General features: G+C 41.6%; 1 protein-coding gene across 5 annotated transcripts; it reads left to right on the top strand.

The window, feature by feature from the left end:
• The first annotated feature begins 49,456 nt into the window (after nt 1-49,456).
• LOC148022189 (tRNA synthetase class II (D, K and N) family protein) lies at nt 49,457-97,967 on the top strand. Of its 5 annotated transcripts, XM_087697827.1 has the most exons (16): nt 49,457-49,976; nt 50,635-50,778; nt 51,154-51,263; nt 51,358-51,469; nt 51,548-51,619; nt 82,319-82,410; nt 82,544-82,664; nt 82,756-82,878; nt 82,980-83,175; nt 94,680-94,867; nt 95,066-95,137; nt 95,223-95,321; nt 95,397-95,477; nt 95,551-95,608; nt 96,883-96,937; nt 97,515-97,648. In XM_087697827.1, the coding sequence occupies exons 1-15, from the start codon at nt 49,533-49,535 to the stop codon at nt 96,888-96,890; spliced, it is 1,920 nt and encodes a 639-aa protein (XP_087553953.1). In that variant the 5' UTR covers nt 49,457-49,532; the 3' UTR covers nt 96,891-96,937; nt 97,515-97,648. The 5 variants fall into 5 exon arrangements, with proteins under 5 accessions (XP_087553953.1, XP_087553952.1, XP_087553954.1 ...); XM_087697826.1 differs by lacking the exon at nt 96,883-96,937 and having other exon boundaries at nt 97,515-97,927; XM_087697829.1 differs by lacking the exon at nt 96,883-96,937 and having other exon boundaries at nt 49,827-49,965; nt 97,515-97,915.
• The last annotated feature ends 46,212 nt before the right edge of the window (nt 97,968-144,179 follow it).

Here is a 144,179-nt window from a genome sequence, read left to right as displayed (position 1 = left end):
CTTTCTGTAAAAATTGGGCAAAACCACCTGCTTTACCATCCAATACCAACCAAAACCCTAAGCCTATTCCATCACCAAATCCTAATACCCTTAGACTTCCTGCCATTGCAAACAATGTAACCAAAGCCAAACCTATAGTATGTTATAAATGCCACCAGCCTGGACGTCTAGCAGCAAATTGCCATTCGAAGAAGCCACCTGTCCATATCAACTACCTTGGAGCAATGGAAGATGACGAACATGAAGAAATGCCTGATTTCACGGAAGATGAAGATGACATTACTACTCCTTCGGATACTTTACCAGGTATGCCAACTCCACATTCTTTATTGACAATGAAATGTTTAGTGCATGGAAAGGAAAAGATTATTTTGCATGATGATGGTAGTACTCATGATTTTATTTCTGCAAAACTAGTAAAAGAATTGAAGTTACAGACTGTACCTACGCATTATCATATTAAAGCAGCATTCTTAGGCACTAGGTATAATGGTACACAGGAAGTGCATGACTTAGAAATTCAAATTGGTGAATACACTGAAAGAAGAAATTTTCTAGTTGTCCCATTATAGTCCAGTGATATTATTTTAGGTATGCCTTGGCGTCATCAGCATAATCCAGATATAGATTATTCCACACATTCAATTAATATTCAGTTTCAAGGAAAACATATTACATTATATGGTATGCATGCATCTAATGCTTTTCCACTGCTTTCGCATACTCAAGCTAAACGTGCATTATGCAAAAGTAGTAAATCTTATCTCATTTGGGTGAATGAACTGCAAGTTAAAGAAAATCATATGCATCCTAGGCATAAAGAATTTCTTGCATATTTTAAAGACTGTTTTGCAGAAGATCTACCACCTAGTTTACCTCCTTCACGTCCAGAAGACCATAAAATAGATTTGATTCCTGGTACACAACCACCTTGTAAAGCACCATATAGGCATAACCAGATAGAGCAAAAAGAAATTCAAAGTCAAGTTGAGGAATTACTAAATAGAGGATTGATTAGACCTAGTAGTTCTCCATTTGGTGCACATGTTCTGTTAGTAAAGAAAAAGAATAATAACTATCGTATGTGCATTGACTATCGAGCTTTAAATAAGATCACAGTAAAGAATAGGTATCCAATTCCTAGAGTCGATGACCTTATGGATAAACTGCAAGGTTCTGCCATATTTAGTAAAATAGATCTTAAATCAAGTTATCATCAGGTAAGATTAGATAAGTCTGACATATTCAAGACTGCATTTAGGACACAGTTTGGTCATTATGAATTTTTAGTGATGCCTTTCGGATTGACTAATGCACCTGCTACATTTAGTAGAATGATGAATCGTATATTTTTGAAATATCAGCATTGTGTAATTGTCTTCTTTGATGATATTTTGGTGTTTAGTCATAATGAGAAAGAACATTATGAGCATTTGTCATTGGTTTTCCAGTTATTAAAAGATAATCAACTGTATGCAAATCTGGAAAAGAGTGAGTTCTTTAAAACAGAAATTGAGTATTTAGGTCATATTGTATCATCTGATGGAATTAAGGTTGACCCTAAGAAAATAGAAGCAATATTGAATTGACCTGTACCTAAAAATGTGCATGAGTTTCAATCATTCCTAGGTCTTGCTACTTTCTATAGGAAGTTTGTGCGTAATTTTTCATTACTTGCTTTGCCTTTGACCAAACTTCTGAAGAAAGGTATTGTTTATCATTGGTCCGATAATCAATAGAAATCCTTTGACTTATTGAAACATGCATTAACTCATGCTCCTGTTTTACAGTTGCCTGATTTTAATAGACCATTCTTTTTAGTAGTGACTGATGCTAGTGGATCAGGAATAGGAGCCGTACTTATGCAGGACAATCATCCCATAGCCTATTCTAGTTGTAAGCTAAAACCCTCTAAACTGAAATATTCCACATATGATAAAGAATTATTAGCTGTGGTACAAGCCTTAAGACAGTGGAAACATTATTTAATGGGTTCTGAATTTATGATTAAGACCGATCAACAAAGTATTAGACATTTACTTAGCCAACCCCAAATATCTGGCCGACATATCAAATGGGCAGCCTTTATTCAGAGTTTTCATCCTATCATTCAATATCAACCCGGTAAAGAAAATGTAGTGGCTGATGCATTAAGTAGAAGACCTGCCATTCATAATATTTCTGTTATATCATTTGATTCTTTGATTGCTATGAAAGATACTTATCATCAGGATATTACTTTTCATGCTGATTGGAATAAATTAGTTCAAAATAACTTGATTCCTATTGATTCACTATCTTATAATGATGGGTTCATGTTTTATGAAAAGAGATTATGTGTTACAGTTCCATTCAGATCTTTTGTTTTGAATGAAATTCATTGTCCTCCATATCAAGGTCATAGAGGTATCATATCTACTTTACGTACATTAACTGAAGATTTTTATTTGCTGCATATAGACACTGATGTATCTAACTTTGTTTCTGAATGTTTGATTTGTCAAAGAGTTAAGAGACATCATGGTAAACAGTATGGATTACTTATGCCTTTGTCTATTCCGTCAAGACCATGGGAACAAATTTCAATGGATTTTATTACTGGTTTACCTAATACTAAATCTAACCATGATATGATTTGGACAATAGTAGACATGTTTAGTAAACAAGCATATTTCATTCCATGTAACAAAACTTTAACAGCATCACAGGCAACACAATTGTTTTTGAAAACTGTTTTCACTAACCATGGATTACCAAAAGTTATTATTTCTGATCGTGATTCTAGATTTTGTAACAACTTTTGGATTACTTTGTTTGCTAACCTAGGCACAAAAATTGATTTCTCATCTGCATTTCATCCTGAAACTAATGGACAAACAGAAGCCACTAACAGTACTATTCTAGATCTTTTACATGCTTATACTATTTCTAAACCACAGACATGGGATACACATTTGCATTTATTACAGTTTGCATATAATAATACACCACACACATCTACAAAGAAAGTACCATTTAAAGTGATTTATGGTTATAGATTGTCTACACCTATTGCATCTTTGTCAAATAGAATTCAAAGTGCTGATGATATTGCTAGTATGCATAATACTATTTTTGATGAGGTTAAAGACATGATTGCCAAAGCCCAGCAATCATCTACCAAACAAGGCAATAAGAAAAGACAAGCAATGAATTTCAAAGTTGATGACTATGTTTGGTTGAGAATAGAAAAACGTAGATTACAAAGTGTAGATAGACACCCAGTTGTGAAATTAGCCCCTAGATTTTATGGACCATTTAGGATCATTCATAAAATTAATGACAATGCATTCAAGTTAGAATTACCACCTCACTGGAAAATTCACAATACATTTCATATTAGTTTATTAAGACCCTTTAGAGGCCAATTACCTGTACACCCTATTTATGAAAACCCACCTTTGTTAGAGGAAGAGACTGAAATACTTGAACCTGAAGCTATCATAGATACTGATTTTATGACCACTAGAACTGGCCGAAGTTATTCTAGATATCTAGTCAAATTTAAGAACCATCCTGTAGAAGAAGCACAATGGATGCACGCTAGAGACTTAAATGCTTTCCCCACTCTGTTAGCTCCACATTAAGCTAATAGCAATTGAGGTCGATTGCTATCCCACCCCGGGGATATGATGCCAGGAGGCATATTTCACGGTGGATTCCGTGAGGTTTTACGATGGATTCCGTAAACTTTGATGACCGGGGCTCATATACAAAGTGGATTCTTTGTGCGAGAAGTTGATGGGGACGCCTATCCTTTTTGGGCGTTTCATTAATTTAGTGTGTACATGGGTGATTCCATAGCGGGTGATTCCGCAAAATGCATATTAAATTAATAAACGTTTATGAGTTTAGAGTGCGCACTCGTAATAAATTAAGGTTAGGATTGATTTCTAACCAGTTGATTTATTTATGTAGCTGAAGACTGCTAGGTATTCACTTTTGTTGGTTTAATTGTATTATTTTACTAACGATTGTGAATGCTTCAGTTGATGTGTAGAGATAGCAGCAGTGACAGAGGAAAGCATTGGAGGATAGCGAGTATTCGATTTATCATTTATATTTTGATGGGCGCATACCTTAGGCATGGAGCCTATATATTTTGTCGCGCTTATTTATTGAGGCGTTGGATATTTATTTACTATTTTGTATGTGCATGGGCGCACGATTATGTTATTTGTACTTGGACATTGTATTGGGTATGCCAGACTCTTTGGATACCGCCCGTTAGCTTTATTCCTATTTTGTGCTAAAGCAAACTCAAAAGCTAAAAGCTTGCTATTTTGTAATTTGGGCTATTATTTGAGCTTGAAGATTATTAATACATAAAATACATGCTTTGTGGAGCGCTCACACAAGGCACAGGGGAAGATTGCACCCAATTGGTCTCTTGTTCATGTCGTGCATGCTTTTTACCTTGAATTTTGTGCAAAAAGTAGAGTTCTTTTGTTCTTGGGGACCTTCCGGCATTCACTATGCAAGTGTACAGCATCCGATCTGCGCACCAATGAAGGTGCATCTCTCAACGGCACAGGACCCTGGACTAGGTCAACCCCGCTGATGTGCTTGGTTGAACCTCAACATTCTCTTTCTCTAGTGTGTCCTTTTGGGACATAGCCGTGGCCTGCTGAATAGCCTCGCTAGGTTGTGAGGGTACAACTGCATCCCTTTTTGGAGAGTCTAGGTCTTCCCTTCTATTTAACTCCTCCAGCCTAGACTTTAGGCGCTTTGGAAGTGCTGGAGTTGTCAATGAAGTCGGTTGTAACACCTCCTCCACAGGTAAACTACTAAGGACACGTTCTGTAAGGGGCATTATCACGGCCAAGGGCTGTGATTGCTGTGATCCCTGATTATAAGTAGTAGCAGCTAGTTCAGTGGACTTGCTACTATTGGTGGATTGTGGTGTTAAGTCCTTAGGTCGATTGGAAGTGGTTGTGCTTTTGTTGCCCTTAGAGCATTCACTTGCGTGGATCGAGTATCAGTTGAGCTAGCCACGGTGGATTGCACAGGCATATCCTTAGGTTGAGAGCTAAGGGTGGTGTCGTATCCTGCCTCTTGGACATTTGGAAGCTCTGATGTAGGTAGAGATTGGGATTGAGTAGCCGCACTTGACAACTATTGTGCTTCTTGTGTCCATTTAGGGGAAGAGGGTGTAGGAGACTTGGGACTCCTAAGTGGCTTTGACACTGGTTGGGAGATTTGCTCGTGGCTGTTAGATGATTTTGCTATTTGCTTTGTTGAGCATTTAACCTTGCCATGAGCAATGTTGTGCCTATTATGCCTGCTATCCTCTTGCGGAATCAAAGGTTCCTTGGGCACTAGTGGCTTTTGTGTATCCTCAACGATTACATCTGATATCTGCTTGTCAAGCACGCTAGGCTGAGGATCTACCCTCTGATTGGTCCCATTTGGTTTCTTGATTTCGACCGTGAGGGGCTCGATCACTCCACTGCTGTTGACTCGAGACTTGGTTTTTCATTTAGATCTCCTCCTACGCTTCTTTGCTCTTGATATGATCTGGCCTTCAGTCGACCAGGGAGGTTTAGCAAGGGGTTTTGGCACCCAAATCCATGGGTTACCTACGTAATACCCTTGAGCACGTAGCAATGCTTTGGATATCCATCGTGGCATTGTGCTGACCTTCCATTGATGCCTTTGTCTATAAGGCTTGGGCTTCTTTTGGGATCTTCTACGATATTTGTAAGTCCAAAGCCCATCCTTGGCATTGTCTCTTGACCTTCTTGTTTCAGGCATGGCCTCACTCAGTGGTTCTCGTTGTTTGACCTGTGCTTATATCAACTCTTCCAACAAGTCCTTGCTCACGTTAGCAGGCTTGACTGTTATGTCAGCACCCTCTTTGCCTTTCCCTCGAGGTTCGATGAGGTCACCCTTGCTAAAGGTTGTGACTATCCTCATACCCGGTAGTGTTAGGTGTATCCTCTGTGCTACATAGTCAGCCTCACACTTGGTTGCCCTTTTGAAGGGTCTTCCAAGGAGGGTTTCCTTCCCATAATTAGCACTATTTAGAGGAACATGAAATAGGATAGGCAAGCTTCCAGTTTCAATTGTCGCAAGGATTTTGCACTTCCCTATGAGTGCTTGTGGGTGTCCCCCATAAGGGCTAAGAGTTGCATTAGTCGGTGTGAGCTCTAGTTGGCCTAGTAGGGTCCATGATTCATAGGTCAAGATATTAAAATCTGCTCCTTCATCAATCAGAGCATGGATAGTATGCTCTCTTTCCGCGGTGAGTTTGACCCTAAGATAAGCAGGTGGTGCTATGTCTTCGTCTTCCAGGTCTTGGCTTGTAAATTTAAGCCTTCTGAAAAATGCCCTTGAGTCCCCAACTGCACGACCAGATGTGGATTCTCCACCGATGTCTTGGGTCGTCTGTGCAGTGCTGCTCAAGGTACATCTCTCGTCAAGAGTGTCATGTCTAGTCATATTCGCATTTGTAGCTTGCTAATGTTGCATTTTGCTCTGACTAGACACGGTCTGAACACAATGTCTTTGTGTTCTCGTGGTGTGGGGCTACTGTAAATGACTACAAATGAGCTCCCAAAACTCGACCAAACAAGGGTAAAACATGAGGGAATACCAAAGTAGAGAGCTATCCACCAACTTCTGTCAAAGTACAATGTCTACTCTTCAAAAGAATGCTAAAAACTGTAATTACAATAATGCTAAAATAAAGTTAGTAGTATATATCAATCCAACTGTGGGAAAATAGCTACGAAAGCAAGCTCCCACTACCAAGGATATCCGAGTAGCAATCGAGATACAACACAATGCAACTAATAGTGACTAAGCATAGACCAACTAGTACCAAAGACAGTCTCACGAACTCAAAGTACTAGTAAACCATACATCCCATAAGCATATACATCACTGATGAGATAGACTGCCAATAGAGATAAGTACCAGTGTCCAAAGCATGCAAAATCAAATCTACCCACAAGTGGAGGTAACTACATTCAATAGCATACAAGAGAGTATATACATGAACCAAGATTCCCACTATCTCAAAGAACCAAGCTATGCTAAGTACAAGCGTCTCCCATTGGAAGTGAATCCAAAATGCAAAGTGAACAAGAAAATCTCAAGACAGATACATTAGAGTATCTAGGAAGCCCAAGCGCATCACAAATACATCCAAGAGCATAAGTGTCCAATGACGCTTCAATAATATTCGTAAGTGAGTACGCATGGAAGCTTAAAGAACCTGATCAAAGCCCAACTATATCAAATGTAGCTTAAATCCAAGTGCCAAAGCATACCATAACCATATCTGACCTCATACATCAATGCTAGACATCACCATAGACATGTAGTATACCTGAAATACCATGTAGGCACAATAGGCATTCAAAGCATGAAGCTCAATGTTATATTCTTGCTACCAAAATTGTTATTACAGTAATAACCACTTCAACGACTAAGCTAGTCAATCTTAATTAGCCAAAAGCCTTTTCAGAGCAGCAATCTTTTCATCATTTGACTTCACATTTAGACACATTTTAACCACTCTACCCTCCCATCGATCAAATGTTGTATTGTTGTATAGATTTATAGGGCATTTTGCCATCATTTTATGTGTAAAAAGCAGGAAAAACACACTAGAATAAGAAGGTGGGGTTGAACTGAGGCAAATCCTCATGCTTCAGTCCCCACAAACATTCACAAACATTGTTCTTAATTTTCATTAATTTTCCGCACCCAAAATGCATTTTTCCCCTATTTTTTGTGATTTTCCTCTATTTTCCTTGCATTTTTCCTTATTTTCTGCATTATTTAATTATTAAAAATTCAAAATAGGTTATGGGCTGTGGCCCTTAGTTCCTTCTTGCAGCAAAAATGAAAATTTAGTTGGTGTTCCTATTTATTCTTCCATTTTTATGCCCAAAAACATCATTTTCCCTTGATTTTCTATATTTTACGTGTTTTAGTGTATTATTTTGAGACACAAGATGCATGTTTTTCTGATTTTCCGATTATGATCAACAAGTACTCATGGAAAACAGCAACATAAACAATTTTTAGCCCACATGAACAACATTTTATCAACCAAAAGCCATGAAATCTCAAATTTTCTTTGAAAAAAATGAATTACCGCTTATTTGCGTGTTTCGGGTTTCATGTCCATGGCTGCAAATCTGAAAATCAGCAGCACTTCATGCTCATGACGATCACAAGTCGCCATTTCCAGCCCGTGGAGCAATCCGATCAATGCCGGACAAGCCTCCACCATTCTTTCTTCTTCCTTTCTCTTCACACATGAATTCCCCCTTAGAAGAGAGAGAGGGAGGAGAGAGAAAGACTAGATTTCTATCTCAACATTCAGGCCATCAATTGAGGAGCAAAGAACGGCGATAGAGTCAGCATTCAAGAGGGAAGCAAGGGCCAATGTCTGTTGGGTGGGTTGCTCACAAGCAGCATGGTTGATCTCCCAAGAATCAAGCGCAATTTTCGGACGTTCCTGGCGCCTTCATGCTCACGTTTTTTTCCCCATCTTCTCTCTTCACGATTGCATGTTGCATAAAATGTTGGGGGCTCTCAAAAGTCATGCCCACTTTGGCCACTCTAATGTCCACCTCTTCGCATCTTGACCGTTTCCTTGGCCATTTTCCCGTCCGGACTCGAAATTGAGCTCTGAAAAATCCTGGACGTCCGGCTTGGCATCCCGCATTGGCCAGTGAAAGGTGAGAAGGATCGAAGCTTGCACGCGAGCTATGGCGGGAGAGCAAGAGCAAGAAAGAGAGAGACAAGAAATGGGAACTCCAACAGTCACAATGTGTGACCGGGCCTTCCTTTATTCAAACTGTCACTAAAAGAATAAAGAATAAAGTGACGTGACGGGCGCCCGCCACCTGCAATGTGCAGTGGCGGGTACTGTCAGTGTAGTAATACACGGGGCGGCACGGCGGAGGCGCCTTTACCCCCAACAACCTCCCACTTAGTCCTTCATCTCAAAGCTCTTCTTTAGCTGAGATTTAAGAGCATCTAGCTCATCATGAGCTTTCCCTGCTATCAGCATATCATCAACATAGAGTACCAAGATAAGCAAACTGCCATCACGGGCTTTCTTCGTGTAAAGACACGGATCCATAGCACTCCTACTGTAGCCCTGTGACTGCATAAAGGCATCAAACTTATGATACCATTCCCTAGGTGCCTGCTTCAAGCCATACAAGCTCTTCTTCAACTTGCACACTAGGTGCTTCCTGCCAGGTTCTGCAAAGGCCTTAGGCTAATCCATATAGATCTCATCATGCAAGTCCCCATGCAGAAAAGCTGTCTTGACATCCATCTGATACAGATCTAAGTCAAGCTGTGCAACCAAAGCCAAGACTAAGCGCAGGGTGGTCATCTTAACCACAGGAGAGAAGACCTCATCAAAGTCCACACCATGTTCCTGCTTAAAACCCTTTGCTACCAATCTAGCCTTGTATGCTGGCTTGGGGTGTCCACGGGTACTTTTCAGCTTGTACACCCACTTGCATGGCAAAGCCTTCTTGCCCTTAGGCAAGGCAACCAAATCCCAAGTCTCATTCTTATGCAGGGAGTCTATCTCAGACTGCATAGCCCTCTCCCAGGAGTGACTGTCACCCCTGCGCATAGCCTCATCATAAGTGAAAGGCTCTCCTGCATCTGTAACCAAAACATAATGCATAGAGGGCTGAAATCTGTCAGGTGGATGTCTGTCTCTAGCAGACCGTCTCACCGCAGGCTCTACTGCCTGTCTAACTGCCTGTCCAACACCCTGGCCCTGTGGAGGAACTGCTGCAGGCTGTACTACTGGCTGTGCTGGAGCTCTAGGCTCCTCCTAAAAGATCACTATGCGGATCTCAACCACCTTCTCAGGCTGCCTGTGCATCTTGTCTTCATGGAAGACGACATCATGGCTGCGTACTATTTTCTGCGCCTGCGGTTCCCATAGGCGATAGCCCATGTCTCCTGGCTCACCATAGCCAAGGAATATGCATTTAATGCTCTTTGGATCCAATTTACTCCTCTTATCCTTGGGCACATGGCAGAATGCCTCACATCCAAAGACACGGAGATGTGCATAAGAGGGTGGCTTACCAGCCCAAACTTCCTCTGCAACCTGGAAATCCAATCCACTGGAAGACGATCGGTTTATGACATGCACTGCCGTACTAACTGCCTCAGCCCAAAAACTCTGGGGTAGGCCTGCATGGCTAAGCATAGAGCGCACACGCTCCTGAATAGTCATGTTCATGCGCTCAGCCAAACCATTCTGGGGTGGGGTGTAAGGGGCGGTCAACTGACGCTTAATACCCCTGTCATCACAAAACTGCTCAAAAGCATGCGAGACATATTCTCCCCCATTATCTGTCCTAAGGCATTTCAGCCTATACCCAGTCTGGTTCTCAACAAGAGCAAGCCATCTCTGAAAAACTGCCAAGACATCGGACTTTTGCTTTATGGGATAAGCCCACACTTTCCTAGAAAAATCATCAATGAAGGTAACGAAGTACTTCGCGCCACCCATAGACATGCAAGGCATAGGCCCACAAACATCGGAATGCACCAATGCCAAGGGCTCACTCATGCGTGGCCTACCCGATTTCTTATGCGTAGACCTATTCTGCTTACCATAAAGACAATGATCACACGAGTCAAAACGTGCATAGTCCAAAGGCGGAAGATACTGCAAACCAGATAACATTTTCATTCCCTTCAAAGACATATGCCCCAAACGGGCATGCCAAAGTGATACATGTGGGATAGAGCTTACTGCCAAAACATGGTCTACAGAAGACCCAGATACAACAAGAGGATAGAGGCTGCCAGCCTTGGCGCCTCTAGCAAGCACAAGTCTGCCACGAGTAATCTTCCAGGCAAAATCCCCAAAACATACATGAAATCCTGCATCATCCAGCTGTCTTGCAGATATAAGACTGCGCGTAAGCGTAGGTACATGACGTACATCCCTAAGCAAAAATGAACTGCCAGTGGAAAACTGCAACTAAATATCACCCATGCCCACAATGTCAAGAGACCTGTCGTCTCCAAGTCTGACTGAACCAGATATAGTGCGGTAAGAGTGGAACCACTCACGGTAAGGCGTCACATGGAAGGATGCTCCCGAATCCAATAACCAGCACTGTGCATACATACTAGACGTCTCAGTCAAGTGTGAAGCATCAGAAGAACTAGCTGCAAGTATAAACTCATCACCACCATCGGACTCCTCAGTCTGCGTGACATTAATTTCCTCAATCTTGACGCTGGACTTCGCAGGTACTATGCTGCGATCAGAGGACTTCTCCTGCACTTTATCTTTCCCCTTATCCTTGCGCTTCTCATTGCGCAACTCATGACACTGTGGTCTAATATGGCCCTTTTTCCCACAATGATGACAAGTGACATTTGCATTGCGCCCATGCGACTTACTACGCGACTTGCCACGAGATTTAGACCGACTCTTCTGCGAGTCACGGCCTCGGCCATTACCATGGTCATACCTGTCATTCCTACCTCTAACTGTCAAAGCATGACTACCACGAGAGGCATCCAAGTTTTTGCGATTCACCTCTTCCTGAAGAAGAGCACTCTCAACATCTGCCAATTTTAGAGTAGCACTAGAGGCACAAAGAGTAGTACGGAAAACATCCCATGACTCATTCAGAGTCCCAAGCAAGAAAAGAGGAGTTACTTCCTCTCCAAAGGTGATATCCTGCGAAGTCAGGTTCTTCAGCGTAGCATGGAACTGGCTCAAGTGAGCAGACATAGTCGCATTATCCTTCATGCGCAGATCCATGAGCTGCTTCAACCAGTACATCTGACTTGCCGGACTTTTCTTATCATAAAGATTCTTGATCTTATTCCATAGAAATCATGCACTCTGTGCTTCCTCAAATACATTATAATGTACCTGTTCAGTGAGAGACAATACAATCGTGGACTTGCATAGCTCATCAAGTTCAAGCCAGTCGTCAATGTCCATAGTTTCAGGCTGCTCCCCACTCAACCGAAGTGGCTTAATCTGAGATTTTTGCACCAAAACCTGCCATATTTGACTCTTCCAGTAAGAGTAGTTGGTACCATCCAACTTTGTAATGTTAAAGATGGCACTATCATACGAAGATGACGCCATTATGCAGGCTGGAAATGCCCAAACAGTCCAAAACTGCTTGCTGTTTTATTGCAGAGACTGCCCAAAAATGACCAAAACGGGGTCCAAAGGGCAAGCAAAGTGTGCCAAAAGTTGCTGCCCACTTAGTACTAGGTGCGGTACACCAAATCAGGATATTTCAGCATGAAAAGTATACCTCAGTCCACCAATAACTGCTTGCTGTAATAAATTGCAGGTATGCAGTCTAGAGAGCAAACTGTCCCAAAATAGGATCCAATGTCAAGCAAACAATGCTAGGTCCAAAGCCGGCATGAAACGGACATAAGCAAGGCCAATGACAGTGAAAAGAACATGAGCTCAACACCGAAGCATGTCAAAATAACATCTGCCAGTGAAAGGCACACCCCCAAACACTCTAGGCAAAGTGTTCCTGTAACTGCCAAAACCTGACACAAATAGGTGTCTGCTCAAAGAGAAAGATCCAAATATGAGACTCAGCTCATAAGCATCCTGTGAACCAAGAGTACATCAATGCATATCCATAAAGATCAGAGTATGATCCCAAAGTCTCAATGCGTATGTAGCTGCTCAAGACATAAACTGCTCCAAATACATGTAAGTGCTCCAATAGCATGCAACTGTCAAAGGTCAAGCAAGCATGTAAAATGCTCCCACTGGCACAAAAGGCATACAAAGCGAGCTCAGAAGCTCAAACAACCCAAGAGAAAGCACCAGTGATAAGTGACCCTGTCAATGCATCAAGCACATCCAAGAGAGCATGACATACATGAAGCACCGGTCGTATTAACCATGAAGCAATACATAAGCCCAAATAAGCTCTCGATCAACTCAATGACATCCAAATAGCAACCAAGATCAGTGATCAAGTAAGCCGGGAATGCTCAAATACATCCAAATCCAAGCTCCAAATGTCGGTATGGCATACACAAACCAAATAGCATATGTCACGAACCAAAGCATGTAATGCAAAAGCCTAACTGTCAAGCAGAGACATGAGGCATAGGCGGTCCACGAGCATGCCAAGTTGGTCCAAATGCCAGTGAAGACGGAGCTAATGCGAAGCTCAAAAGCATCCCATAATCTCATACATATGCTCCAAGTCGTCCCCAAATGTCAGAGACATCATGCCAAAGCTCAAAGCATACATCCGGTATCGGTATGTAAGTGCCAAAGCATGTAAAGTACCTTCAGCCCACTGTTATTCCAGCATGTATTTACTGTTTTAAACAGTAGATTTCAGCCCCGAATTCAAGCCAAAATCATGGTCAAACCAAATGCATACATCCCCAATACATCCGGGTAGGAAGTAGACCGCATACGGGCATCAAATAGCTCCAATGGAATGAGGCATAAGCAACAAATGTCAGTGTTAGGGGTGCTGCCCTGTTTCCAGCACTGTTATGCAGTGAATGACAGTTTCAAAACTGAGAATGATCAGCTCCCAACCTCAATGTCAAGCCAAAGCATCAAAATGACATCCAAAAATGGCTCAAATGCCCTCCAAATAGGCCAATGATGAGTGCTCCATGAGCAACAAAGCATTCAGCTGTAAAACGTGGAGGTCAAAGTCTGAAAATGGGCACCATATTCAGCGTGTTGAGGCCTGGAGTGCTGCTTTAATCACGTGGCTGAATGTTGAGTGTGGGGGGGCTCAATGATGGCCCAAGGTAGGCACATACCAAGCCATGAAGGCCCAATGCAAAGGGGAGGGAAGATATGAGCTATGGAGCTCAAGAAGAGTGGCTGCCCTTTGTTCCTGCCCTATTTCAAACTGAGAATACACTCAAATGCCTGCAAACGCTGAAGCAATACCTCAAGGGCAAGGCCCTGATGAAGCTCAAGAAGACCGGGATGGAGCTCGGGAAGCCGGGGAGAGTCGGGAGCTCAAGAGGTCGGCTATGGCTGCAGGGATGGAGACCCAATGCGTGAAGCGAGTCGATGCGAAGGTCGGGAAGCACCGAGTCGAGCTCGAGCAAGAGAATGCCAAGCTCTGATACCAGTTGAAAGGTGAGAAGGATCGAAGCTTGCACGCGAGCTATGGCGGGAGAGCAAGAGCAAGAAAGAGAGAGACAAGAAATGGGAACTCCAACAGTCACAATGTGTGACCGGGCCTTCCTTTATTCAAACTGTCACTAAAAGAATAAAGAATAAAGTGACGTGACGGGCGCCCGCCACCTGCAATGTGCAGTGGCGGGTACTGTCAGTGTAGTAATACACGGGGTGGCACGGCGGAGGCGCCTTTACCCCCAACAGCCAGTAGCTCGTATCAACCCGCACGACTATCTAAAAAATTATGAAAAATCAACAAGTGTCGCTCGGGCACCTTTAAAGCACTTTGACACTTAAAATCATCCTAGATCGAGCCACCGCCTTTGATTGTGAATATTTTTTCCTTAATATTCATAATTTTTAGCTATTTTTAAGCATTTTCCGGCACCAAAATTCCACTCTCATTGGTGACCACGGGATAGGGCGACTCAGCCCGTCGAATCCACGAACATATCTGCATAAACAACCAAAGAAGCATCAAACTGATACAAAACAAATATATAATAAAACTCAGCACAATGCTCCCCCTACCCTTGGACAGAACCAAGGCATGACATCCACAAGGAGTAGGCCTAGCATCATTTAATAGAAGATCCAAGGTGAGTCACTAACCAGCTGCTCCAACACAACCAAACTAAAAAACCTATCAAAGAGGTTGCCCTAAATGGTAGTCTGAGCTACTTACCAACTAAAGAAAACACGACTAGGAGCTCCTACAAGGCGAGGACTCCTATAGCCTGATCAAGGAGTATTTTCTTTCAGTACATTTCTTCTTTTAGGGTTTTTATTTTATTAACATACTTGGGCATGTAAAAAGGAGGGAGCTGAGCGTAGTGACCCAAGGAGAACAGGGCATCGGCCTCAGGACCTGTCTTGGCACCCAAGAACCTACCAAGCCCTCGCAAGGCGACACTTAATCCTTTTCTAACACTCACTTTTATTTTCGCTCCAACCTTCCTTGTTTTATCATCATTTTTTTTTTCCAGCAAGAAGCCACCCCTAGGAAGACAATGTATCAGCCCCGGGTCTGATTCGTCCCCAGGAACCTACCAGGCCTTCGCAAGGCAATGATCAACTGCTTATATATTTTCATTTCATTTTGTTTTTTTCCTTTTCTTTGATAGGGGTTAGAACCCCTTTTTACACACCTTCGTATTTATATTCATCTTTTAGGATGTTCAAGGTTTCTTGGCATCATTATTATTATCTTCTGGCAAGCTTCTCTAACTGCCTCACCACTAACAAGAACTCCTAGAATGGCTGCCTAGCAGGCTAGCAGAACAGGGCCACTCGGACTTCCTTCTAAAACAGGTCTTTCGATGCCTGACAATGTCTTTACAGGAGGCAATAACTACTCCGACCTCCTTCAAACATACTTAGCCTAAACCTGGGACTTCATGCCTTAATTGCCGGTCCCCAACAAAGATGTATCCCCTCGACAAGTACAAATACACATATAACAGGAAAGAAAGGTACTAATAAAGGAGAGGTATCACCTGGATTGGCCACAAGAAGCTTCCATCGTACCAAAGGCTCCTCCAGGCTCCACCAAATTCCACGAATCACAAAACCTGTCCAGCACAACACTTAAAACAAAAACCCGATTAAACGCACCCGCACTAGACAGGGAAAGGGCCCTCTTGGCCTAATGAAATCAAACAATACTACTCATAACATCCTCCTAGAAACAACTATGATAGACATCAAAGCATACCATTCCCAGGGGAACAGGGCTCGTAGCCCTAAACTAGGTGCATTAAATTATGACCCATCCCTCCTGCGTATATCGCAAGAGGTGTTCGCATCACATGTCATCTAATCAGTCTGTGGGTCCAAGATAATAAAGGCAGATGAGTCTCGCTTACCCTCTGCATCACCCAGATCAACCATCGTCGCCAAAGAGGGCATGTTCAGAAAGCATACCCCACAAACGACCAGGTCCTGTCTCACCATCAATAGATATATCGGGACAAGGGCCACAATTAAAGAAGAGGTCTTCTTCATATGCAAAATTAGCCAATGAATCGGCAAACTGATTCGAAAAGACACTCTATCAAATTCGTCTAGCAGGGCTATGGTAGTATGATGGTACATGCAAAGGATGGGGTTTCGTAACATGTACGTCCCAGTGAGTTGATTTAAAACCAACTGAGAGTCCCCTTTCACCAATAACTGGCGGATACCACCCTTCTTGGCAATGTTCAAACCCATAATCAGGGCTTTGTATTCGGCCATATTATTGGTAAAATTCACCCCGAGATAAGCAGCTAACTTCATGACAATGCATCATCGGGGGTCTCGGATGATAACTCCTACACTTCCTTTTTTGCATGCACCCCTGGACGCCCCATCAAAGTACAAGGTGTACGTCCATAAAGGGTTTACATATCCCGCCATCCAGAACTCTACTCGTAATTATGGTAATCGAAACTCAGCATATTCAACGGGTGGACTATAGGCTCCATCCCTCCATCATCATTGAATTCAACAGGGATGCTCGCCAAAATTTGTAGGCAGTGATGGCAGAAGACCTTGATCTCCCAAATAAATGTCCCGCCTTCTTGCTCAGTCACCTTATATCCTTTGCTCCACCAAATGAGCTTTCCCTGATGATACCTCTGTTCTAAATATGGGTGTTCTAAATAAGGGATCAGACGACCCATCAACCTCTATCACGATTTCCTTGCAGATATTTGATCGATCTCGCCTAGACCTGCAAGGCAGTCATAGTATTAGTGCAATCAGAAATAATAAGGTTTAATCTTATTAAGATTAACCTTATTTTTAAATTCTATCCCCTCAAGGTCAGCTAACAAGACTGTGGACTTATTCTTTCCTATTCTAACGATCTTATAGGGCCCGTCCCATTTGGGCTCTAGCTTGCCTGGAAATAATTCACGTCGTGCATCATAATACAGAACAAGCTGTCCTTTCTTGAAGGTGTATTTCTTGGATTTAAGGTCGTGTAGCTGCTTCATTCGGCGCTTCGCTACTTCTTGGTGCAATAAGCTCTGTAGCTTAAGCTCATCTAAATGTGCCAGTGTCGTCAAGCGCTCAAAAAGTGCGTCTTCATCACTCAAAGAATGATTGATGGCAAACCGAATAGTCGGCAGCTCAATCTCTAAAGGCAAGACACACTCCTCCCCATATACTAACTTGAACGGGGTATGGCCAGTGGCTCGTTTGAAGGTCGTATTATAGGCCCACACTGCCACGTATAACTTTTTATCCCAATCCCGTTTCTTTTCCGACACAATTTTGGACAGGATGCCCACAAGCTTCTTGTTGGTGCTTTCAACTTGCCCATTGGCTTGCGGGTTATATGGGGTTGTCTTGTTATGCTTGATTTGCCAAATTTCTATCAAACCTTTGATCACCTTATTCAGGAAATGGGTTTCGCGGTCTGACACTAATTCTTTCGGCGAACCAAAACGGCATATTATCTGCTCTAAAAGGAAACTAGTAGTTTCTTTAGCATCATCTTTCCTTGTTACACGTGCTTCTGACCACTTTGTGAAGTAGTCAGTTGCTACAATGATGTAACTCTTTTGCGTAGTCGACGACGGAGTAATAGGACCCACAAAGTCTATTCCCCACTTTTCAAATGGAAGTATCGCCATAATAGGGGTGAGTGGTCGTTTCCTATTCTCTCGACTATCATGTCGTTGACAAATATCACACCTCTTAACATACCCAAACGCATCCTAGAAGATGGCAGGCCACCAATAACCTGCTCTTAAAGCCTTTTGTGCTGTAAGTCGTCCAGCAAGGTGGCCTCCGCAAGCAGAATCATGGCACTCTTCCAAAATGAATGGCACCTTGTCAGGCATCACACATCGACAATAGATGTCATCAACCCCTTGCCGATATAATGTACCTGCGATCAAGGCAAACTTTAACGCTTGCTGCTTAATCTTCCTTCTCTCAGCTTTAGATCATTCGGATCCCGCCTCTCCCATCGATAAATAATGCGTTATTGCAGCGTACCAGGAGAGAATAGATGCCGTATCTATTTTAAATAACGACTCCATGTCACTACCTTCAGCCACAGATTCCTTCGGCTCCCCAAAGTCCACAAGACATTCCACGATGCCTTGCAACCTTGGTGGCTTACTCCTGATTTCATAATCAAACTCCTGCAAAGTGATCAACCACTTCGCTAGACGATCAGGCGGCTGTAACTTATTCATCAATAATCGAAGTCCCTCCGCCTTCGTATAAAGCACGACTTTCTCATAGAGAATATAATGCCTGAATTTCTTGGTCCCAAAGACCATCGCTAGACACAACTTCTCCATGTAGGTATAATTGATTTCGGATACCCCTAGCTTCCGGCTAGCAAAAGCAATCGGGTGGTACCACTTCTCTTCCCAAATTTGGGCTAAACAGCAGCTGATACTATACATGATGGCTGCTGAGAATATATAGAACACCTCACCTCTTTTAGGTGCTTTTAGAATGGGAGCTCTTGCTAGCTCTTGTTTCACATCCTCGAATGCTACCTTACAAGGGTCACCCCATACAAACGAACAGCTAAAGGACAATAAATTTGTAAGCGGCAACGTTCTTTCTACCAAGGCGTTTATGAATCTATGGTAATAACCAACCGAAGACAGAAAGCTATGAACTTCTTTCGGAGTGCGTGGTGGACCCATGGCAACTATAACTTTGACCTTCTCGGGGTCTGTCACAATTCCTACCGAACTGACCACATGACCCAGCAATAGCCCATAAGGTACTCCAAAAACACACTTCCGTGGGTTTAGGGCGATGCAGAATTGTCTACAGTGCTCAAAGCATTTTCTTAAAATGATCAACTGCCTTCCTCTCACGGTGGCGCCCCTAAGTCATCAATAAACACCTTCAACTCTTCAGGGGATATGTCACCGAATGTCTTATCTGCTGTTCGTTGCCATGAACCAGGCGCATTGCATAAACCAAAGGCCATCACATGGTATGCAAAAGTACCAAATACAGTAATAAAAGTTGTTTTCAACTTGTACTCTTCTGCAATTGCCATCTGGTTATATCCTGCAAAGCAATCCATAAACGAATATATTTCCCTACCCGCTAATTGATCCAAAATCTGGTCAATAAATGGCAACGGGTAGTAGTCCTTAACTGTCTGCTTATTCAGCTCTCTAAAGTCTACACATAATCGGATTTGATTATTTTTCTTCTTTCTGATCACAACTGGTGAACACCATTCCGTGTGTTGCACAGGAAAAATCAAACCCGCTTTCCGAAGCTTTTGTAACTCTTCAAACAGCCCGTCCCTCAGTTCGAAAGGCATACGCCTTACTTTCTGTCGTACAGGACGACTACCCTCTTTCAACGGGATTGTATGAACAGCAAGACTAGGAGGAATGCCTCTCAACTCATCATAATAGGCAAAGATATCACGGAATTCCTGGATCAGGGCCACATAGTCCTCCCTTTCTGTTGTGCTGAGCATAGAACCTAATTTGATTGGCCGTGAATCATCAGGCGTACCAAGGTCTAGCTCGATAACATCTGCATCTCTTATATGATCTTGGCCCTCTATCGGCTTGTTCAAAGTGATCTGATAGATGTCTTCCGTGGTGGATCCCTCTTTGGACTCATCACTCGATGATGTCTCACTGGCAGATAAATCTTCTAATGTCTCCAATTCTGTAGAGGATAGAGGAGCTCTCTCACTCTGCGGAGACTCAGGATAAGCATCAACCACCACACGCTGGGCACCTCTGCCAAATATTAGTCGACCGGTGGGTATATCTACTTGGCAGTCCGCTTGCAAGATCCAAGGTCGTCCGAGTAATACTTGGTAACTTGGACGGCCTGCAAAACGAATCACCCTAAAGTCCAACAGGCATTCTACATTCGCAACAGTGACATGGACCTTATTAATGCAGCCTTCCGACTGTCTCAAACTATCATCCGCCATTCTGAGAATTGTGGAGGTATCTTTCTGGATCGCAAGACCCAACCTTTCCATCAGTTCAGAACTCATAATGTTAATAGATGATCCCGTGTCGACAATGGCATAATCTACTAATATCCCATCGACATAGGTTGCAACCCTTGGGCAATGCTTCTCAGCATGCTCAAACCAGTCATCACCAACTCGTGCAATACCCAAAGGTTCTACGATATACCCGGTACGTAGGATCTTTCTAAATTCCTTCCGTACTCCTGGGGAAAGCTTAATAAGCTGTAACAGATTCACATCCGGCTTGACTTCGCAAAGAGAGCTCGCCAAATCGAATTCGTGATAGTTCGATAGAGTTCGCTTTTCACGCCAAACCATCCGCTCTTTAGGTTGCTGAACCGGCTTTATTGCCTCTTTTTTAACTTTCACCTTCTTCTTTGATGGTTCTTTATCGGCTTTACTCTCCACGGGCTTCAAAGGTCCCCCTTCCATGGCAGGATCCAAAACTTCCATTCCTTTGTTGCCTTGTTTAGGGTTTCCGTCGACGACAGGCTTATCCTTGTCGGCTTCTCTACCCTTTTGACCTCTTGTAAGGACAGCTTGCAGATTAGAGGTTATAGCATCATTAACGCGTACAGCCTCAATCAAACTAACCCCACTACCACTAGGTAGCTCCTCCACTGTAGTCTTTGGTCGTTGAAGTATTTGTTTAGGCCCGTCTTCTCGCTGGGAATCATTTCCTTGTGCACGATGATTAACAGGCCCTGGCTGCCGACTACCGCGCTGGAGGGAACTGATCTTACTCCAGCAAGTAGCTGCTAAATGGCCAGATTTTCCACAGATGTCGCACTTAACATTTGGGCAATTTCTTGGATAGTACTGCCCACCACACCATTTGCAACTAAACCTTGAAGGTGCACCCTCATCTGGGTATCTACTTCCTATCAAATTTTGTTGTTTTTTAAGGAAGTTGACATCAACGGCTATTTGCCGATATTGCTCCGTAATCATGTCGGTATAATGCTTCATCATGTCCTTAACCTCGCCAAGAACATTGGAAGCGCTCGACTCATAGCCTTGGTCATTACCATGTCGTTCCATCGGCCTAACAATTCGATTAGGCACTGGTTGTTGAGCCACATGCATGGTATTAGAATTGACTGCCTGGCCTCCACCGTTTGGAGCCATTTGACTGCCCGTAGGCATCGACATCCTAGGGGGAGCTGGTAATAAAGGGACATTCTGCATCATGTTCCCTCTCCCATTAGGGTTAGCCATCGCCATATTGTTTCCCAATACTAAACCCATATTCGAATTGCCTCGAGAAGCATAGGCTGCTTGTAGTCGGGATTCCACCTCTTGTGCTCTTGTAATGGCAGTATCTATATCCCCCAAGGGGACACTACTCAACTGCAATTGGATATTAAAGTCCAAACCATGTAGGAAATATTGCAATTGGGCAGCTGCGGGGATAGGAATAGAGGTGTCCAACTTACGGAAAACCTCTTTTATTTTCTTCGCATAAGCACGAATATCCTCGTGTGGTTCTTGGCGGGTCACGTTGAGTACACGCAACCAATATTGCCCACCCCTTTTAGGGGCAAACTCCCTTCGAAAAGCTCCATAAAATGAATCAATATTCAATATGGTTCCGACTTCTAAACCATGATACCATATAGCGGCTCTTCCTTTGAGAGTCATATTGAAGAACATCATTAAATGTCCTTCTTCTTGGATGCGACAGTTAAACATCAGCTTTTGAAACTCCCTAATGTGGAGTTCCGCATCTTCCTCAACTAGCCCATTAAAAATGGATAGCGGGTAACCTAGAGCCGGCAAATCCGTCGTTCCTGCTGGAATTGCAATAGGCTGTGCCATGATGAGGATTGGATTTGCACAAGGAATAAGGGACGGTGGGGTTGCACCTCCCGCACTTGATGTAGACTGGCTTATGGAAAGAAAGGGAAGCACTAGAGCTTCCACCTTCTCCTAACTTACTGCTTGTGGCCCCAAGACCACTAGATCCACTCCCTCGTAAGGGTTCAGCATCGCTATGCTTAGGGGAATATCTCCTAAAAATTTCAGCACGTCGCCTAGCTCTTTCGTCTCTCTCTTGCTTTTGGATTTCTACTAGAAGATGCTTATCGATAAATAACGGATCAATCACAGTATCCTTTGGCATAAACTGCTAGTTGGTCCCTAGACAACCAGGATTCGAGGACCCCCACTTTTAAGCAGCTCCCGGCAGACGCACCACTGATGGAACCTAGAACGGGCCGGCACTGGCTCGTGCACTAGCCGGACCTCTATCTCACGCGCTCAACAACCCCACAGCCTCGCGGCCAAGAGCGTTGATGACACATACATTGCCTTCCTACACATCTTGTGTTTGTATTACGTCATTTGTAGTCCACTTTTCTCTCACCCACTACTCCTCAGAGGGAGTCCCTTACACATTGCCTAATGGCACGAAGCACAGACATGGGGGGTCCTCCAACGGCTGAATGCCGCCACCCCTTTGCGACTCTCCTACACCTTGGGGATTGGCCCCTCGGTGCGTCGCTCAACATACAAACATTTCGCACAAAATCCACTCAAGGTACCATTTAATCGTATACAGGAATGTTCCATTGTCCTTACTTCTCTTTCCCCTAGACCCCACGACTAGCCTATGGCTTAGGGTGTCCTGTCTCTCACTCAACGTGGGTCAAGGTCCTAATAAAAGCAATTGTTGTGCATCCAGGATTTCTGATACCTTTAAATATTTCTATGATTTATGCATATTGTGGATGCTAAGTGCTCAAACAGTTATGAAATCAATATTGTGCATATGTGAAAAACATCCTTTCAATGGTTTTCAACTACCGTTCTTATGCGGCGTTGCACGAACCTAGCACCGAGGAAACCCTCGTGCTACTAGGCTCTTATTTTATAATTATTCACCGACCTATATGGCATGCAAACAAAAACAGCAATCTTTTCATCATTTGACTCCACATTTAGACACATTTTAACCACTCTACCCTCCCATCGATCAAATGTTGTATTGTTGTATAGATTTATAGGGCATTTTACCATCATTTTATGTGTAAAAAGCAGGAAAAACACACTAGAACAAGAAGGTGGGGCTGAACTGAGGCAAATCCTCATGCTTCAGTCCCCACAAACATTCACAAACATTGTTCTTAATTTTCATTAATTTTCCGCACCCAAAATGCATTTTTCCCCTATTTTTTATGATTTTCCTCTATTTTCCTTGTTTTTTCCTTATTTTCTGCATTATTTAATTACTAAAAATTCAAAATAGGTTATGGGCTGTGGCCCTTAGTTCCTTCTTGCAGCAAAAATGAAAATTTAGTTGGTGTTCCTATTTATTCTTCCATTTTTATGCCCAAAAACATCATTTTCCCTTGATTTTCCATATTTTACTTGTTTTAGTGTATTATTTTGAGACACAAGATGCATGTTTTTCTGATTTTCTGATTATGATCAACAAGTACTCATGGAAAACAGTAACATAAACAATTTTTAGCCCACATGAACAACATTTTATCAACCAAAAGCCATGAAATCTCAAATTTCCTTTGAAAAAAAATGAATTACCGCTTATTTGCGTGTTTCGGGTTTCATGTCCATGGCTGCAAATCTAAAAATCAGCAGCACTTCATGCTCATGACGATCACAAGTCGCCATTTCCAGCCCGTGGAGCAATCCGATCAATGCCGGACAAGCCTCCACCATTCTTCCTTCTTCCTTTCTCTTCACACATGAATTCCCCCTTAGAAGAGAGAGAGGGAGGAGAGAGAAATACTAGATTTCTATCTCAGCATTCAGGCCATCAATTGAGGAGCGAAGGGCGGCGATAGAGTCAGCATTCAGGAGGGAAGCAAGGGCCAATGTCTGTTGGGTGGGTTGCTCACAAGCAGCATGGTTGATCTCCCAAGAATCAAGCGCAATTTTCGGACGTTCCTGGCACCTTCATGCTCACGTTTTTTTCCCCATCTTCTCTCTCCACGATTGCATGTTGCATAAAATGTTGGGGGCTCTCAAAAGTCATGCCCACTTTGGCCACTCTAATGTCCACCTCTTCGCATCTTGACCGTTTCCTTGGCCATTTTTCCGTCCGGACTCGGAATTGAGCTCTGAAAAATCCTGGGCGTTCGGCTTGGCATCCCGCATTGGCCAGTAGCTCGTATCAATCCACACGACTGTCTGAAAAATTATGAAAAATCAACAAATGTCACTCGGGCACCTTTAAAGCACTTTGACGCTTAAAATCGTCCTAGATCGAGCCGCCGCCTTTGACGGTGAATATTTTTCCCTTAATATTCATAATTTTTAGCTATTTCTAAGCATTTTTCGACACCAAAATTCCGCTCTCACTCAGGTATGTGAAGTCCACATTGCAGTATGGACTATTTTATGAGACTGGGATTGAGATACAGTTGCATGGATACATTGATGCTGATTGGGCTGGTAGTATTTCTGATAGACGATCTACCAGTGGATATGTGTTCTCTTTTGGAAGTGTTGCAGTCACTTGGAGCAGCAAGAAACAGCCTACAGTTGCCTTGTCAAGCACAGAGGCTAAGTACAGGGGCGCAGCAATGGCTGCATGTGAGGTAGCTTGGTTGCATAAGCTACTTTATGATATGCATAAGCCTACCGATGGGCCAGTTGTCATTTATTGTGACAACATGAGTAGTATACACTTGGCAAATAACCCAGTCTATCATGCGAGAACAAAGCACATTGAGGTGCATTATCACTATGTGCGGGAGAGGGTTTTACTAGGTCTTATTGATCTAGTTTATGTCAGCACAGAGGATCAGGTAGCTGACATATTCACGAAGGCATTGGGCATAGAGAAGCTGCGCAAGTTCAGAGACCTGCTTGGTGTGCAGGAATTGGGATTGAGCTCGAGGGGGAGTGTTGAGATATCGAGCTCCACTCGTGATATGCCAGGGTGACCGTTGTGCATTTATATCACCGTCTTGTCAGTTGTTGCAGATGCGGTTGGTACACCGCCCATGAATAATAGCTAGATGACAGCTATCCTTATCTACTCTAGTTCGTGGCTCAGTTAGTATGCCACCTTAGTTAGTTGAGTTTGGTTTGAGACCCATATATAGGGTTCTTCTATTTCTATGTACTAGAGTTCTTTTGGCTTACATAACTAAGAACAGGAAAACTGTTTTCAGTCTCCACCTGTGTGTGTATTCCCCCATTATGCAAGCAAGAAAGCTACAAGTGAAACTCATTCCTTCTCTTCCACCTTCTTGACATGAAGTTTGCAGCTGAATTGCCAGCTAGCTCGTCTGTCAAGTGTTCCAGCATCTCCTGGAGTTCACTTTTGTTAGTTGGGACTTGGAAGTTGACAGGCTTAGGCTTTCCCCGAAGGGTTCCTGCCATCATGCAGACTGGTACGGAGAGTGTGTCACTAGGCTTACCGACCGTTTTGATGGTTTGCTCATACGCCTCATGATCTGAGAATGGTAGGTTGATTGTAGCAAGAACGTGCATCCAATCCCACTCATCCTCTGGGCATGGGATATACTTGGTCAAGGGCCCATAGGATTCCTTGACCTGAGCATTACCCTTGAGCATAGTAGAGATGGCGTCTAGGTCAACTGGTGAGGTCTTCCAAGTATTCATCTCTATCCTTATGGCATCCGTTCTATTGCCAAGGAAGATCAAACCGTTACCCCAAAATCTTCGATGACTCTAGCGTTGCGCATCCAGGGTCGGCCTAATAGGATATCATAGTCCACTCCCTTCATGACTATAAAGTCAACAGAGAATTGGACGCCTGCAATCTTTACTAGCCAATTCTTAAGTACCCCGAATGGCTTTACTCTCATACCGTTTGCTAGTGTGACATTAAACCCAGCAGTTTCGACAGGTGGGTTTTCCCAAGTCTGAAGCACTGCGTGGCTAAGCACACCAACCCCAGCTCCCGTGTCTACGATTCCCTTTCTTGTTGTGTCGCCTAGGGCTAAGACCGGTAAGACTGCGTGCATCTCAGAACCTTCCCAGAAGGCATTGATGTGCAAGGATTTAGGCACAGAGTGCAGCGTCAAACTTGGTATTTGCATTTTTGCGTCATGGTCTTGAGGGTCTACCGTGACCTGCTCTCGTGACCCTTCGACCCACTGCTTAAGATCTTGCCATAGGGTAGGATGCTGCCTAAGCAAATCTCCCAGACTAAGTGTTACAGGGGTAGTCACTAGCGTGGTCAGGAGATCGTTGGATACTCGTCTCTCCCCTAACCTGGATTGTCCTTGCCAATGGCCGTGACTGATCTGTGGCTCTGTAGCATCAAGGCTTGGTCATAGCGACACTGCTTGTGGTGCGGTTGCTTCTGCCGACTTAGGTTGAGGCGGTGATATTGGCGTGCTTACGCTGGAGAGATCATCGATCTCGTCCTCTATGATGGGCTCAGCGTCCTTGAGATGCTCTTGAGCCTCCTTCACCCATTCCTTCACCTTCTCTATGGCCTCTAGCTGTCGCTTCGGATGCGGGTATTCCCCTACCTTAGCGCTTCCCTTTTTCGTCGTCTTAGGGGCTGAAGTCTCTGCCTCTGCGTCTGAAACCTTCTTTCCAACAGGCAGAGTCGTAGCACTCTCGGTTTTTAGTGCGACTTTAGCTTCCGATCTCTTCTTTTTCCACCTGCGGCTTTTCTTCCCTATTGAGGCTGCATCAAGATTGCTAGGTCCTGACATAGAGATGCCGGCCTGCTTCGTTTGTGCTCGGGTCATGACCCTCAATGGGATAGGTGTGGCCTCCCCATCGAGGTTTTCGACACCAAACAGTCCCAATGGGACAGATGGTACGTTGGCTGAGCTAGAAGGTGGCTTTCGCTTTGGGCAATCTACGAAGAGATGGGTGATTCTGCACTCTGCGCACCTTTGGTCAGCCTTGTCTCTGTTTTGCTGCTCTCTTTCAAGGCAGCGTGATGAGACATGACCGGGGTGACCAGAAGTCCAGTAGATGACTGGATCCTACGTCTGCCCTCCTAGGCCTCTACCTCGTCCTCTTCCTAACACCATCACCAGCACGGGTCGATAGTCCATGAGGACAGCGTTGCCCTCGTCATCATGTGAGACGTAAGGGTATATGTAAGTTTCTTCCTCACTTGGCTCTTCCACGTAGTGGACTGGAGCATCGCTCGGTGGATGGGTCACGTAAGGACTAGGCGGTCTAGGGATGCCCGTAGGATTTATTTCCATCCTAGGAACAGCTGGCTTCATATCGTTAGGCGCGGGAAGGGCCAATGGGGCTCCCCTTCCAAAGAATGGCTGCGGCCTGTTCACTAGGTAGGTCTGGCCGTAGGGTTGCGAGTAAGGAAGTCTTCTTGGTAATCTACAATGCGCGACATCATGGCCAAACCTATCGCAGTTAGCACAAGGTCTTGACTTAAGGTCTTGACACTCGGCCGGTAAGTGGTTTCCGCCACAGTACACGCATTGGACGTGCGGGCACTGTCGAAGGGTTTTGAAAGCAAAGTCGCGACCATAGAGGACCTTGACTAATTTCAGGATAGAAGATTAATCAAGCAAGATCATAATTCAATTTGAAAGAAGGTTACCTCAATTTTGGATAATGGCCCTATAATCAACTTGTTCAAGCCTTTTGGTCTCTTGAATGTGGTAAATAGACTATTCTTCAGAGCTTGAGATAATCTCCTTATGGTGGCTTTAATTGTTTTAGTAACGCGCTTGGTCCCCACCTCAGAAGCTGGGAGTGATTTGCCAATCTTCTTCCTTCGACGTGCAAATTGTAGGGAGGAGTTCATGTTGCACAAAATCAGAGCCACCATCACTCAGATAATCAGAGAAAAGTTCGGGCATAATAAATTTCCTGACAGCACTGCTGTCAATTCCAATCATAGGACCACAGATATTGCCGGTGACAAAGGCACACAAGATGCGGACTGCAGTACCCGGTGAAAGTGATCGGGATGTTCATACTGCTAGTGCTGCTATCGGGGTTGCTGGGGCATACTGTGGGTGGTTCTGGCAGCACCAACCACATTCGTCAAGATAGGGTAGCTCTATCTTCAATATGTCCCCTTGCGAGATTCTCATTGACGGTGAGTATGAGCTAAATGACCATCCTTACGGATGAGCTCGGCTTACTCAACCTTATCACCTTTGCTGAGACTATACACCAACCCTGCCGTGGCTCCCTCGGCATACTTAAACAAGAACTTGAGAGATCATGCTGCAGCAATCTTGGGAGACGAGGCAATGTTGAGGAATGCAGGCATGTTGTCGCCGATCTTGACTTGAATGAACTGGCCGGTGTGGTCGCTGCGGAGCTCGGGGATGAGCAGGACGTGGAAGTGGTACTTAGCCTGAAGCAATTGTTAAGGCCGATGTGACACACGTGATAGTGTAGGAGAATCTTCTAATGGGCTGCATGCCAACCGTCGACTTCCTCCTTCTTCCTCCCGTCAGTTTCACTTCGTTTTTGTCATCATCTGCCGCTTCGTCATCTTTATGCCGCTGATAATCTGCTTCTGATTTTTGACACCATGACTCTTCTCTTCGTTTTGCAACAATTTCGAGCTGCTCCCTTCCACAGTTCAATGTATTCTTGCTTTTTCTTCCTTCATCATCACTTCGTGCCGGTCTGCTACATCATCTTCATCCACAGCAACTTCGTCCACCACCTTCGGCCTTCGATGTCTGCATCTTCTTTCCATCATTCATCTTCCATAGGTTTGTTGATCTTCGTCAGCTTTTGTGAATTCGCCCCGTCCCTTCCGTTTTACTACTTCTTTACTGCAATCTCCTCCACCATCATTCCCCCCAAAAGTTTTTTTTCTCGATACTTTTCTTCTCCATCCTTCGTTTTTTCCCACAATAGCTCCTTTTTTTATTTTTCCATTCCCTGCTTTTTCTTCACGCGGCCTATAATAACCTCCTCCTAAAAGTATTATAAAATCTTCACTACCGACAAGCATGTTGTCAAAGGAATTCTCCACATGCTTTTCTAGTTGAACTCCAGGCAAAACATTTTCTGTGATATCTTCATCCTCCAAGTTCCCCCATTTGAACTTTGGAATATCTATTAAATTAGCACCAAGCTGATATTCTGCTACCTCTATCACACCCTCCCAAGCAATGGCATGAGGTCGTCTATGCTCAACCTTCCCTTTGTGCATCCGAATGCAATGCTTGCCCTATGATCAGTGCTATCTCTCTGTTCAGTTGTCTTGTCTCAGCCATGGCTTTATCCTTTTGTGTTAGAATGCCACATGCTTGAAGCCCGACCACATATGTCTGTTGATCTGGGATGACACCTTCCTCTTGCATCTGCCTGTAAAACTGAAGAGTCTTCTTCCCCTGGTCTAGCTCTACATAAGTGGTGAGCATTGTAGTCCACGAGACAACATCCCGACTTGATAAGCCATCAAACACAATCTCTGCTTTCACAATGCTTTCAAACTTCTCTCCACTATACTCGCACGCAGGAAAAAAAAATGTAAACACAACGACTAAGTATGTACAAAGTAACAAATGTCACACACACAACATTTTGGTGAATTCCACACCTCGGATGCGCAGCAGTACGACAGTGCGTTGGTCGTCTCAACATGTCTTGCAACTTGGCTAATTCCATCTTGACATCAGCCAAGCCTTGGTCTGTCTCGGTGGCCTTCCCCTTGTCTTGGGATGATGGGATTGATCGCTCACTAGAGGCTGACGCTCTCTCTGAACCTTGCAAGTTGGTCTCCTCCACATTCGAGCTCTTGGAGCTCCGCTCTTTCAGCTGATCATCGACTCTGATGGCTTCCTCAAACACTCTAGCTATCGCGTCTCACTGCAGGCTTGAATTGCCTGCCAAAACCTTATATAACTCTTCGTCTCAAATTCTACTGATGAATACAGTCGAAACTGCTCTTTCAGTCACTCTCCCAGAGGGATTCTCTTGAAGAGACTCCTCACATGGGTTACGTAGTCGCGGATGTCCTCCTTCTCTTTCTGCTTGATGTTCATCAAGCGTACTAGTAGGTCATCGGAGTATCCGGGCTCGGCGAATCTCTTGATGAAGAGATCCTTGAGGCCATTGAAGTTGGCTCGCTCTGCAGTATCTAGGCTCATATACCACGTTCTACCCTTGCTGCCTAGGCAAAGCCCGAATGCTTGCGAGCGTTGAGTTAGGTCGTTGAGGCCGTTGGCTTCACAGACTTGCTCAAACTGCTCAACAAAGCTGTATGGGTCGTCATGGGGTTGGTACTTGTCGAGTTGCTTGGCAACGATCGGTATTTTGGACTGGCTCTTTGAGCCTTGGTTCGCCCCTAGTCCTGCGAGCAGTGATGTAGCTAGTGCCGCGGCACTTTGTTCTACCATGTTATCTAGCAGTCGCTTCATGAGAAGCTCGCTCAACATCAAGTCCCCCTCTAGGGCTCTCTCATGATCTGTTCGGTTCCTACCTGCTAAGTTCAACACTCGTTGCACCTCGCACAACTCCGTACTTTGCCTTTGGCTTCTAGCCTGCTGATCCTTATTGTATTCGGCTATGCTTTGCAATGCTTTGTGGGCTAGCTTTCTCTCCTCTTCTAGATCTGCGATGATAGCGTCTGCTGTCCTACCGCAGTGCTCATACCAGGCATGTGCATTGTAACTGCTTACCAACTCTGCTGAATAGCATCTGGGAAGACGTTCAAATCGAGTTCCTCATTAGACCAGCGGTCTGAGCTTTCCTCTGCCATTGTCGAGTTGTCTTGCTCCACCAAGCTGTCGATCAGGTTCAGTAGACTTGTTAAATCCACGTCGTTGGTACCCCTTGCTTGGTCCTAATCTGCACTTTGATGATTTGTCTGTTTCTTGGGTCCTCTCCTATTGGTGGGTTCCTTGAGTGGTTTATTTGAGTGAATTCCTTTAGTTATTGAATACAAACCTCAATTTATGATCACTCAGTGCGGGTGTCGTTTCTCGTGCACTTGTGCTCAATCACGCTTTCAGCTTTCTTAAGTGTACTTCAAGTGCAAAAATTCAATATGAGTGTAGCAAGCAATTCCTCAGCGTCTTACGCACTCTAGCTTGTGTTGGGCCTGATAGGCTTGTAGATCAATTTCCTGGCCGTTTTGTTAGGGTTTAGGGTTTTTCTCATATGTCCCTTCTTCGTTTTCGGTCAGTCAGGTTTTACAGCTCAACGGTTCGCATCTAAGTCCTTGGGTCTCGCAATTGCCTACTTCTAGCTGCTAAGCGGCTGTACACTACGATTTTTTCATATTACGTGTACCAGAATCAAGTTCTGAGCGCCCGAAGGGTTTTGATAGTTTGCGCTGCTGCGTTTTAGTCGGGTCAGGTCAAATTTCCGAAAATTTTGATAAAGGATTGCACTCGGACCAATTGGTCCGAATTGCAGGGTCTGAGTAGGTCACTCGGATGGGCCGAGGCACAGGGCCAAGGGCCAAATTTTAGGGTTTGACTTGGACGGGCCGAATGGCAAATTTGGACAAGGTGATTCGGACGGGCCAAGGCACTTGGGCCGAGGGCCGAATGTGGAGAGTGGCCGAGGGCCGAATTTGAGACTCGGATGGGTCGTTCGGACGGGCTGAGGCCGAATGTGCCACGTGGCCGAAAGTTTGACTCAGACAGGCCGAATGGGTGGACTCGAACGGTTTGCCTCGGACGGTTCGAGGGCCGCGGTCCAAGGACAGACTAGGGTTTGGGCCGAGTGGACCGAGTGACAGGGGCCGAGGGCCGATTTTGGGACTCGACCTAGAAAAGGCCACTCGGACGGGCCGAGTGCGGTGCGTAAACAGCACGAACACAAATTTGATCGATTCACAAGATGTAAGCAAGCACAATGGTGATGCACTTCCAGATCCTATCTAGGGGAGTAGAGGGAGAGATTCATATACCTGAACGGGCCGGTAAGTGCGCCGGTGATGCGATCGAATCAATGTGGGCTGGAGCTCTATCTCTCTCTCTCTCTCTCTCTCTCTCTCTCTCTCTCTCTCTCTCTCTCTCTCTCTCTCTCTCTCTCTTTGAAATGGCACAAATGAGCTCTCCCTTGGCCTCCTGGCTCTTATACCCTTTCCCAAGTGTGGTGTTGATGCCCCCAATCACTCACTTGCCGAGCTTAGGCATCACTAGTGAGTGTTTTACCCATTTTTGCACGATTTTTGCCCTGTTTTGCCCTATTTTGAAACAGTAAACACTACCCTTCTCCGGTTCGATTTCCTAATTCTAACCTACGCTAAATGCACCAAAAATCGAAGGCAAAAAACTAAAATAAATTCTCCATGTTTTCCAATCATCAAACAACCAAAATATCCCAAAATACTTACTTGTTTTGAAGATCAAAAACACCCAAACTTCCTACCTATCTCAAGCTCCATTTGGGGGATGAATCCCCTACTTCGATGCTTGATATGAGGCGTGCAAGTGCTCAAGCTTGAATTCGTTGTCCCGGCAACGAAACCAAAATGTAGTGGGAGCTTTCGCTCAACCGCCAAGACCCACGGACCGCTTATTCTCATCCAAATCTTGAGATTTACCTCCAACATTAGCTTCAACAAGTCTGAGACAACATCCATTAGTCTCTTGAAGCTTACTTGTATCACCATAGCCTGTGCTTGTCCTGTCTAACTAATCCCTTTCATCTGTGCTTCCATGATTTGATCTCTAACTCTAGGTTCATTCGTGCCAGTAGTAGGAGGAAAGGAGGAGGAGGAGGAGCCGCCATCAAGAAGAGAAAGTTGCCAATATCGAGGGGGAGCCAATGTTGGAGAGATACAAATGAAGAGCTTCAATTCAAGGTTCCCAATTTATAATAATAACAACAACAATTTTTTGCTATCAAATTCCTCCACCCCCTTCTTTTTGTTATTGCAATTGTTAGCATTGGCATTGAATAGGATACAATGGTTAGGATTGAATAAACTGAGGGAAGAGTTACATTGATGAGAGAGAGAGAGTGGGAGGGATCCACAACCAAATTGACTCTTTGTAATTGTGCTACTGGTGGGAGAGAGAGGGGAATCTGTTAACCCCAAGTCGAGATGGCGGAAAATGGCGGAAAATGAAGGAAAAAGCATGGAAGAAGAGCAAAGACACGCAGGCGACCTCTAAAAGCTAAGCCGAGACCAAAGGCACAATTTTAAATGAAAGGGCACCTCAAAAAACTCTGAAAACTCTTGTAAAAGAGCGCCAGGCTCCCTCCTGTGCCAATTGTAAAATATTAGATGGGCATAGGCTACAGGCGTAAGGCTAGAAGAGGGAAATGGAAAAAAGACCTTGCCACAATGGTGGCCAGTCATGTGAAAAAGGGGATGGGTGCCCATGGGATTTTAAGGTTTGTATATAAAGTTCAAAAAGTGAATGGAAGCTCATTCTTTGGTGTGTGGCTAACAAGAGCTCTCTTCTTCTTCTCTTCTTCTCTTCTTCTTGCTTGTGTGTGCTCTTGAGAGAGGGAGTGTGAGAGTGTGAGGGAGTGAGTGTGTGGGAGTGAGGGATCAAGAGGGTGAAGCTCTTCACCATCTCCTCTTCTCTTCTTCTCTTCTCTTCTCTTCTCTTTTCTCGCGCGCGCGGCTATGGAGGATGGAGCTTGGAGATGGAGGGGGCTTGAGGATGCTTGAGCTGGTATCAAGAATCATGGAGCTACCGAGGTATGCGAGGGAGGAGGCTACTCACATCGGCATCAAGGTAAGCTCACTACACTCGTAGGATCGATGGCGCGTCGGCTAGGTGAGAGATAGCCATTAGAGCTCGCTTGGAACAAGAGAAAAGGAACCTACTAAAAACAAGGTATTGGTTGTCTTGAAACAACCACCAACAACAGGTGCCTTTTAGGCTACTTGTTTGCCTCAGTTGGAGATGATGTTGGGGATGCTATTGGTGCTAATATTTGGGCTAATGTAGGCAGTATTCATGGGGCTAGTTTGGCAAGGAGGAAAAGCTTAGATTATGTTGCCCTAAATAGGAGGTATTGCTATCCACAATCAAGGGCTATTTTCAAATAACTTGTTGTCCACTACTATGGTCTTCTCCCATGGCAATTTCTTGCAAAAAAATTAATCCTAAGAATAGCCTTGAATTGGTACCGAATGTTGGTAGAGCTCTGGGCTGATTGATAAAAGGATTAGATCAAGAAAAGGCTTGGAATTGTTATCCACAAATAGGGTTGCTCTCAAATAACCTAATGTTCACTACTTATGCCTTCTCTTATCGCAATCGCTTGCTAAGATTTACTCCTAGGAAAAAGGGTTGGTTTGTTGCTGCCTCAAAACAAGCTTCCCAAAAGAGATGGGTTATTGTTTCTTCTTTGCTTCTGCACCATCCACAAAATGGGGGAATCTTGAGTATATTGGCCATCCTCTCTCTGGCTGGGAGCTTATTTAGAGTTATTCTCCAAAGTAGACTATTTAGTTTGTTGGACTTGGTGACCTTCCAAACAAGCTTTAGCCTCCTCCTCCATGTCTTCACATGGGTCATAGGAAATTTCTTTCTCCATGCTACCCAAGTATTCATGGAAATTTGGGTTGATGAAGACTTGATTTGTTGATTCTTCCTACATTGCCAAATGCGGATTTTGATTTTAGTCACAAGAATTTTAGTTATATGGTCATCCTAGGTACAATTAAAGTAGGAATAACCCTCTTGATTCTATTGATTGGTCTAAAGAACCACACTAGCTCTTGATCCATCAACCTAAACTGCTCCTTAATCTAGGTTGGGCCCCTTCAATCATTTAGGACAACATCCCAAATGTTGATCCAAGTTATCACTCCTTTTACATGCATCCTTTTAGCCATTCTAGGCTTCTCCAACATCGGAGCAAGGGGGGGGGGGGGGGGGTCATAAGGAAATGGAGAGAGGCCTATATTTAATAAAAGTGACATATTGCCCTTCATTTGGGGCTCCTCCGTCCACTGTAGTTCCCAACTTAGAGAGTTCCAAACTCTGACTAACTCTTGTGCTACTTGGGATTAGGATACTTCAATGTTGAGATCACCTCTAATTGTGTCATACTATCTCTCTCCTTTCCACTTTTTTGGCACCACAAATTTGAATCCAATCCATAGCCTCCATCACTCTTGTCTAATTATGAGGGTGTTCCATGGGATTTGGGCAATGGTTTTCTTATAGTCGTTTCTCCAAATGAAATTTCAAAATAACCTATGTAAGTGTTTTCTCCCCCTTCACTTGGAACAACATCCTCTCTCTCTTTGCATTCTCTCTCTCTCTCTCTCTCTCTCTCTCTCTCTCTCTCTCTCTCTCTCTCTCTCTCTCTCTCTCTCTCTCTCTCTCTCTCTCTCTCTCTCTCTCTCCATAACAACTTGATGAGAAAGATGGATGAACAATATTATATGTTTCTCTATCTCTCTTTCTATGCACAACAACTTGATAAGGAGCACTAATTTACTTGGAGAGAGAGAGAGAGAGAGGGTGAAAATAGATAGAAAGAGGACTCAGAGAGAGAGAGAGAGTGTGTGTGTGAGTGAGCGAGCGAATGAGTGAGTGAGTGAGTGAGTGTGTGCATGCGTGCGTGCGTGCATGTGCGCGCGCGCGCGTGTGTGTGTCAGGTGATAGGTTACATGAAAGAAAGTAAGCAAAGAGGGAAAGGCACTAAATTTTTTATAATAGTGCGAGTTTTGGTAATACAAAGAAGTAACCAACGTAACACGAGTGCCGGGCTCACTCCCATACAAGTTATAATAATCTTTGTAGAGTCGAGTTCCACTTAGCTTTAACATCTACTTGTAAATGCAAGGTCAAGTTTGATGGACAATAGAATGGTCTAGGCACCCGAGATGTAAAAAGGGTTGGAGCCCTCTAAACCTATGTATAAAAGCCAAAAAGTTAATGAAAGATATCATTCAAGTGTGTGCAAACTTCTGAGTGAGTTCTCTTCTACATATGTTCTATTGCTCGAAGCTCTTGTGTGTGCCATTGAGAGAGGAAGTGAGGGAGAGAGGGCTATAAGGGAAGTGTAAGAGATAGGTCATGAAGCACTTGGTGATCCTCCACCTTCTTTTACCTCAATACGCATCACTTAACAATCACACAAGGTGAGTGGTGGGATATGCATTTGATTTGAGAGCTTGCAAAAGAAGGCAGTGCCATTCAGATTGTGAGACCACCTTAACTTGCTAAGACTACAAAGATGAGTGAGCTCTAGGTGTATCTACTACAAACTTAGTCCCATTGGTTGCTTTTGTTGTTTGTGAGAGTAGCCATTGGATGAGAGATGTAAGAGACTATGTGAGTGTTGGTTTGCCTTGAATGGTAGAACTCCTAAAACAATAGGACCTCCACACTTATCCCAACTGTCGAGCATGATTGTAGCCCGACATTTTGGTTTCATTGTAGGGACCGTGAAATCAACTTTCCAAAGCACTCACCTCTCTACCATGCTTAGGAATAGGAAACTAGCTATGAAGTGTGAGCGAGAGATCGAGGGAGGTTCAATTTTTTCTTGCACAATCGCTATTTTGGAAACATACATGGTTAGATTAAGAAAGGAGAGAGAGTGGTGTTGATATTTCCCTTTGTTACAATAAGTAGATTGTAGTAGGTTACTATAGAATCTAGAAACATAATCAAGTAGGAATAGAATATCTTAGGAGTTGATACATGCTAAATGCGTGCTATAGAACCCTAAGGGAAAGACTTAAAGTGGTTGACAAATGAACATGATTAAGGGAGTCCCTTCTAGATAGAACTAAGAAATAGCATTCAAGTGTGAATCCAAGTGTAACCATTCAAGGGAAGCAAGCACTCGAATGTGGGAGAGCTAAAGGGAAAAGAGTTCAAAAGTTCAAAATAAAAAAAGAAAAAAGAAGTGCTTAAGAAAGAAAGTAAAGGACATGGGAAATCTTTCTCTTAGAGGGTCAAATGTCAGGGGTTGACTTGAGTAGAAGGAAATGTTGTGATAACTACCGAGAGAGAGAGAGAGAGAGAGAGAGAGAGATATATATATATATATATATATATATATATATATATATATATATATATATAAATAAACAAACAAGGTATAGGTGGCTTACCTATGAGCCACAGTTGAATTGGACCACCATGCAACACCCCCACAAAGCATGATCGCCTATGGCCTATTCTCTTTCCTCTGATGAGATCACAATAGTGTATGGTGTGAGAGGGGGCAAAGGCACAAGAGAGTAGAAGTAGGTTAAGTAAGAGAGGGAGTGTCAAAGGAGAAAGGGAGAGTTGCATCCAATGCGACTATTCGATAACTTCCAAGGCCATCCGAGTGTGAAGCCAATCCAAGAGTCACTTGGAAGAGCCATTCGAGGAATGACACACTAATCCGAGTGTGTTTCAATCGAGGCAACATGGACTCAAGTCTCTGAAGTTGACACCCATTTGAGTCACTCAACTCAACAAATTAGACTTGATTAAGAGGCCATTCGAGTGGACGACACTACTCGAGTGGAATACCATTCAAGTGGAATACCATCCGAGTGGAATACCATCCGAGTGAGAGACTACCGTTTGAAGGGACATGCCCATCTGAATTCAAGAAGTATACATGTCATCTGAATAGTTGTGGGGCATTCAAGTTGACACACCCTTCAAGTGAAAAAGCAAATCTACTATTCGAGTGCCAGGTAGCCACTCAAGTGAACACACCATCCGAATGTGAAAGCAACCATGCTATTTGAGAAATAATGACATTTGAGTGTGAGAAGCCATCAAGTAATAATGTTACTTGAGCATAAGAGGCCATTCAAGTCCAAATTAAGCCATCTGAGTTGAGTGTGAAACTAGAAAGGAATAAGTTGGAGAGAGCACAACTCAAAGTGTATTGAGAGATATCGATGGAGAAGATTTACAAGACTAACTATGTCCTAAAAGTGAATAGACATGTGCACAAGGTTGAGGGAAAAAAGTACCCCAATAGTCCTAAGTGTGTTCACACATATCACTACCAACATATAGTAATAACACTTACAAGTGCATGTGCATATGAACGTGTGTCACATTTCTCTCTTTCACAATGAGATAGGAGGAGCGAAGGACCAAAGGATGTGCATGTAGGTTGACCCAAAAGTTTGCTCTTATAGGTCTCCCTCTTTCCCTTCAATTTATATTGTTAGGAGGACAATAGCACTATAGGAGATGCATGCATGGAGATGAAGAAAATCTACACTTATAGCTCACACACACACACACACACACACACACACACACACACACACACACACACACACACACACACACACACACACACACACACACACACACACACACACATTTTCCCAATGTTTAGATACATCATCAAATCGTGCCCATTGTAAAGCATTGCCAGTAGTTCTTATAGACCAGAGAAGTTGCATGTCAAGTCCTAAAAAGAGGTCATATTTAAGTAGGAGAGAATAGAGATCGATACTTATGACATAGAGTTAGACTATTGTTGTTGCCAAAAGCGTGATAACAATATCTCAATTGATGTTGCTAAACATTAGGGCTATTTTGTGGAATGGAGATACAATTGCGTTGTGATGTAGCAAGAGAGGTTAGAGTCGAAGGCAACACACACACGCGCGCGCGTGTGCGCTCACACACACACATGCACACACACAGAGATAGAAAGAGAGATAGAAGAGAGAGAGAGAGAGAGAGAGAGAGAGAGAGAGAGAGAGAGAGAGAGAGAGAGAGAGAGAGAGAGAATAATAAGAAGAAGCAGAAAGTTATATTAACATCTACAAAAGGCCAAATTGGCCTATGAGACCAAAAGGTTACATACAAAATGTCTAGGAAGTTTTCCAAGTCCCAGTAAAGGTACTATCTGGTGTTATGGTGAACTAGGTGAGTAGGTACAAAATGGTATACAGACTCGATACAATCTAGATGCACTTCAAGTGTAGTGCGGAACTGCTCATGGAGTGTGGTCATCTTAAGATGTCCCACATGGGCCTATGTAGCATGGAGAGGCTGAAGCGGCGGGGTATGGTTCCTCGATGGCGCTGTAGTATCCATTATATTTGTAGGTGATGTCTCCTGCGGGGGCATGGGCCTACTGGATGTGGGCGGCGAGCTCTGCCTCTCTCTGTAGCTCTATCCAAAGTGACTCCTCGAGGTGGGGCCACTGATCAGTTGGCTGCAATCCTCATTGTAGAGAGAGAGAGAGAGAGAGAGAGAGAGAGAGAGAGAGAGAGAGAGGGAGAGAGAGAGGGAGGGAGAGAGAGAGGGAGGGGAGAGAGAGAGAGAGAGAGGGAGAGAGAGAGGGAGGAGGGAGAGAGAGAGAGAGAGAGAGAGAGAGAGAGAGAGAGAGAGAGGGAGAGAGAGAGAGAGAGAGAGAGAATCTTACAAAAAGAAATGCAAAACTCTAATATACCACATGCCAAGCTTGCTCTAGTTAACTTGGGGTTAAACTTTTCAAGCTTCAACAAGTGAGGCATAACCATATCCTTATTGGCAATGGTAACAAAGTAAGATACACATAAAAGTTACCTTTCATAACTTTTTTTTTTCTAATAGTAATGTTTTAAAATAAGGATAATATCCACAACATTGTGAAGTTATTTTTGAAAATTTTGTCCAAAAAAAAAACCAAACAAACTAGCTTTCTACTCGGGGGTCAACTCTAAAGCTCTTGCAAAGACCTTATACATTCAAGCACATATTAGCTCCCTAATTGAGAGGGGACATCTACTAAAGGTGTCCCCCAGGTGGTGGGACCCTATGGTCCTCATAAAGGCTTTCCCAAATTTGCCTCGTGACACTACTTTGACTTTGGTCCACTTTGGTCCAGCCTTTTAGGAGACCCTTCATCCACACCTTGTGCTTTAGCGAACATGACTAGCGTCATATGTATATAGTCATCAAATACAACCCTCCTTGTCCACCACTAGATTTTGCCCCAAAGTGCCTTGGACTTCAAGTAGTCCCCCAAAATAGGCATTCCTCCAATTCTCCATACTTATTACAAAATGAGCAATTTTGTGGAAGACCAAACACTTTACTTAACTTCGACCTTGTCAATAAGTTTTATGTGAGGAGCCCTCACAAATTGAAGTTCAACATGTGAGATGGAGATATCGACCAAGCCAATTCAATTTTGTGTTTCCATGTACCAAACCTTTTGAAAGGGTATTGACTTTTCCACCTTCCTTGCACTTTTGGGAAATTTTTTGTGCTCTTTTCTTCCAACTCTCACTTGCATCTATAGCTCCATAGTCTCTTCTTGCACTTTTTTTGACAAACTTATTTGGTCATCAAATCCCACTTTAGATGCAATGCACGCCTCATGCCTATTTGTTGTTATGCTTTGCAAAGTCCCTAGCTCATTATTTTCAAGGCCTCTCTCTTTGGCCTTCACTTTGGGGTTTTTAGTTCACCTCATAGATGAATAAAAAATGTCTATCCACCTGTTGAAACCCTTATTTTTTAGGTGGGCACATTGATTGCGTAACTACAATCCTAGGGTTTGTGGAGGGCCATATGTTTGATCAAAGAACCATTAACTAAGTAGAAGTGAAGAATCCCCTCTTTCATCAATTTTCCTACCCATTAAACTACTTTTAAAGCTTGCTTATACGCTTTGACCAATGCCAATTGAATCCCAATCTCCAAACGGTTTTGAGTAAGGTGACACCTTCCCAACCAAGATTTTTACCAATAGGAATTCCATGATGATGGACTTCATCACCATAAATTTTCCTTTAAAGGATGCCACCCAATTAGCATATGCTTGCTTCTTCTTCTCTATTCTCTAGTAGAACAAATCAAACTTCTGTTTAGTCATTATTGCAACCCCAATTAGAAGATGTTAGAATATTGTGACATGCTCAATAACTTGAATGTCAAGTTGAGAAAGTTGCTGCAAATGCTCCCCAAAACCTAGAAAAACCATTTTAGAATTTCTCATATAAATTGACCTCAACTAAATTTGACATTGCAAAAATTTGTGACTAGAAATAGCCATTATTGGTAGAGGAAGCCCTATGATAGACCCCACCCTAGCTTGACTCTATGTCTTTCTAATAAAGGGATCAATAACAATGAGAAACAATAAGGGAGCTAAGGGGCACAACACCATTTCATTGATTGATGAAAAGATACAGGGTCTGAGCACAAGCCATTGATAAATACCTTTGTTGATGCATTTGTGATAATGCACACACAATCCTTATGAATTCTCCTCCAAAGCCCATCAAATTCTAGAATGTAAAGGACTAAATTCCAACTAATCCAGACTTATGCTTTGTAGAAACCCATGTTGAACAAGACAAATTCCTTTTTTAGATTAGGAGCTAGGTCTATAGAGAGTTTGAGATTCAACACAATGTCATCATGCATTGTTTCATGAATGAATCCATATTACCCTACATGCAAGACTTGGGGGAGGATTGTCTTCAACTTATTTGCTAGTGCTTTAGTAGTGGCATTGTATGCTATATTCAATATAGTAAGTGGTCTCCATTGGGGCATCCTCTCTCTATCCAATGTTTTAGGAATCAACTTGATGATCCCTTTGTTGACTAAAGTTAGGAGGGATTGTGCATTACTATAGTAATCGGCCATCTAAATCAAATATTCTCCACACACCTCCCAATTTATTTGGTAAAACTCTATTTGCATGCCATTTCAACCTATGGGCTTCATTCTTACTAGTGCATAGTTGACCTCTTCTTTGGTTAAAGGCCTTTCTAATCAAAGTGCTACTTGCTCTGGGATGATTCCAGATAGTCAACCATGGAGATTTCTAGTTTGGCACTATAATCCTCATTTATGATGTCTCCTTTTCCAATTATCAAAGAGAGATCACCTTTGAATGCCACAACCACATCATGATTATCATTGTGCCATTGTCCAAAACCAACTTGACTATAGTTTCCCTTTATTTCTTTTCCTTTGATGCCCTAAAGTAGAATTGGTTGGAAGCATCTCTATGGATCTCCCATATTCCTTTCATCTGGACCTTGATATTTTGATTTCAATCCCTCTCCGTGGCTTCAATATGATCTAAAAGGTCTTGTGGAAAATCTCATAATAAGTAGGACTAGTATTAAGAGAACAAAGTATAGATTTTCTACATTTTACAGCTCTACTTGTAGGTTGTTGCATGTGTTGAGCCTTAGGCATGTCATGAGCTTAAGCAGTTGTGTCATTTCCTTGACACTAGCCTTTTATCTCTCCATCAAGTTAGCCTTATTGCCACATGTTGTAATCCATGCTTCAAAGTTTGCACACATAAGAGCATCATGGAGAGGCCCATGCATTTTCCTTCACTAGTCATCACCAATCTTTAGGTAGCACCACTAGGCAATGCCAATAAGCAATTTCATGTTCATGTTGTCTACAATCTACTACCCTGCCTAATTAAGATAGATCTTATTTGCTTGCAATATAGATATTATCCAAGTGGGTCATTCTCCACATTGCTCATATGTAGTGTAGTATGCCATGTGAATTGGGGGAACCTACCATCATCATTAGTTCAGGCTAAGTCTTACAACCAATGTTTGAGCACCAAATTTTCCTTCTACCTCTTATTAACCATCACGGTGGATGGGTGCATTCTATCACCTTGCAAAAGCATCATGTTCCATTCAATGAGGAGGATGGTAGATCACATCAAGATTTTTTAATTGAGTGTTGCTCACATATTTGCATGTGCCACTGAGCTATTTGGGGCATAAATAGACCAAACATCCATTTTTTCTCTATCTACAATAACCCTAGTAGCTCTCTCTTTGTCTAACCACACTAGATTTGATCTTATCATTTCCCTCTTCAGCAGCCTCCAAAAAAGACTCATAACCTTTAATCTTGAAGGCTAGAGCTTCCTCTTTGTGAAGCTTGACATCCTACATAGCAAGGATTTATCTTTCTTCTTCTTATGAGCTTGAAGCACACTGATCTCTTTCTCTTTGCTTCCATGTTGCACACTTTCCATGATAAGGTCATAACCTTTCTTGAAATTTTATCATGGCTATACAAATGAGGATCCATGAGCTCCTTATACTCTTCATTAAGAATTGCATACTGAGTTCCATCCATGCGAGGAGTATGGGTAAGTTTTTTATTGAGAGATTTTTCTTTACTATTCTTCACTAGTGCACCCTTGCCTTTGAGGTTCTTATTCTCCTTATCATGTGCACCGTTTTGCTTTAGGTCCTTGCTATATGCCTTTCTTGATTGTCGGTTGAGAGGCTACTTTATTCTTGCCTCGTTGGTCCTTAGGGGGCAGCACAACAACCTCAAGGGGTGCACCTATAACAAACCATTCATATGACATGCATTCAAAGGGTACTAAAAAACACTCTTCACTTAAATGTTACAAGGCAATTAAATGACCCCTTTTCCTTAAGAAACTTAAAGATTTTTTTTCAAATTGTAATTTAAAAACCCTTTAAACGTAAACATATCAATTCTATCAAATAAAGTAGCCCTTTTTTTTATTACATGTGTAATGCCTATATTTTTTGAGGTGCACCACCAAAGACTACATTAGATGCTACTTGAGGTGTCTTAACAAGGTTCTTTTGGAGACTTTGGCTTGTCATCCTTGGCCTTTACTAGTTTTGGCTTATCCTTTTGTTATGTAGCTACCCCTTTCATTGTCTTATTAGGATGATGTTGGGCAAATTACCCATATTCGTTGCACTAAAAACACATATCAATGAAGTGAGAAAACTTGACATCAATTAAGAAACTCAAGACTATGAAGATAAAAGATATCGAGCCCATCCCACAGGGGGTTTGCACCTATCCCATGTGATGCATACCTTCTTTTCTCCCTCGAGGATTCTCATTGGCATGGATGTTGGTGTGATGTAGTGTATTATCAGTGGGTTGTCAATGGTAGATACTTGACACACATTCGTTGTATGCATTTATGTATCTGACGTTCTGTATACTTTGACAATTTTTAGTACTTGGTTGCTACATAGCTAGTTATATTCTATATATCCCGGATTGCTATCTAGATATTCTTGGTAGTGGGAGCTTACTTTGTTGGTCATTTGCCTATCGATATATGGTCATTTATTGCAATTTTATGGACATCAATGATGAATACTATTCATGATCAATTTCTTTGAGCATAGACACCTTGTTTGAGCACTCTATTGCATACTATTTGTGGATAGCTGCATACCCTTTTATTTTCCACCTCTTGCCCATTCTTTTGGCTCAGTTTTGGGGCTGTTTTGCTATATTATAGCAACCCATAATCTTGTACTTTGCAATCATTTTGAGTATTTATGGCAAGTGCTTCTCATGCATTAGGTGATAGTGCTATTTTCAACATTAAAAGGCTTGATGATAACAACTTCCAGTATTGGAAGACACAAATATGGCAAGTATTAGTGTAGCAAAAGCAGGCTAGACCATTGAAAACAAAGGGCATAAAGCCAAAAGGTTGGGATAGGAAAGATGAGGATGAGATTGATGAGTTATACAAGCTCACTATCATACTATCTTTGTCTGAGCATGTATACTTCAATGTTATCTCTACTTAGGGGGTGCATATGAGTTATGAAAGAAGATCCTTGATCTTTATGACAATCAAAGTCTTGCATCTTGGTTGTATCATATAAAGAAGCTTATGGATCTTTATATGTACGAGGGCATTCCTATATTTACTCATTTAAATGAGTTCCACTCTATTTTCAGCTAACTTATATTGCAGGACATCAAGTTTGAGGATAACATAGAGTCATTGTTCTTATTTGTCACGCTACTTGAATCATGGGGTGCATTTCATACTACTATGAGTGCTAATCTCCCTGAGGGTGGTTTTAAATATAATGATGTAGAGAATGCTCTATTGATATAAGAAGCAAACATGAATAATATTGATATAGCTAGCACTTCTCATGCATTAAGTGTTAGAGGTTGAAGTGGTGGAAATGTCCATTGAGATCGTACCTGAGTCTAGTGTGAAGATAGAGGAGATAAATGCATTGGAGTATAATTTTAATAACTATATTCTTGCATCTTTAGCTGTTGATGCTATTCAATTGACCAATATACCATCTATGCTTACTCTTGATGTTGGCTTCTTGATTCGGGGGACTTCCTTTCATGTTACCCCGCATCACCATTGGTTTCATAGCTACCATATTGTTATGTGTTTGGTTAGATCGAGAGATGACACTACATTGGATATCATTGGTATATGTGTGATGTTAGACTACTATAGTTTGGTACTGGTACTCCTTTTGTGCTTCATGATGTACATTATGAACTTGTCTTTGATGAAAAGTCTTATTTCAGTTGGACAATTGGATGATGATATGTATAATGTATTTTTTAGTGATTACTCGTGACAGTCTTGTTTTTGTTAGAGGTGTCAAAGTTGGCAACCTTTACCCTTTGCTTGTTTCTAGGTATTTTGACCATGTTTTGGTTGTGACCCATCTTCCACATATATCTTTATGGCATTGTTGGCTTGGGCACATGTCTTTGAAAGGAATGAAAGTGCAGACCCATTTACAATATCTCTTGCCCTTGGATTATTATTGTTTTGATTCGTGTGATCATTGTTTGTGTGGTACATAGACTCATAACTAGTATACGAAGTCAGATTCTACGTGTGTGGGTGAGCCTTTGGCTCTTGTGCATTCAAATTTTTGTGGCCTCATGTCTAATCAATCATTGGGTGGTGTGAAGTATTTTGTTGCATTCATAGACGATTATTCGTATAAGGTTTAGGCTTATCCTATTAAGAAAAACTTAGATGTTTTGCCTACGTTCCAGCACTTTCTTACTATGGTTGAGAACCAATCTAGGTATAGGCTAAAATGTGTACAGTCTAAAAATGGAAATGAATATATCTCTAAGGCTTTTGAGCAACTATGTGATGAGAGGGGTATTAAGTGTTAGTTGAACACCTCGTATAAACCCATGCTAGAATGGTGTTGCATAATGCATGAATAGTACTATTTAGGAAAGAGTTTGTAGTATACTTAGTGAGGCAAGCTTACTGATAAATTTTGGGTGGAGACAATTATTTCTACCGAGCATCTCATTAATAGATCCCCATGCTCTTAGTGGTAGAGTTGTAAAGGAGATATGATCTAGGGAAACCTCTCTTGTATACATGCTTACGAGTCTTTGGACGTGAGAATTTTTGCCATATTCCTAAAGACAAGTGTAATAAGTTGGATTCGAAGTCAGTCAAATGCATATTTATTGGATATGGAGATGTAGGTGAGATGGGCTATCATCTTTGGGATCCGTAAGCTCAAAAGGTTATTTATAGCTATGATGTTATCTTCCATGAGAATAAGGTGCATATCAGACCAAAGATGGAGCTCAAGGTACGAAGAGCGATCTTTCAGGACAAGCCTCATATCACAATACATCTAGTCCCAACGAGACAACTTGTTGTAGTTGTTGATGATGTAGTGGTCTAGGATCCACTTATTGTGCTAGATCATGATGTTGGATAGAGAGCATATGCTATTCAGGCCCCTTAGCTAGTTTTGAGGCACTCTACTAGAGCTTCACATCCTCTTAATCACTATGAACACTCTATGGATTATGTCATAGTGACACTTTACTAAGCCACTTATCTATGAGGAGGCCATGTGCATAGGTGATTCTCATTTTTGGGAGAGATCTATGTAGTCTACGTTTAATTTGTTGCATAAAAACTGTACATGGGACTTAGTTTCCTTGCTTGATGTGGAAAGCATGCATTTCCATGCAAGTGGATGTACAAGTTGAAGAGGTCACCCAAAGCTAGCATATAAGGCAATTTTGGTTTCTAAGGGCTTTAAGTAGGAAAAGGCAGCTGATTTTGATGAGATCTTCTCTCTTGTGGTTAAGATCACTCTACGCTTGGTCTTGGCCTTGGTTAATCAGTTGGATTTTGGATCTTTATTAGATAGATGTCAAGTTGACTTTTCCATATGGGGATTTGCATGAGGGTATTTATATGCATAAGCCTAAGGGCTTTGTGAAAGGAGGTAGGGAACACCTAGCATGCAAATTGAAGAAGAGTCTTTATGGGCTTAAGCAGGCACCTAGGGAGTAGTATCGTAAGTTTGATGCTTTCATGCATTCGCAAGGGTATTACCGTAGTGATATGGATCTGTGTTTATACATGAAGAAGGTCCGTGATGGTGGCCTTATTATCTCAGTGCTTTCTGTTGATGATATGCTTGTAGTTGGGAGTGCTCTCATGTTGAGTTGGATGCTTTAAAGACTCAACACAAGAGGAGCTTTGAGATGAAGGACATGGGACATGTCTCACACATACTTGGCATGTGCATAACACGCAATTGCTCTACGGGACTTCTTTACTTGTCCTAGAAGGAGTATATACATAGAGTACTTGAGTGATTCCATATGCAAGATGGTAAGTCTAGTGGCTATTCTTTACCTTCTCATGTGAAGGTTAGTCAGACCGTTTGTCCACATTTACTTGTATAAAAACATATACACTTGTACACTACAAATGGTGCCCCCTTATCACTGTCACTTTATTCTTTATTCTTTTAGTGACAAATAGAATAAGGGAAGGCATGTCACACATTGTGACTATTGGGGTTTCCACATACCGGTCTCTCTCTTCTTGCTTGAACCTCTGTAGCCCTTACTCCCTTCTTGCTTTTGCTCTCTTGCTTCCACCTTTCGCTCACCTTTCACTAAGAATCTCAAAATCCATGGTGTCATATACATAAGATCACCTTTATACTTGATTGAATAGCCTAGCATACAATTCCTCTCCTCCTATCATTCCATTCGACAGTGGACAAACCACTATTGTTAAGGACATGGTAGATGTTGAGAAACCATCTTTGAAACTCCTCTTTTGAAGAAGCTTTGTCCATGAAGTAGAAGTACAACCTTGCCATGGACAAATTTTGCTTGAGCCATGGGAGGGAGAAGGCCATCAATACCGTAAGGATTTGTTGCCCTTACATTGAGTTTAGCCTTTTAAATGACATTGTGTTTCTATAGGTCTCTTTTGAGTTCCTTCTCCACACAAGAAAAATCAATGCCATTAATAACAAATTGTTTATAGTCAAGATCCATTTTCTCCCCAGTTCTTGTGGTCTTCCCATTCCCCTTGGATAAATCACCTTGCACAAAGAGGCACTTGCATGCATGCAATAATGAAACCCTTAGGTGGCTTACATTTAGCATTGTAGTCCTCAGGTGCCACGTGGCTGCACCCTTAGAGAGTTGTTTAAATGGCATCAAAGAGCCACATCCACCACACACATGTGCATCTCTTGTGGTCTCCTTGGGGTAGCTTTTACTTATTGGGAACTCCTAGGAGTTGTTCCCATACCTGTTTTCGATTGAAAACTGTTTTCTTATAGAGAGGGGTTTCTAGATTTGTGTCAAGGTCACATGTTTTTTTTTTTGGTTGAAAACCTCCCATTTAAATAAACGAAAAAAAGTCGCCAGCTTGTCCTTGTCACTAGCGCAACTAGTCCAACATCAGAATCTTCTCCTCTAACCTCCACTTCTTCTACTTCTTAAGATGCAAAGGCGGCTACTCCATAGCAATTGATTTGTGTGTGCATAGTCAATTCCAACACTTTACAAAGATGCTTATGGAACATTCGAAGTATGACGTCTAATATTGTTGAATAATAGACCGTTTTAAGAGCTTGTAATGATAGAAATATCAAGTCTGATATTGCTAAATGATAGACCATTTCAAGAGCTTAACTCTATCGTTACAATTCGTGGAAATGAAGCTAATGGTCATCCACGCATAGCCTTTCAATGGTGTATCTACTACCAAAAGATGATCACAACACATGATCATAGCAACACAAACAATCGCTGCAAACAAGGAAAGTAAATGATCACTAGATACAACCAAATCAAATGATCACTACATAATAGATGGCCACAATAGACAGTTGAGCATACACTTCAAGTAGTGCGCAGAGTAGTAGTCCAACAACAAGAAAAAAACAATAGGGAAGAAGACATGATGGGAAGGGAGGCCGTGAGCCATCGTGAACGATCTCCCAAGGTACTCCAAACTAAGCTGTCGCCAATGCAAAGGGCAAGGTGGGAGTGATGGGACCCATAAGCAAATTGACAATGAAGCTACCTTATTTTCGATAGGCCAAGCTCTCTCTCCAGGTGGTTATCGCCAAAAATAGAAAGGGTTTTTGGGGAGAGACATTGTATCAACGTGCTTTTGGGGAAACTCCCGATACTGAAAGAAAACTGGAAACCGCCCTATGTGGCCTAGGGAGATTTCTAGTTTTCTCTCAAAAATGTTGAAAAAACCCCCTTCCAAAAAGTGGTATGGGAACAGCTCTCTAGGTTTTCTTGCCATCAGTAGAGCCATATACCTTGACCCTAGAAAAAGGCAACAAAAATAAGATAGAGAAAAAAAAATCAAGGGGGGGGGGGGGGGGGGCAGGGGCAGGGAGGGGGGACAATCTAAGCAGCATAGCTTAGGAGCGATCACTATAGTTTGTGAAATTGCCTTGAGCTCAGAGCAATGGCAGGTGCAGTGCGCCTGGCCCTTAGCTGCCCTCGCTCACAAACTTTCTCTCTACTGTCATCATCATCGTCACCCTTCGTCTTAGCGCACCATCTCTCGCACTTCCTCTCCCCTCTCTCCTGCAGCCTCTCTTATTCCTCCGCCTTCTCCTCCTCCACTTCCTCCTCCTCAAGGCGTTCCCTCCCTCCTGTGTCTGCCTTTTCTCCCTCTTCTCCCTCTCCTTCTTCCACCATCCCTACATCTGAGTTAGAGCCACCAGTCCCCTCCCCTGCCCCCCTTCTCTCCAACACTCTCCAGTGGACCTCTCGCACCCATGGCTGTGGTACCCTCCGGTCTGCACAACTTGGTGAACGAGTCCGCCTCTGTGGTTGGGTAGCGCTTCATCGGCCTCATGGAATCTTGACTTTCATCAATCTAAGAGATCATACAGGTATTGTGCAGGTAAGGGCAAAGCCTCCATGCACATGCATTAGTTCAGTTTGGGTAATCTGGTCAGAAGCTGGGTATGCGCAATTTCAGTGTGGATAATTTGATCAAACATGTTCTTTTGAACTCGACTTCCCTCCCTATGTTTGGCATTCACAAGAACATTTAGACAAATTCCTGTGAAAATTCCTACCTTGTGAATCACGAAAACATCATGAAATTCTGTGAGGAAGGGACTGCATACCTAGCTAGGTGCGGTTGGGGGCATGGGGTTGCTGGCCCAGGGTATGCGGTACATGGATAAATCCCCCAAGCTTCTTGTGATTGCTGTTGTGCACGCCAATCTAGCTTTATATGCATCCGTTGCAATTGCCCTTCCATTGGTCTCAAAAATCCGTACAATACTAGACATGTCACGTTGGTGAGTGCTGTTGGGCGGTTTGGTTTCTTAGATTGCAGTAACTGTCGAATATCCTTGGATGCAAAATTGAGTTTGTGATCAGTTAAGCTGATGCCCTTTGGGAACTTAAGGTTTTGGACGTCTGTTTGCTGAATAATCCCTGTTTGCCGCTGCATTTTCATGGTCTGTTGCATAAGCGAGAGATGCTTTAAGAAGTGCTGAACTAAAGAAACAAGAACTCTGTCTGATTTGATAGTGCGTGTTTTGGTGCAGGTCACTACCGATCCAGAAACCTATCCATATGCACACTCCATAGGAGAGAAGTTGCGACTTGAGTATGTGATTGTGGTAGAGGGCCATGTTCGAGCTCGTCCAAAGGATGCAATTAACCCAAAGATGGAAACCGGAGGCATAGAGGTAAAAGGGGAACTGTGAATGCATGTAGATTGTGCTGCTACTATTGTCTCACATGTTATATATGGGTTCTGTAAGTCCTATCCTAAAGATCACAGCCAATTCTTGTGTGCACAACAATTGTGAGTTCTTTGAGAAGATGCTTGCTTCTTATAGTGGATTTCTGCATATCTGTTGATGTCTGCATATGTGGAGAATGTGAGCCTCAGCTTTTGCGATGTAAATTGTCACCCGAACTAATGTGATTATTGTAAGTAGCTGCCTCAATGCAAGCAGGAAGTAGAAGATGTTCTCCATTCTCATACTTGTGAAGAAGAGTTTGACTTTGTTCATCACTCTTTTTCTGATTCTGTCTCGGATTTGTGAGTTTGCAAATAGGTTGTTGCAGAGGATATACAACTGCTAAATCCTGTCCGACTTGTATTACCATTCCTCGTGACCACATCTAATGATATCAAAGATATCATCACAGAGGAAATTCGTCTAAGGTAACTTCATAATTGTGAATATGATCTAGATAGGAGTTGTGTACTATTCAAGGAATAGAAGACCAAATGTTTTTATTGGTATCTCTTTCTTTAGATACCGACATCTTGATTTGCGACGTCCCCAGATGACCAACAACCTACGATTACGGCACAAAGTTGTCAAAACAATTAGGCGGTTCTTAGAGGATGAACATGATTTTTTGGAGGTACGGAAGTTTTCCTAGTTCTTAGCAAGTATGAAGATCTGGGTGGGTCCTATTGATTTACATGATGGTCCGTGATAGATTGAAACTCCAATCTTGTCGAAGTCCACTCCAGAGGGAGCTCGAGATTACCTAGTTCCTTCTCGTGTGCAGGTATGTACATTTTGACAAGGTTTATTTTATTTGCTCAATTGATGCACGGGGGTAAAATTGTTGATTGTTTTGTAAGGTCATTTTATCGAGCTCATTAAATGAGAGAAATGGAGAAAGATGACATAGGTGATAACACTTGTGACTGCAATTGAAATCATTGTGTTGTAGGGAGAGCATTATGTTTCATTGGTTGTAAGTACATCCATAGGGCCTTTAGGGCAGTTTATGTGGGAAGCAAGTTAATTCCCAAAACCAAATTCTCTCAATAGGAATATCCAAAGGGGTTTATATGTTTGGTAGATTTGTCTTTAAAGCCAAACTCTCTCTTCATTTAGACATACTACAATAGTACAGAATGCACAGAGAATGCTTGGGTAGTGAACTTTCATGACCATAGTCTTAGGTGACTATTATTTCAAGACCTTGATCAACCCCAAAACTTGGAAGACCTTCACCAACAAGAAGACAAAAGAATCTTGGACCTAACCAATAGAAGAGAAACATATTGCACATATACCAACCAATCCCCATGATATTGACTCAATTATCTCCATAGAGCCATGAGCTAGACTTAATTATCTCCATAGGGCCATGAGCTAGAGCAACCTTACATTTGGATCTGTGCACAAGAGTGCCACATTGCCCATAGCTATTTAGCTCCCGAGTCCTTTTGAAACTTCCATCCTAGAGCCTAGAGCTTCTTGCACTCTTAGATATACTTCTAGTGCCTCTCTTAGTTGGTGCCCCTGACCTTATTAGAAAATAGTACTAGGTAGAAGGTGTGCATGTCAAACATGATTGCTATTAGAGCATCTACTAAATGTGTATGTGTACCACCCGAAATGGAAGATGTGGAGGTCTTAAAGGCTATCTACATTTAAAAAACCCCTTGGTGTGGTTTGTGGTGTTTGAAATGGGAAGGTAAATGAAGCGAATGATAATGGTGATGTAGTAGAAGAAGTGGGTGGAATGGGTGGGTTTTGAAATGATGTGGATGCATTAAATTGATTTTATTGATTTAATGATGGAAATTGAAATGATGATGCGGAATGCATTGAAGATGACATACCAAATTCATTTTGACTTTGAGAAGCATAATTCAAAGAAAAAGAAGTAGAAGAAGAGTTACCAATTTTTTTCTTATAATCACCTCATTGTGTATTATCATATAAGAATGGATCTTTAAGAGTACGTTTACCATGATCAACATATGGCACTCTAACTTCATCATGATCTTTATTAAAATGCTATAAAGGAGTAGAAGTAAAAGAGGAAGAAGGAATCAAAGTTGAAACTTGTGTACTTGCACTAGATTAGATGGAAGAGTTTGAAAGAAAGGGACATACTCTAGATCTCTTTTTCCAAGAGAGGGGCTGATTCCTAATGGAGGTCTGTCTTGATGGCCTTGTAACATCATCAGATTTATGCACAACATCTGATAAGAAAGAATCATATATATCTTCATTGAGAAGTTGTAGTCGATGTGCTCTTCTTGAGTCAAGCTCTTTGATCTTTAGCAATGATTAGCTTCAACTCCTCATTTGTAACAGGATAAGGTCGTGTCTATCCAAGGTAGTCAAAAGTATCTTCACTCAAGTTGAAACTTTGCAGAGTTGACTATGGAAGCCACTCTTGTTGAATTCTTAGCATAGGCTTCTTTGGCGACAGAGTTGTTGTGGAGGTGTTTGATGTCATCTTTCCTCTATAGTTCCTATTTTTTAAGATAGAACTTTCTCATCAAGGGCTTAGATTTCTTTAGTGAGTACCTAGCCTTGATACGATGTAAAGAAATGCTCAACAATAGCATACAAACGCATTGGTACAACAAATGCATAGATTAATAAAGAAACACAATTAGTGTTAGGGTTCACATAGAGACAATGAACATAGAAGATAAACAAACCTGAATAATGAATAAGTACAATGCTCAGCATAACAAATACACAATGCTACCCTTGAACTCTTGTGCCTTTAGGACTTGGGAAGAGAGTATGAGTTAAAGACAATCACCAAATATGTTTGGCAGCATCAAATGCAGCTCGCAGATGGCTGGATCAATGCCAAACAGAGCCGAACTGAAACCATCCTTCCTTCTCGGATAGGGTGGTTTAACCTGATTAAGCACTTAATTACAGAAAGTAGCAAATGAACATAAACTGAAATGCTCACTTTACCTTCATAAACTTGGACAGTGGACACCCTGTTGGCCCCAAAACTGGCGCCCCTTTCGGTATTTCTTTAATTTCAATTGCTGATGGATAAATTACAAGCTGCGATTTCACAATCCCCCTGGCTGATTCAAAAGCCCCTTGCTGTTCCAATAATCAGCAAAGTATTTGGGCAAATTGCCCCTTGATTTTCACCCAGGACTTGCTATAATGGAACCCCAAGTGGTCAAATGCTGCCCCAAATTCACAATAGATGGGCTGGCATCTGAAATCCTCACAATTCCACGAATTTTTGGTGCTGATTTCAGTGTACAATGCCTTTGACTGATGGCACGGGTCCCAAGGTGGTTGCTAAACCCTAATTACTGCTGTAATTTAGGGTTTACAGCAGTAAACTCTTTGCTGTCCACCAAATTTGGCTGTACTCTGTCACCCATGGCTGAAAATTGCTGAGAATACTTGAGCATAGACTGGAGGAGATGATAGAATGTTGTAGAAAGAGAGAAAATCAGCTGAAATGTATCTTCTGATTCGTAGCTCTGATGACAAATGTGATGGCACCAACAGCTTCAAAAGGGGGGGTAAAACACGAGCTGGGTTGGCGAGCCCTCCTCTCCTACCGCCGCCTCTCTTAAGGCAGAAGAGAAAACCTGCTGTCCCCTATCTTGTCGCGGCCCGCGATCAGTCGTCGTCGCCTCTTAGAGCCAAATCTGATCACCTTCTCTCCCTCCACCAAGCTCCGAATGGCTGCCATTCTGCTTCCACCACCCTCCAACAGCCTTCTCCCTAGTTGCATGGGAAAGTTTTGCCAAGTGGCAGCCTTTCTAATGCATTTTCAGTCATTGAATTAAATTTTCAGAATTAATTAATTCTGAAAATTAATTTCAGCCCTTTTGACCCTGCCCAAAATTAAACATGCCCATCTGGAATAAAATTGGCTAGGCCATTTGCAACTTGGAGTGGTTCCCAACCTCTGTTGACCCTTAGACTAGCATTAATTAATTAATTAATGCTAGTCCCTAGTGTCACCACTGACACTTAATGGCCAAACAATTGTCCTAGGGTCCAACCTGACACCAACTGACCACCAAAACCCTGTTGGCATAACTTAACACAACTTTTGCCTTTAACACCCACTGCATTCTCGGGGTCCTTGGCCCGTTTCCATGAAATAACTGCCATGTGCATCATATGTGCTAAACAACCTTGCACATTTGATTAGTAACTTAATCAAATGTTACTAGCAAGATTAAAGCATCTCAAAATTTCACGTCCCCGTGACAAACCTCCCCCTTGAAAACCTTGCAATCGTCCTCGATTGCACTGCATTGGGCCAAAGCAAAAGTATATTGTACTAGAATTTCAATTTGGCATGACAGTCACCACAACATTGGCCACTGTTGTCAAACCGTTGCATATGCGCAAAACTTATTGAAAATTTCCAGCCAGCAAAACACAATAGAAAATTGAAAAATAGTCCAAAACTGTTGCTAGAAACCATTGGATGCATCCATAACTCATGTTTCTCAACCGTTCTAACTTCAAAACCACAGTAAAGCATATTCTCGGCATAAACCATGGCTGAAACTTTCAATGACATTCGTTTACATGCGGCTGTCCATGGAATCAGCTGTAAACCATTAAAAACTGAGCATGACCTGATCATAAACTAATCATGGACTGATATGAGAACTGATCACAAATGGCTGCAAATGTGACTCCAAACCGATCACAAGCTGATGGTAAAAAAAACTGATCAAAAACTGATGCAAAACTGATCCCAAAGTGATCATAAACGGTTCTCAAACTGATCAAAAACTGAGCTGAAACTAATTAGAAATTGATCTCAAAATTGAGGCAAAAACTCATGCCAAACTGGTCCAAAAACTCATGTATAAGTATAGTCTCAGAGCCGTGGTGACAACCATATTCATATACATGTATCTCATAGTGACTAGTACACCGAGTAGTGACCTCATGGCAGACATACTATCAGCACAATACCTTGGATGCATGCTGAATACATCCGAGATCCACTACATATGAGAGCTGTCCAAAACCGGTGGAGTGCAAGTGCTACCTCCCCCTTGAGCATCAGGCAATGCTTTGGACGCCCGCTCTGCTGAACCTGAGTAAGCCCGATCCAAAGTCGGCTCTAACTGAAAGGCATCGAGATAAAGTTGCAACAACTAAGGATGGTCTGCCAAGTCATCCTCTTCCATCCATTTTGCATCCATTGGTGAATAATTTTGAAACTTCACCAAATATCTTCTGGAAACTTTACCTCTGACCTTCCTTTTCTTATGTGCCAAAATCTGCTCGGGTACCAAAATCTCATCTAGTTCCTCAACCTCTGGCTGAATTTCAGCAGATACATCTTCTGGCACATCACCACGAAAAGATCTCAACAAACTGACATGAAAGGCATTGTGTATCCGCCAATGTGGAGGTGATTTCAGTCGATATGCAACATCGCTGACCTTTTCCAACACTTGAAAGGGCCCATAGTATCTCATGCTTAACTTCGGATACAACCTCTCTTTTCCCTTCATCTTTTTCAGCCTTGCCTTTTCGAAACGCAGCAATACATAATCGCCCTCTGCAAATTGCAAAGCACATCTATGGCAATCAGCTGTCCGCTTTTGCTTGTCCTGTGACCTCTGAAGTGCATACTTTATCTTTGCATAGGTTGCATCCAAGCTTTCCACAAAGCGATCAGCCTCAAAGATCTTATCCTTAGTGTGCAAAATAGGTGGAACCTTCTTGCCGCCCTCAACCACCTCAAATGGAGCCTTGCCAGTGGAACTATGCACCGTATTATTGTATGTAAACTCAACCAATGGCAAATACTGCTCCCACTGTGTCTTGTGGTCTGAAACATGGCACCTCAAAAGATCCAACACTGTGGAATTTGCTTCCTCAGACTGACCATCTGTTTGCGGATGGAAGGATGATGAGAATTTCAGTGTGGTACCCATATTTTCAAACAACCCCTTCCAGAATAGATTGGTCATCCGAGGGTCTCGATCACTGATGATTGACTCAGGCATACCATGATACTTGAAAATGTGCTGCATAAATAATCGTGCCATATGATCAGCCTTTATCTTCTTCCTCACCGGAATGAAATGGGCTTGTTTGCTAAACCTGCAAATAATAGTCCATATTCCATCATTCCCTGTAGGTGTCCTAGGAAGCTCAAAGATAAAGTCCATAGCAATGCTCTGCCAAGGCCTATGTGGAATAGGCAAGGGCTGCAACAAGCTCGGCATCTTTTGCCTATCATGCTTTACCTTTTGACATATGATGCATGCCCTAACAAACTGCTTTACATCATGCCTCAAAGCTGACCAATAAAAGAAATGCTCCATTGCCTTGACCGTGGTATCAATACCTCTGTGTCTTGCATACGGAGCATGACTTTCAATGATCACTCTAGGCCTCAACTGCTTTGTGACACACAGTCGTCCATGCATCAATAGAAATCTATCTCTTAGCATAAAATGCTCATGACTTTGGCCATTGCAAAGCTGATCATAAACATTAGCAAAGTTCGAATCAGCAGCATATTGCTCTTTCATGGCATCCAACTTAGTGTGATAAACCATAGTGACGGCTGAAATTTGTGGCTTACGTGACAGTGCATCAGCCACAACATTTTTTTTACCATCAATGTGTACAATCTGAAAATGAAACATAGAGAGAAAATTTGCCCATCTCATATGCTTCTCTGACAACTTAGTTTGCGTTAGAAAGTACCTCAAAGTTTGATGGTCTGTCTGCACTGTAAAATCAGCCCCCAACAAATAATGTTTCCACGTAGACAGTGCATGAATTATAGCCAAGAGCTCTTTCTCATAAACCTGTAAATTCCTCTCTGCACCGTGGAGAATTCGACTCTCATAAGCCACAACTCGGCCATCTTGCATAAGGACAGCCCCAATGCTGTTACCACATGGATCACACTGAACCACAAATGACTTCCTTAGATCAAGCAACACAAGCACAGGATCTGAAGTCATCTTTTCTTTCAACTTTTCAAATGCTGAAATTCCCACTGCTGTTCATCTAAATGGCACATCTTTCTTTTGCAAAGCATGCAATGGAGATGCAATTTCAGCAAACCCGCGTACATACTTCCTATAGTAAGAACATAAACCCAAGAAGCTGCGGATCTCATGAATATTCTTCAAAGCTAGCCATGAATGTAATGCTTCAACCTTAGCAGGGTCCATACGAATACCATCAGCCGATACAATATGTCCCAAGAAGTGGATTTCATGCAAAAAGAATTCACTCTTCTTGTCGTTGATAACCAGCCTATGCTTACGTAGCTCATTGAAAACAATGTCCAAGTGCTTTCTATGCTCCGTCTCATTCTTTGAATAGACAATCATGTCATCAAAGAAAGTACCCACAAATGCTCTATGTGGCTGAAAGATGCGATCCATCATCCGATTAAAAGTGGTAGGAGCATTCGCAAGTCCAAAAGGCATGACAAGAAATTCATATAACCCAAAAGATGTCCTAAAAGCTGTCTTAGGTACATCCTCCGGTCTAATGCGTATCTGATGATACCCACTTTTCAAATCTATACGGCTGAATATTGCTGCCCCCCGCATTCTATCCATAACATCATCGATCTGAGGGATCGAAAAGCGGTTCTTTATCGTGATCTTGTTCAGAGCACGATAGTCAATGCACATACGCCATGAACCATCCTTTTTTTGCACCAAAAGCACTCGAGAACAGAAAGGAGATGAGCTGGGCTGAATCAGCCCTTTTTCTAGCAGCTCATTTACTTGACTCATAATCTCCTCCTGTTGGGCTGCACTGACTCTATAGGGTGGTTTATTAGGAGGGCTACTTCCAGGGCTAAGGTCTATGCCATGATCTTTGGGTCTTTCAGGTGATAGCTGCCCTGGAGGTGATTAAGAGAAGCAATCAGCATACATTTTCAGAAATGACATGCGATCCTTCTCTAATTTAGACATTTTCCCAACATTCTCATTATCATCCTTATCCTTAGCAAAAACTAAATACGCTGAAAGATGATTTTTCATTACTTTAGAAATAACAGTTGCAGATACAATAGGGAGAGATTCCCCTTTCAACTTAACATCAAGTGTGAGTGTCTTTCCCTTATGTTGAATAGTGATCTCTTTTGCATATGAATTAATCACTGCATGCATACGGTGGTACCATGGCATACCAAGCAACACATCACAACCCTCAAGTGGAGCAATGTAAAACTCTTCCCTGTCCACATTCCTGTATGTGCAAGCGAAGCTTTCCAATGAGTGGTGTGACAAGTTCTGCATGACCCTTACATGCCATTCCAACTTTCCCCATGGCTCCCATCTCATCCTCTTTGATGCCTAGACGGGCTGCCATGTCAGTAGATATGAAGTTGGCTCGTGCACCATTATCAAAAAAGATCAATGCATGCTGATTCCTAATTTTGCCCCATGCTCTGCACAACTCAGTAGCATCATCATTGGGCTGATCACTAACAACATCGGGCACCAATCCCACTGATGTTTTGGGCCGTTTACCCTTAGGATCTCCTTGATTTTTTGATTTTACAGCTTGCTGCCTATTGGGACAGTTCTTTGCAATATGACCCTCCTGTTCACAAATAAAGCATTTATTTGCATCCATCAATTCCCTACGTTGTGCCAATGTTTTCGAGTCCTTTCTTTGCTGTTTTGGCCTCTTTTTAGGCTGGTTTTCAGATATGCCCCTTTTCTGAGCCTTAAACAACTTTTTATTCGGCTTTTCCCCGCTCTCTTGGAAGCCCAAATCCTTTCCACGCAGCAAAGCATCGGCTGTAGCAGCAGTCTCTATGAGCTGAGACATGCTAGACACGATGGATTTTATGCAAAAATCCATGATTCCTTTGGGCAGCCCACATACATATTTTTCCGCTTGCTCATGAAGGGGTACGGCACGATAAGAAGTGACGGGCAGCAATGCATCCCAAAACGTATTGCTCTAAATTCTTGCATTCCTTAGCATCAAGCTTGTTCCAAGTTGTCATGATGTCCACCTCAAAGGTACTAGTCAACCAATTCGATGCAAAAATTTGCTTGAATTGTACCCATGTTGACGGTGCTCTACCTTGCATCAAGAGCGTGGACCACCACTGCAATGCATTCCCCTTCAAGAAAGTGGTTGCCTTTCGAATCTTAGAGGATTCGGTGAAGTTTCCCCTTGAATAGGCTGCATCAAACTGCTGAATGAAGGTCAAAGCTTTTAGCCTATCTTGTGCACCACTGAAGGACTCAAACCTCACTGCTTTTCCACCCTCATCATAGTCTTTTGCTTCCCCTTTGGGAGTCAAGTTGTCATATACCGGCTGTTGCAAAAAGGGTGCATTTGCTGTATTTACATCATGACCAAGCCCAAATGAAGCATTTGGATGACCAGCAGTCATTCCTTGAAAGTTGAGCCCCATAAGCATTCGGGGGTGTAGATGCATTGCCAAACATTTCACTTTGTGCCCCAGGCATTAAGCCAATGCTACCATGCATAGGGTTTTGCACATTTCTAGCCATACCCGAAAACAATGGGCCTTGCACACCATGCATTTGCTACTGCATACCATAGGGATTTGTGCCATGCATTCTTGTATGCGGCCCTTGGCCGACCATTGCATGAAAAATCGTGCTACCACCAAAGTATCCTGGCTGCCCCATCATAGTATGCATGCCCGGCTGTCCAAAATCCATTGGATTGGCACTTCCATAATGGCCTTGCATTTGCATTCCTTGCACCATAGGTACCAACCGTTTAGCTTCATTGGCCTCTTTAGGAGCTTCAAGTGAAGGATTTGGCACTATCTTCGGTGCATCTTGCTGTCCCGAAGGTGTAGAAGTTGACTTCTTCTTCTTGCCCTTGCTGTCCTTCTTCGGAGCATTCAAAAATCGGGTGAATTGAGGATCCTTTGCCAATTCAGCAAAGAGATTTGCTGCTGTCCTCATCCGATTTTTTGAACTGGTCATCAAATTTCTCTTCACTTTGCTGGTCATCTACCTCATGACGGCTTGAAGGCCATGCATCTTGCCCAATGGCAACATTTTCAGCTTGTTGTTCATCATGAGAGCCTTGTCCAAGATTAGACATTGCATTTCCTTCATTCCCATGAGAATGTCCATACTAAGAGGCATCATCATTGCTTGATTCCATTTCACTATATGAAGACATGTTGCTGTAATTTCTCAGCTGAGTACAAAAATCAGCACTAGCACACAGCTTTGGCTTGCAATCAGGTGCCTCGGGCTCACCAAATCAAGAGATTGAGTGATTATCTTGGCAATGGAACCATGAAACCAGCCTTCCTTTTCGGATAGGGTGGTTTAACCTGATTAAGCACTTAATTACAGCAAGTAGCAAATGAACATAAACTGAAATGCTCACTTTACCTTCATAAACTTGGACAGTGGACACCCTGTTGGCCCCAAAACTGGCGCCCCTTTCGGTATTTCTTTAATTTCAATTGCTGATGGATAAATTACAAGCCGAGATTTCACAATCCCCTTGGCTAATTCAAAAGCCCCTTGCTGTTCCAATAATCAGCAAAGTATTTGGGCAAATTGCCCCTTGATTTTCACCCAGGACTTGCTATAATGGAACCCCAAGTGGTCAAATGCTGCCCCAAATTCACAATAGATGGGCTGGCATCTGAAATCCTCACAATTCCACGAATTTTTGGTGCTGATTTCAGTGTACAATGCCTTTGACTGATGGCACGGGTCCCAAGGTGGTTGCTAAACCCTAATTACTGCTGTAATTTAGGGTTTACAGCAGTAAACTCTTTGCTGTCCACCAAATTTGGCTGTACTCTGTCACCCATGGCTGAAAATTGCTGAGAATACTTGAGCATAGACTGGAGGAGATGATAGAATGTTGTAGAAAGAGAGAAAATCAGCTGAAATGTATCTTCTGATTCGTAGCTCTGATGACAAATGTGATGGCACCAACAGCTTCAAAAGGGGGGGTAAAACACGAGCTGGGTTGGCGAGCCCTCCTCTCCTACTGCCGCCTCTCTTGAGGCGGAAGAGAAAACCTGCTGCCCCTTGTCTTGTCGCGGCGCGCAATCAGTCGTCGTCGCCTCTCAGAGCCAAATCTGATCACCTCCTCTTCCTCCACCAAGCTCCGAATGGTTGCCATTCAGCTTCCACCCCCCTCCAACAGCCTTCTCCCTAGTTGCATGGGAAAGTTTTGCCAAGTGGTAGCCTTTCTAATGCATTTTCAGTCGTTAAATTAATTTTTCAGAATTAATTAATTCTGAAAATTAATTTCAGCCCTTTTGACCTTGCCCAAAATTAAACATGCCCATCTGGAATGAAATTGGCTAGGCCATTTGCAACTTGGAGCGGTTCCCAACCTTTGTTGACCCTTAGACTAGCATTAATTAATTAATTAATGCTAGTCCCTAGTGTCACCACTGACACTTAATGGCCAAACAATTGTCCTAGGGTCCAACCTAGCACCAACTGACCACTAAAACTCAATTGGCATAACTTAACACAACTTTTGCCTTTAACACCCACTGCATTCTCGGGGTCCTTGGCCCATTCCCATGAGATAACTGCCATGTGCATCACATGTGCTAAACAACCTTGCACATTTGATTAGTAACTTAATCAAATGTTATTAGCAAGATTAAAGCATCTCAAAATTTCACGTCCTCGTGACACGAACAATGTGAGAACAACAAAATGCATGTCAGTGTTGATGACGTGGCAGTTGAGGCGGTGTTGCAGATAGCAAAACGCAGCCTAGAAGATGATGCATGTACACTGGGTGATGATGTCAGTTGCTCCTACAAGTTGATGTGCAGAAAACACAAACTGGCTGAGAGAAAACAGCAACAAATGCAAGTTGAGCTGCAGCCACAATTCGACATGTTGGAAATAGGTCGCCAACTGTAGGGAAGGTCGAAATAGTAGTCACCAGTAGTAGAGAAGGCTTGAACAACGGTCACCAATAGTCTGGGAGTAATTGGAAGTTGGTGTCAAGAGTTAACAATAGTAGGTAGTAACTCCAACTGAGATATCCTCCATGTAGGTGTGGACAACAGAGTTTAGGCACTAGCAATCTTCTAAAACAAGATTAAGGCTGAGTGGTGGGCAGCTTGTTTATTTATAGATGGATGGGTCCTCCTAAATTGTGGTTTGGCTTATGGGACACAAACACTCTCTAAGAACACATTTTCTTTTAATGAAAGTTTGGTAATTTAATCAATTAAGCTTGTTTTGGTTGTTTAATGTGGCTAATTAGTATGTAATGCATTTTTAGGTCAGAGTTGTAACTCTTCAAAACAACCTTGTGTTTCTTAAACATTAGCATTTGCAAAAATTAATATTTGATTGATTTCGTATAAGGATTCTTAGAAGAAGAAATTCTTTCATTTTGTAATCCTATTGTAAATGCACTCTACTGTGATAGACATCCCATGAACATTGAAAGTTTTACACTATTGTAATAAAACTTCAATTACATGGCTTTTCATTGACTTGGGGCCCTTAGTGGATCATCTAGGTTTTGATTAGCTCTCTTAGTCAGACCATTGGTTTGTGGATGATGATCTAGTATACTCATCTAGGAATAGTATTCAACTTAGCCAAGATAGCTGTCCAAAAGAGATCATTGAACTTTCTTTCTCTATTGCTAACAATGTTAGTAGAAAGTCCATACAATTCATATAATTACTTAATTTAATATATGCTAATTCATTTTGTGCTTACACAGGCCCTTAGCATAGCATCTAGGTTTTGAGTAAAACGCTAGTGTAATAATTGATTTGTGGATGATGGTCTAGTGTACTTATGCTAAGAATAGTATTTAACTTAGCAAAGAGAGCTCTCCAAAGAGATGATCAAACTTGTTCTCTATTGCTAACAAGTTTAGTAGGAAGTCCTTAAGATTGATACAATTGCTTGGTAAAATCCGTGTTAATTTGGGTGTCTCAACATTTATTCTAGTTGGAGTGAAGTGAGGCGTCATCCACAGATGATCCATTATCGTGACTCTTCTTCGTCTTGAGTAATAATAAAAAGATTAGATATGCTTTCGATTTCATTTTATGGGATTCCTAATGGATTTAAGAAACCATCTACTCCAAGGCATTCGACCTTTTTGATGTAATACTTCAAGCGTTTCGTAACATACCTATTGATGTCCTTCAACATTCGAGGCCCAATCATCAAGAACATAAGATCTCAAGCGAAGGGAGAGCATAAAAATTCTCTTTAGAAGCTCAATGTCTGATACTAGGATTATCATGATACTTGCATAAGTTGATGCTCTATTAGACAATAGTCTTGTAAATGCATGACTTAGAGAAAGATAAGGAAACCAAAAGGTGGAGATGGTCGGCTGCGAAGTTATGCTAGGGTTTGCACTAAGGAAACACAAAAAGTACAATCACGACTGAAACACAAAAACTCGAAGAGTGACGTGTAAAACTCAAAACTTGAACACAAAAATAAACACAAACAAAGATAGAGAAAGAAGAAGAACACTGAAATGAATGAATGGCGTAAATTGTTGTAACCACTAGTTGGAGATATCTGTTAGCAGTCAGATCAGATCCTGTCGGACAGATTTGTCCAGGTGCAGTCGGACTGCACAGTCGGACTGCCACGTGGCAGTCCGGCCTGTCCTGTCAGTCGGCTGCATTTAATGCAGCCGACAGGTCTTTTTCTGGTGCCCAGATCCTGGCTATTTATAGCCGAGTTTTTCAGCAGTCTCCCACACTTTTCTGCTCGCAGATTACAGACTGGTGGCTCGCGTAGATTCCGTCTTTGTTCGCAGATTTCAGACAGGAGACAGTGCAGACTGCAGCGGACTTCGAGGTGAACAGCAGGTTGCATCGTCGAGGTGGAGACACGCAGTCCAGCGCACTGCGCCTGTGTACATATCTGCATATCTTTGTATACAGCACACTTTATACAGCAGATCTTCATCTTCCACTCTCTTTCTCTCTCCTCTCTCTCTCAGTCCTACGCTTCCGCACCGCTGCACTCTGACATGGTATCAGAGCAGTGTTAAAGGGCTGACTGAGTGCAGAACCAACCTGAAGAGAAGTTTCTATCGCGACACAAGGTTGCGTTCTCAGCGTTTGAGGGCAGGCAGGAGGGCTGCGCCTCGGAACAAGGCTGAAGCGAGCGTGGGCGCGCGGGAAAGGAGTCCAGGTGGTGGATTTGCTGCTGTTTACTGCTGTTTGATGAGGAGGAAGTTTGAGTTTTCAGCTTTCAAGTGCAGGTTTTGCTTTTTCATTGCCTTCGGCGGGTGAAGAAGTTTCAGGACGCGGAAGAGCCCTAGCAGGCTGAGTTTTCACAGTCAGAGGGGGCTGCTTTTGCGTTTGTGAAGGCATTACAGGTGAAGATGTCTACAGAGATTGACTTGGAGTTCCAGACGATTATGGACCGGAAGGTACCTGTCTTACTGGCTCTTCCCGCAGATCAGAAGCTCGATGGCGACAACTACCGCATCTGGCGCGTCATGATGTTGGCCATCCTTGAGTCCTATGATTTGGCGGAGCTTGTACAGGAGGAAATCGACTGGCCCTCGGTGAGAGATGAGTCCAAACTCTCTTCCGATGCTCGTGCGGAGTTGGCCAAGGCACAGTCTCACTGGGACAAACTGAATGCCAGGATTCGTTCCTTTCTTTTTCTATCTTGTACTACAGCCGTGATAGCTCACATCGAGCACTTGACGGTGGCTCGGGAGATATGGCTGGAGCTTGATCAGATGTATAACCAGATGACCCTAATGAAGTGGGTTTCTTTGGAGGTTCAGATGCGGACTTTGTCCGTGACCAAGTCTTCTTCGTTGCGGGAGCACATCAACAAGCTTAGACAGCTTCAGATGCAGGTTCAGAATGTGGGGAAGCCGATTTCCTCCGAAGACATGGCGATCACACTCTTGTCCCAGTTGCCGCCACGATTCGGTGCTTTCTATTCCGCCCTTATTGCTTCGAGGCGGGAGTCCACTCTTCGGTGGGAAGAGTTGGTTCCTATGGTCTTGGACCAAGAGGAACAATTAAAGGGACAGAATGCTTCCAAGTCGGAGGCACTGACAGGTCAAGTCTCTCAGAAGAAGGGGAAGGACCAAAAGAAGAAGAAGGGGGATAACAAGTCAAAGAAGAACAAGGACAAGGACAAAGAATCCACGTGCCATATTTGTGGAAAGACTGGCCATTGGAAGAAGGATTGCCTTGACAAAGACAAGAAGGACACCAACAAGAAAGACACGAAGGATTTTGGAGCGGTGGCTGCACCCTCATCAGCTGCATTTCTTCATCTAGCTGTCATTGAGGACTCTTCATCAAATGCTTCTGATGTTGCGATGACGGCTCCCCAGGCTCGAGAGTGGATCGTTGACAGTGGTGCCTCCCGGCACATGACTCCTTCATCAGATGGTGTTACCCAATTGCGACCCTCGTGTGGACAGATTCTCATTGGAGATAGCTCTTCAGTGTCTATTGCAGGACGGGGTGAGATGCAGCATATTCCAGATGGACGTGGTGGTACCCATACCTCAGAGGTCTTGCATGTACCAGGTCTAGGGTATCATCTTCTGTCAATTCATAAGATTTGCTCCCTTGGACTTTTGGTGGAGTTTGACAGTGCTTCGGTGCGCGTCCTTGATCGTGGGTCAAGGAAGGTTCTATCATCCGGATATGAGGAGAAAGGCATCTATAAATTGAAGTCTTCCATCGCCCTCTCTACTCTTCTTCTTACCTCTCAGACACAGTCAGAGTTATGGTATGCTCGGTTTGGTCACCTCAACTATGATTATCTTCGGAGGGGGTCACGTGGACAGCTTGTTCGAGGGTTGCCGAATATAGTGATGAGCCAGTAGCCATGCGTCTCCTGCATTCGTGGGAAGCAGCATAGGGATGCCATTCCCCACAAAGCTTCGCGGCGGTCTACTTCACCGATGAAGCTTGTATCTACGGATCTTTGTGGCCCTATGAGGAACAAGTCCTTGCGAGGGAGCTCGTACTTCATGCTGATCGTAGATGACTACAGCAGGATGACATGGGCCTATTTCTTGGCATTGAAGTCAGAAGCTTTCTCCCACTTCAAGGATTGGCTTCTCTTTGAGGAGAACCGATCAGGCCGGAAATTGAAGACCTTGCGATCCGACAAGGGTGGTGAATTTGTTTCTAATGAGTTTGCTCGTTTTTGTGTAGATAAAGGTATTCACCAGGAGTTTGCTAATACCAACACTCCTTAAGAAAATGACATTCTTGAACGGAAGAACCGCAGTGTGATCGAGATGGTGCGCACCATGATGGAGCACCGACAGACACCTCAGTTTCTGTGGGCCGAGGCTGTGGCTACTGCAGTCCACATCCTTAACCGATCCCCCACTTCGGCCGTTGATGGGATGATACCTTTTGAGGCTTACTTTGGGACTAGGCCCGATGTTTCTTATTTTAGGGTCTTTGGGTGTGATGCCTATGTTCACATTCCCAAGGCTCATCGTGATAAATTTGAAGTAGCTTCCCGAAGACAGGTATTTGTTGGCTAGAGCTCCCAGTCCCAAGGCTATCGTTTGTATGATCCCGTTAAGCGGGATGTGTACACTAGTCGAGATGTGCGGTTTGTGGAGGTTCCGGCCATATCAGCGGGTGAGGAGCATCCCGTTCTTGGAGATCCAGGGGAGAGTTGGGCTCCCGCTACAGTTCCTTTGGAGCCCGCACCTTATGATTCAGATTCTGTTTCTGACACAGAGTCTACTCTTCCACCGGTCCCCCCCGAGGAGTTACCACCGGTGGATATTCCAGAGTCTTCAGCTGATGGAGAGAGATGAGGGGAGGTTCGGCCTCCTCCTCGTTGGGCCCGTGACACACTCCGTGATTCAGGGATCGAGGGGGTTCCTAAGGAGTGGGGACCGCATGATGGTCCGCGGCGGTCACGGAGGCACCAGACACATTCTACAGAGCTTGTTTGCTCTAACTATTGTTTGATGACCCGTGTTATGTAGGATCGCGAGCCCACCTCCGTGAAGGAGGCTTTACAGTCCGCACCATGGAAGAAAGCTATGGAAGTCGAGTTGGAGGCTATTGAGAGGAATGGCACTTGGTCACTCGTGCCACGCCCCCCGAATAAGAAGGTGATTGGCGTCAAATGGGTCTTCAAGACCAAGTACCTTAGCGATGGTTCTTTGGACAAGCACAAGGCTCGCCTTGTTGCTAAAGGTTTTGCACAACGCCCAGGGATTGATTGTCATGATAATTTTGCCCCCATTGCTCGTATGGCGACTATTCGAGCTGTTCTTGCCTTGGCTGGCCATAGGAGATGGCCTGTCTACCAGTTGGATGTGAAGTCGGCCTTCCTCAATGGTGATTTGAAGGAGGAGATCTATGTCGAGCAGCCTTCTGGCTTTGGATATTCAGATGGGAAAGTCTACAGGTTGAAGAAGGCCTTGTATGGCCTCAAGCAGGCTCCGCGTGCATGGAACGAGAAGATTGATTCGCTCCTTCAGTCACAGTTGGGATATCGGCGTTCTAAGGCCGATCCGCAGCTTTATGTTCACACTTCCGAGGATGGTTGTGTGCTTTTTGTGTTGTATGTTGATGATTTGATTGTCACAGGTGATCATGCACAGAAGGTCCAAGAGACGAAGGCAGCTTTACATCGGACGTTCAAGATGACGGACTTGGGTCTACTCCATTTCTTTTTGGGCCATGAGATTTATCAGTCTCAGAGGGGGATTTTCATCTCTCAGCAGAGATATGTACATGAGCTCTTGGTTTCTTTTGCGATGGAAGATTGTCGGACCCTTTCTACTCCTATGGATCCAAACTGGAAGGCCACTTCCCATTCAGCTTCTCCCATGGCGGATGCTTCCCGCTATCGTCAGTTGATTGGATCCTTGATTTGGCTCCTCAACACTCGTGTTGATCTTTGTTTTGCTGTTGGGCTCTTGGCAGGGTTCATGAGTGAACCTCAGACGGTGCATTGGCAGGCTGCTCAGCGGATACTTCGGTATTTGAGGGGGACATCTGATTTAGGGATTCATTATCCAGCAGGCACAGATGGTTCAGATCTTGTACTTGCAGGTTGGAGCGACTCGGATTGGGCCGGTGATGTGGACCACAGGCGGTCTACTACAGGTTATTGTTTTACCTTGGGTGCAGGTGTTATCTCATGGAGTAGCAAGAAGCAGCCCACGGTAGCCCTTTCGTCTACTGAGGCGGAGTATCGGGCCGCGTCTTCCACCACATGTGAGGCAGTGTGGCTTCGGAGATTGTTGGAGGAGCTTGGCTTCCCCCAGACTCGTCCTACTTTGCTGCAATGTGACAATGAGAGTTGCATTGCCTTGGCACGGAATCCTGTTTTTCATGCCCGGACGAAGCACATAGAGATCCAGTACCACTTCATCATAGAGAAGCTTCTGGATGAGACCATCACTGTGGAGTATTGCAAGACGGAGGACAATCTTGCAGATTTGTTTACGAAGGCACTTCCCCAGGCTCTACTTTGGAGACATTCCAGATTCCTCAGGCTTCTGCCCTGCCCAGGCTCTGAGAGGGGGTGTTAGCAGTCAGATCAGATCCTGTCGGACAGATTTGTCCAGGTGCAATCGGATTGCACAGTCGGACTGCCACGTGGCAGTCCGACCTGTCCTGTCAGTTGGCTGCATTAAATGCAGCCGACATGTCTTTTTCTGGCGCCCAGATCCTGGCTATTTATAGCCGAGTTTTTCAGCAGTCTCCCACACTTTTCTGCTCGCAGATTACAGACTGGTGGCTCGCGCAGATTCCGTCTCTGTTCTCAGATTTCAGACAGGAGATAGTGCAGACTGCAGCGGTCTTCGAGGTGAACAGCAGGTTGCATCGTCAAGGTGGAGACACGCAGTCCAGCGCACTGCGCCCGTGTACATATCTGCATATCTTTGTATACAGCACACTTTATACAGCAGATCTTCATCTTCCACTGTCTCTTTCTCTCTCCTCTCTCTCTCAGTCTTACGCTTCCGCACCGCTGCACTCTGACAATATCAACGTGTGGAAAATTGCAAAACATTGATCACCAACATAGTAGGAGAACGAGGCTATAGCAAAAGGGATAGAGGATCTTTACTAATATCTTTTCCAAAACCCAAGAATGCAAAAAGATGATTTTTCATTACTAAAAAAATTGTTGAAACAAACATGATAGGTATTGACTCTCCCTTCTACTTTACATTAAAAACATACTGCTTTCTTTTGTGAGTGAGAGTGATCCTCCTATTATGCATCAATCATAGCACACACTTTATGATACCATGTAATACCCAGTAATACATTGCAGCCCTCTAACAGTATAATGTGAAAATCCTCATGTTTCATTTTTAGAAAGTGGATGTGGGGGTAAAAAGGATGTTGTGGCTGATGCATTATTCAGAAAACCACATGTTTCAGTAGTTTTTATAACATATCATCATGAACCGTTTCATGTGATGTACATTGATATGCTCAATGTCCCACCCTTGTAAGGTACCACCAATGATTCATGGTGCTCAAAGTTGTAAGAGCCCCATTATGAGAAGAAGCCATGTGCTAGCTTGGACTTTGGTTGGGTTTTGATTGATAAAGTGAATGTTTGTTGGTTGACTAGGGAGGGCATGGTTGGGCAGACAGGCTAACCTAATTGCTCTCTCAACCTATGAAAGGGAGATCCCTCCTAAGCCATCATTATCTGTCTTTCCCTTAGAGTCCTTTCAGGTAGCCTTAAGCCTTTCAGTTATCATCTATCTAGATTGCTAAGTAAGCTTCATAGTGGAAGTGCATGGGTGGACAAAGCCATCTTTGTATAAGTTTGTTTGGAATTAAAGGAGTTAAGATTCTTCCCTTATTTGTTATGTACTCTTTATTAGTTGCTCAAATTGTTTTCGCTACATCATGTAATTTTTACCGAAACTTGCTTAATATATATATATTATAAACATGTTATTTTGAATTCGGTCTTTGGAAGCCCAAAGGGTAGTAAACCACATTTTAGTAAACACTTAATTCAGCTTAATAGTAAATTCAATAAGAAATCTCCATACATACCTGGAGCTAGAGTGCTCTTGCACCACAGATTGACATTTGTTGGTCCCAAAGCTTGGCACTCTGTTTAGTATTTGTTTATGCTATTGAAATATGCTCGAAACTGGTTAAAAATAGTCATATTTTAGAGATTTCTTGTGACATAACCGATCCATGGGGCACAATGGCCTTGACACCTTCACTACTGGCCTCCGATCACTTGTAGAGCATTCAAAACTATGATTGAACTCTTGAGCTTGCCAAATCTAAAAATGATAGCAAGCATTTAAACCTAATTTCGCAGAGCATTTACTCAGACAACTCTCTTGCATAGTTCCCATGTAGTTCCACATTGTTCTTCTCACAAACAGGGGGGGGGGGGGGGGGAGGGTTCCTCATGAAATTGTGAGAATGTCGCTTTCTTTATGATAAAATTACTTAGAAAGTGCACTAGGCTTGAGATCTCGAAGAAAAAGAAAGGATCTCAACTCATAGTGCTATTGTAACTTGTTTTTTTTTATATTTAGCTTAAAAACAGTAGCATATCTTGCTTTATTTGGAGTTACGAGGTTGTCCAATGAAATCTTGAAACCAACCTTCCTTTTGTGGATGTATGGTGATTTCCTAATTACAACTTAGTTATAGTAGCAATTTATTACAAAACTGAGAAATGCAAATTAACTTACAAATCTTGGATGATGGACACCTTGTTGGCTCTAAAATTGGCGGCCCTTTCGGTATTTCTTTAATTTAATTAAAGAATAAGTTGATCTACAATGGGATTCTCCCAATCCCTTTCGGTATTCCAACTCCCCTTGTCCAAAACGACCAACAAGTTTTCAATTTGATTTGTTCCTTGATTTGGGTGGTCAATTGGCCTTCATCTGCTTTGATGGAGATGGAACATGCCCCAAATTCATTGATTTGCTGGTCCCTCCACTTGAATTTGACTGAAAAGAATTTCAGTCTTGTTGAATTCAAGTCTTGGAGCTTCCAATTTTTAGCACGCTTATCGAGGCTATTACTAAACCCTAATTTTTGCTGTAGGTTAGGGTTTACATAAGAGAAATCTGAAATTTCTTAGCTTCTGGTGATCTCAATGCTATAATCTTTGAAGCAAGGCTGGGAGATGAGAAAGAATATTGAGGAGATAAAATTCAGACTTTGTTCGTGAAGAACTGAAGAAAATCAATCATTTATTGCTAATGCTCTGTCTGAGTAGCCTGCAGATGCAATCTCTTGTTGTTGATTGGTTTCCTCCTGCCCTTTGCTACCTTAAAAGGTTCTCCAATGGTTTCAAATTAGACTAGCAGCATCTCCTTTCTCTCTCTTGCAGACTGAATGTATTAAAAATGCCTCTCTCCTGTCTCTAAAGACGTTTTTCAATCTTCATGGGTATTTTTGATAAGTAGGAGTCTTCCCAAATGTTTTTTTCAACATTATCCATAATTAAATATTAATTTTATCTGTAAATATTAAAAATTAATCTAATAATTATTTTGGTGCTCAGAAAAATAATTTGATTGACCAATAATTAATTTGGCTAGGCAACTTCCATTCTCGAGTGTCTTTGTGCCATCTTTGACCATCAGATCGACGTTAGGTACCATGAAACGCCACTTCTCTAGTGTCACCAACAGACACTTATGGCCAAATGAATAACCTAGGCCAACAACAAATACTAGATAGCACTAAGTACATGTGCGATAACTTATAACAACTTTTGTCTTTGACATTCCGTGATTTTCTCGGGTCTCGGGCTCGTAAATTTACTTGAATACTAGTTACATCTCACACATGCAACATTTACTTAACCGTGTTATTAAAAATTAACCCACATGTAAAGTGAGATTTTAAAAATACATGTCCTCATGATAAATCCCCATGCCAAGTGAAAAAAAATTGGTTGTTGTCCATACTTCATCTATGTTATAAGCTCATTCCATGGCTGAAATCTGTAATTTTCTACAGTAAGAGAGAGAAGAGTGGTTGTCTCTAAACTTGGGTTCCTCTGAAAATGAGAGAGAAGCAACTCCAAATAGCCAAGATAAGCTTTCCATAGGAGTAACCAACTGCTTTTTATGAGTAATCAATTACTTTTTAATCATATCATGTTTTTGATTAAGGGCTAATTAATGACTTAGTCATTAATCATAAGCGAGCCACTCAATGGGAGTGAAACTTTAGCTCAGGGCTTGGTTAATAACTTAAGTGCTCTAACTGAGCTTCTTATTGGGCGAAACTTTCAATGCAACTTAATTGTAAGGTGGAAACTTTTAATTTAGTAAAAGTCTCATGTCGCACCTTGTTTCTTTAGTTGTTGCCATGTACCACATGGCCCACACACTTGTCGTCCATCGCATATCCTAGTGTCAAATCCTTTGCTGCGTGTGCAATGATCACCATGCTAAGAGCTAGGGGTTTTATAATTAAAATTCATTTTAATTGAAAATCTTTGTGAAGTTTAATTAAATCATTAAGTTCATAAATTCATTTCTCATTTTGGTGACACATTCTATTGTTTCACGTGACATTTGACTTTTGACTACCCAAGGATGAAATGCTTCATGCTAAAATACAACATTTTATGAGTGTGCGAAATATTTCACAATTGTCTTGGATGTGGATCACTTTGTGTGCATATGCATTGTATGTTAGAGGGCCAAGTTTTGATTGACAAAATGCATCGGATTTGTTGTAGCCCTTGTCTACTTTTAATAGATCATGGGATAGTATAGCCATGGATTTTATCTTTGATCTTTCTAGGACACTTACAAGGAATAATAATATATGGACCATTTATTTGTAGGTATAGCAAATATGTTCATTTCATTCTGGTGAGGAAAAAGATAAATGCAGATCACATGGCAAGATTGTCTATGCACGATATCACGGCATCTCACAGCCTATTATGAATGCTAGGGATCCTCGTATGTCATGTTTGTTTTGGAGAGTTGTTTTTGAGAATATTGATATGTCCCTTGAGTTCTTATCTTCTTTTTATCTTAGAGAGATGAGAGTATGATGAGGCAAATGCTATTGTCTTAGATCTTTTGACATGTTATGCACTTGAGCATAAAACCAAATGGTGACAATTTTTGCCATGCAATATGTTGATAACAACACAATGTACTGTTCTATTGGCAAGGCACTGTTTGAGATTGTGGAAGTGGGAGGATCTTAGTAGAATTTGTTAGACTTCTTTAGGTCATATACTATGATATACAACTTGATATATGTAGAGTAATTTTGCTAGGCACAATGTAACTTCTTGCCTTGAAGGGTCAAGAAAGAGCTAATGGATTGGTAAAAGATAAAGGTAATTTGAAGGGACAGTTGGTCCTGAGCTGCAATAGTAAGCTAGACCACACTTTACAAAAGACAATTGAAATCAAGTGAGGATTCTTTGAATTTTAAGAATTGTAGGAAAATTGAGGGAATGGTGTTTTCACAAAAAGTAAGTTGCTAGACACTATAGAATCTGGAGGAAGGAAGCGGTTGACGGTTTTGCATCAATTGAGTTTTCAATGTACTATTTCACCCATAGAAGGTTGATTTGTATCTTGGCAATAGGAGTGAGCAGCAATTACTACTTTCAATTGCGCAAAACTATGCTTTTGGGTTCACTGTAGTCCATAATCTGATTATCTTAGGATTTACAATCTTAGCACAGTCTTTAGTATACTTGTGGTTATACCACTATGACAAGACAAGTGATTACACCACTATCACAAGATCAATCATTATACCACTTTCACAAGACAAATTGTGTTTATTGCCAATTTCATGGCTTTATTTCAATAAAAACATTTTCACAATGTTTACAGAATGACAAGCCCATAAATGTAGAAAAGGTGACTCAAAGGGCTCTCACAATGACAAAACGTGGAAGCAAAAACAAGAATCGAGATTGAAGAGTATAAAGATGAAACATGAAAAAACCACTTGAAAGCATAATGAACAAATGAGACCAATGAAATTGAATCCACCATTGTGCAGCCAAAGTAAGTACAACGACCATCACCATGGTGAGGAGGAAGTAGGAATAGAGCTGTATCCAAGAGCAAGGATCTTAGGCCCAAGGACATCCACAATGGAATGCAAAAGTACAAGTGATTCCACAAATGGAGAAGGGTACATATATAGGCATAAATCAAGTATGGACGCTAAATGAGAGAAATGCAAGTGGACCAAAAGAATGGCCTATGTGGTCCTCCTAAAGGTGGACACTTGAGACACAACAATGACCTTGAACACCCTCTCTCATAGGGGGATCACCAAAGAGGAACAAGTGCACCATGGATAGTCCAACATAGGCCTCGATTGGATACACCTTGGAGAAGTACAATGAGCATGGTGTCAGAAGTGGATGCAACAATGGAAGCATAAATAGATGATGTAATAAACTGCTGAACACAAGGACAAAAGAGAAAAAACATAAAAGAATGCTTCAAAGAAGAGAACTCAAAAGAATGCTTAGGAAATGGAATCCATATACCAAACACAAGAATGATGCGTACAATAGTGAGTCACTAGCTCGTAGGCATTGGCACCGGCTTTCTCTCTCCAATAGAACCTGTGATGATGATATAATTGATTGAGGAGGGAGCACGGTATAAATAGTGTTGGGGTAAAGGCGCCTCCGCCGTGCCGCCTCGTGTATTACTACATTGACAGTACCCGCCACTGCACACTGCAGGTGGCGGGCGCCCGTCACGTCACTTTATTCTTTACATTCATTTTAGTGACTAGTAAATAAAGGAAGGCCCGGTCACACATTGTGACTGTTGGAGTTCCCATTTCTTGTCTCTCACACAAGAATGATGCGTACAATAGTGAGTCACTAGCTCGTAGGCATTGGCACCGGCTTTCTCTCTCCAATAGAACCTGTGATGATGATATAATTGATTGAGGAGGGAGCACGGTATAAATAGTGTTGGGGTAAAGGCGCCTCCGCCGTGCCGCCCCGTGTATTACTACACTGACAGTACCCGCCACTGCACACTGCAGGTCGCGGGTGCCTGTCACGTCACTTTATTCTTTACATTCATTTTAGTGACTAGTAAATAAAGGAAGGCCCGGTCACACATTGTGACTGTTTTTTAGTGACTAGTAAATAAAGGAAGGCCCGGTCACACATTGTGACTGTTGGAGTTCCCATTTCTTGCCTCTCTCTTTCTTGCTCTTGCTCTCCCGTCATAGCTTGCGTGCAATCTTCGATCCTTCTCACCTTTCAACTGGTATCAGAGCTTGGCTTCCTCTTGCTTGAGCTCGACTCTGTGCTTCTCTACCTTCGCATCGACTCCCTTCACGCATTGGGTCTCCATCCCGGCAGCCATAGCCGATGTCCCGAGCTTCCGACACTCCCCGGCTTCCCGAGCTCCCTCCCGGCATTGTTGGGCTTCTTCAGGGCCTTGCCCTTGAGGTATTGCATCAAAGTTTGAAGGGTTTTACTTCAGTTCTCAGTTTTAAATAGGTGGAAGAAGAGGGGCAGCCATCATTTGAAGCTTCAAAGCTCCATATCTCTCTTGCCCTTTGCTTTGGGCATTCATGGCTTTGTGTATGCCCTCTTTGAGGCCTCTTTGAGCCTCCCATCCACACCAACATTGCCACATGGAGCAGCCACTTCCCAAGACAGCCTGCGCTGAATTTGCGCCAGATTTCTGCTTGCTTACTCATCACGTTTTCAGCCTATATGCCTTGGCTCCTAAATGAACACTTAAACAATGGTTTCTAAAAGGCATTTGAGCTACTTTGAAAGCCTCTTTAGGCCTTTGCTTGGCATTGAAGCTTTGGGGCTGACATTCTCTGATTTGGGACTGTCATTTACTGTTATATAGTGCTGGAAACAGGGCAGCCACACTTGGCATTGGCATTTGATGCTTATACTCTACTCCGGTTACCTTGTTTGATGCCCGTATGCGGCCTACATGATGCCTAGTGCCTTGGGAATGTATGCACATGATTATGCCATGGTTTTGGCCTGAAATATTGGCTGAAATTTCTCAGTTTTGACAGTCAAACTTGGCTGTAATAACAGTGGGCTGAAGGTACTTTGGATGCTTTGTCACTTACCTATTGGTACCGGATGTATGCTTTGGGATTTGCCATCATGTATTTGACATTTGGGGACGACTTTGAGCTCATGTTTGAATCTATGGAATGTATTTGAGCTACGTATAAGCTCCGTCTTGGTTGGTATTCACTGGCATTTGGACCGACTTGGCATGCTCTTGGACCGCTTATGCCTCATGTCTATGCTTGACAGTTAGGCTTCATACATTACATGCTTTGGTTCGTGATATATGCCGCTTGGTTCGTCTATGCTTTACCGACATTGGGAGCTTTGCCTTGGATGTATTTGAGCATTTCCGACTCAGTTTGATCATTTACTTGGTTGCTATCGGATGTCATTGAGTTGTGTATGTCTATGGGTGGCGCGAAGTACTTTGTTACCTTCATTGATGATTTTTCTAGGAAAGTGTGGGCTTATCCCATAAAGCAAAAGTCCGATGTCTTGGCAGTCTTTCAGCGTTGGCTTGCTCTTGTTGAGAACCAGACCGGGTATAGGCTGAAATGCCTTAGGACTGACAATGGGGGAGAATATGTCTCACGTGCTTTTGAGCAGTTTTGTGATGACAAGGGTATTAAGTGTCAGTTGACCGCCCCTTACACTCCACCCCAGAATGGTTTGGCTGAGTGCATGAACATGACTATTCAGGAGCGCGTCCGCTCTATGTTTAGCCATGCAGGTCTACCACAGAGCTTTTGGGCTGAGGCAGTTAGTACGGCAGTGCATGTCATAAACCGATCGCCTTCTAGTGGATTAAATTTCCAGGTTGCAGAGGAAGTTTGGACTGGTAAGCCACCCTCTTATGCGCATCTCCGTGTCTTTGGATGTGAGGCATTCTGCCATGTGCCCAAGGACAAGAGGAGTAAGTTGGATCCAAAGAGCAATAAATGTATCTTTCTTGGTTATGGTGATTCAGGAGAGATGGGCTATCGCCTATGGGATCTGCAGGCGCGGAAAATAGTATGCAGCCATGATGTAGTCTTCCATGAAGACAAGATGCACAGGCAGCTTGAGAAGGTGGTTGAGATCCGCAGAGTGATCTTTTAGGAGGAGCCTAGAGCTCCTGCACAGCCAGTTGGACAGCCTACAGCTGCAGCAGATGCTCATGGTCAGGGTGTTGGACAGGCAGTAGAGCCTGCAGTGAGACGGTCTGCTAGAGACAGACGTCCACCTGATAGATTTCAGCCCTCTATGCATTATGTTTTGGTTACAGATGCAGGAGAGCCTTTCACTTATAATGAGGCTATGCGCAGAGGTGACAATCACTCCTGGGAGAGGGCTATGCAGTCTGAGATCGACTCCTTGCATAAGAATGAGACTTGGGATTTGGTTGCCTTGCCTAAGGGCAAGAAGGCTTTGCCATGCAAGTGGGTGTACAAGCTGAAAAGTACCCCTGGACACCCCAAGCCGGCATACAAGGCTAGATTGGTAGCAAAGGGTTTTAAGCAGGAGCATGGTGTAGACTTTGATGAGGTTTTTTCTCCTGTAGTTAAGATGACCACCCTGTGCTTGGTCTTAGCTTTGGTTGCTCAGCTTGACTTAGATCTATATCAGATGGATGTCAAGACGGCTTTTTTACATGGGGACTTGCATGATGAGATCTATATGGAGCAGCCTAAGGGCTTTGCAAAACCTGGCAGGGAGCACCTAGTGTGCAAGTTGAAGAAAAGTCTTTATGGCTTGAAGCAGGCACCTAGGGAATGGTATCATAAGTTTGATGCCTTTATGCAATCACAGGGCTACAACAGGAGTGCTATGGATCCGTGTCTTTACACGAAGAAAGCCCGTAATGGTTCATTGCTTATTTTGGTACTCTATGTGGATGATATGTTGATAGCAGGGAAAGCTCATGATGAGCTAGATGCTCTTAAATCTCAGCTGAAGAAGAGCTTTGAGATGAAAGATTTGGGACAGGCCTCTCACATACTTGGTATGCGCATTAGACGCGACAGGCATCAGGGACTCCTCTACTTGTCACAAAGGGAGTATATTCATAAAGCCCTTGAGTGCTTCCGCATGCAGGACGTAAAGCCTATTGGCTGTCCATTGCCTTCTTATATGAAGGTATCACAGGCCGATTGTCCGCAGACAGATGAGCAGAGGGCCGAGATGGCCCAGATTCCTTATGCTTCAGCCGTGGGCATTTTGATGTATGCAATGATAGCCACTCGTCCAGATATTGCCTTTGCAGTTGGTGTTGTGGCACGCTATATGGCTACATCTGGCAGGAAACATTGGGATGCCGTGAAGGGTATCATGAGGTACTTGAAGGGCACAACAGATATGTGTATTTGCTATGGCAGCCAGGATACAGGGGTCGTGGGGTACACTGACTCCGATTATGCAGGACATGCAGATAGTAGGAAGTCCACTTCTGGCTATGTATTCACCTATGCTGGAGGTGCTGTCTCTTGGATGTGCAGGGTTCAGAAGTGTACGGCTTTGTCTACCACTGAGGCCGAGTATGTTGCAGCCACTGAGGCTTGCAAGGAGGCCATATGGCTAGGCCGTCTAGTTGCTGACCTTGGGATTGATGCTATACCTACACTGCATTCGGATTCTATGAGTGCCATTCAGTTGGCTAAGAATCCGGTCTTCCATGCGAAGACGAAACACATTGAGGTGAGGTATCACTTCATACGTGGTGTCGCGGAGGACAAGTCTGTTGACCTTGTCAAGATCTCCACTAACGAGAATCCTGCAGATTTGCTTTCGAAAAGCCTCACTACTGAGCGCTTTGCCTTCCTCAGGAGATTGATGGGCGTTGGATGAGATGTTGCCTTTCCTCATCCCTTGTACCTATGTACAGTTGTACTGTCTTTTTTCTTTTCTTTTCTCTCTCACTGGGGCAGATTCGCCTTTAAGTGGGAGGTTGTTGGGGTAAAGGCGCCTCCGTCGTGCCGCCCCATGTATTACTACACTGACAGTATCCGCCACTGCACATTGTAGGTGGCGGGCGCCCGTCACGTCACTTTATTCTTTACATTCATTTTAGTGACTAGTAAATAAAGGAAGGCCCGGTCACACATTGTGACTGTTGGAGTTCCCTTTTCTTGTCTCTCTCTTTCTTGCTCTTGCTCTCCCGCCATAGCTCGCGTGCAAGCTTCGATCCTTTTCACCTTTCAAATAGGACAAAAGGATGCCATAAATGGTAGTAGGTTGGCTAGCATTTAATGCTGGTGTGCTAGCATAAAATGCCCAAATAAGCATCATAATGACCATAGAAAAATGCCTAAAATACCTAGCCATGCTAGGTATAGCTCAAACTCACACATGAACTGTCTAGACGACTACTAACACTCGTAGATCATGGATGAACTGATACAATACAATGATACAATGATAATGACTAATCAAAGTCCATACAACAAAGAATCACTAGATTAGAAACATGGATACCCAAGCAGTGGGTAACCAAGCCACTACCAAGGTGCCTTGGAGAGAACTTGATGTCGATGTTGATCGTACTGGCTCTTGAAAAATAGAGAGGAGTCATTATAGATCTTTGTGTTTGTCAACAATGTCTTGTAGGAGCATACAAGACCATCCTGTCAAAAATGCCTCTGAACATACCTGATTGCTGTAATTAAGTGCTTAATCAGGGAATTACCACCCTTTCCAAGAAGGAAGGCTGGTTTCAGCATGAGGATGCTTAATGATTCCCTGATTTACATAAATCCATGAAGCAAAAAGTACAAGCATACATAAATTGGAGACAACACAAGATCCAAGATTTCTCTCATGAGCCCTCTTTGCAGTGCAATGGACTACAATTTGCAGAAAAACAGAGTGGAAGTCCTCTAGACAAAAGGAAGTTGTGGATATGTACTTCATGAACTTTAGCAAATACCTACTTTAATCCTTTCGGTTTGAGGTTTGCTAACAACAAGGTTGTTTCTAAGTTTGTGGACAGCTTGTGTACGAGTATCTCATTTGATGTGTGGGCACAATGCACATATACTTTGGAGCAAGCCATGGAGTTGGCTTATGATCTATGAGAGGTGAGATAAGTGAAGGAAGGTTGGACAGCCTAACCAATGCATTATTGCAAAGGCGAGATTGCAAGCACAGAAGTAGTGGGGGAGGTTCTTCCAAGTAGGTGTTTGCTTGCGATGAGATGCGGCAAGAGCAACAACCTAGAGCTTTGGTCAAGGATATGTCTTTTTTGCATAGGCACCTAGGGGAGGTGAGGAAACAGTGGCATGTGGATGACATGAGATTGGAGATGTTGCAACATGGCTTTACTTATATTGATATTCTCTTGATGGATTTTTTTGGAGTTGTAATCAGATTGTACAAGGGAAATTGATGTTTCCCTAGATATGGGTGTGGAGTGGAGTTTTGGTCAACACCATGTTGATATTGCAGTTGAGCAAATCACAAGTGCAGTCAGCAGATTTATCTCAATCGGCAGATTGATCATGGATTGTTTGATGATGTGGTGACACACATTAAATGGTGGCTGATGATTGCATTAATCATGGCTGTTGATCGTGATGATCTGGTGGATCATCGATCATGGAGATCAGTAAATTGGTCATTTGCAAACACATCCTCTGCATCATGGTGATCATGGCTGGTAGCGCAGCAGCAAAACATCCTGGTGATAATGCCTGGTAGTGCAGTAGAAAAGACCCTTATCGGTGAGCTGGAGTATCATAGATCAAGGCAGACTGGAGTGTTTGTGGCTCGATTGTGGTTGAAGACAGTTCGAAGTTGGTTTGTGCCAGATTGTGACTGGCATAGAAGAGGCAGCTTCGAAGAATAGAAGTGAAGAGTGCTGTTCTAGCCCATGCCTTTTACAAATCTATGTCTGCTGTAATGTAAGATTCGAGGATCTCTTCTGCCTTTTGGATTCTCTTTTCTTGAGTTGTGCAATTAGGGCCGAGTGTCTTACTAGTCTCATTACTCCATTGATTTGTAAAGAGTCCCGCCAGGAATATCTTGTATCTAATAAAGGCATCTGCCTAGTGCAGGATGTTTCCACTGATGGAAGGATTTAATCTTCTCCACAAGTGAGGATTTTGCCTTTGGGTATTCATTATCAGGTGGTTTAAAGACAAATAAGAATTCAATCTCAGCATTTTGAAATGGCGCCTGCACTCAGGAGAAAAAATTTTGTGGTTGGACATTGCTAAAGATCAGGCAGGTTTTTCCGAAGTATGTATTTAGATGTATTGTATGCCTCTGCATGCATGTTTGCACACAGTATGTATGCATGCTGCATTAATGAATGTAAGTATACATGAACCTTGGTTTTCCTTTCTCCTCCCCTTTTTCTCACGTCTCCAGATAGTTTGATTGGATGGCATCTAGGTTTAGTCATGACCATCTAGGTAGGAGCCTAGTATTCAAGTGTTTTTCATTGTGCATGCAAGCATATTCTTTGGCAAGTCTGATTTTTGCTCTACTTTTTCTTGAAGCCAGGAGAGTTTTATGCCTTGCCTCAAAGTCCTCAGCTTTTCAAGCAGATGCTCATGGTGTCGGGATTTGATAGATACTATCAAATAGCAAGGTTCATTGTTCCCTTAATCTTGGAAAGTTCTGAAGGCACACTTGATACTGGAAAAAATGCTAATTCCATTGCTCTGCAATCATGTTGTTAGTCAGGGCAAGGAAGTAAGGTTGTGAATTTGTTCTTTGAGCAGGTGCTTTCGTGATGAGGATCTGAGAGCAGACAGACAGCCAGAATTCACACAGTTAGACATGGAATTGGCTTTCACTCCTCTTGAAGACATGCTTAAACTGAATGAAGATCTCATTAGACATGTATGCCTTATTGCAGGCCCAGTCATTATAATCCTATTGGAGACTTTCTATTTCACTAAATTTTTAAGCTGCAGCTTTCTGCCATTCTCAGGTATTCCATACAGTCAGTGGAATAGACCTGCCAAATCCTTTCCCTCAGCTTACCTACAAGGAGGCTATGGACCGATTTGGCTCGGATAAACCAGATTTGCGATTTGATCTTGAACTTGCAGATGTGAGCTATCCTTTATAGTTTCCATGAAAGCATTCTTACATTCTGTCTCGGCAATTTGAGTTTGTGTTTGTCTTAAAATAGATATTGATTGTGATTTGCAGGTGTCTAGCATCTTTGAAGGATCAAGTTTTCAATTGTTTTCAAGTGCAGTTGCTTCAGGTGGGGTAGTGAAAGCTCTAACTGTGCCCAATGCAAGTGAAAAGTTTTCTACATCAAGGCTTAAAAAGGGGGACACATACCAACAAGCACTGAAGTCTGGTGCAAAGGGTCTTCCTTACTTAAAGGTATCAGTTGGAGGTGAGGAATAGTAATTCTTGCCTTGGAATACACATTTTCTGAAGTGAATATTGAGAATTTAGTACATACATTAAGTTTTACATGTTTGGCACAGTCCAAAGGGATTCAAATATTGTTTTAAAAAAGAAGAAGAAGAAGTTTGAATTAATGTATGGAAATATTGTTTTTCCATTGGCTATCCTATTTGCTCGTATGGAAATGACAGTCCTCTCTGAGAAGGTTTTAGTAAAGGGTGCTCGCAATGTTTCTATACCATTAGCTATCAGTAAGTTTAAGGGACATACATAATGTTGGAAGGTGATCATTCTGTTTGATTTTCCTCTTTCCTTATGGTTTGAAATTACTATTACCCACGCAACATCAATATTTGGAGTGCTGAGTTATTCTGAGATACTGTTGGATTAATCTAATTTTCTAGCTTTTACTGTCCCAGCCTGCCTTCTGGAGCAACCTCTCTTCTGTATATGCTTTTTGTTGGACACTTTACTTTTTATTTACGGGTTCTTTTCCTGTTGATCTGGGTTCTGATGACATTCGAGTGTACTAGTCTTCCACATCTTTACGTGCTTGAGAACTTGGCTTCATAACTATGTTTAGGCCTTGAACTGGGAGTTGACTGACCATAGATAATAGAGAGGGTTGGTATGGCCTATTGGACAATGCGGACAATAGCTTTCCAAATTCGCCACATCGAAAGTATGCATCAATAAAAGATTTGCCATTTCCCAAATTACCTTGGAATCTTTTGCAGAGTTTTCACTAATTTTATCCTATAAAATAGAAGAGTTATTGGCATTATCCAACAGGGACTGTGGACAAATAATTATACCCTGAGAGGCTGGTAACATAGCACAAATCCAGTGCAGTTGGAAGATCCAATATTTTACTCACACTGCACATGCATGTCTCAAGTGGGCTAGTAACCCTTAGGCATCACCCAGAGCAGTACATGTACCTTTGGAAATCATGAAATACTGGAGCTGCCCGAGATAACTTAATTCTATTTTCAAAATCTTTTAGCAGCATGACTACAGTCTGCATATTAGATTGTCTCACTGTATGAAAGTTAACAGCCAAGAATGCAAAGAGCCAAATCTCAAGGACAAGCCAGCGGAACTATTGAGGGTCCCAGCCAAAGTCAATGAGATCAACTTAGCTACTGAAGGTGATAAACCTAGACTTGTCTTCATTGCCAACGACGTCATAGAGGACATTGGAGACTAATCTTGACAAGAGTTCAAAGATGTGTTCGCCTGGTCACTGGAGGAACTTAAGGGAATAGACCATTGCAATCCATAATATTCCTATGGTAGCTGATGCAATCCTAGTTAAGCAAAACCATTTGCAATAAACCCAAAACATGCCAATGCAGTTAAGGAGGAAATCAACAACCTCCTAAATGCTTTGGGGACTTTTGACCACCAAAGATTGGGATTAGAGCATCTTGACATTTTCTGTAGAGCATCTTGACATTTTCTGTCTAAGTATAGAAGCAGGTTCCAACCTTGAGTGGTGACTAGGAAGCTTTTCCAAGAAGGTACGGAGAAGGAGCTTTGTATGAAAAAAAAAAGGAAGTTCTAAAAGAGACTAGTATAAAAGTTAGGAGGAGAAGCTAGCTTAGGTGGAGGAAGCTACCTTGGAGGAATCGTGCTGAAGCTTTTATGGACAATTCATCCACATTCTTTCTTTTCAGTTTTGCTTGGAGGAATCCAAATTTCATGTGGCTCCCACAAAACTATTGAGACCAAGAAAGTTGGGCTTGTAATTGTTTTTAACATAATACAGAAATTTAGTGAAAGTCCAAAATGTGCCTGATCTTACTAACAATGTGCAAGAGAATGTGGCATCGACTTAAAACATGTCACTTAAATAGATAAAGCTTCTTTGAAGTGTTTTGAAGGAGTCTTCCTTTTCTCTGAGCGAACTTTTTCGAGCAAGATAAGGAAACCGAGTAGCACGTGGCAAAGCACATAAGGTAGAGTAGGGCTTGTTGGCCATTCTTTTGCCATTGCTTTTGCATATACATGAAACACACTTCTAGTAGCAGAGCAAGAAAAAAAAAACGCCTTTCATGATTGTCAATATTTATATTTAATTCTCAATTTCTATAGAAATCTAAGAACAAGCAAAAAATAGCTATCCCACACCAATTCACAAACCAAGTTAACCCCATAAAATTTCATAATTATAACAAGAAATGATTAGCACTATAGTAACTCGTACCATCAGGCTCTCTTCCATGACAACCGTAACGGCTATATTAACCAAGAAAAACATGCAACATGATTATGCCAATGTGTGCCATTAGGTCTCTTGAACCTTGCTATGGTGGGCATAACATCGCCAAATTTCTCTCAGTTGGAGGGAGCCACATAATAACTATTTTCACAAATAAATATTGGAGAAAATCATCATATGGACTCAAACATGTATTCTTAAGTTTCTACACTATTTTTCTTTGATTGGCTAGTGAGGATACAACACCAAGGAAAGAGTGTCATTGGTCAAGATGCACATGTAGCACTAAGACTCAAAAGCTCTAATCCTCAAAATGTTTGGATGGATTACAAAATACAAAAATGAGCAAGGATCCCAAAACAGGAAGCCCTTTGAAGTATTAAAATGCTACAATTCTCTTAATGTATTAAGCAAATGACATAGATTTGAATGAAATATATCCCACATTGTCTACAACCCATCATGTCCAATAGCTTCGTTCCTTGTCATGGAAAACCCACATTTTTAAGCTCCTCCATTGAAAAATGTATATTAAAGAGTAGAGATTTACTTTGATTTAAGAACCTAGGCAAGTGCTCTAGAAAGGCATCTGCATGACTATGATAAGCTTGATCCATATCTAGAGAAAACTTAACTATGTTTGGTGAGGAGCAAACAACATTGGAAAATCTTCTTCTAATGTATGCTCAACACCATCACGATTTTCAGCTTCTGAGATTAGTTCATGTGCCCTCTTTTTCCTACCATATTGAAGAAGTAGCTTAAGAGCAATTTGCTTCCTTCACCTTATGTAGGCGAATTTGAATTCAAGCTCCCTATATTGAGCAACATTCATGCACTTCCAAATAACTTTGGTTTCTTGCAAAACTCTATTAGCAATAGATCACTAGGAGACTCCAACAAGCACCCCTACTAGAATCATGATTTCTAGTAACCAAGTCAATAGTTTTTCTTTTGACAGCAATATATCTCTTTTCATAATCTAGAGCCACATCAACCACAACAACTTGTAGTCCCAAGTTTCTATAAGAGAGACTAAACTTTTTAGATCAACCCATAGTTATTTAGGCCTCTTTGAGAGATAAATGAGAACAATGAGCTTAAATAAGGGATGTACTTAAACCTTCTATTACAGTTAATCATAGAGAGGGTAAGAAAAATGCCAAAATGATTAAAATAAAAGATAGAGACAAAATTCTCAACCTCTAATATAAACTCATTCATTACTATTAATCAAGATAGATTAAGCAAAATGGAAAATGATCAGATATAGAAGATTGAGATACTATTCTTAGACTTTAACATTGCGCTACTATCTCTAACATGGAACCTAGCTCAAAGCTAATGCACATGCTTATATAGCATTTCTTGCAATTGAATTAAATGATAATGGTGTTGATATATGGGCCAAGGCAATCGAAGGGTACCATCTACCCCTTAAAAATATGGGCCAAGGAGGTTGCGCCAGTGTAGTCTATTTAGGGCATGATTTGTGTCAAGTAGTAATGAAGTTTGGTCTTTTAGCATCCCTTCTATGTGCCCTCATGCCTCCGTGCTTACGCTATTCTGACTATCCATGAAGCATTATAACAAGGAGTGCCCTAGGTGGCTGTCCTTGAGCTACCTAAAGCTTCATTGCTTATGCAGTGACCCACATCCCCTCGTGGACATAAATTGTCTCATTATTTGCCCTCTTAGCACTCAACCCTTGCCAACTAGTTGATCAATCATTCACATCCACCAGCTTTCCTACCATGCTTGGCACCTTGCCAACCACTACCATCACCTTGATCAACCACGTAGCCTATCATCCTATCTCTCTCCATGTCTTTCCTAATGTTGACACTTTTTGATTTGACAAACGTCATCATCGTCTATTACAATTCATCAACATTCTTCCTTAATCTTCTCTTACCCTTCTGCGCCCTGGATCGACCCCTAGGTTCTCACCAAAGTTTGTATCTAATCTTATTGTGGTGGCTGCCTCGTCCTTAGGAATAAACAACCCATCGCTTGCACCTACTCCATATGTTATTGTAAATTTCTACAAGAATGTAGTTTACGATTTCCGCAACTCCTATGGTAGCATTTGAGGTTGTAGCTCTAGCAACAGCTATCAAAGACCAGAGCTCAAAGAGGAATTTGACACTTCTCTCTCTCTCTCTCTCTTTAAAATAAGAACACACATGTATATGTTGTCTTGTGCTAGCTTATAGCTATAACTCATGGGAGGTATACAGAATTTTGGCTTTGATCGAAGCCAGAGATCCTCAAATCAAGCTTTAAGGGCTCCAAACTAATGTTAGGGCATAAACATTGATCATAACATGGGAACCAGCAACAAACATATAGCTTCGTTGTGAAAGCAAACATTATTTCCATGGAAATGGTTGGATTGAGAGAGCACGTATTGGCATGACTTTGTAATGCCCAAATGGTGCTAATTATGTGTGGCACATAAGGAAGTTTTACGATTTGACGGATTTGACAACTCTCTCCCTCTCCCTCTCTCTTTGGAGGCTGCGTCGATGCGGCCTCATATATATATATATATATATATATATATATATATATATATATATATATATATATATATATAGAGAGAGAGAGAGAGAGAGAGAGAGAGAGAGAGAGAGAGAGAGAGAGAGAGAGTGTGTGTGTGTGCGTGTGTGTGATCTCTGTAGAGGCCTCATATTATAATTAATTCTTATGGTATAATTAGTAAAATCCTCATGTTATAGTTAATCCAGCAATCACCCTTTGTGTGCACACACACACACACACACACACACACACACACACACACACACATATATATATATATATATATATATATATATATATATATATATAGAGAGAGAGAGAGAGAGAGAGAGAGAGAGAGAGAGAGAGAGAGAGAGAGAGAGAGAGAACGTATCAGTGTGTGTGATCTCTCTATAGAGGCCTCAAGTTATAATTAATCCTCATCGTATAATTAGTAAAATCCTCATGTTATAATTAATTTGACAATCACCCTTTGGGACTTTGTTGAGCAGCATTATGGGACGATGTAGATGAGGGCAAAGGTGGCCCCTAAAGCATTGGTGAGAAGAATCTAGAAGGCACATGGGCACCCTAGATGTGGGCTCACGTATAGCACCCATAGACAACACTTGAATAGCTTCACCACGTATAGATTGCTTGCCAGTCTTGCACTTGATCTCTTTCTCACCATCCTTAACATCATTGGCATGCATACAAGCCATCATTAATCCATCGATTCACTTATATTGATCCGTTTTAATATTAGCTCCTGTTGTAGGATTGCACCAATGTCTGATCAACTCACTTATATTAATTTATTTCAGGAGACTCCTGTGCATTCGGTGTACTGACCGGGGTAATATCTCTCGGAGTGGTATCCATAGGGGTGCCACCTGCTGAGGCTGCGAGTAACTGGAGTAGACGTCCCCACAGGTGTGACAAATCCCTGAGGTGATGCAACTCCAACTGAACGATGAGACAGAGACACCGTGTCCATGCCTTCACAGCATCCACCTGAGCCTGAGCCACGTTCCTTGGAAGGGCCACGAGAGCGAGGAGTTGCACCTGTATCCCATGTCGACCGCGGGCTCACTACATCCGTATCTCTGCAGCATCCCCCTGACCCCGAAGCACTCCCTCCCTTTGGCCCAAGTCTGGAGCGTCGAGCTCGCTTGCTCGAAGCTGAAGTATCCGATCGCGCTGAAGTAGATCTACTAGAGCGCCTTGACGAAGACCAAGACAGCTCCTGGTCTGCCATATCTCTGAATCTCGTGATCTGGTCTGGAGACTTGTGTGTGAAGATATCCTGTAACTCCTTATCGCTCATCCCTCGACTCATCCTGAAAATTATTAGCTCATGTTGCAAGATTGCAAATTGGGCTAGAGAGACGCAACGATGCGACCTCCATAAGACACATTTTCTCACATGCCTCTTATGTACCAAACACCTCAGCGGCCTCCATGGAACCCCTGTAATGCATGGTCTTGCCATCAAGCATTTGCAAGCCCTCACAAAAAGACATAAAGAGAAAACCCAAGTTTATATGTCCTATGGGAGGTCGTGCCAGCGTGGCCTCTGTGGGCTCACTCCAACCATGTGAGCCAAAAGTTTTTCTCAAGCTATGGATGTGCCTCAAATAGACATACAAGAGGCTATTTGAGCCAAATTAACCATGGAAAGAAGTTATTGACTCAGTGATTTGCTTAAATTTGAAGAGAGGGTTGATATTCCCACCATCTCTTTGATTTTGAAAAATGTGGGCTTGCAAAATGCCTCTTACAAGGCAAATGAGTCAAGAGACACTGCCTTTAGAAAAACCAACCACTAGGAAACCATCAAATGCATTGTATGTTGACTTTGGGTCTGTCCACAATGCCAAAGGTTTTTACTAAGTTGGATAATGAATCAAATTTTCATTTGCAATTAAGACTAGGGTTGAATCTTCATTGTAAATTGAAGGTTTTGTTGTGGAAACATATCATTGGAAAAGTTTTCATTTGCAATTAAGACTAGGATTCATTCTTCATTGTAAATTGAAATTTTTGTTGTGAACATGTATTGTTGGCTACCTTCAAGACTTTATATGTAATCATTGTCACCCATTTATTTTGATCCAAAGACCTCTTTTGAATAAACATTAGATTTTCTTTGAAATTTTGCCTATATGTAATCATTGTCACCCATTTATTTTGATCCAAAGACCTCTTTTGAATAAACATTAGATTTTCTTTGAAATTTTGCCTAAGAGATCATACAAAGACACTTGCTTGAATTCACACACTCTTACTTGTTGACATTGTCTTTGTAAGTAAGATAGCTTTACTTGCTAACTTGTTCAAGCTATGCTATTGGAAGAGAGGCCAATCTTTAGACTTCAATTGTGGTTGGTTTTAATCTCAAATATTTTAGGTTGAGTTGTTTAGTTATTGGGTGAAAGCATGGTTCGGTGGTACCAAAAAGCATTGTATTGACACTACTTTTAGTAGTTGGTTTTCACTATTTTATGTATAGTGGATGTATTGCTCATAAATATACTTAGTACTTTTCAAAACTTTTATTGTATTTAAGTACTTTTCACATATTTGGTTTTCTTTCTTGGACTTTCCTTTGCAATTTTTGAGCATCAAAATAATATTTTGTGAACCACCAAAATAGTGGAAATTTGGTACCACCTAACCATGCTTTCACACTATTATATAAAAATTGCTCTTACACAAAAAGAAAGAGATAATAATTTGCATGCATGTGGGTGTATGCTTTTATGTACATATAATAACAACTTTTCTAATTGTAGTCCATCCATTCTAGAACCGTAAAGAGTAACCTTATGAAGCTAGAGTATTACTTCAACTAATCACATATCATCACTTTCACAATGTGTAACCTTGTATGAGGGTAGTTTCATATTTGAGTGCTTCCAACCATCTTTGCTTGTGAGTTAAAGTGGAGGATTTGTTTAGTAAGATTGTATTTTGGAATATGGTTAATGCAATGGTAGAAATAAGGTTTCATGGCGTATGAGGCCCAAGCAAACTAGATTGTTGTTTGTACTCGTGTTTGTATCGTGTACTTTAGAGGAGTGAATAAGGTAATGCTAGAGAAAGAAAGCTAGGTTTTTCATTGGAAGTAAAGCATGGTGTTGTATATATGTATATGTATTATACCCTCTTCACAAGAAGAACATAAGCCTTTGTATTTTAGATGCAAAATGCATTGTTTGAGAATGCAAACGTTGAGCATGCATGAGCTCAGAGAAGTTTTGGAATGTAGGATATAAAATATAGGGTGAAATTCTTGCTTTAGAGACATTCCTAGCCTAGTGGAGTATCAAAGCTTATCATTGGGAATCATGGTTTTTTATGTAAAGTGAATCTAGTGGCTTTGTGCTAAAGAAAAACCTTGTTGAAGCTAAGCACAATTGCATGAGAGCTAGTGTTGGCTACAATGACCAATCAACTCTGTTTGTTGCAACAGGAGCACACATGTTATTTAACAAAATTGGTAGTAAGGGAGACTAGTGCAAATGGTACTAAGATTGAGTAGGGGAAGCTAGCAAAGCTTTTGGAATATACTGCACCATTGTCCAATGATTAAAGAATGGAGAAGTTTCCGGACTATGCCAAGTGGGCAGAAAGTGTTACCTTCAAAGGTTTGGTAACTCTATTAGAACTTGAGAATAGGTGTAGGTATCATTTCATCCACACTCTGTTGTTCCTTGGTCAGCTGGAAACTAGATATTTTCAAGATGTCAACAAAGGGCCCTTGTGGTGGATTGGATTTAGTGAATAGAATGAGACTTGGTGGAAATCTATAGGACATGTGGGTTCATTTCAATCATGTGCTGGCCAACAATTTCTATCCATGTTTATAATCCTTACATTTAGGAGCTTCTCCCAATAGCAACATGTGAATTCCTAGTGGAGGACAAATGAAACCAGCCTTCCTTCTTGGAATGGGTGGTGATAACCTGATTCAAGACTTAATTACAACAATAAATAAATAAATACACATAAAATGAAATACACACTTTACCATAACATTCTTGGATAGTAGACACCCTGTTGGCTCCAAAATTGGCGCCCCTTGCGGTATTTCTTTAGCTTTCATTCAATTGGAAGGAGTACAACTTGAGATTCTTCAATCTCCTCCTGCTAACCAATTGCTCTTACTGTCATAAATGACCAGCAAGCCTTTTGGGTCATTTGCCCCTTGATTCACCCAGGACTTCCTTTTCCAATTTGACCCTTGGCTGGCCAAATGCTACCCCAAATCAATTCGGGATGGTCTGGCTCCTGAAATCCCTTGGTAATCTTCAATTATCAGCTGCTGATTTCAGTCCCTTGAGCTTTCAATCTCTGGCACAGATCCCAAGGTGGTTGCTAAACCCTAATTTCTGCTGTAAATTAAGGTTTACTGCAGAAATTACAGATCAGCCCACCAAAAATGGCTGAGATCTTCTCCGAATGATTGAGAATGGCTGAGCATAGGCTGAAGGAGATGAGAGAATGTTGTAGAGAGAGAAAATTCTGAGATTTGTCGCGAAGAACTGATCAAAATCAGTTGCTGCCCTGCTGTACCAGCTCCAAACGGATGCACCAACAACAATAGGAGCTTCAGAGACTGTGATCTTCAGGAGAAAGTGCATCAGTAGTAATTGTCGGCTTCCCAAGGTCAAGAATATGCAATCTCCATCACCAAAATGGTCTCCAATGGCTGGGAAATGGCCCCAAAAGTTGGCAGCAACAGTCCAACACCTCTTTCCAACAGTTGCAAAATGAAAAAACGAGATTTCCCTCTCCCTTTAGCCCTATTTAGCCTTTCCCCCACTTGCACGGGAAAGTTTTGCCAAGTGACAGCTTTCTTAATCCATTTTCAGCAATTTCCAGCCATTTAATTAATTTTCAGAACTAATTAATTCTGAAAATTAATTCAGCCCTTAATCCATGCCCAAAAAATTGACCTTGCCCATTCAAAAATTAATTGGCCAGGCCATTTGCAACCCAAAGTGGTCCCATGCATTAATTGACCCTTGGACAAGCATTAATCCATTAATTAATGCCTAGTCCCTAGTGTCACCACTGACACTTAATGGTCAATTAATGGTCCTAGGGGCAAACTGACACCGGAATTCACCTAGAATCTAACAAATGTAACTTGTTATAACTTTTGCCTTTGACACCCATCTTTTTCATAGGGTCCTTCAGCCTTCAACTGTGAAAAAGTAGCTTGCACCTCACATGTGCAACACATGTGCATCTTTTAATTTCACATTTGATTAATCCTTTAATCAAATGTCAATTAAATATAAGCAAAGCATCAAATTTTCACGTCCTCGTGACAACAAATGTGCTCAAATTGCATTTTGGAGTTTGATAAACAATGTGGTGGAAAAGGAAGGTTTTTAGAAGCTTGAGTTTCTAAGATTCATGGTCAATGAGGTGCAAGTAGTTTAGATCATTGTTCAAATGGTTTACTTTGGAGGGGCAAAGAACAAAGTGCTAGAGAAAGAGAGAAGTTGCATGTTTCATTTGGAGTAGAGCATGGTCATGCATACATGGAGGTATATCAAACCTTCTTCACTGGAAGATCATAAACACTTGTGTCAAAAATGAAAAAATGCATCATCTGAGAGTGTCGATGCCATATGCAAGTAGGAGCTTAGAAAGTTCTGGATCATAGGGCATGCACTTGACAATCGAATCCACACTTTGGAGACATGGTTAGCATGGAGGGACAACATAGAATTTCATTGGGGGTCAGGATTTGTTGCCCAAGATGAGTCTAGTATTTTTGTGCCACATACAAAACTTGCTCAGGTAAAGCATGCTAGCATGAGGGATTTTGTTAGATGCAACGAGCATCTAACTTTGTTTGAAGTGTCAAGGACTGCAAAATGTCCCTAGCATTGTTGCAAAGCGTGAGGTATAATACATACTTGAAAGGAAATAGGTTTGACACTGGCCCAAGGATGCAAGACATGGCAAACATATTTTATGCTCAACCTGCTTCTTCTACCTCTAAAAAGTGGCTAGTGGATTTGGCCAATGCTTCAATGGAGGAAATGGGTGTGGGCTCCCCTGAGATGCAACATACAATTGTGGGTTTGCGTAGTGTTTGCAAAAAGTGTTCAAAGCAAGTGCATCCCTTAGTGGTTTTGGATGAGGACAAACACATATCGAAAGTGGATAAGCATAACGTTGTGCAGTGCGCTTCATCATCAACAGGGAATTGTCTCGCCATTAAGAATACAAAGGTGCCAAAAAGAGTGTGGGGAATTGGTAGAACCAAACCTAGTATTAAGATAACATGTTTTGGCAAACTCCCGATCAGATTGGATGATATGAACATTATATATATTATATATACAATAATAATGTGAACGATGATTGTGGGATTGAGGGGTCCATTTGGTTTTGCATTACCTCGAACACACACTCATGGGTGGTCAATGAAAGTTGTGTTATGGGACCACCAAGCCCAGCACCAAGGGTGCGGCCAGTGGGCTAAGGGTACCGTTTGGCTTTCATTGGATATAATGTTACTTCAGAATAATGCAATGTGTCACTCAAACTATGGGAGTGAATGTGATGTTGTGCTAATGGAGGGACTATGTATTTGTGCTAGAGGTGGTGATTTGCCAGGTTTTACTCGGTTTTTATTTTGTGCTCAGAATGCTTGCTCGAAAAAAGGGATTCCTCTTTTGAAGTATTAAATCCGAACCCCCAAATTGTTTTGCTCACAGGAGATCTCGAGGGTGTTCCAGCTCTAATATCAGGCTTAGAAGGTGGGAAGAAAGAGGACCTGTTGCAAAGGTGCTCTGCTCAAGCAGGGGACCTTGTTCTATTTGCTGTAGGCCAACTGTCAGCAGTTAATAAGACTCTCGGCTCTTTGCGAAAGTTTATGGCTGAGCAAATGAGCCTTATTGATGAGGTGCATATACTGCATTGCATGCAGAATAACGACTTTCGGTATAATAACATGTGGATTATGCACTGCATGGCTAAATGGCTTTTTTGCAATCTATTATTATGACTTCTAAATTATGGTGACAGAAAGTCATGGCCGCACTATGATTGTACAATCTTATCTAGCATGGAGCTTACAGGACTGTTGTGTTTTTGTAAACAGTCCATACATTCTATTTTATGGATCACAGACTTCCCCATGTTTGAATGGAATGATTCACAGCAGCGTCTAGAGGTAAACCTGGATTTTCCCAGGGTTTAATTGTTCTTGCAGAAAAAAAGCGTTTCTGGGTACTGATGAAAGCGATATCTATGGTCAGGCCTTGCATCATCCATTTACTGCACCACATCCAGATGACATGGAAGACTTGAAAACTGCTCGTGCACTGGCATATGATATGGTGTATGATGGTGTTGAGGTAAACAAGAATTATCTGAAAGCACAAGCAGGTTGAACATGATTCACACAACCTAACAGTTGTGATTGTAAGCAGATTGGTGGTGGTAGTTTGAGAATTTATCGAAGAGAAATTCAGCAGAAGGTGCTTGAAGTCATTGGTATCACTCCAGAGAAGGTGAGCTGCACAGTGTTCTGTTCTATAGAGTGACGTAAGATTTGTATTTACGACTGCAAATCTGTCCTTGCAGGCTGAGAAGAAATTTGGTTACCTATTGGAAGCTCTTGATCTTGGTGCTCCACCACATGGTAACTTCATTTTCTTGTCACCAATGGTAGCAGCTGGCTCCACTATTCACACCTTTTAGATGCATTGCACTATGTCTCATTAAAGTACAAATGATTCTCAATTTACAAGCTTCTTAAGTAGTACTAAGGGTATGCATAATGTATGCTAAGGAGCGATCAAAGCTCTATAGAAGCAAATCCATAGAAAATTAGAGATGCTAAAAACCTATGGTAGTTGCATGACTAAGAACAATAGTAGGGTTATATCTTCACCTCAAAAGCGACACTTCTGCCCCCCTCACCTTATACATGGATTGTGCTAAGTGTGCACATTTTTTACATACTGTGCGTCTGACAGGCTATGCATAATGTTACTTCAGCCTTCAGGGCTCGTGAATGATAAGTGCATTCTCATCTGAACATAGTTCACGTGGAGTATAGTGGTAGACTCTTCATGGTGCATCAAAGGCTTTTGGAAGCAAATTGGTAGGAAGCAATATTTTTGAGACTGATTGATTAGTTGCATGGCCAAGAACAAAGATAGGAAGGCTTATGCTCAATATCATGTCTTCAAAACTGCTGTTAACAGAGAAGCTATATAAGATCAGTAACACTTTTCTTGTTTTCCTTGCAAAGCTTTGTTTTGGAGGTTTCGGTAAATACAATTAAGGTAAGCTGGAGCTTAGCTACCCCTGGTTCATGGGGTAACTTGATTATACTAGTTGTTTAAGAGATGAAAGGAAACCCAGAGCTTAGCCACCCATGGCTGGACTCCTGGGGTGACTCACTGAATGTGCCTCAATTTTATATTGGAGACGCCCTTTAACAGTTCAAATGAAAAACACCTATAAAGATGATGGACATGAACCAATAAAAAGACCTTACTTTCCAGCTGTCTGGAGCTTGATCAATCAAATTCAAGTTTTTATGTTCTACAGATGGCAGCACACAAAGTCTCAAGTCACCACTTCCAAACTTCTCACTAGTCCAAAAGAAGTATGCTTTCATAGGTTTATAATCTTCATTCGTGTGATTGATATTATGAAGTGCCAGATTTGCTACTATATGGGCACTGCCTGTCAGCAAAGCTGTAGAGTTATGTTTGATGTTGAGAGAACCCGGTCAAGCTTCCAAGGCCATGTTATAAGTAGTCATTTGATGGTCTTTTGTTGCATGAAGGACAGGTGAAAATAATCAATGTTGACAAGGGGAGGAAGTGTGTTTGTGTAGATGTGATTTTACTGGTGAATGAGTGAAGAAAGGTTTAATCAAAGAACATTTTTGTTTGACTCCAGATTACTGATGACTAAAGGAAGTAGAGAATCGGATTCATCAATAGTGAATGACAATGTAATTTCCATTCTAATCTATGCCATGTGACACTGATAACTTAGTTCGCACTTCCCATGTTCTATGTGAGTTTGTGGTCTCTGGAAATCAGGCTGTTGATCAGCCAGCCGACTCAAAGGAGAATTGTCAATACTTGGGAAGTTCTGCAGATGATAAACTCTTGACAAACAGTAATAGGCAAATACTAACAGCAAACAGGTTTTAGGCACATGCACCTGTTTAAGTCATAGCTCTACATGTGGATGGACTGCTGTTTGTCACTTGCTTTTCAACCCAAGTCCCATAGCTACGTCTAGAATGAAGATTATTCAGATCAAAACAGAAGCTGCATTCAAATGATTACACATTATAGGAAGTAGTCTTATTCTCACACTTATGAAGGGGTAATTGCGTCTTGCAAGGTGAAATGTAGTTTTCCAATTAAATCAGTTTATACTTTATGATTTACGTAAAGCTGAAGTGCATCATGAGTATGTAAGCACACCGGATATCAACAAATAAGGTGAGTATTGGAAGGTTTCTCTTTTTCAAGCTCTTGAATAGTGCCGGGAGGGCTAACCACTTCTGGTTAATGCAGGTGGAATTGCATTCGGGCTTGATAGATTGGTGATGCTTCTAGCTGGCGAAAGGTCTATAAGGGATGTAATTGCATTTCCCAAAACGACATCAGCACAATGTGCTCTCACAGGAGCACCATCTGCAGTTGATGCACAGCAGCTGCAAGAACTGTCACTTCTGTCAACTGTGAAATGAACCAAAATGGTTGTAGATTCTTTTCTTGAAATAATAAGTTTTTGTGGGGATAAGATTAAAAGGGAAATTCATCCCATCCCCCTTTACACTTTGTCTCTTGTATGTGGTTTGGCCTTTTTCACAGATAGTATTGAGAGCATCGATGAATGTGTGGTCTTCTCATGAATTTTGGCCTGCTAGATCTGATCTATTTTGCATCTCCTTGGTCTTGACTTGTGACAGCAAATAAGCAAGATCAAATATTTATGAAGTCTATAATTGTTGCTTGAAAAGAGCAACTGTGCAGTAGACCTTCAGTGATTCTCGCATGATGTTGATGATATTCTGCCCCCATGTAATAGTAGTGCTGAAGGGATGTAAAAGCTATTTACAGCTGCTAAACGTTGGCCTTACGATGATAGCCCAGAGACCTAGCAGAGAAGTTAATGTCTCATGGTAAAATTATTCCTGAATTCTTAAGGGTTGATAGATGCCAAGAAATATGTAAGACCCCCCAAAAATATTTACAATCTAGGTAACAACTTGGGCCATCTCAAAGCCAGTGTACCCCACTAGGTTTGATAATTAGCTACAGTATATCATATTTGACAAAGTAATTGAACAACTCAATGTTACATACTTGCGTTTAAACAAAGCAATAATTTATTTATTGCATGTGGTTCAGCCTTGTTGATTCTAGTTTTTATCATCCACAGTATTCTAATATTGGAACTTAATCAACAAAAGGATTCCAATGGAGGGTGAACTATTAGACATCATCTTCATTCTAATATTGGAAGGGCAATACTAATTAAAGGTGTGTTTTCAAGCAATGTAGATTTAAAGATGGCAATAAGTTGTGATAATGATCATTAGGGAATCTTATTAGTGCACTAAACTTGAAGCATCTTGAAAATTTTGATGTCAAACTGGAATTTGCAAACGAAAGAAAAGCCTAATCTTAGGAATCACATTACAATAACATGCAGTGATGTGAATAATAGTGTAAGAGGTAGCCATGAGGTATCTACTACATTGAGTGAAGCACCAAGAGGGAGTTTGATAAATAGGAGTGCTAATCAAGATATCCATACATATTACAAAGGACAGAGGACTCTTAGCAAATTGAAGGTTTGAGAGTCTGCAAATGAATAGCAATAGAGAGTTCACTGAAACAAAGAGTTGGTGGCAGGGCCATAAGTTTCTTGAGAAACTTGCAAAGCACTCTAATGAGTAGTAATGAAGGTAGATAAGCTCATATATTAAGTGAAAAGTGATTGAAGCATGAAATTGGTGGTTATGGGCATCACCAAAATTTTGCTCATGTTTTCCAGCCTTGTCTAACAAAAAGTTGACATATCAAACTAAAATTGTTAAATTGATAATGATCGTTAGAGAGGTGGTTATTGAGTGAGGATTCTTAAACCAGGTGTACACTCAAAGTAAGAAAGTTTTGTATTAAATGATCTATAAGGAAGTGCACTAAATATTGGGGCAAAATAATGGTTGCAAGAAATAAGGAAAGAGACTTGAATATAAAATTTGAATGTTTACTAGGAAACCTTTAAAGAGGATAATCATGGAGATTGTAAATGTAAATTGAAGAAGACGATGGAGATTGTGAATGTGCAATTGAAGAAGAGGATGGAATGCATTTCTTCTAGCCATCTTGATTGTTGCTTGGGGTTCAGCCCAAGGGCAAGTGAAAATTAGGGTTCAAAATGGTAGAGGAAGGGTGGTTGTATAACCTTAAAGAAAGCATGTTTAGAAAGCCTTACAAAGTGCCATTATGAAGGTAAGATGTTTCCCTTTTAAGACGTAATAGATGGGTTAAATTAGGACTTGGGAGTCCTAATTTACATGAGAGCACATCTTGATCCTTCTTGTCTTCCCACCTTGGCATTCACCTTCCACATATCTAAAGCTGTTCTTCTTTGTGATTCTAGTTTAGCAACTTCCACACACAGTCAATTGTGATTGATCATTTGCAGGTGCACTTGTAGACCTCTTGAATAGTAGCTACTTTGACTATTGTCTCATTGATGATGGTTTGAGTTTTCCATTCCTTGTGTGCTCCTCTTTTTCAAAAGCCCATAGTTATCCAAGAAAGTGCAAGCTATGATCATATGTGGTGTGAAAATACACATTTTTTATAAACATTAAATATTAAATGTAAATAAAAAGTCCAAGGAATCAACATATAACTAGTAGAGTTTGTTTCCCCACATCGAAATTACAAGGAATATTATCCAATTGTTTGTGGAGTTCAAGTTACTGATGGATGAAGTAGGGTAAACATACAACTAACGAAGAGAGATTTGATTTGAGACAACTCTTTAACTTTGCATTATCGTTAGGATGAACTATAGTTAAACACTCTTCTCGAAGCACCAATCATGCATTTGAAAGCTTTCTAATCATGTTGCTAAGAGATAATTACATTTGTCTTGCAACATCATGTGTAAGCTCTCAACACTTCTTCCTCTTACAAATCTAGTCCTTGTCTTCATGCGCCTCTAGCAAAAATTATTTTTCATAAAAATCAATGATTAATCATGCTACAATTGTGCTATAAAAAGTACACTTTGATTAGTTGATTGATGTTAGAGTTTTCTAAATATGAGCTAAAATAAAGTTAAAAAAATACATCAATCTCACGATATTGTAACAACTAAAATTTTAATAGATACAATCCATCAAAAATTAAAAAATAATTTCCTAAGATATTGGTACATTTGAGTCATAAATACATTTGAGATAAATTATGTAGATAAGAGATTGTAAGTATTAGTGGAATATCCACCGATTGCTACTTGGGTTGGCCTCATGAAATGAACTTACCTTGTTCACATCCATTACGATATATACAAGAAATGTCACAAAAACTTGAGCTATACTATGACAAAGTAAGGGAAAAGAAGCATAATTAATAAAGGTTCTAGCTTATAATAGTATACAATACTTACCTTACTTTAAGGTCAACTTCCCATTCATGTGAGTAGGGGTGGGATTGTGTGTGTGGCTATATGTTTAATGAAACTTTTCCCTCAAAAAATTGAATAATAAAGGATTATTGAATTGTTAATAAATTATCCTAAAGATAGCCTCTAATGGAAAAGAAAACATTGAGCCAAATACTTAGGCTAGATCAAATCAATTATCAATCATTAATCAAAATAAAAAATGAACCAGAGTGGTAAAAAATTACAAATTATAATCAAACTCAATCGTTTGGGAAAAAAAGTGTATTCTACACATTGAGAACACATATAAACTAAATTGTCATTGAAATAGATATTAGTATACAAAAACACTGTCCCTAGGGATATATATATTTTTGGGTTAGTAAGCAAATGGTCAAGTTATTACCTGCACAGCCATACAAAAGAAGAAGGTTAGAACCTTGCAATTAATATATATTTTAGGGGTCATCATGGGACATAGTTGTCATCTTGGTCACAGATACTAAGACCCAAGAAAACCCTAACCTAAAGGACAAAGTAAATCTAATTAAAAATGATTTATCGAGACTCATCCAATTGATTTATCCCATAACAATTAGATAACACAAGCCTTAGACACCTAGTTAGGTTATACTATTTAGGTGTAAATAAAAGAAAAGAAATAATACATATTTTTTCTTTTTAAGCCATAGAAGTGTGTGTGTATGTGTGCATGCGTGTGTCCATGCATTTTTCCATTAGCCCAAGTACTATTTCTAATGAAACCCATTAACTTATAACTATTCTCTTCAAAAAGGAAATTAGATCACAAAACTTACATGGTGCAATGTGATTCATACATGACTATGAATATGGGTGTTTCATGTCCTCAATACATGTGTTGTCATTATTAGCAATCAAAGCAAAGATTTACAAGTCAAGTACCAATGTATTATAAGCAAAGCTACTTGGACTAGCAATGCATACTATATCACTACTATGCGTATCAAATATTAAGAGACATCCTAGTAGTATATCTTGTACATCTTGGCTAATTGTAAGACATTAGTGTTATTGCCAACTTACTCTGATTGAGGTCATTAATCAATCAACAATGGTCTATGTTCCTGATTTTGGAAACAAACTAAGAACTAACTAGCCTATTAGTTGAATCCTCCACAAGTTTACTAATGAACCATTTATAAGTCATTGTAGGATAAAGTCAAATTCTTATGTTCCATCGATTGTAAATTGACATGCAATATCAATGAAAGCATATCAATTCAAAAATTTCACTTGAAGATGGTAATAATATACTCACAAAGTAGTCATAGTGTCTTTCATTTTTCTAGTTGCTCATCAAAGGCAATAGAGGTTGACATGATATGATGTTGACAAGCTTATGTTTCCACATACTAGATTATGTAGATGTAACCATTGACTCAATAGAAACCACATGGAAGTCAAAGCTATAGGCAATTGGATGACCTCATCCAAAACATAATTTCTTCTTATGAGAATTACAATGACAACATATACAAATGCATGTGCTTGATGAGTGATATGAAACTATCGGATTGTGTTTGTTAGGGTTACCCAATACCACATGAATTTTAGCTTCAAGTAATAAGTGAATCATAATGCTTTAGCTCTTTATTATAGTGGATGGACATAGCATGGCTTTCCTTTCGGGGAAAAAGGGTTTGTATTTTTAGATGAAAAGAGGAATCAAATGACAAGGGAAGTGAATTGTAGGCCAAAAGACATCATGGGGAGTTTAGATCCTTACATGTTCGTTGATGTTGTTAATCTCACCATCAAAACTTGGTGAGGAATCATTAATAACCTTAGGGAGTCAATGCACTCATAGGCTTAAAACTCATCATTATGCACTCATCTTGATGCTCAGAGGATTGTTTACTACACAAATAACAATCCTCTGAGAGTATGTATCATAGTTGGACAACCAACTCACGAGGTATTGAAGCTATTCATAGTGCCATTATCACTGGGCATGTACATCAAGTTCATAGGTCAATAAAAATGGATATAATAGGACTAAGAGGTGCATGTACTGTCATTAGTTCATGCTTCAGGGGTCATGTATACTTTAGCTAGATGCAATTGCCGAAGTAAAGTTTATGAGCTTCTTTAAGTAAGTAGAGTTTTAAGTCGGCAATGTTAATAATATATATTTAAGAGTAGACAACCTTTATTTGAGAAGTATGCTTGTCATTATACTTTGTCCTTTTAGTCTAGCATGTACTTAATAGCATACATAGATGAACAAGTATGGCCAATGAAAATAATTAAACTTCCCATTCATTATGGTTCATTACATACTGACACCGGCACACATGCTAGTACCATTCATCCAACAAATTCATGGCATAGAAGAGATTTTGCAATATGTTTGGCTAACTTGTTTTAACAAGTAGGATATATAGGAAAATAAGGGGAAAATACTAGTCACATTGATGGTATTTAAGGTGTAAGAGGGTTAGGTCAATTATGCATGCATTAATCAAGAAACTCTCTCTTCACCTTCCTCGCATTCATGGCTTACTTCCTCTTCTTTCTCTTTTCCTCTCTCTCTTTTTGTCTTTCTCTCTCTTCTTCTAATATTTCTCTCTCCTTGATCGCTCTCTTTTTCTCTCTTCTACACTGTTAGGTTCTCTTCATTGCAATTGGTATAAGAGCGAGACCATCCTCCATCACAGGTCTGAACTCCTAAAGCCTTTTGAATGTGTACTAGATCTCTCGATTGAATCATATGGTCTATTTCCTAATTGGAATCTAGTTCTGTCTAAATAATCAAAACTCCTTCCACTAACACTATGGCTTGATTTGGAGCCTGGTGGCTTACTATCAGCTCAGTTTGATAGATCACTTTGTGTCCTGATCGAGATCTTGGCCTTTCACCAAATTTTTTGGGAGAACCGCATTCTATCATCAAGACTCGAAGTTAGTAGTTCCAATTCCCTTTCTTTAATAAGAATTCTATCAATGAGATTTTCTTTGCTATGTCCCATTTCATCAAAAGCAACTCCATTCATTTGACTAGTCGCATCAGCTTCCTGTTTAACATAGCTCAGTAAACAAGGACCCTAATTTCTTACTTTAATCTTGACTCTTCTAGCATCTTTGGCATTTCAACACCACGGTGTTCCAACTCAAAATCCATCTTCCGCCAGTCTTTTCCTTGTTTTTCCAACAAAACTTCACAGGGCTTTGCATTGCCAAAATCATTAATTTTAGGCCTACGCTTGACAACAGCTTTAGTTGCAACCTCAGGAGTGTCGGGCCGGCTAGAATGACTACTTGACGGACTACTGTCCCACTCTTCGGTAGCAGTCGGTAAATCAGGAAACCCTACTTTACACATGTACATCAGGATAGGCTTACCATTGAAAGACTACAGGAGTCAAGGAGTACTAGAGATGGTAGCCTTCTTGGAGTTTGCATAGAAGCTTTGGACATATTTGGAGGAAAACCACCAAACTTAGCAAGTCATTTTTCATTCTCAAGCCATTTTGAAGGTATTTATGTCAAAGAGAGTGATACAAGAGTTAGAGAGGGCTTTGGTTACAATTGCTTTTTGTAAAAGATGTATTCTTCTTCCTTCTCTCAAGCTAGGTTGAAGCTTTCATGGTGAAATCTTGGTTCGACCCCTTCCTTGGCTCTCCCATAACCCATCTCTCAAAGTACTTGGAAGTGCCATGGCACTATGCCTGCGGGTTCCAAACAGTCCCCAAGACCTGCACGACTAAATTGGGCCCTCTTTAGGAGCCATGGAGCTTAAAACAAGCCCTTCTTGAGCTAAATCAAGCCCTCCATTGAACCTTGAGCAGGGATCTCCACCCCTTCTTGAGTTCTCAAAGCTTCTAAAACCCTAACCATGGCTGTCTTGGACAATAGCTCATTCTGAACAAAACCTTGAGCTCATGAGAGGGATTTTGGTATATTTTGCCCCTGGGAGTCAACGATAAGGACATTAAAATAATCTTCCAAGAAATTAGCGCACTCACCCTCTTGAAGATCATGGATAGCCACGACCACTTTTGAAGCTTCAAATCCCTTCAAGAAGCATTGATTATTGAATCTTGAAGCCCTTTCATAGTAGTTTATGGCTGCAATGGATCAACATTGCAAAGTTTGATGCTTGTTATCCCTCAAGAGGCTATTAGGAATCACAAATTGGGGGATTCTGGCTCTATACCTTCTTTCTTTTTGTTGAGCATCTCTCAAAGTGCTTGCATCTTGGACATTCCTATTCCTTAAGTCTTGGATTTTGGCTCTATACCTTCTTTCTCTTTGTCTTGGACATTCCTATTCCTTGAGTCTTGTATAGCTGGGCACTTTAGCACTATTGAGGATTCAATCTTCCTTATGGACTCTTCATCAAGTAACCGAAGTGTACTACTATGGAGCATTACAACTATGGTATACATGGGAGTGCATGATAGGTGTTTTGATGCTAATTGGTCTATGAATGTGGTATACTTATGCCTCAGAGATTCTATCATAATTGCAAAGGATATTGATGCATTAACTTTTTTTGGCAATGACACCTATGGTGGCACTCATATGCTCATACTGACATTGAGATGTCTATGAACTTGACAATAGTACTCATAGTGGTATGCCTATGCCGATGTCTATGTTGGCAATTATATGCTCCTGTTTGGCAATGATGCTCATGTTGGTCATGAGATGATCATGTTTGATAAGGTTATGCTCTTTTTGGAAATGAATTTGGCCATGGTGGCAATGGTTTGGATCATATTGGTAGTGCCACAATGATTTACAGGACAACTTCCAACACATAATAGGCTTATACATGCTACTGTAGACTTCTATAGGTGTTTGCAAATGTATTTGTGGTTTGGGGAAGTATTTATAGGTCCCCCAGGGTTCTCATAGGTCTCCCAAAGGTCCTCATTCAGTTTGCTAACTTGGGTAGACCCTACAAGGTATTTACTTTTCAGAACATGCCTCTCACACTTGCAAACAGGGTGCTGGACTACATAGTTAAGCCACACATTTCTTATTACAAAATTTTCTCTAAAATACCTATTATTACATGCCTATATTTGTTGCATAGAGGGGATCGATACCTTCGAACAGAATCAGAAAGCTATCCAACTGGAGCTCCCATTGGAGAGTTACATCCACTTTTGTGTGTAGTGGTCTTGTGGGACAACAGGCTGCAATCCCCTTTTGTCCCATCCACAAAAAGTTGCTCATAGAAAATTTTGAAAATTTAGTGATAAATATTTCTATATCACCTTGTAGAGGGTTCTCTCCCCTTCGATTTGAATCAAAAAGTCCCTCAATCGGAGCTCCCTAGCCTAAGTTATCTCATATTTTGTGATTAGGGGTCTATGTGGACTACACCTTCAATGGCCGGGGACAAGGGTAAAAGAAATATTAGTGACCAAGAATGTAGAGCCTTGCTCCACACTTTATGGTGGCTTGATGCAAGGGATTCAAAAAGGCATAAGGACTTGATGGATAAAATGCACCAAGCATGCTCTACCCTTGATCAGTTTGTTGCTAATGCTGGTATCTTGAATAGAAGTATCCTACTAAAGCAAGGGATGGATTATTATAGCTATGGGCAATGGCATGATCCATATAATCATTAGTATGCTTATGGTTATGCTTCATATACCTTGGATTGGTATCAAGTTGATGTATATCACGGGCAACATGGCCATACTAGGTAAAATGCATATGATGGATAGCATGGCTCAAACGAGTAGCATGCTCATGGCTATGGTTATAAGGGTTCATATACCTTGGACCAGCATCAAGTTGATGGATGCGCTTATTATGGGAAGCCCTCTTAGGATGTACACCATTCTTCTTTCTTGGAGCCACATCCACATGAGTTTGGGTAGCATGCTCCTGATGGGGTCAGCCCATGTTATGGTGAACACTTTGATTGTTGCAAGTGTAGGCGACAAAGATGAGGAAGAGCAAGAAGATGAGAAAGAAAAACAAGAGATTAACATAATAGATCTTGATGATCTTGAAGAGTAGGTTGTAGATCAAGATGCAGAATCACATGGATCTCTTGAAGCTGAAAGTGAATATATTAAGGATGACTTTAGTGGTTATTTCCAGTAACCGCACCATGACCCTATGGATAGTATGCATCATTCCATACCCAACCACCAAGGCTTACAAAGAGAGGAGCTTAATGCCTATGCATATGATGTGGATACCGCCCTTGATGTGGATGTAAGTGAAGAAGAAGATGATAACATCATGCTTCCTTATGACCTAGGAGATTATGGAACTGACCATGAAAATGATTACCCATTTGATCTGGGTGGCGGGGAGTTTATGGATGATGATAGTTTGCCCATACTTGATAGCCATTATGTTGGGATGCCTTTTGATCCAGGTGAGGATGGCACTCATGATGACTTTTATGATGGCATTCCCTTTGATCCAAGTGGGTACTATGGGTAATTAGGATGTCACAAAGTAGGGGGTAGCTTGCCCATTTTGGCCCTATTTGGACTGCAAAGATTGCCTCTAGAAAACAAGCTATTTTGAACTAGTTTTGGTCCTAAAAAAAATTCAGCCCGACCCCACCTATACCGGCTGAAAGTATCTTTGCGATCTCTGCATTGACACCTCAACTATCCTATTCGGAGCTTCCCATCCAAAGTTATGACCATTTTTCTATCACAGTCCTATTTTGGACAACATGCTATCTCCTTCATCTAGGGCCCTGGTTAACATGAAATGGTGGAACATCTCTTGTGTGGGCCCCCTCCCCTCTTTATGATGCCCATACTACCTATGCCTCTATATGCCCCATTTCACATGGTACTCAAACCCCCCTCCTTTGCTTATTTCCCTTGTATTATTGCACAAAGTAGTACTCTACTGCCCCTTGCCCCCAATTCTTCTTTTGTTTTTGGGGATAAAAACTCTTTGAGTGGGGATGGATTTTAATGAGTGGAATATACAGGAAAATAAGAGAAAAATACAAGTCACCCTGATGGTATTTAAGGTGTAAGAGGGTTAGGTCAGTTATGCATGCATTAATTAAGAGTGTGATACTAGTTTCCTAAATTTGGACTTTAAAAAATAAAAGAATTAGGCTTTAAGCCTTAAACCATTGTTTCCATTCATAGATTGTGTGGAGATTTCTAGTTTGACAAATTACTACTTGTCTCATCACACACACACACACACACACACACGCGCGCGCACACGCATGCACGTCTACAAAAGAACAATGTGACCTATGAGACAAAACCAAAGTGCATCTCTATCCAATGTCAACTCCTCTTTAATGAAAGTGAAAGAAAAATGCATCCTAATATAAGGCTAACATCTAAAGATTTGTATGTCTAAACATTTAATGCATAAAATATCTAGCAACAATAGCTCCTCTCTAAACTTCAATATCAACACATGATCCCAACCCCATCCCAACCATGATATGGTCCCAGGCCCTTTGCTAATGTGTCAAGGGATAAGTGTCCTGTGTCTTGCAATGATGGCTCTAATCAAACTATAGTATGTGACCCTTTAGTCTCGTCAACCATGTGGTCAAGGTCACCATGCTCGACAAAGTGCAATGGCTCTATTTAGTGTGGCTTTGTGATGTGTGTTAGGTGCATTCTGGCGGGATAAATCTGTGTCTGTTGAGCTAGTAGGACTTGCGGGTTTTGATCTATGGAAGAAATCCTTCATCGCTCTCTGCCTGGGTCCCTCTAAGCAAGCTAGTCTATTGTCTCTTAGTAGTGCTATGCGGCACCTCTAGAGCTCTAAGAGGAAAAGCTCTAGATCTCTCTAGTTCTCATACTCCATGACATGTCAAAGAGGCTTGAATCCCTCACAAAAGAGGTAGTGATACATTCCCCATATGTCATAGTACACTGTACATTGGTATATGTAGCGCTCCTTTGTCTTAGGCACTTTGTCATAGAGTTGGCATATCCTATCCTTTGCTAGAATATCTATCCATGATATTTGTCTATCTCTATCCTCAACTGGTGGGAGGAGGTGTGCATTTATCCAATAGTAGCCCACATACCGTGGGAGAGGTGCATGCCTATATAATGTGGTTAGACAAGGGATGATTGATCCAAGTCCTCCCTATCTCAACTCTTAGGACATCAACCTAATGACTAAATTCAGCTCAAATTGATTAAAGGGGAGTGTAGGACAGCCCAAGCTATAGTCAAAAGGGGGGTGCTATGATGCCTAGCCCATGCAAGCTCATCCAAGTTGCCATTTGTACCAACATTCCCTCTTTTACTTGCATCTGCTAGCTGTCTAGACCAAGTTAATGCCCATGCATGCTCATCCATGTTGCCATCTGTGAGTACCAACACTCCCTCTCACCTACCGCTCTGTGCAAGAAAGTTACTAACCCCTAAAGAGTGCTTCCACAACCATAGGTGCTGCCCCTAACTCTGCTCTAATGATAGGGAGTGGGATGGAGGGATTATTCTTCATTATGCATGATATCATCATCATCAACGATCTCTCTATGTAGTCCCAACAATCATAACGATCTCTCTCTTGGGATAGTTTGGTCAGTTTTTGAGCAGGCTCAATTGTCAAACCTCAACTCCATACAAGAGAGAAGGTGTGACTAGTGTGTCAAACAACTCCATACAAAAGAGAAGGTGTGACTAGTGTGTCATCAACGATCTCTCTATGTAGTCCCAACAATCATAACGGTCTCTCTCTTGGGATAGTCTGGTTAGTTTTTGAGCATGCACAATTGTCTATGGTATAGACTGCAATCCCAAACCTCAACTCCATACAAAAGAGAAGGTGTGACTAGTGTGTCAAACACACCATAGTTTTTTGTGTGCGTGGCTCCTAAAACTGTACATGGGCACATTGGCTCTGGTCCCTAGGGCTGCATAGCCTCATGCCAATCAAGCCTAAGCTATTGTCCTCAGTGAAAATCTTGGGCTAAAGAAAGTGACTCCCATGTATACACATTCTCTCACACGCTCCACTATATCTCTCCCCAATGTGAACTGGTACATAGATTAGGTCGCCCATATTGCTGAGGTGTTGAATACCATGAATTTAGTTTCTCCAAGTTTCACTATGAGATCTCTATCTTTGTGAAAATTATATAGTGAATCCAAGTGATGCTATAAGCCCTAAGGTGAGTTTGAAATGAGTACAATATCATCAACACATAATAGTATTATTAACACTCCAACTAGGCTAGCTTTAACTCCATGTCCTCTATTAAATATAGTATGACACCTCATCTATCTATAGTTCAAATAGCTTGGATGAAGTAGGCATCCTTGTTTTACTCCTATGGCGTTGTCAATCCTCCCTTAGGTGTGCACATATTGTCACTCTCTCATACAATGTATAAATGCTCCATTGCATACCCTCTGGCACTCCAATCTCTTGCAATCTCTTTGTCATAGTATAGTGTACACTAGCATATATAGTGCCTCTTTGTCTTAGGCTCTTTGTCATAGAGTTGGCATATCTTATCCTTCACTAGAATATCTACCCATCTGCATGTCTCTATCCTTAATTAGTGGGAGTAGGTGTGCATTCATCCGATAGTAATCCATATATCATGGGAGAGGTGTATGCCTATATAATGTGGTGGGGCAATAAATCCATATTTGGTCCTAGAGAGAGCAGTGGATGGATCCAAGTCCTCACTATCTCAAGTCTAAGGATATCAACCCTAATGACTGAATTCAACTTTGATTGACTAAGGGGGAGTGTAGGATAGTCAAACGACGGGAGCTAATTGATGTCTAGCGCCCATACAAGCTAGTTGCCACTTTGAGAGAGAGAGAGAGAGAGAGAGAGAGAGAGAGAGAGAGAGAGAGAGAGAGAGAGAGAGAGAGAGAGAGAGAGAGAGAGAGAGAGAGAGAGAGAGAGAGAGAGAGAGAGAGAGAGAGAGAGAGAGAGAGAACATTGTGAGAGTGCACAACAAAAGAGGATTACTAAAAGAAGATAATAAAGTGATAATGTGCACTAAATCTAAATGGAAGGATGGATACAACAATGGATTGATCACTCCTTGCACACAACTCAAGGCATCAATGAGGGCACTCGATTGGAATGATGACAATGGTAGCATCAATGATGGAGGAAGGCTAAAGGAAAAGTGTGTTGAACTTGCAAGAAGGTAATGTGCTTAGCCAAGAGTGGGGAGAGGGGATTGTAAATAGCTAAAATCTTCCCAAACTAGCATATCAGTTGCAATTGGCAAATAAAATATTGGTTTATTGCACAAAAGAATAAAATACTACTGGGTGAAAACATGTAGAACATGCTTCTCCCCCTGGCCATTTAAAAAGAAGTGCAAAGATTGATATAGTACAAGTGCAAAGATTAGTATACTACACTCTACTAATGTGAATAGTCTCTAAATTGACTAAATAAGAAATGCACAAAAATAGAATAGGCTAGAACATTTAGAGCTCTTATGTCTCTCTTAGACTCTAATGGAGCTTACAACTAGGAGATGAGAGACTAACAAAATAAAGCTTATTTCAAAAATGCCAAAAAGTAACAATGATGCAAGTGTTTTAATTCTATCAAGATTTTTAGCTTTATCAAACATTTTTAGCATTAACTTCATATTGAGTGATTGAGAGAGGCCCTTCATATGGTGATTGAACATCCTAGGACCTGCAGTATATTGTCATATGTAGGTCAAGTAGATTGTTCCTACATTGAGCATACAGACTCCAAACAAAATGTGAGTATTAACTCATACAATCAAGCCAATTATCTATCCTATAATTAGGACAATACTTATCATTCAACCAATGATTGGCCATCTATACAACATGATATTATAGGTAATACTAGACATATTAACACCTTTATGGGCAATCATCCATCCTCTATTGGGAAACATAGATGCATATGTCAACTCTTGTTCATGCTCTTATTGTGAAGGTGAAGAGATTATGACATAGGAAGTAGCCATTGGTATGATCAATAGTCTGGCCCAATAATAGTGGCTTGCCTATTAGGATACTACCATCACTCAATGGGGTAGCTCAAATTTGTTGATTAATAACAGTGTGATACATCTTGGATATTTGAGAAATTGAATGAGTGGAGATCAATTTCCAATATAGTGTGAGCATTTATTGGGGGAATCACTATGATCAATGTATTTACAATTTAAATAGCTAGCTTCAAATGAGCTTGTGTAGCCAAGAAGTTACCAAAGTAAGTGTAGATAATTGCAAAAGCTAATAAACCAAATGATGGACTTGAAGCTCACATTAATGTGCATCAAGGCATGCCTAAAATGAGGCTTATAGTCTATGCATCAATTTAGATCTCCATGAAAAGCTTGAGAGTCCATCTTCTCTTTAGAGATAAAGGGAGATATATAGAAAAAATCAGATTAAAGAGGTCATCATTGTTTGCATCACACATGGGATTCAAACTCATTTATTTATGTCCTTTCTCAACCTTCCAAAAGGCCCAAATTTCTCATAAGGCACTACAATAAAATTCCACTATCCTTGGTTATGCATGAACATTAAAGGTTCCCTTAAGGATTGCTTCATTGTAGTTCCTAAAAAATAATGTAGGTAGAAGAAAAGTAGGTGCCATTAATCCAATCTAACAATCAAAGGACATACAACACATCCTAACCTATTAAGAAACTATGAAAAACTACTATGTTAAAAGCACACATGAAAACCTATCATAAGAGATACTTCAATTTGTCCTTAGGCATGTGTAGTGTGTGTATGTGTGCATGCATGCTGGGAAGATGGTTTGTTTGAGTGGACCCATATAGACACTATCTTTCTTAAAGAGAACTCATCAACATTTGAATGTTCTTGAAGTTATGGATGAAAGAAAGAGCAACATTGATCTTAGAGCTTCATTCAAGACCTATTACTTAAAACCAACTCTTTATGAAACAATATCACCCAATTTTCCATCATAGTTTGTGATCCAAAATTTAAAAAGCCAATTAAGTTATCGCTACATATATTCTTACCTCTTGTTTCCCTATTTTGTGGAACCCCATTACTTTTATATAGTCTCCACAAAAAACTAGGGGGTTGCTTCGCAAGTTGCCTCCTTATTTTTAGATAATTTTCAGATTCTGTATACATGTGGACCTAGAGATCCATCAAGTATATATGCTACCTCAACTCCAATTCCTATCATTTATGTGCCATATACGCAACAATGCCCCCAAAGCTCAAAAGACCCCACTCAAAACTAGGTATTCTTCTCTCTAAGGCTCCCACATAATGTAGCATAATATGGAAAACATTACTAAAGTAAACTCATGTGCATGCTAGATCTCAAATCACACATGCTATTCTCTCTTGTGCATATACACTAATCTCCCATTTTCTCTAACTTAGTCCCGTGTTCTTAATGGAGTTTCTTTTTCAATATAGTCAATCGTTAGGGGGAAGTGGATTTGTATGTTGTATCAATGAGGAGTATGTGATTAATGGAAATCACTTTTTCCCTAGGTACCAATCATGAAAGGGAAGTGGAGTTGCATGCTTGTGTTAGGAGAACTATGCTTTCCCATTGTCATTTATAGTACAAAGGATGTAGTTCTTGCCTTAACTTTCAAGTTGATAGGTAGTTTACCATTATCTATCATTACGGTTTGCCATAGTTATACTAGCCAATAGCAAATACCCCATCACTAAAGAATAGTTAATGATAGGAAATACCTACCCTATGCATTAAGAAAGTATTTAAGTTTCAAAAGGTCATAAGAATAAGCAAGTAGTTTATGATTATCTATCATTACAATTTGTCATAGTTATTACTAGCCAACAAATACCCCATCACTCAAGGCATAGTCGTAAAAATTACATAACTAATAACAAGAGATTATTTTTTTGAAGTACACCATCATTAGATTTAAATAATAATAACAAGAGAGAACCATTAGTATACTAAGTAAGTTGAACAATAGTTCCAAGTAGTAGAGTAACATAGAGAGGAGGGATAAATGCATCTTCATTCAAATGTAGTAGCAATAGATAGTTTGAGCTAGCATATATCTTAACTCTATTCTATATGATAAGAATACTTCCAAGTAGTAGAGTAACATAGAGTGGAGGTATAAGCATATTCATTAAAAAATAGTAGTAGTAAGATAGTTTGAGCTTGCATATATGTTAACTCTATATGCATTAAGCTAAGCGATTATTATTTAGCATACTACTTAATTAAAAGGATTAGAGTACATGCACAGTTTGACAGTGGTAAATTGTTGCAATTGACTCATCATTTTCCCATAAATCAAATTAGCAATATACATGTTACATAAGAGGTTTTTGACTACATGGCATAAATGGTTTATAACCACCATGGATAGTTTATAACCACATGGATATACATGTTAGATAAGAGGTTTTTGACGACATGGAATAGCTAGTTCGTAACCAATATATATAATAAAATAACACCTTATTTCTACATATTTAAACTATGGATATAGCATCCAACCAAATATGAGGTAATGTTTTAACCATGTGAACAATAAATAATAGATTTAGAAGACACCATAAAGTGATGCAAGTCAATACTCGCACAGTCAAAGTAGAAAATATAGATTAATCATGACTTCTTTGATATATGGACATGGCTATAAAAATCATTAGATTTTAGCACAATTCTTAGACAATCTTTCTTCATGCAGAAGCTTTAAATGCATTATTCACATAGCATAGCAGTTCGAGGAGTGCATGGCCAAAAAGTTCATTGACATCTTGAAATTATAACTATATTTAGGACCACCATAGCAAGCTATTTTTTCAATAGCGATAATAGTTAATATTTGGCCTTATTATCAAATCTTATCCCCTTACTTGAAAGTGGAGTCTACCCTAATTACTATACAGGTTATACTTCCAAGTCCCACTTTGAAGTATGGGTTAAGATTTAGCCATATGGCCAAATCTTTACCCCTGATTTAAAAGTGGGACTTGGGAGATTTTCAAAAGCTCTAATATGGTCTTCATAGCTCTTGCTTCTGCTTGTGTGCTTCCACATAGGATCTACCTTTCAACTAGTATTGGACATGCATTTGAGGAGCTTCTTCATCCTTTGCTTTAGCTTAGATTCAAAGCTTTAGCTCAAGGTTTCATGGCAACCATTGTTTCTTTCCGTAGAGGTATATATTGAGTCTTCCCTTCTCCCAGCTTGTTCCTCCAGCTTGGCTTGTCATGGAGCTTCCTAGGCTTAGCTGAGCCTTGTGGAGTGCTTATTCTGAGAAGTAACCATTCTATCCATTTTGAGTGGATACAAAGCATGTTGTAGAAGTCATGGATAGCTATGGCAAATTGAGAACACTTTCATTTTTTGGCCATAACTTTTGCATACGATATCGCATTCAATGTTCTATAGCTAAAAATGAAGAGTGTGACGAGAGCTACAATTCTGAGCACTCATAGAGTTGATTCAGTGTAGTTTTCAATTCTCTATTTTACATAGAATAGAATAATTTTGGTTTGGATAGCAAGTAGTTGAGTGATTTATGCCTATTGATGCTTATGTGGAATGTTTGCAATGCCCGGATGATGCATTTCCTCCTTGGAAAGGAGCTTATTATTGTATATCTGTGCTATTCCAGGGAAGGATGTGTAGGTGCTATTCTGTTTGATCTCTCGTTAGGCCAAGAGGGCCCGTTTTGCGAGGTTTTGAATGTTTTATTTCATTAGGCCAAGAGGGCCGATCAAGTTTTGTAGTGAAGTGCTGTATTTCATTAGGCCAAGAGGGCCCATTGTTTGTTTAGTGTAGAATCAACTTATAGAAAAAATTTACTTTTTGCATAAGAGTGAGGGCCTTTTCGCCGCCTTCATGACATATATCATCAAGAGCCTTTTAAAAAATTAAAAGTCAATATCTTCATAAATTCATTTATTTTAATTCAAAAATATAATTATACTTTTTATTTTAACCCAAAAAAATATCAAAGCATACCTTGAACCTCTTTACTTTTTGATTTGTAGAAGTTAATTGTAACAACCATTGTTGCATCTTTACAGTCATTTGGAAAATCTTTTGTCTTATTATGCATATCAAATATATTTTACTATAAATATTAAAAATGAGATTACCTAGTCAACATCATGAGGACCACTATTTTTCATACTTATTGTGAGATTTGAACGAGTGGAGCAAAGTGCAACAATTATTCTTTTCACTGAGTGTTGATAGGTGAGGTTAAGGATCATATTTTAACCAAGGAATTTTGTTTGCATTTTGTTGGGGGTAAAGGCGCCTCCGCCGTGCCGCCCCGTGTATTACTACACTGACAGTACCCGCCACTGCACACTGCAGGTGGCGGGCGCCCGTCACGTCACTTTATTCTTTATTCTTTTAGTGACAGTTTGAATAAAGGAAGGCCCGGTCACACATTGTGACCGTTGGAGTTCCCATTTCTTGTCTCTCTCTTTCTTGCTCTTGCTCTCCCGCCATAGCTCGCGTGCAAGCTTCGATCCTTCTCACCTTTCAACTGGTATCAGAGCTTGGCATTCTCTTGCTCGAGCTCGACTCGGTGCTTCCCGACCTTCGCATCGACTCGCTTCACGCATTGGGTCTCCATCCCGGCAGCCATAGCCGACCTCTTGAGCTCCCGACTCTCCCCGGCTTCCCGAGCTCCATCCTGGCCTTCTTGATCTTCATCAGGGCCTTGCCCTTGAGGTATTGCTTCAGCATTTGCAGGCATTTGAGTGTATTCTCAGATTGAAACAGGGCAGGAACAAAGGGCAGCCACTCTTCTTGAGCTCCATAGCTCATATCTTCCCTCCCCTTTGCATTGGGCCTTCATGGCTTGGTATGTGCCTACCTTGGGCCATCATTGAGCCCCCCATTACCCCCTTTTCAGCCCATGTGGAGCAACAGCAAGTTCAGCACCAACAGGGCAGATTGCATCATTTTTTCCAGGCTGTGAGCACTCATCTACTTCAGCTCCACACTTGGCCATTGCTTCTTGCTCTCTACCTTGATCAAGAGGGCTATAGACTTCATGTTTGATGTCATTCAAGCTTTGGGTATTGGTCTTGATCTTTCGGGGCTGATTTCTTCAGATTTGGGACTGTCATAAACTGTCATAACAGGCTGAAAACAGGGCAGCACCATTGGCATTAGCATTTGTTGCTTATACTCCATTCCGGTTGTGCTATTTGATGCCCGTATGCGGTCTACATGATGCCTAGTGCCTTGGGAATGTATGCACATGATTATGCCATGATTTTGGCTTGAAATATTGGCTGATTTGGGACTGTTATTTACTGTTATACAGTGCTGGAAACAGGGCAGCCACACTTGGCATTGGCATTTAATGCTTATACTCTACTCCGGTTACCTTGTTTGATGCCCGTATGCGGTCTACTTCCTACCCGGATGTATTGGGGATGTATGCATTTGGTTTGACCATGATTTTGGCTTGAATTTGGGGCTGAAATCTACTGTTTAGAACAGTAAATACATGCTGGAATAACAGTGGGCTGAAGGTACTTTACATGCTTTGGCACTTACCTACGGATACCGGATGTATGCTTTGAGCTTTGGCATGATATCTCTGACATTTGGGGACGACTTGGAGCATATGTATGAGATTATGGGATGCTTTTGAGCTTCGCATTAGCTCCGTCTTCACTGGCATTTGGACCGACTCGGCATGCTCGTGGACCGCCTATGCCTCATGTCTCTGCTTGACAGTTAGGCTTTTGCATTACATGCTTTGGTTCGTGACATATGCTATTTGGTTCGTGTATGCCATACCGACATTTGGAGCTTGGATTTGGATGTATTTGAGCATTCCCGGCTTACTTGATCACTAATCTTGGTTGCTATTTGGATGTCATTGAGTTGACCGAGAGCTTATTTGGGCTTATGTATTGCTTCATGGTTAATACGACCGGTGCTTCATGTATGTCATGCTCTCTCGGATGCGCTTGATGCATTGACATGGTCACTTATCACTGGTGCTTTCTCTTGGGTTGTTTGAGCTTCTGAGCTCGCTTTGTACGCCTTTTGTGCCAGTGGGAGCATTTTACATGCTTTCTTGACCTTTGACAGTTGCATGCTATTGGAGCACTTACATGTATTTGGAGCAGTTTATGTCTTGAGCAGCTACATACACATTGAGACTTTGGGATCATACTCCGATCTTTATGGATATGCATTGATGTACTCTTGGTTCACAGGATGCTTATGAGCTGAGTCTCATATTTGGATCTTTCTCTTTGAGCAGATACCTATTTGTGTCAGGTTTTGGCAGTTACAGGAACACTTTGCCTAGAGTGTCTGGGGGTGTGCCTTTCACTGGCAGATGTTATTTTGACATGCTTGGTGTTGAGCTCATGTTCTTTTCACTGTCATTGGCCTTGCTTATGTCCGTTTCATGCCGGCTTTGGACCTAGCATTGTTTGCTTGACATTGGATCCTATTTTGGGACAGTTTGCTCTCTAGACTGCATACCTGCAATTTATTACAGCAAGCAGTTATTGGTGGACTGAGGTGTACTTTTCATGCTGAAATATCCTGATTTGGTGTACCGCACCTAGTGCTAAGTGGGCAGCAACTTTTGGCACACTTTGCTCACCCTTTGGACCCCGTTTTGGTCATTTTTGGGCAGTTTCTGCAGTAAAACAGCAAGCAGTTTTGGACTGTTTGGGCATTTCCAGCCTGCATAATGGCGTCATCTTCGCATGATAGTGCCATCTTTAACATTACAAAGTTGGATGGTACCAACTACTCTTACTGGAAGAGTCAAATATGGCAGGTTTTGGTGCAGAAATCTCAGATTAAGCCACTTCGGTTGAGTGGGGAGCAGCCTGAAACTATGGACATTGACGACTGGCTTGAACTTGATGAGCTATGCAAGTCCACGATTGTATTGTCTCTCACTGAACAGGTACATTATAATGTATTTGAGGAAGCACAGAGTGCATGGGATCTATGGAATAAGATCAAGAATCTTTATGATAAGAAAAGTCCGGCGAGTCAGATGTACTGGTTGAAGCAGCTTATGGATCTGCGCATGAAGGATAATGCGATTATGTCTGCTCACTTGAGCCAGTTCCATGCTATACTGAAGAACCTGACTTCGCAGGATATCACCTTTGGAGAGGAAGTAACTCCTCTTTTCTTGCTTGGAACTCTGAATGAGTCATGGGATGTATTCCGCACTGCTCTTTGTGCCTCTAGTGCTACTCTAAAATTGGCAGATGTTGAGAGTGCTCTTCTTCAGGAAGAGGTGAATCGCAAAAACTTGGATGCCTCTCGTGGTAGTCATGCTTTGACAGTTAGAGGCAGGAATGACAGGTATGACCGTGGTAATGGCCGAGGCCGTGACTCGCAGAAGGGTCGGTCTAAATCTCGTGGTGGCAAGTCGCGTAGTAAGTCGCGTGGACGCAATGCAAATGTCACTTGTCATCATTGTGGGAAAAAGGGCCATATTAGACCACAGTGTCATGAGTTGCGCAATGAGAAGCGCAAGGATAAGGGGAAAGATAAAGTGCAGGAGAAGTCCTCTGATCGCAGCATAGTACCTGCGAAGTCCAACGTCAAGATTGAGGAAATTAATGTCACGCAAACTGAAGAGTCCGATGGTGGTGATGAGTTTATACTTGCAGCTAGTTCTTCTGATGCTTCACACTTGACTGAGACACCTAGTATGTATGCACAGTGCTGGTTATTGGATTCAGGTGCGTCCTTCCATGTGACGCCTTACCGTGAGTGGTTTCACTCTTACCGTACTGTATCTGGATCAGTCAAACTTGGAGATGACAGGTCTCTTGATATTGTGGGCTGTGGAGATATTCAGTTGCAGTTTTCCACTGGCAGTTCCTTTTTGCTCAGGGATGTACGTCATGTACCTGCGCTTACGCGTAGTCTTATGTCTGCAGGACAGTTGGATGATGCAGGATTTCATGTCTGTTTTGGGGATTCTACCTGGAAGATTATCAAAGGCAGACTTGTGCTTGCTAGAGGCGCCAAGGCTGGCAGCCTCTATCCTCTTGTTGTATCTGGGTCTTATGTAGACCATGTTTTGGCAGTGGGCTCTATCCCACATGTATCACTTTGGCATGCCCGTTTGGGGCATATGTCTTTGAAAGGAATGAAAATGTTATCTGGTTTGCAGTATCTTCCGCCTTTGGATTATGCATGTTTTGACTCGTGTGATCATTGTCTTTATGGTAAGCAGAATAGGTCTACGCATAAGAAATCGGGTAGGCCACGCATGAGTGAGCCCTTGGCATTGGTGCATTCCGATGTTTGTGGGCCTATGCCTTGCATGTCTATGGGTGGCGCGAAGTACTTCGTTACCTTCATTGATGATTTTTCTAGGAAAGTGTGGGCTTATCCCATAAAGCAGAAGTCCGATGTCTTGGCAGTTTTTCAGAGATGGCTTGCTCTTGTTGAGAACCAGACTGGGTATAGGCTGAAATGCCTTAGGACAGATAATGGGGGAGAATATGTCTCGCATGCTTTTGAGCAGTTTTGTGATGACAGGGGTATTAAGCGTCAGTTGACCGCCCCTTACACCCCACCCCAGAATGGTTTGGCTGAGCGCATGAACAGGACTATTCAGGAGCGTGTGCGCTCTATGCTTAGCCATGCAGGCCTACCCCCGAGTTTTTGGGCTGAGGCAGTTAGTACGTCAGTGCATGTCATAAACCGATCGCCTTCCAGTGGATTGGATTTCCAGGTTGCAGAGGAAGTTTGGGCTGGTAAGCCACCCTCTTATGCGCATCTCCGTGTCTTTGGATGTGAGGCATTCTGCCATGTGCCCAAGGACAAGAGGAGTAAATTGGATCCAAAGAGCATTAAATGCATATTCCTTGGCTATGGTGAGTCAGGAGAGATGGGCTATCGCCTATGGGATCCGCAGGCGCGGAAAATAGTACGCAGCCATGATGTCGTCTTCCATGAAGACAAGATGCACAGGTAGCCTGAGAAGGTGGTTGAGATCCGCAGAGTGATCTTTCAGGAGGAGCCTAAAGCTCCAGCACAGCCAGTAGTACAGCCTGCAGCAGTTCCTCCACAGGGCCAGGATGTTGGACAGGTAGTTAGACAGGCAGCAGAGCCTGCGGTGAGACGGTCTGCTAGAGATAGACGTCCACCTGACAGATTTCAGCCCTCTATGCATTATGTTTTGGTTACAGATGCAGGAGAGCCTTTCACTTATGATGAGGCTATGCGCAGGGGTGACAGTCACTCCTGGGAGAGGGCTATGCAGTCTGAGATAGACTCCCTGCATAAGAATGAGACTTGGGATTTGGTTGCCTTGCCTAAGGGCAAGAAGGCTTTGCCATGCAAGTGGGTGTACAAGCTGAAAAGTACCCCTGGACACCCCAAGCCGGCATACAAGGCTAGATTGGTAGCAAAGGGTTTTAAGCAGGAACATGGTGTGGACTTTGATGAGGTCTTCTCTCCTGTGGTTAAGATGATCACCCTGCGCTTAGTCTTGGCTTTGGTTGCACAGCTTGACTTAGATCTATATCAGATGGATGTCAAGACGGCTTTTCTACATGGGGACTTGCATGATGAGATCTATATGGATCAGCCTAAGGGCTTTGCAGAACCTGGCAGGGAGCACCTAGTGTGCAAGTTGAAGAAGAGCTTGTATGGCTTGAAGCAGGCACCTAGGGAATGGTATCATAAGTTTGATGCCTTTATGCAGTCACAGGGCTACAGCAGGAGTGCTATGGATCCGTGTCTTTACACGAAGAAAGCCCATGATGGCAGTTTGCTTATCTTGGTACTCTATGTTGATGATATGCTGATAGTAGGGAAAGCTCATGATGAGCTAGATGCTCTTAAATCTCAGCTAAAGAAGAGCTTTGAGATGAAGGATTTGGGACAGGCCTCACATATACTTGGGATGCGCATTAAGCGCGATAGGCATCAGGGACTTTTGTATCTCTCACAGCGGGAGTACATTCATAAAGTCCTTGAGCGCTTCCGCATGCAGCACGTAAAGCCTATTGGCTGTCCATTACCTTCTTATGTGAAGGTATCACAGGCCGATTGTCCGCAGACAGATGAGCAGAGGGCCGAGATGGCCAAGATCCCTTATGCATCAGCCGTGGGCAGTTTGATGTATGCCATGATAGCCACTCGTCCAGATATTGCACATGCAGTTGGTGTTGTGGCACGCTATATGGCTACACCTGGCAGCAGACATTGGGATGCCGTGAAGGGTATCATGAGGTACCTGAAGGGCACAGCAGATATGTGTATTTGCTATGGCAGCCAGGATACAGGGGTCGTGGGGTACACTGACTCCGATTATGCAGGACATGCAGATAGTAGGAAGTCCACTTCTGGCTATGTATTCACCTATGCTGGAGGGGCTATCTCTTGGATGTCCAGGGTTCAGAAGTGTACGGCTTTGTCTACCACTGAGGCCGAGTATGTTGCAGCCACTGAGGCTTGCAAGGAGGCCATATGGTTAGGCCGTCTAGTTGCTGACCTTGGGATTGATGCTACACCTACACTGCATTCGGATTCTATGAGTGCCATTCAGTTGGCTAAGAATCCGGTCTTCCATGCGAAGACGAAACACATTGAGGTGAGGTATCACTTCATACGTGGTGTCGTGGAGGACAGGTCTGTTGACCTTGTCAAGATCTCCACTGACGAGAATCCTGCAGATTTGCTCACGAAGAGCCTCACTACTGAGCGCTTTGCCTTCCTCAGGAGGTTGATGGGCGTTGGATGAGATGTCACCTTTCCTCACCTATGTACATTTGTACTGTCTTTTCTTTTTCTTTTCTCTCTCACTAGGGCAGATTCACCTTTAAGTGGGAGGTTGTTGGGGGTAAAGGCGCCTCCGCCGTGCCGCCCCGTGTATTACTACACTGACAGTACCCGCCACTGCACACTGCAGGTGGCGGGCGCCCGTCACGTCACTTTATTCTTTATTCTTTTAGTGACAGTTTGAATAAAGGAAGGCCCGGTCACACATTGTGACCGTTGGAGTTCCCATTTCTTGTCTCTCTCTTTCTTGCTCTTGCTCTCCCGCCATAGCTCGCGTGCAAGCTTCGATCCTTCTCACCTTTCACATTTTGCATAATGCATGGGTAGTTGTAGCTAGGCTAGGGCACTACTCCTTCAGTGCCTTCATCTCTTTTCACATATTACATCGATTGTGTAATTGCATGGCATGAATTTCAAATTTGCACTTCTTTTCAAATCATGTGTGATTGAGCATAGAATTCATCTTCAAAAGCATATTATTTTACCAGAATATGTGCAAGTGGACTTCCTGAGTTGCATGCTGCTCATGTGCATGCTTGTATTTATGAAGGTGACAACATCGTTTTATTACTATGTAGTAAGTTTTCTAATTAAAGTGAGTATAGGAGGAGGATGCTCCTATCTGGAGGTGTGCAAGGCCTTTGATATTCTATATAACTAAAAATGATTTGAATATTTCACCATTAGATCCTCTTTGAAACCATCGATGTTGATTACATCCACTATCTAATGAAAAATGAGTATGTCTCACCAAATTGCTATGTTCATATATATATATATATATATATATATATATATATATATATATATATATATATATATATATATATATATATATATATATATATATATATATATATTGAGAAGCTTGTCCATTTGCCACATTGCTACTTTGTGAATGATTACAAACAAAAAAATCTTGATGTGTTGGATCCGAACAGTTAAGCTGCATGTTAAGTTGCCCAAAGACAAATTACATATTTGCATGCTTCAATCAACTGTATAAGATTGACCCTGAAGTATTTGTGACTTGGTGCAACATCAAGGTGTTCTACTATGCATTGAACCAAAATGATGGTAGTGAGTGGCGACAACGCATAATGGCTAAACCTAAACATTTTAAGGATGTTTCCAATGTTATGTCTAATGTGATTTCATAGTTAATCAATGGAGATCAAATTTAGATTTTGATAAATGTAAATGGTTACACTAAGGGTGCTAGGAATGAGATATTTACCAGGCAACCAGCTCTGATATAGATTTCATATATGAGCTTTTCTAAGACCTTTCCGATTCGGACTGTGAATAGACATTGCTCTTCATGCCTTTAAGCTAAGGTTGATGTGGTCATAGCAATCAAAGTAGGCTTCTATGGCATAAGCATTGGTGTTGGATTAGAGTCGATGACTATCAATTCTATGGCTAGGGAAGGAGATAACTTACAATATTGGAGAGGAGAAGGTGAATAGTCTTGTCTCTCTTAAGCTGGCAATTAATGGCAAGTTGTTGAATGTTTTAGAGAAATTGTAGCTTTGGAAAAAGTAGGAAGAGGCTAATTGGTGCAATTATCATAGGGGTTCACATGCTGAAATATTTATGGCAATCGAGGAAGCAACTAAGAGACAATCTCAACAAGACTATAGCCATAGCATCAAAGTGGGACAATTATGCTTATGTGGCAACAGGGGAAGAAAATTGTAGTCACATGGATGGCCTATAGCATGATTAAGAGGGCTTATGATGGTGGATAGTTTATCAAACTCCAAGAAGGGAGAGTGGAGGGCTTTGACCTCCTTTGAAGATTGGACAATTACAAAATGCAAGAAACTCTAACCAGGATAGTTATGGAGTCGCTACCATTCTCCTCATGAGGAAAGAAGTAGCTATAAAGAAGAATCTTCCAGATATCTCCATTAATCTTCCTCACTCTAGCAATACAAATGGATAAATTGTGTGCTATACAATAGGTCTTGCTTTACGATCTATGCCCTATCAAAAAGTCCACATGGCTAGTGACTGTCCTACCTATGAGCGAACAATTGATCATAGCAATGATGTTGTAATTGTTGCAGCTTATCATACTCCTATCTGCAAGACAAAAGCAAAAATTCTTTTAAGAAGGTTGAATGTAAAAGGAAAAGCATGCACATGTTGTGTTTATAGGAGGAGAAAAATAAGAACTAAGGACCCCTCTTTGATGATGAAAAACTATTTATGAAAAGAGAGAAGGGTCACACTAAAGACAATTCAGATGAAAGTGGCTAAGGGTTTATGTTAAGAGCTTTGGTTTGTATAAGCATCAAGACTTGTGGAACAATTATGTTGTGGCTTTTCAAATTTTTCAAATTGAGGTAAGGAAGTTTATCTCTTGGTGGTTGTTTATGCTTTACGTTGTATGTGTTTTGTAGCTACAAGAGGCATAAGTGTTGTCAGTCTACTCGTATTTGAAAATTTTATCTTGTTGAGTTTCATACTTTGAAAAAATCGTTCAATTTTTCTAGCACTCCTTTCTTTTGTGTTTTTGGGTTGTGAGTGAGGTTCATCCATTTGACCACTCGTGAAAACAACATCGAGTTTTCTTAACAAGCTTTTCATTAATACCATAGTACACCTTGCCCCACCAGGTTAACTCAGATTCAAAGAGCTACGTATGTTTTTGTTTGATTGGTTGCAACACCATATCGTACTCGTCCTACACTTGGTAATTAAGGACAACATTGTTGCATTGAGAAAAAATGCATTAGGGTGAAATGAATCATTAAATTACCTTAAAGAACTACGTTCCTTCCACATGATATGGGCAAAAGCAATCAACAGTGCCTTGTACCATGCAAGAATGGGTACTAGCTTTATGTGCACTTGCACCCTTGCATTTGCATCATCAATTAACTTGTCAAAAATAGATGTGTGGTCAGCCTATCCCACCATTCTTACTTCACAAAAAAGGACTGGGTATGAGGCATGGACAACCCCTTTTTGTGCCGATATATATACATTCTACCTCATGGTCTCAAGCACATTTACTCAACAGAGTGACATTTAGCCCATAAAGGCATGTGTGACATGATATAGTTGACAAAATATCCCCTTGACCACACTTGTCACTTTCACAAGGCAACAATCAACATATACATGTTGCCTCACATTATTTGGAAAGGTTGTTATAAACAATTAAAGATGTTAGTGATGATAGAGATAATAAACACATTGGAATATGTTAAGGGCATATGATTTAGGGCCACTCACATATGTGTAACTCATTCATCCATGCTGTGAGCCAATGTTTACCATCCCAAACATAAAACATGCAATTCAACAAAAAGGCCCATTCGATGTTGTTGATTTTGCCTCAAACTCCTCGTGCTTCTTTAGCCAATGGGGGTCCCACTCCTTTGAAATGACATAATGGGAGGGGAGACAAAGGGGTGGATATTTCCATCCATATGAAAATATGTAGAAATACTGACATTAATGTAAGAAAAAAAACTATATTCAATAACATATCACCATCTCTTATAATCACTCACCATCAATGTTTCCAATTGGTCTTCAATGCAAGCTTGCACAATACGTTTATCGCAGGTGACTGTGAATAATATCTCTAGCCTTTGTCATGCGCTCATTTTCTTTTCTTTGTGTTCACTTCTTCTTGCTTTGTGTGTGTGGCCATGCCCCTTTGTGCACTAAACAACTCAATGCTTTGTTGCTTGTCGCTCTCCTCAAATCTGGCCTCATCAGTATCACTCTCCCATACTACGAGCTTTCTCTTACCCTTCCTCACCTACATCATTGAAGCATGTCCACCCCTCTCCTAATGTCACTCCTTCCCCACATGCAAGTGCAATGATTGCCTCCTGCACCTCTACAAATGTCACTGATTGCATTTGTGCTTCTCTCCCCCTCCCTCTTGGAGGGCATCTCCCCCCTTGCAGTTGCATGTTATTGGTGATAATAGGTTGTCCTACTCTAGGTCAGGGAGGCAAGTCAAAGTTCTCTAAAGACTCGTCAGGTCATCGCTCTCTTTCTTGCAACAATCCAAAATAAGGTAAGTGGAAGAGGTAAAGTGGCCATAACAAAAATCAAGAGAGGAGCTACTTACCATCAATTCGATAGGCCATTGCACCACTGCATCTCACACCTCTTTGATGCACAATGATGACAAAAACTCCTACTGGTCCAAGGAGCAAGCTCGGTGAGGGGAATGTTTGACAAAAAAAGTATTCTCCTATGCTTTGATTGCCCTCGAAAAGGGTGACATGATCTTTTCTTTTAAAATCCAATCTCACCATGATGGAGGGGTTAATATTTACTACTTGAAGATATATTGCTTTCTAAATTTCCTCCCATCAATAACCAATTGTGATTTAAGTAAACATAGCGATTGGGTAGGAACAATGCCAGGTTGAGACTCTCCTAGAGAGAGAGAGAGAGAGAGAGAGAGAGAGAGAGAGAGAGAGAGAGAGAGAGAGAGAGAGAGAGAGAGAGAGAGAGAGAGAGAGAGAGAGAGAGAGAGAGAGAGAGAGAGAGAGAGAGAGAGCAGGTTGGGAACACTTAGAGGGAGAGAGACAAAGAGAGGGGGGAGAGGGGGGAAGGAGCCAAGTATGGACACACCTAGGAGGGGGGCAGACTAGGATAGAAAGATGAGAGGGGGGGAAAGACTCAGATAGAAAGAAGAGAGGGGATAAAAGGACTAGAATATATAACACCATACCGAGGGACAAAAATCACAAACTAGAATTGGAGAGAAGGGAGGGGTCCTTTTATAGACAAAGGAGAGAGAAAGGGGGAGAGGGAGGGAGGAAGAGAGAGAGAGAGACACACACACACACACATACCGAGAGTTGTGAAAACGAATCGCAATGTGGATAGGGGAGGAGGGGTCCTTTCATAGGCAAAGGAGAGAGAAAATGGGAGAGAGAGAGAGAAAGGAGGGTAAGAGAGAGGAGAAAGAGAGAGAGAGAGAGAGAGAGAGAGAGAGATTATGCAATCTGTGGATTTTTTTTTGCCAAAAAGGAGTTGTCAACATCCCTTCTCCCGCGAAGAATTATTTTACAAGTCCCATCAAAGAGATAAAGGATGGGACTTGTGAATTATTTCTCATTTGAGAAGGGGCTACCGAACTACCCCTTATTGGCGAAGAAAAATTTTACCAATCCAAACCTTCATCTCTTACAGGAGAGAGAGGTAGAGAGAGTGTGATATAGATAGATAAATGGAAAGAGCTCTGAGAGATGAGGTTGAAAGATAGATAGAGAGAGTGAGATATATATATAGAGAGAGAGCGATGAAGGATTGGACTAGCGGAATTTTTCTTCACCAATAGGGGGTCATCGGCAACCCCCTCTCGAGTGAAAATTAAATCCAGGTACCCTCCTTGTCTAGAAGAGGGGACTTGTGGAATCATTATTCACCAAAGAAGAGGGGTTGCGAACAACCCCTTCACGGTCGAAAGAAATACACCTCTCTGCTCAGCACGCTGGCAGAGAGAGTGCATGCGCACACCCGGACAGGCAGGGTTCAGACGGGCATTTTCTACCATAGACCACATCTTCACTCTCCGTTGTCTGATCGACCAGACACAAGTGAAGAAACAGAGATTGTATTGTTGCTTTGTGGATTTCTGCAAAGCCTTTGACATGGTTCCGAGAGAGAGGCTTTTCAGACGCCTACTTGATCTGGGGGTGGATGATGACATGATGTGGGGTATTTATGCACTATATGAGCGGGTTACTGGCAGAGTCAGATGTCCAGGAGGTATATCAGATCCCCTTGTGAGCACCATTGGTGTGAAACAAGGATGCCCACTCTCACTGACTCTATTTGGGCTATACATTGATGAGATAGCAGAGTTTATTCAACAACGAGCCGGTGGAGGTATAGATCTCAGTGGAGCCACAGTTCATATCTTACTATATGCAGATGACATTGTGTTGGTCTCAGATTCAGCTCAGGGATTACAGCAGCATTTATTAGCATTGGATGATTTTTGCATACAGAGCGGCATGACAGTGAACCTTGGTAAAACCAAGGTTCTTATATTCCATACATCAGCTCAGATACGCAGACAGAGTATTTTCATGGCAGCAGGAGGGAGTATTGAGGTCACTGGATCATATGTATATTTGGGAGTCACCTTTACAGCAGCTTCAGGGACTTTCTCGATGACACAGGCAGCTCGTGACCGCCTCACTAGAGGATACTCAGCATTGGCTCTTATGGAGCAACAGTGTCATCAGGCACATTTCCAGGAGCCACGCACCAAGGGGTGGCTCTTTGATACTCTAGTCACTCCAGCACTGATGTATGGAGCAGCTATATGGGGGCCAGGCCTTGCCGATTATGTATGGACATTGATGGAGAGACCTCAGGTGATCATGATATCTAGATTGATTCGCAGCAAGGCCTCAGTCCCACATGACATTGTGCGAGCAGAGCTTGCCACACCGCCCATGCTAGTCCAGGCATTATTTTAGACAGTCTGCTTCCTACACAGATTTCAGGATATGGACAGAGATCGCATTGCATACAGAGCATATATGGCATCTCAGGAGATGGCTCGAGCGGGGGATACCACATCATGGTATGCACAGACTAGAGCTTGGTTTGACAGACATGGGCTAGACATTGATAGACTCCCACCTCTTCTATATGATACTCAGGCTCCCACTTACACCCTCTCTCTCTCTGAGAGGAACAGAGTCATCAGACAGGAGATATGGCATATTTATATACAGAGGACATGGGTCAACCCTGCACAGCCACTGCCATCGAAGATGGCACATTATTATACACAGTTCTTGAGCATATCAGAGCAGGGATTCATAGAGATTCCGAGATATATGCAGATCTATATGCCACATCGATTGAGAGTTCTTATTGGACAGCTCAGGGTATCATCACATCAGCTTATGATTGAGAGTGGCAGAGCCAGTGGCATCCCACGGGAGGAGAGGATATGCCCCCTTTGCAGATCAGAGGTGGAGAGTGAGGAGCATTTTGTTCTCAAATGCCCGTCATACTCAGAGTTGAGATCTAGATACACATTGAGCAGCTCACTTCAGGGATGTATGACTGATATGGATCAGAGATCATTTGGCCGTTTTCTGGGAGAGGCATGGCACATCAGAGAGCAGAGCACACAGTGGGTCCCAGTCAGAGAGGGGCCCACCCAGACGACTATTACACAGTTCTTTCAGACAGACAGAGTGAGAGCTACTGTACCAGCCTCCAGCCAGACCTTTGGGCTCACACTACAGCAGGCTGAGGACCAGCGTACCCGACGCCGCACGAGGATCCGTGGGTTTCGGACCCCACAGCCACACCGACAGGAGATCCGGAGGATTCTTGATCTACATCGACAGTAGACTGAGATCCGACGACACTCGACACATTGGATCTCAGATCTCCAGTTTGTTCTTTCTCCACCGCCGATGTACCACATCCTGCATCCAGGAGGGATCACCTGCTATTAGCGACTTCGACGACTGCTACTACATCCCAGGATAGTATATCTCCCTGCATCTGTTACATATACACATCGCACCACTTTATCACAGCCGACAGTTGTTCCCCTATCACAGCCGACATTTGTTCCCCTTTTGTAGCCATTATCTGGAGTACCAGAGCTACATACGCACATACACATACATGACACTTATCACACTCACAGCACCATATTTTCAGTTTCCAGTTTTTAGCGTTTCATTTAGTACTTTTATTTTGGATAGCTGGACCTCATCAGTTGTATCACAGTTTGTCTCATAGGCCAGTTTTGGTCTTTAGAAGACGTTAATATAACTTTCTTTCTTTCTTTCTCTCTCTCTCTCTCTCTCTCTCTATCATTAATTAGTACAAACTAATTAATTAATTAGTCATCAGTAGTAATTTATTAACTAGTACAAACCAATTAATTAATTAGTCATCAGTAGTAATTTATTAACTAGTTATTATTAATTAAGTAGTTAGTACTACTTTGTTAGTAGTAATTAATTATTTAATTAATAGTAATTAATCAATTAGTTAGTATTAATTTATTTTTTTATACTAGTTATTCATTATTAGTTATTAATTAATTAGTTAGTATTGATGTATTTGTTATTATTACTTAATTATTAGTAATCAATTAATAAGTTAGTATTAATTAGTTAGTAGTATTTGAGTAATTAGTTATTATTACATGATTATTTAAATAGTATTAAATAGTTTAGAGTAGTTAGTAGTTAACAATAATTGATTGCGAGGCAAGCGGCCTCACGAACCTTGCTAAATGTACACAAGCTTTCGGACTTTGCCTAGGAGATAAAGGATGGGCCTGGTACACTAGTCTAGAAAATGTTGAACGCAATGACTTTAATGACCTCAAGAGTCTCTTCACATCAAGAGATTCTCTGAGGTGGGATACTCTGACAATCTCATCATTAGATTGATGAATGTCAATCAAAAGGACAAGGAGGATATCCGAGACTATGTCACCCACGTGCGAAGCCTCTTTAAGAGAATTCGAGCTACCACAGAGCAACCTAGCGAATGAGCGGTCTCCACTATGTTCATAAGTGGAATCGAAAGCAAAGAGCTTTACAAGGCCTTTGTGAGCAACTCAACCCTACAAAGGAATGTGCTAGCTAGGGTCTTTGAAGAAGCCATACGAGTGGATGGCCTACCAAGGAGAGGAGCTGAAGACCCACAACTTGAGACAGCATTGTCTCTAGACCTTCAGAAAGGGCTATGACCATTGGTGAAAGATCTAACCAGAGTACCCAAGATAAGGGAAAGAATGTCAGTCAGAGCCAGGATTTGGCAAATGTGAAGCTTGAGTTTGCTAAGCTTCAAAAGATGATGAGAAGGCACACATGACCTCACGTGCAATGCGTGCATTGTGGAGGAAACCACCTTCCAGTCGAGTGCATGGATCCTAGATCTAGATCCTGTGCCAATTGCAGTAGGTTTGGCCATGATGCAATGCATTGCCAATTGCCGAGGCAGTTGCCATACAATAAGCCTTACTACCTAGGGAATAGATTGCACATTATAGAAGGGGAGTTCCACTAGCTCTCCCAATACCCAATAATTCATAGCCAACTATCCCTATGATGGACATCAACCCCACAGGCATACCTAGACCACCTAGACCCTTTGCGACCCATCCACCAAGCAATGCTCCAATACATTATGTAGAGGAGCCAAACAAGAATGAAGCATACATAAACCCTTACATCTCATATGATGAAGAGGGCAATCCCATCTTGATGGATTTCAAACCAGTGCCAATGAGGGTGTTGGATAGGGGAAGAGGTAAAGGTCTAAGAGGACAAAACCAATAACCCATTGCATGCTGGACTTGTGGTCACCTAGGATGCATCTCATCTCGATGCCCGAACGAGAGCAAGCCAATCAAGAGAAGGTCAACCTAAGATGTATTGAGTGTAGGATCACACACTTGTACATTGGCCCAAGGATGAAACCATCCACTAGTTCGGCTATCTTGCCATCTATACCATTGGGATTGTTTGGAGTTGAAACACTTGGTGGCGAAGCCATGCCAAATCCGTTGAATGTCATGACCCAAGCATAGGCAAAGCAGGCAGGTATTTCATTACTAGGAACTAGCAACCTCTATGTAGCCTCAATATGATAGTATGGCCATGTTACCAAGGGGAAGCAAGTCACGGATGCATAAGCAGAGACATCTACTCCTAAGATAGTAGAAAAGGGACTTGCCAAGGTTGGAGAATATCCCAATCTGAGGCACCAATTAGAAGTGGTTGATAAGGTCAAGCAGTGGGTGAGAGAAGCCCAAGCACACCTAAAAGGGACTTGCCAAGGTTGGAGAATATCCCAATCTGAGGCACCAATTATAAGTGGTTGATAAGGTCAAGCAGTGGGTGAGAGAAGCCCAAGCACACCTAAAAGATGCAAAATCCATCATGGAAGACGAAATTGATGAGCTCTCTAGTGTGAGCACACCGATCTCGCGCCTACTCAGTTCAGATCAAGAGATGCATATGCACCCCACATAACACCACATAGACAGAGCCTAGACGCATAGGTGGGCAAATTGCCCAAGATCATTGGCAAAAGAGTGTAGAGCTTAACAAAAAGCATGCAGTTGGCAACTTGCTCATGATAATGATATTGGCCCCTATGACCCTACCTTTGGGAGAATCACTTAGGCAGAACCTGACGCTATGGTAAGGGTTGAAGCAGTGGGTAGAATGACATGACGAGCTTGGTGTGACCAACCTTCCTGACCATGATACAATAATACACATACCAAGCTTAACCTTGAACTCAGTGCCCAAGTCTTTGCATGTGAATGCTTTTTGGGAAGGCACAGAGATGCACACATTCTTGCATGTCAATGCGTTAGGAGATGCCACAAGAAAGGGAATTGTAGACACAAGAGCTAGAGTAAGTGTACTAAGCCATGCAGTCTTGCAGGCTTGGGGTAACCCACCTATGTAGATTGCAAGGTTTGATGTCATGTTGCCTAATGAAATAAAGGGCAGACCGTTTGGAGTGATAAAAGACTAGCCCTTGAAGATAGTGAGAGTCCAGTTCTCAGTGAATTTCATAGTCATGAAGGGAGTGGACTACAATGTCCTGCTAGGCCGACCTTGGATGTGAAATGCACGAGTGATAGCAATGACTACATGAGCACCCATAAAATACTCCTTATCATATTTAAGGACTGTCACAATTTCCCATAATTCTCTTTTTACCTGTGCATATCTTCTCTATCATTCAATCAATACTTTTGCACCAAAGTGTATGGCATACCTTTCCCCTTCCTCATCATCTTGCCCAATTGCCCATCCAATCCCGATTGGGCTTGTATCAACAATAATAATGATAGGCTTTCCATGTGAATAGTCAGCCTTTCTCAACGTAGGAGCAGATTTTAAGAGTTGCTTCAATTTCTTCATTGCTTTCTAATGCTTCCTTTCCCAATGAAAATTTTGACCTTTCCTTAGAAGCTGATAAAGAACATCGGCTACATGTGCAAAGTGAGAAATCCATATCAAATAGAACACACATGCACCCAAGAATCTATGCACCTCTTATACATTCATGCATACATCTTGCATTCTATCAATCCCATCTATTTTTGCTGGTGATGGCCTTCGCCCATAAGGCCCACACATATGCCCAACAATCAAAACCTCTTCAACTCCAAAGATGGACTTTTGTCCAGAAAGAGTTAAATGCACCTCTTCTAGACGTGTCAAAATCCTCTCACAATCCACAATATGATCTGCAACAAACTGTCTGCATCCATGAGCATCCATCTCTTCAGTCTTTTCATCCACTGCACACCCTTTGATTGGAACATCATCCAAGAAGGGCATAGTCAATTGTGGTATAAAATCCCTGAGTACCCTATTCATAGCATTTGTCATATGTGCCACTGAGTTTGTTGCACCCTATGGGAGAGTACACATCCGTACTAACCCCAAAGGAGTCTTCATGGTTGTGATATCCCTACTTTCAATTGCAAGTTGAAACTGATCATAACTCGAGTAAAGATCACCCAAAGAATAGATCTCTCTGCCTGCAAAAGCCTCTGCAAATTCATCAACCACAGGACCTGCACCCACATTTCTTATGGTCACTTTATTGACCGGTGTCAAAGAGTTTATTGTTCATAATATAAATCATGATATTCTTATGAACACAGAAGAAGTTTACTAGGATTTATATGAGGAATTTTCATACATAACTCAGTCATTGTTACCCAACAACCAACTAAGATATCACTTAGTTACATAAGTTCATTTGAATTTGTCGTACAATTTCCAGTTGTACCATGAATATTGATTTAAAAAAATAAGTCTATGGGAACCTACAACTTGGTCAGCTGGAAGTAATTTACAGACTACAGGATAAATCACATTGATTCAAGTGAAAAATATTGTTAGAACTCAAGAAAAATGCCAAAAGTCCACTAGGTTCATGGGGGACCTGAAGTAATGAACTAAAGTGACTTGTAAGTGACCTAAGTAGGTCAAAAAGTGAAGTGGAGCTTAGCACGATGCAACCCGCATTTTTCGGTGCAAAATGCGAGCCTGCACACCTGCAACATCTGGAGAAGATTGGGAGCTATGGTGCATGCTTTGGATCGTGCAAACTGAAGATAAACTGGAGCTGAAGATGAAGATACAAACAAGAAAGGTGAGAGCTCCTCTTACCCGTCCATTTGGTCTGACAAAAATGCATGGAATGACAGTCTATAAAAGGGGAAAATCTGAGAGAAAAGTATTCAGCCTGCTCTTATGTACATCTTCTCTCATTTTATTTACCTTATTCATGGTCCAATGAAGCCCGCCTTGTACCCAAGTACTTGAGAGACTTTGGGGCAAGCAAAGGGGGAGGATTTTGAAGGTGTATGGGCTGTTATGGGCTGAAAAAAACCAGTCATAAACAGGGCAGCCCACTGTTCTTGTCCATTTTGATGAGTAAACAAGTGATCCATGTGGTTGTAATAGAAGAAATTGACCTCTTATCATCAGGGCTTCATTCATTAATGATTAGAGGAGCTTATTCTTGAGTTTATGTACACTTTTTGAGCTTGATTATGGGCTGGAAATTTCTATTTTAAAACAGGGCTGAAGTTAAATTTATGCTCCATCAATGTATTTCATGTACTATTGATCTATGTCTTGAATGTACTTGAGTATACCATCAAATTACTTGTTTCCTGGAGTTGTAATCAGTCTATGAACATGAGATAAAAGCCATTTGAGCTTGCATTTGGAATATGCCTTTGGATTAAAATCTGAAAATATCCTTTATGTAAAGGCTTATTTTTCCAAATGCATTTGATGTAATCAAGATAGTGATAATCATTCCATTCATGTATGATAAATACACAGAAAAAGCTTGATATCTTCTTCTTCAACTAAGTCATTTCTAAAAACCGAATCTTGTCAAACTCCATTATTTTTCCCTTCTCCAAACCTTGAATCCCACACTCTTCTTTTGCTCTAAGCCCCGGTGGTAGACCTTCAACCCCTAACACGACGACAGTGGTGAACCCGACATGAAGGTCCGCTGCGGAAGAGGAAGTACAATGGGAGAATCATCAAGTCCGGGAGGAGATACCTTGCAACAGTTGGTTCGTCTAATGCAAGAAAGCCAACAACAACAATTGCAATTTCAACAGCAGTTGCAATTGCAACAACAATGGAGACAAGAAGAAGAGCAGAATGATGCCGACGCCATTAAAGCTTTGGAAGCAGTTGAGCTCAAGCAGTTTAATGGGAAAAATGTGTCCTCTTTTATCTGCCTCTATACAAATAAGATGGTCTTCTTCGGAGTTCCTCAACATGCCTGGAGCCGATGTTTTGCCCGTTTGGCCGTGCATGGTCTCCAGGACCGAATTTATGGTCTTTTCCAAAAAGACGCGGGATGGTCCGCATTCAAGAAGGCTCTTCGAGAAGAATTTTTTCTTGAATATTCTGGCCTTATGACAAAGAAAGTTTTCACTGAATGGGTCGAAAGGCCCAATAAGGGTCTAACTGCCCCACTGCTCTTCATCGCGAATTTGAAAGCAAATTTGCTCAACTAGATCCTGACGATCAGCAAGGTATGGAAAGCCAGAAGATTGAATTATTTCTAAAGGCTGCAGATCCTTTCCTTCAAGAGAAGCTAACTGATCGACTTGAAGATCCTGGATCTGAGACGGGATTAAAGACTGCCTGGAGTGATGTCACTGAAGCAATTAATATGATTGCTCAAAGAGAGCGGTTGCACCTAAGATGGGGATCTACCCCTGCACCAACTGAATCCATGAAGGAGTCTGTTCCTGTTTCTGGACCTCCTGTCTCGATGGTTGGCCGAGCAACCAAGAAATTCTGCTATTCCATCTCCAAAGAAGGATGTCATGGACAAGCTAATTAAAAGTATGCGGGATCTCCATCTTAATCTAACAGAGATTAATTCCAAAGTGGAAAGGCTTGATGTGAAAGTGGAAGAAAGGGGACGGTCAACTGCCCAAAGACCTGTATGAGAAGGCTTCAAAAGACGTTGTATCTGGTGTGATAGCCTACAGCATGATAAAAGGGAGTGCGGTGCATTTCGTGAAGCTGAAGCACAAAAATTAGTCTTTTGGAAGGATGGTAAAATTCATGCAACCGAAACTGGGCTTCCTCTTGAGCCAAATTTCGGCAACGGTGGCATGAAGAAAAGATTGGAGGATTTGGCAACAAGAACAACCTATGCAGCTGTTGATGCAGCAACCTATGGGTTGCAAATTGAGCCAACTAATGAAATTGTTAAAGCATGTAAAACTGATGCAAAATCTAAAGTGTGGATGCCGGCCTTAGATCGCATGGAGCAAGGCAAGGCAACCAAAGATGATTTAACTACTACCAGTCAATGCATCCGAGGAAGAACCGGATGGACCGAACCAGTTGATTCATTTTCAACTTTTGCTTGGTTAGCTGAAATTAATAATCATGAAGCTATGATAGAAGAAAAGAGAAGAAGAGATGAAGATGTTGCCGGTCCTTCTTCTTCGGGGCCAAGTAAACGTGTAACAAGAAGTAAACCAGACCAGCAGAAGACTGCTGAAAATCCATCACCGCCAGAGCTTGACATGGGAAATGCCCCTCAAGCAAAGAAGACAGAAGGAAAAAGAAAAAGCAAACATCCCAGCTACAAGTTGCAGTCTGACATAGAGACCGCAACGGGATCTTAGGCGGATCCTAGAAGAAAGGATTCTTGGAAGTAGAATTGAATTTACATTAGGTGAAATTCTCAGAATTGCAAAATGAGGATTTCATGATGTAATTAAACGAAAAAGACAATACGTTGGTGAGGAAACTGAAGAATCCATGCATGCTTTTTTGTAAGCACTTCATGTGTATTTGCAGGATGAAGAGAAGCTGAAAACTCAAGGGATTCGATTGGCTCCTAATGCCCGAGAATTTAAGGGTTTTCGGGTAGCGCTGCTATAAGTGGAGGCTATGGCAGTGCATCATGTTATAAAAAATTGCCTCCACATATAAAGGAGGCAAGGCCAAAAGCTGACTTGCAGGTTTTTACGGCCAATAGTGTGGGCTGTTATAAACAGTTTTCAACTATGAATAGGGCTGAAAGAAAGCATTTATGTCATGTGGAACAAGAACTAAAGCAAATTGATGTTTTGCCTAAAGATGAAGAAATTTCAGGGCTATTTTATGGACTGATTTATAATGATACAATGGCTAAAATACATGCAACTGTTCATGCAGAAAATCAAGCTGAAAATCTGTCCATACAGGTATGCACATTGGATATGTATGACATAATTCAAGAATTTGCAGATCATGAAGCTTTTGGACAGCCAAACAAGGATGAGGTAAGAGTAGAAACAAAATATAAGATAGTTGATAAAAAGGTCAAGCCAGTGGCAACTCCTCTACCACCCGAAAGCGAAGGACTGGCAGAAAGGGTATCCAAACAGCCAAGCCTTTGTGAACCCAAAGATATTGGTCACCAATTTACAGCAGAAAGTCTACAAGAGCTGAAAATTGGTGGAGACTCTTTTCTCTCGCCAGAGCTGAAAAGCAAATCTTCATGCAAATGTTAAAGAATCACGCTAAAGCTTTTTCATTTCAGCCACATGAAATTGGCTGTGTGGATCCAAGTGTTGTGGCACCAATGGTAATTTTTACGGTCCCACACGTTCCTTGGAATCTTAAACCAATTCCGGTACCAAGGGCTCATTTGCCTAAGTTATTGGAGCTTCTAAATGAAAAGATAAAAATGTGAATATTGGAGCTATCTTCAGCTCCATATTCCAACCGATGGTTTACCGTGCTTAAGAAGAATGGATCTTTGCGATTCGTTCAAGATTTACAGCCTGTCAATAAAGTCACTATTAGAAATGTTGGTTCGGGACCGATTGTTGATGAATTTGCAGAAGCTTTTGTAGGTAGAGCAATTTATTCCATGGGAGATTTATATTCAGGCTATGACCAATTTCAGCTTGCTTTGGAGAGCCGAGACATTACCACAATGAAGACGCCCCTTGGTTTAGTCCGCATGTGTACTCTACCTCAAGGAGCTACGAATTCAATAGCTCACATGATGAATGCAATGCATAAAGTGTTGAAAGATTATATTCCTCAATTAACTCTTCCTTTCCTTGATGATGTACCAATCAAAGGATGTGAAGTTCATGAGAAGAATGAAGAACTCAATGAACTTGGATGTCGCAAGTTTGTTTCCGATCATATTAATGATTGTGCTCAAATCTTGTCTAAATTAGAAGAAGTCTATCTTACTCTTTCAGGTGCTAAATCTGTTTTTGGAGTCGAAGAAGTTCTTGTGGTAGGGCATATGTGTGGTCCATATGGCCGAAAGCCTTCTCCATCCAAGATTGATGCTATCAGCAAAATGTAGGAAATATGCACAAATGTTTCGGAGGTGAGAAGATTTCTTGGTGCATGTGTCTTCTACCTTATTTGGATCCCACATTTTGCTCATGTTGCTGAAAATCTTTATCAACTGCTAAGAAAAGGCTAAAGCCTTATATGGGAAAAAGAACATACTCAAGCTATTCGAAAACTAAAGAAATTGTTGATTTCAGCCCCCACCTTAAAGAGGGCTAATTACTCTAATGGACAGCCTATTATACTCACAGTGGACACAAGTCCTATTGGAATAGGATGGGCAGTTGGTCAAGATGACCTTGAAGGCAAAAGATATACAATCCGCTTTGGAGCAAAGGTTCTTAATGAACGACAAAGAGGGTATGCTCAAATTAAAAGAGAACTTTGGGGAGTAGTAACTACATTGAAATGTGACCGGGAGTACTTCATGGGTGCACATGTAATAGTTGAAACAGACTGCCTTCCACTCTTGGGCATGATTGCCAACAGTTCCACTCCCGACATAGCTATGCTAAGATGGATAGCATATATTAAATCCTTAAATCCTGATTTAAAACGTATTGCAGGAAGAGATAATCCAGTTGCTGACATGCTTTCGTGTGCCAGATATAAGGATGAAGAAGAAATGATGGATGAGGAAGAATCAGAGTCTATATTTGCTAAAAATAATGTTGTAAATGCAAGTTCAAATCTGAAAACAGCAAGCACAGCTGTACCTAAGGATGGTTCAGCTGTCAAAAATGCAGGTACAACATTAATTACAGTAAGTACAATAGGTTCAGCTACTAAAACAAATTTTACATCAGCAAGGAAGAAAGAAACAACCAAAGAAGGACAGTGGACAGTTGATAGACAGCATGCTCAATGTTTTGTTATGGTTTGTTCACACTTTAAAGAAGAATATTATGCAGATGATTGGCTAAAAATTGGCCAATTTTTTAGCACTATGACAAAGAAGGAAGATTGGACTAATGAAGAGTTCAAGAGAATCAAGAGAAAATCTTATGGCTTTTTTCTTAAAGATGGCTACCTTTGGAGGCATGCAAAAAAGAAAGGAAGGGCTCCTGTTCCTGTCTTAGGAAACAAAAAGACTCAAAGACAGGTCATGCAAGAATTCCATGAAAGCCTATTGGCTGGTCATAGAGGCATATGGGACACTTTTTCCAAAATAAAAGAGAAATTTTGGTGGCAAAACATGTATAAAGACATTGAGAATTTTGTTGAATCTTGTCATGTTTGTCAAATGTACTCTATGGTTAAGCATAGAGATGGGCTTCAGCCTACCTTTCCTTTATCCATTCACTATAGATGGGTTATTGATTTAGTAACCATGCCTACAGGAATTTGGAACATGAGATATCTAGTACTTGCTAGAGAAGATCTCACAAATCAAGTGGAAGGAAAAGCCTTGACAACAAAGTCTACTCAAGCTATTTATAGATTTTTACTTGAAGAAGTATTTTGCAGGTATGGCTGTGTAGCCAAAGTAGCTGCTGATAGAGGAGAATTGGATGCTGATGAGGCTCGCCATTTCTTTGATCAATTGGGAATCAAGCTATCTCTTACATCAGCCTACAACCCTGAAGGCAATGGGTAGAGCGAAAGAGGTCATCAACCAATTCTTAAAGCTTTGGCAAAATCTTGCAAAGGAAAGATGAGGGAATGGCCTAGAATGCTACCATTCGCATTATGGGCTGATAGAACTACCCATAGTGCAGTAACAGGTTATATGCCGGCTGAACTAATATATGGACAGTCACCTATTATGCTTATTGAGGAGTCCATTGTCACATGGAGTACCTTGCCTTGGGATGAAGGCATGAATAGAGAAGAGTTGCTAACTTTGCGCATAAGGCAACTTGAAAGAAGGCCAGAAGATGTCAAGACAGCCATTGAAAGGCTGAAAACAGCAAGATTAAAGAATAAGAAGAGGTTTGACAAGCATCATCGACTCCGTCCAAGAGCTATTCAAGAGTATGATTGGGTACTTGTCTATGATAGTAGCCTGGACAATCAATATAGTGCTCATAGAAAGCTAGCCCATATGTAGTAAAAGTAGTACATGATAATGTTACTTATTCTTTGGCTGAAATGGATGGAACCATGGTAAAGGTACTAATAGCCAATAAACGTATCAAGCTCTTCAAAAGGAGAGAATCTTCAACTTATGAGCTTGATGACTTGGATATGAGGCATCTACTTGAAAACAAGCAGGAAGAAGAAGACTTAGAGGATGAAGATGAAGATATGTCAGAAGAAGACCCTCCTTAAACCTGTAATCTTGTGAAATGGCACATGCCGAAGGATGTGCAGGTTAGGAGGGGGTGAATGTCAAAGAGTTTATTGTTCATAATATAAATCATGAGATTCTTATGAACACGGAAGAATTTTACTAGGATTTATATGAGGAATTTTCATACATAACTCAGTCATTGTTACCCAACAACCAACTAAAATATCACTTAGTTACATAAGTTCATTTGAATTTGTCATACAATTTTCAGTTGTACCACGAATATTGATAAAAAAAATAAGTCTATGGAAACCTACAACTTGGTCAGCTGGAAGTAATTTACAGACTACAAGATAAATCACATTGATTCAAGTGAAAAATATGGTTAGAACTCAAGAAAAATGCCAAAAGTCCACTAGGTTCATGGGGGACCTGAAGTAATGAACTAAAGTGACCTGTAAGTGACCTAAGTAGGTCAAAAAGTGAAGTGGAGCTGAGCAGGATGCAGCCTGCATTTTTCGGTGCAAAATGCGGGCCTACACACTTGCACATCTAGAGAAGACTGGGAGCTATGGTGCATGCTTTGGAGCATGCAAACTGAAGACAAACTGGAGCTGAAGATGAAGATACAAACAAGAAAGGTGAGAGCTCCTCTTACCCGTCCATTTGGTCTGACGAAAATGCATGGAATGACAGTCTATAAAAGGGGAAAATCTGAGAGAAAAGTATTCAGCCTACTCTTATGTACGTCTTCTCTCATTTTATTTACCTTATTCATGGTCCAATGAAGCCCGACTTGTACCCAAGTACTTGAATGACTTTGGGGCAAGCAAAGGGGGAGGATTTTGAAGGTGTATGGGCTGTTATGGGCTGAAAAAAACCAGTCATAAACAGGGCAGCCCACTGTTCTTGTCCATTTTGATGAGTAAACAAGTGATCCATGTGGTTGTAATAGAAGAAATTGACCTCTTATCATCAGGGCTTCATTCATTAATGATTAGAGGAGCTTATTCTTGAGTTTATGTACACTTTTTGAGCTTGATTATGGGCTGGAAATTTCTATTTTAAAACAGGGCTGAAGTTAAATTTATGCTCCATCAATGTATTTCATGTACTATTGATCTATGTCTTGAATGTACTTGAGTCTACCATCAAATTACTTGTTTCCTGGAGTTGTAATCAGTCTATGAACATGAGATAAAAGCCATTTGAGCTTGCATTTGGAATAAGCATTTGGATTCAAATCTGAAAATATCCTTTATGTAGAGGCTTATTTTTCCAAATGCATTTGATGTAATCAGATAGTGACAATCATTCCATTCATGTATGATAAATACACAGAAAAAGCTTGATATCTTCTTCTTCAACTAAGTCATTTCTAAAATCCGAATCTTGTCAAACTCCAATCTTTTTCCCTTCTCCAAACCTTGAATCCCACACTCTTCTTCTGCTCTAAGCCCCAATGGTAGACCTTCAACCCCTAACATGACGACACCGGTTGCATGTCTTGAATAAATCTCAAAGCCCCGTTCTTTTTGGGCACAGTAAACCAATGATTTGAGTACGAGGCTGAAGAAGTCTCCAATATCTTCATGCAAATCTTTTCATTTAGCAAATCCATCAGCTTTGGCAAGTAAGCTTTAGGCACTGGAATAGGCTTCAAGTTCCATGGTACATGTGGCACAGTAAATATGACCATAGGAGAGACAACATTTGGATCCACACAACCTATTTCACTTGGCTGAAATGTAAATGCCTTCCCATATCTAGCCAACATCTACATAAAACAGTCTCTCTTAGCAGGCAAAAGAAACCCTTCTGCACCAACTTTCAATTCCTGTAATGTTTCAGATGTAAACTGATGATCTATATCTTTAGGATCCCGTAAGCTTCGCTGCCTTGACACTTTTTCATACATATCCTCACTCTCTAGTAGAAGTGGCAAAGCAATTGGTTTCACCTTCTTGTCAATTGTCTTATACTTTGTCTCCACAAGTGCTTCAGCCCATTGTAATCCTTCCTGTTGAGCAAACAATGCTATAACATCATACATATCCAAAGAACATACTGACAACACTCTGTTTTCAGCCTCATTTTCTGCATGTATAGTTGCTGAAATTTAGCCATAGTGTCAGTAATATTCAGCCCATAAAAGATGCTTGAAATGCCATCATTTCCAGCTAACAACCCCAATGATCTCAGTTTCTTAATAGCCCATTTCATAGATATGCGTTCAGCCCTACACATAGCTTCCATAGGCTTAAACCAACATGAACTGTTTGCTGTAAACTGAGAATTACCAATAGTAAATACATGCTTCATTTCATCAAGAGGCGAGTACACCCTCTGAATAGCACTACTGTAGCCTCGCATTACAACAATGCTTAATGAAAATCCAGGTCTTTGAATTCCCTTGCATTTGGAACCAAAGGAGACTCTCAAAGCGTATCACGATTTCTAGGATGATTAACACAAATATTAAGAAATTAGACTGCTTTTCTCCCATCCTTGCTTCTGACTCTTGCATAAGCAGAACCATCATCAAGCACCTTTGTTTCCATACGCACACCTGTAATATAGGGCTGTTTCAAAATCACTGCATATGAGGAATTATCTTACACAAAGAAGTGTTGCTCTTCCTATACATCACCAATTGTCACTTTTACATTAGGACACTCCCCTGAAGAATTATTTGCAGCCTTCATACGCCAACCATGATCAGTGTCCACAGGCCATGCACCATTTTCATACAATCCCCGCTCAATGACATTTATGTCAGACCCATGGTCAAGTAAAGCAACACAAGGAGTTTCACGTTCCCCTATTTTCACTACCATTTCAGTGGTAGCTCTAGCCCAATGATTTCTTGTGTAGTGACTTCGAGGAATAAATCCTAGAGTCTCTTCTCCATATTGTTGCATTTTCCTTACTCCACCATGAATATTGCTACAAGACAATGCATTTTTAGCCACTTTCTTCTCTTTTCCACATGCTGTCCATTGATTAGTAGCATCCTGCATAGACAATCCTATACTTACTTCATGCTCATATTCAGCCCGAATACCCAACAAACCAATTTCCTCTTCAAATTGCAGCAATGCACTAGTGGTATCACCAAGAAACTGACGCTTCCTTTTAATTATGTCAATGATCTCATCATGAAATTCTCGCTTGCCAATGCCAAGCACCTCTGCCAAGGTAAATTC

Source organism: Lygodium microphyllum, chromosome 17, assembly GCF_053477565.2.
Source record: "Lygodium microphyllum isolate KBCC chromosome 17, Lygodium_microphyllum_v1.1.10, whole genome shotgun sequence".
NCBI lineage: Eukaryota > Viridiplantae > Streptophyta > Polypodiopsida > Schizaeales > Lygodiaceae > Lygodium > Lygodium microphyllum.
This window is presented reverse-complemented; position numbering and strand designations above follow the sequence as displayed.

Excerpts from the sequence above, each read along its gene's own strand:
- LOC148022189 (XM_087697826.1), top strand. The coding sequence starts at position 49,533 with ATGGCAGGTGCAGTGCGCCTGGCCCTTAGCTGCCCTCGCTCACAAACT. Across the intron at positions 51,264-51,357 it reads ACAGAGGAAATTCGTCTAAG|ATACCGACATCTTGATTTGC; the intron begins GTAACTTCATAA and ends CTCTTTCTTTAG. Across the intron at positions 83,176-94,679 it reads CTTAAAGGTATCAGTTGGAG|GAGATCTCGAGGGTGTTCCA; the intron begins GTGAGGAATAGT and ends TTTTGCTCACAG.